This window comes from Mustelus asterias, chromosome 21, assembly GCF_964213995.1.
Source record: "Mustelus asterias chromosome 21, sMusAst1.hap1.1, whole genome shotgun sequence".
Lineage (NCBI taxonomy): Eukaryota > Metazoa > Chordata > Chondrichthyes > Carcharhiniformes > Triakidae > Mustelus > Mustelus asterias.
The window spans coordinates 69,818,154-69,953,302 of record NC_135821.1 but is presented as its reverse complement, the minus strand read 5'-3'; the positions used below and the strand labels follow the sequence as shown (position 1 = coordinate 69,953,302).

Here is a 135,149-nt window from a genome sequence, read left to right as displayed (position 1 = left end):
AATGCTGGCCAGCCAGCGACGCCCATGTCCCACGAATGAATAATATAAAAATAATTTCGAATCCTTTGACCCTTCACAAGAATTCTCTTTGTTGTCGAATACCATGATCTTTGTTTCCTTTCCGACAAAACCGAAAGGGTTTTGTTGATTAAGCTGCCACATTTCAAGTAAGGCCATCGCTCCCAGGGAACCTCACATGGGCTGCAGTCACTAACCTTCGAAGGGCGACGGAAGAAATGTTTCATTGCAAAGTTGACCACGTGGACGGCAATTGCAGCAAAGCAGAGGAACAGAACAACATCAAGCACAATCTGACCAAGTAGTGTGGTTTCTGGTGGTGCGGGGTTGTTGGTCACCCATAGCTTAAAGTCTTCCGGCATCATCTCCATTCTCACACTTGATGCTTTGAGCTCCTGTAACAAAAAGGGGGCGGGGGGGATGTAGAAAAAACATGCTTGAAATTTTTCGGAGCCTGGGACTGCAGCTCAGTTCTTTAGGAAAGGCATCATGTTCAGTGTTGGAAGAAGGTGAACGCATAGAATAGGAAGAACCAAACCTCAATCCCAATCAGTCAAGACATGGTTAGGTGGATTGGCTGTGCTAAATTGCCCCTTAGTGTCAGGGGGACCAGCTAGGGTAAATGCATGGGAATATGGGGATAGGGCCTGGGTAGGGTTGTGGTCGGTGCAGACTCGATGGGTCGAATGGTCTCCTTCTGAACTGTAGGGCTTCTACGATTCTATGACTCTGTTTTCCTCATCTAGAGACAGGGGGACATTTGCTACAGAACAGGCATGATGGACCAAATGACCACCACCTCTGCTGCATGATTCTATGTTTGGACATGGCGGGGCAATTCTTCCACCCCGCTGCACTGCTTTTATAGTAAGAAGTTTAACAACACCAGGTTAAAGTCCAACAGGTTTATTTGGTAGCAAAAGCCACAAGCTGTCGGAGCTCCAAGCCCCTTCTTCAGGTGAGTGGGAATTCTGTTCACAAACAGGGCATATAAAGACACAGACTCAATTTACATGAATAATGGTTGGAATGCGAATACTTACAGCTAATCAAGTCTTTAAGAAACAAAACAACGTGAGTGGAGAGAGCAACGGGACCGCATGGTCACCGCACGGGACCTTCAACCGATGCTATACACTAGATACATCGATGACATTTTCTTCCTTTGGACTCATGGTGAACAATCACTGAAACAACTATATGATGACATCAACAAGTTCCATCCCACCATCAGACTCACCATAGACTACTCTCCGGAATCGGTTGCATTCTTGGACACGCGCATCTCCATTAAGGACGGTCACCTCAGCACCTCACTGTACCACAAGCCCATGGATAACCTCATGATGCTCCACTTCTCCAGCTTCCACCCTAAACACGTTAAAGAAGCCATCCCCTACGGACAAGCCCTCCGTATACACAGGATCTGCTCGGATGAGGAGGATCGCAACAGACACCTCCAGACGCTGAAAGATGCCCTCATAAGAACAGGATATAGCGCTCGACTCATTGATCAACAGTTCCAACGCGCCACAGCGAAAAACCGCACCAACCTCCTCAGAAGACAAACACGGGACACAGTGGACAGAGTACCCTTCGTCGTCCAGTACTTCCCCGGAGCGGAGAAGCTACGGCATCTCCTCCGGAGCCTTCAACATGTCATTGATGAAGATGAACATCTCGCCAAGGCCATCTCCACACCCCCACTTCTTGCCATCAAACAACCGCACAATCTCAAACAGACCATTGTCCGCAGCAAACTACCCAGCCTTCAGGAGAACAGTGACCACGACACCACACAACCCTGCCACAGCAACCTCTGCAAGACGTGCCGGATCATCTACACAGATGCCATCATCTCACGTGAGAACACCATCCACCAGGTACACGGTACATACTCTTGCAACTCGGCCAACGTTGTCTACCTGATACGCTGCAGGAAAGGATGTCCCGAGGCATGGTACATTGGGGAGAACATGCAGACACTACGACAACGGATGAATGAAGACCGCTCGACAATCACCAGGCAAGACTGTTCTCTTCCTGTTGGGGAGCACTTCAGCGGTCACGGGCATTCGGCCTCTGATATTCGGGTAAGTGCTCTCCAAGGCGGCCTTGGCGACACACGACGGCGCAGAGTCGCTGAGCAGAAACTGATAGCCAAGTTCCGCACACACGAGGACGGCCTCAACCGGGATATTGGGTTCATGTCACACTATCTGTAACCCCCACAGTTGCCTGGACCTGCAGAGTTTCACTGGCTGTCTTGTCTGGAGACAATACACATCTTTTTAGCCTGTCTTGATGCTTTCTCCATTCACGTTGTTTGTATCTTGAAGACTTGATTAGCTGTAAGTATTCGCATTCCAACCATTATTCATGTAAATTGAGTCTGTGTCTTTATATGCCCTGTTTGTGGACAGAATTCCCACTCACCTGAAGAAGGGGCTTGGAGCTCCGAAAGCTTGTGTGGCTTTTGCTACCAAATAAACCTGTTGGACTTTAACCTGGTGTTGTTAAACTTCTTACTGTGTTTACCCCAGTCCAATGCCGGCATCTCCACATCATGACTGCTTTTATAGCGCAGTGGGCTGGGAGACTACAGCAGGGGCCGTTTCACAGGCCTCCACGCATCTGCCAACACCGGATTTACGGCACGTCAGCTCCGTGCCGAAAGTCAGTAATTATAGTAATTCGTATTTAAATATCATTTAAATAGCGTTAGCGGGCCCGGGACTGAAGCCTCCAGGCCCGCTAGCCTCTCCCGTCCCACCAGGGGTGGTTCACTCCAGTGGGCATTATTATAGTTCTCCACTGGCAGGGATCTGGCAGCACGACCCAGCTGGAGTGAAGGGGGGGCAATCGAGGCCCCCCCACCCTCAAACAGCGGGCACTGGGGTGGGTGCCCCCTGGGCATTGGCATCCTGGCAGTGCCAGCCTGGGCCCCTGGCACTGCCCAAGGGGCAAAGTGGGAGATTCTTATCTGAACTCCCACTGAAAAAAACAGTGTGATTTACTCCGGTTTTTACACGAATTCGACACTTAGAATGTCTTTGGGGAGAATCACCCCTGGCGTTTGAGAGGATGTTAACTTATGAATATCAGATAGGCAAACAAATATGAACATCAGGGTGGCATGGTGGCACAATGGTTAACACTGCTACCTCATAGTGCCAGGGACCCGGGTTCAATTCTGGCCTTGGGTGACTGAGTGGAGTCTGCACATTCTCCCCGTGTCTGCGTGGGTTTCCTCCGGGTGCTCCGGTTTCCTCCCACAGTCCAAAGATGTGCTGGTTAGGTGCATTGACCTGAACAGGCGCTGGAGTGTGGCAACTAGGGGAATTTCACAGTAACTTCATTGCAGTGTTAATGTAAGCCTTGTGATCAATAAAATAAACTTTAAAAAAATTTCCATCATTATTTGGACCTTTTGAATTGTCGATGATGCTGTTAGCTTTGTTCTGGCACATTCTGACTTCCAGTCATGGGAGATCCCCATCCAAAATGGACCCTTACAGACGCCCCACACACAATAACATAACCAACTGTGAACATATTTCACAATATGTCTAATACAAGGCCAACAGTTAGTCTGACAGAATGATGGACAGCTCCAGATTCATATGGTTACACTGCTTAAGGTCTGTTCCAAATCTTTTTTGGCCTCGCCTGTTTGTTGTGGTACTGCTTTGGGGCGCATATTTTTTAACACATTGTTCTTGCGAGGCGAGCATCGCTGGCCAGGGCAGAATTTGTCACCCACCCCTAATTACCCTCAAGAAGGTGGTGGTGAGCCGCCTTCTTGAACCGCTGCACTCCATGTGGTGTAGGTGCACCCACAGTGCTGTTAGGGAGGGAGTTCCAAGTTACTGACCCAGCAACAGTGAAGGAACTGTGATATATTTCCAAGTCAGGATGGTGCGTGGCTCGGAGGGGAACTTGCGGGTATGTCCTGGGTTGTAGAGGCCATGGATTTGGGAAAATGCTGTCAAAGGATCCTTGGTGAGTGTACAAAGCGACGGATAATGTAGATGTGAATATGAATCTTGTTAGCTTATTCTTGATTCATTCGAGCCTAGCACAGGACTGCACATAATACAATAATTCATCCATTATGTTATAGTGTGATATCTTCACCATTTACCAGCAGAGGTAATACTCCCCTTTCTGACTTAAAATGTTCCTACATCCAGTGGACAACAGTATTTCTTTGGATTTTTATTCATTCGTGGGGCTTGGGCGTCGCTGGCTGGGCCCAGCATTTATTGCCCATCCCTCATTGCCCGAGGGCAGTTGAGAGTCAACCACATTGCTGTGGCTCTGGAGTCACATGTAGGCCGGACCAGGTAAGGATGGCAGATTTCCTTCCCTAAAGGACATTAGTGAACCAGATGGGTTTTTCCGACAGTCGACAATGGTTTCATGGTCATCAGTAGATTCTTAATTCCGGATTTCTTTTTACATTGAATTCAAATTCCACCATCTGCTGAAGTGGGATTTGAACCCGGGTCCCCAGAACATTAGCTGAGTTTCTGGATTAATAGTCTTGCGATAATGGCACTAGGACATCGCCTCCCCATGTCAATAACGCACAAACGACAGCGGTATTAGAGTCATAGAGGCTTACAGCATGGAAACAGGCCCTTCGGCCCAACTTGTCCATGCCGCCATTTTTTTTAAGCACCTAAGCTAGTCCCAATTGCCCGCATTTGGCCCATATCCCTCTATACCCATCTTACCCATGTAACTGTCTCAATGCTTTTTAAAAGACAAAATTGTACCTGTCTCTACTACTACCCCTGGCAGCTTGTTCCAGACACTCACCACCCTCTGTGTGAAAAAATTGCCCCACTGGATACTTTTGTATCTCTCCCCTCTCACCTTAAACCTATGCCCTCTAGTTTTAGACTCCTCTACCTTTGGGAAAAGATATTGACTGTCTAGCTGATCTGTGCCCTTCATTATTTTATGGACCTCTATTAGTTCGCGCTTCAACCTTCCACGCTCCAGAGAAAAAAGTCCCAGTCTATCCAGCCTCATTATTATTTTAAAAAGTTTTAAACTTATTAAATTACCTGTACCAAATCCAACTCCCAGCTAACATTAAAGTGTATTTATTAGTCCCAAGTAAGACTTACATTAACACTGCAATGAAGTTACTGTGAAAATCCCTGAGTCACAAAACTCTGGCACCTGTTCGGGTCAATGTACCTAACCAGCACATCTTTGGAATGTGGGAGGAAGCCGGAGCACCCGGAGGAAACCCACGCAGACATGGAGAGAACATGCAAATTCCACACAGACAGTGACCTGAGGCCGGAATTGAACCCGGGTTCCTGGCACAACTGTGAAATGATGTGGAGATGCCGGCGTTGGACTGGGGTAAACACAGTAAGAGTTTTAACAACACCAGGTTAAAGTCCAACAGGTTTATTTGGTAGCAAATACCATTAGCTTTCGGAGCGCTGCTCCTTCGTCAGATGGAGTGGACATGCTAAAATTGCCCCTTAGTGTCAGGGGCATTTGTAGGGTAGATAAGTAGGGATAGGGCCTGGGTGGGATTGTGGTCGGTGCAGACTCGATGGGCCGAATGGCCTCCTTCCGCACTGTAGGAGTCTATGATTCTACTGCAGAGAATTCAGATTGCAACCCAGTTTGGGTGGTCATAGAGAAGAAATTAGGTTGTCACGCAAGACAACACTAAGAGATTTAAATGAAGGGGGTTGGGAGGAGGCTTATGTGAAGTATAAACACTGGCATAGACCAGTGGGCTGAATGGCCTGTTTCTCTGTTGAACTCTCTTTTTAATATAAAACGTATGGTCTTCAGAATCTTCAATTTGCAAAATTGTCCCCGTCTCATACCACTGATTGCATTGTGACATCACAATAAGGTATTTTCCCTACACGGAAGCTAAAATAAATTAAACCCAACATTGAATAAATAATGACAGTTGAAGGATGTTCCTCATTCTACAGAGGAATAAAGGTCCCAGGGGGGATTTCAGACATCTCGATCTCAGTATAATTTAAACACTCAAATGTTTTCTAACTTTTTTTAACAAGCGTCTGTGGTGTTAAAATAAATCATTGGCCGTGAGTAAAAAGCCATTTAATCCAAAATTGGATGGTTCATAAACAGCAATCTTGTTTTTAATACCGGAATTAAATTATCATCGAGTACTCCTCGTCCATTCACTACCCTTGATAGAAGGCATGTTTAAGATGCAAATTATTTTTGATAATCGTGGAAACTTATGGAGTTGCCTTTGCACTTGTTACAGTTCAGGATTATTTTCATTAGAATTCTTTAACAAACACTCCTTTGATCCAAAAACTGGATGTTTCATTTTGGATAAATCCCAACCTTGGATACTTTTTCTTACGTATAGAAACAGAAACTAGAAGGAATAGGAGGCCATTCGGCCCCTCAAGCTTTTTCCGCCATTCAATATGATTACGGTTGATCCTCTAATTCAACACCACACTCTCCCCATACCCCTTGACCCTGCTAGAGTCTAAAAATCTAGCTATTTTCTTCTCAACTATATTTAGTGACAGCCTCCACAGCTTTCTGTGCTAGGGAATTCCACAAGTATACCACCCTCAGTGGAGAAATGTCTCTTCATCAGTCCTAACTGGCCTACACCATTTAAGTACATAAAGTAAAAGTAAAGTTTACTTATTAGTCACAAGTAGGCTTACATTAACACTGCAATGAAGTTACTGCGAAAATCCCCTAGTCGCCACACTCCGGCGCCTGTTCGGGTACACTAAGGGAGAATTTAGCATGGCCAATTCATCTAACAGCACGTCTTTGGACTTTGGGAGGAAACCGGAGCACCCGGAGGAAACCCATGCAGACACGGGGAGAATGTGCAAACTCCACACAGACAGTGCCCCAGAGATTGAAGCAGGTCAGGTCAAACACGGAAGACACCACTTTCTGACCCTGTCTGTGTACATTCACTTTCCAACAGAGGTCAGTCAGGGTCGGCTAGCTTTCGTTACCCGTTCCCTAGGTGCAGTCAATTGTTCGTTCCCGAGGCCCATCCTGGCTGTGATCAGCTGACTCTATTGAGGTGAGGAGGTGGGAATTTCTGGGCGTTACTTCATAATTATGCATCAAGAGGACCAAGCAGAGATTAAACCCTGTTGGAATATATTTGTATTTCTCCCACCTGAGTTAATCAGGTTTCTCAACCGGAAAAGTAGATAGTAACATTTCTAAACGAGGACCCCCAGGATAGGCTGAGAGCTGTCCTTACCAGTCAGTGAGCACTAGACTCCCCTTCACTGCCTGAACATAGGAACTCTGGAGGGCTTTTCTCGACAGACTTTGTATTGAAGATGGGAAGACGGAGAGACATTATCTTCTTAAAAGTGTCACAATCAATCAGTCTTCTGATGTCACAAACCTTTGCTCATGACAGCTTGAAACAGTCAGACACACACTTTAGTGGAACACGGCTGAGAAACTTTCCCTGTTACTGCTTTTAAAACAAGCGCAGAAATGACCAATTCCACAAGATCTCTGACAAATATCTAACGCTGTATTCAGGGCCTTGCACGGGGGTATTCATAGAGTCCCTACAGTGCAGAAAGAGGCCATTCGGCCCATTGGGTCTGCACCAACTCTCTGTAGAGTACCTTACCCAGGCCCTTTCCCCCACTGTAACCCCACACATTTACTATGGCTAATCCCACTAATTAACACATCTTGGAACATTAAGAGGCAATTCGGCATGGCCAATCCACCCAACCTGCACATCTTTGGACTGTGGGGGGAAACCGGAGCACCCGGAGGAAACCCACGCAGACACGGGGAGAACGTGCAGACTCCACACAGACAGTGACCCAAGCCGGGAATCGAACCCAGTCCCACTACTGTGAGGCAGCAGTGCTAACCACTGTGCCACCCTCTTCAGGCATCTTGGGTGGCCACTAGGGTTGTCAACCCTCCAGGATTGTCCTAGAGTTTCCAGGAATTCAGGATCAATCTTCAGGGCACTGCTGTGTGTGGCCCCCAGAGAAAAATATTTGGGACATTAAGAAGATGCTTTTGTTTAAATTTCCTTGGAACATTTTGCAGATCTTTAAAATTGGCGGTTGGCGATCTGCAGTTTGAATTTTGATCTGGGAGCGGGCTAAAATCAGGCTTGCCCGAAATTAGTGTGGAGGCTGCTGGGTACAGAAGCAGGCTGGGCGAAAGGCCTGCCTCTGTGACCCGGCATTTGTTGAAACTTTTACATAAATGATTAAAACAAAACTGCACTCCAGCCCTCCCTGCTTCACACGCTCCCAATACCACATCATGCCCCTCGCTGCCATTCGCCCCACCCATATCCCCAATGTCAACCATAGAATCATAGAAACCCTACAATGCAGAAGGAGGCCATTCAGCCCATCGAGTCTGCACCGATAACAATCCCATCCAGGCTCCACCCCCAAAACCCCATATATTTACCCCATCCCAAGACACTAGGGAGCAATTTAGCACCTAACCCGCACATCTTTGGACTGTGACAGGAAACCAGAGCACCCGGAGGAAACCCACGCAGACACAGGGTGAACATGCAAACTCCACACGGATAGTGACCCAAGTTGGGAATTGAACCCAGGTCCCTGGAGCTGTGAGGCAGCAGTGCTAACCCACTGTGCCACCGTGCTGCCCTGACCATGACCCTCTACCCAACCCATGGCACTCATATTGCTTATGACCCCCCACATTCCATTGGTCTTTTACAGTACTTATGCCAATGTTGTGCCCCATGCACCATTTGACCTGCCCCCTCCATGCCAACTCATTTAGTATCCACCATGGGCAAACCTCAGGAGCCATGTTGGCATAAAATAAAGTTGCATCTATTAATAATGTCACTACTTCAAATTTAAAAAAATACTCTTATGAAAACAAGTATTCCTATCTTATAACCACTTGGAGTGTTCTAACAAATTGCTCACTTAACAGGCACCCCATTGTGAATAGTTAGTTTGTAAAATCAGTCATTTCAACACAAATCCTATAATGATGACCCTCAGGCTTATGTCAACAAACAGAATGAAATATCAAGCCTTGGTATTTTTTTTAAACTTTTGACTTTTTTTACATTTAAAGCCCAGCAGAGTTAAATTAATTGAGAGCTTTGACAATTCCTGAGTTTATTACGCACAATCATGTTTACTTTTAACTTTTAACAATCTCAAAGGGGTAACCTTACCTCTCCTCTTACCTGGCTATCAAAACAAACCCACCATGTTCAGAACAGCCCTTACCTGGCCACACCTGCCCAAGCCACGACTGGACTACTAAAATCCCACTTCAATGGAGGTGGCTAATGATTTAAATGGCTAGCTTCCTTTGTCAAAAATGTATGCCTGAGGCCTGGTGCCACTCTATGCCCGTGTCTGCTAAAATAAATAAAGGAAATGCCACGTTCAGGGGCAAGTCGAAGGATTTCTGACATTTTCACCCCAAGAGAGAGTCTGCCGGGTGCTGAAAATCTGGTCTGGAGTTGCTTTGGAATGGATGTTCTGGATTGTAGAGATCACACTCAGACAGCGACACAGCTCCTGCTCTGGGCTGTTTCTGTACTGCGGATACACTGGAATTTTGCAATGAGCTTCCAAGATTTAGTTCAGCCAAGACTCACTCGATCCCTTAAGGATGCACAATAAATCCACGTGAGCCAGTGTTTCAATTCCAGTTGGAAGCAGAAAATAAACAAAACTACCAACCGTCTCAGCCCCAAACACTGAAAAAGTATAAATTGTTTAATGTTCCTTTCAAGGGGTCAGTTTCCAGTTATTCGAAGTTATGAAAATCTGGTGGCTAAACAGAACCGTGACCCCAGTATATAACAGTGCTTTCCACACCATTACATAAGAAATAGGAGCAGGAGTAGGCCATCTAGCCCCTCGAGCCTGCCCCGCCATTCAACAAGATCATGGCTGATCTGAAGTGGATCAGTTCCACTTACCCGCCTGATCCCCATAACCCCTAATTCCCTTACCGATCAGGAATCCATCTATCCGGGATTTAAACATATTCAACGAGGTTGCCTCCACCACTTCAGTGGGCAGAGAATTCCAGAGATTCACCACCCTCTGAGAGAAGAAGTTCCTCCTCAACTCTGTCCTAAACTGACCCCCCTTTATTTTGAGGCTGTGCCCTCTAGTTCTAGCTTCCTTTCTAAGTGGAAAGAATCTCTCCACCTCTACCCTATCCAGCACCTTCATTATCTTATAGGTCTCTATAAGATCCCCCCTCAGCCTTCTAAATTCCAACGAGTACAAACCCAATCTGCTCAGTCTCTCCTCATAATCAACACCCCTCATCTCTGGTATCAACCTGGTGAACCTTCTCTGCACTCCCTCCAAGGCCAATATATCGTTCTGCAAATAAGGGGACCAATACTGCACACAGTATTCCAGCTGTGGCCTCACTAATGCCCTGTACAGATGCAGCAAGACATCTCTGCTTTTATATTCTATCCCCCTCGCGATATAGGCCAACATCCCATTTGCCTTCTTGACCACCTGTTGCACCTGCAGACTGGGTTTTTGCGTCTCATGCACAAGGACCCCCAGGTCCCTTTGCACAGTAGCATGTTGTAATTTTTTTCCATTTAGATAATAATCCAATTTGCTATTATTTCCTCCAAAGTGAATAACCTCGCATTTGTCAACGTTATACTCCATCTGCCAGATCCTCGCCCACTCACTCAGCCTGTCCAAATCTCTCTGCAGACCTTCTACGCCCTCCACACGATTCATTTTTCCACTTATCTTTGTGACGTCTGCAAACTTTGTTACCCTACACTCAGTCCCCTCCTCTAGATTGTCTATATAAATGGTAAATAATTGAGGCCCCAGTACCGATCCCTGCGGCACACCACTAGTTACCATCTGCCAACCAGAAAAGCACCCATTTATTCCGACTCTCTGCTTCCTGTCGGATAGCCAATCCCCAATCCACACTAACACCCTACCCCCAACTCCGTGTGACCCAATCTTCTTCAGCAACCTTTTGTGAGGCACCTTATCAAACGCCTTTTGGAAATCCAAAAACACCGCATCCACCGGTTCCCCTCCGTCAACCGCATTAGTCACATCTTCATAAAAATCCAACAAGTTCGTCAAGCACGACTTTCCCCTCATGAATCCATGCTGCGTCTGCTTAATCGAACCATTCTTATCCAGATGGCCTGCTATTTCTTCTTTAATGATGGATTCCAGCATTTTCCCAACTACAGACGTTAAGCTAACCGGCCTGTAGTTACCCGCCTTTTGTCTATTTCCTTTTTTAAACAGCGGCGTAACATTAGCCGTTTTCCAATCCGCCGGCACTACCCCAGAATCCAACGAATTTTGATAAATAACCACTAACGCATCCGCTATTACCTCTGACATTTCTTTCAGTACCCTGGGATGCATTCCATCCGGGCCCGGGGACTTGTCCACCTTCAGTCCCGTTAGTCTACCAAGCACTGCCTCCCTGGTAACATTAATTGTATTGAGTACCTCTCCTCCTACCAACCCTCTATCGTTAATATTCGGTAAACTATTTGTGTCTTCCACTGTGAAGACCGACACAAAAAACGTATTTAAAGTTTCAGCCATTTCCTCATTTCCCACTATTAAATCCCCCCTCTCGTCCTCCAAGGGTCCAACATTCACTCTTGCCACTGTATTCCTTTTTATATATTTGTAAAAGCTTTTACTATCATTTTTTATATTTAGAGCTAGCCTAGCTTCATAACCTATCTTTCCTTCCTTTATCGCTTTCTTAGTCGTTCTTTGTTGTTTCTTAAAGTTTTCCCAATCTTCCGATTCTCCACTATTTTTGGCCACTCTGTACGCATCGGTCTTTAATTTAATACTCTCCTTAATTTCCTTCGTTATCCACGGCTGGTTATCCCTTTTCTTACAGTCCTTCTTTATCACCGGAATATATTGTTGCTGAGTACTGAAAAGGATCTCCTTAAAAATCCTCCACTGTTCCTCAGCTGTCCTACCTTGTAATATCCTCGGAGGGAAATTTGTTACGGCTCTTCAGGGGGGTTTAAACTAATTTGTCAGGGGAGTGGGAAAGGGAGTTGTAGTCCAGAAGTCAGTGAGGGTGGTGAGGTATTGGGGAAGGTATCAGGGTCAAGGGTGGGTACTGGTAGACAGGAAGGTGGGTTGAAGTGTGTCTACTTCAATGCAAGGAGCATCCGGAACAAGGTAGATGAACTTGGGGCGTGGATTGGTACTTGGGACTACGATGTTGTGGCCATTACGGAGACGTGGGTAGAACAAGGACAGGAATGGTTGTTGGACGTTCCGGGGTATAGATGTTTCACTAAGTGTAGGGAAGCTGGTAAAAGAGGTGGAGGAGTGGCATTGTTAATCAAGGATAGTTTAACGGCTGCGGAAAGGCACTTCGTGGGGGATCTGCACACTGAGGTAATATGGGCTGAAGTTAGAAATAGGAAAGGAGCGGTCACGTTGCTAGGAGTTTACTATAGGCCCCCAAATAGTAATAGAGATGTGGAGGAAGAAATTGCTAAGCAGATTATGGATATGTGTGGGGGTCACAGGGTAGTTGTCATGGGGGACTTTAACTTTCCAAATATTGATTGGAACCTTTGTAGGTCAAATAGTTTGGATGGGGCAGTTTTTGTGCAGTGTGTGCGGGAGGGTTTCCTGACACAATATGTGGATGGGCCGACTAGAGGTGAGGCCACATTGGATTTGGTACTGGGAAATGAACCGGGCCAAGTGTTAGATTTGGTTGTGGGAGAGCAATTTGGAGATAGTGACCACAATTCGGTGTCTTTTGTTATTGCAATGGAGAGGGATAGGGCCGTACGGCAGGGCAAGGTTTACAATTGGGGGAGGGGTAATTATGATCCGATTAGGCAAGAATTAGGGGGCATAAGTTGGGAACAGAAACTGTCAGAGAAAGGAACTAATGAAAAGTGGAACTTTTTCAAGGAACAAATACTCGATGTCCTTGATAGGTATGTTCCTGTCAGGCAGGGAGGAAATGGCCGAGTGAGGGAACCATGGTTCACAAAAGAGGTGGAATGTCTTGTGAAAAGGAAGAGGGAAGCTTATGTAGGGATGAGGAAACAAGGTTCAGATGGCTCGATTGAGGGTTACAAGTTAGCAAGGAATGAGCTGAAAAAGGGGCTTAGGAGAGCTAGGAGGGGACATGAGAAGTCCTTGGCGGGTCGGATCAAGGAAAACCCCAAGGCTTTTTACTCTTATGTGAGGAATAAAAGAATGACCAGGGTGAGGTTAGGGCCGGTCAAGGACAGTAGTGGGAACTTGTGTATGGAGTTAGTAGAGATAGGCGAGGTGATGAATGAATACTTTTCTTCAGTGTTCACCAAGGAGAGGGGCCATGTTTTTGAGGAAGAGAAGGTCTTACAGGCTAATAGGCTGGAGGAAATAGATGTTCGGAGGGAGGATGTCCTGGCAGTTTTGAATAAACTGAAGGTCGATAAGTCCCCTGGGCCTGATGAAATGTATCCTAGGAGTCTGTGGGAGGCAAGGGATGAGATTGCAGAGCCTTTGGCGTTGATCTTTGGGTCCTCGCTGTCCACGGGGATGGTGCCAGAGGACTGGAGAATGGTGAATGTTGTTCCTCTGTTTAAGAAAGGGAATAGAAATGACCCTGGTAATTATAGACCGGTTAGTCTTACTTCGGTGGTTGGTAAATTGATGGAAAGGGTCCTTAGGGATGGGATTTACGACCATTTAGAAAGATGCGGATTAATCCGAGATAGTCAGCACGGATTCGTGAAGGGCAAGTCGTGCCTCACAAATTTGATAGAATTTTTTGAGGAGGTAACTAAGTGTGTTGATGAAGGTAGGGCAGTTGATGTCATATACATGGATTTTAGTAAGGCGTTTGATAAGGTCCCCCATGGTCGGCTTATGATGAAAGTGAGGAGGTGTGGGATAGAGGGAAAGTTGGCCGATTGGATAGGTAACTGGCTGTCTGACCGAAGACAGAGGGTGGTGGTTGATGGAAAATTTTCGGATTGGAGGCAGGTTGCTAGCAGTGTGCCGCAGGGATCAGTGCTTGGTCCTCTGCTCTTTGTGATTTTTATTAATGACTTAGAGGAGGGGGCTGAAGGGTGGATCAGTAAATTTGCTGATGACACCAAGATTGGTGGAGTAGTGGATGAGGTGGAGGGCTGTTGTAGGCTGCAAAGAGACATAGATAGGATGCAAAGCTGGGCTGAAAAATGGCAAATGGAGTTTAACCCTGATAAATGTGAGGTGATTCATTTTGGTAGGACTAATTTAAATGTGGATTACAGGGTCAAAGGTAGGGTTCTGAAGACTGTGGAGGAACAGAGAGATCTTGGGGTCCATATCCACAAATCTCTAAAGGTTGCCAGTCAAGTGGATAGAGCTGTGAAGAAGGCCTATAGTGTGTTAGCTTTTATTAACAGGGGGTTGGAGTTTAAGAGCCGTGGGGTTATGCTGCAACTGTACAGGACCTTGGTGAGACCCCATTTGGAATATTGTGTGCAGTTCTGGTCACCTCACTATAAGAAGGATGTGGAAGCGATGGAAAGAGTGCAGAGGAGATTTACCAGGATGCTGCCTGGTTTGGAGGGTAGGTCATATGAGGAAAGGTTGAGGGAGCTAGGGCTGTTCTCTCTGGAGCGGAGGAGGCTGAGGGGAGACTTAATAGAGGTGTATAAAATGATGAAGGGGATAGATAGAGTGAACGTTCAAAGACTATTTCCTCGGGTGGATGGAGCTATTACAAGGGGGCATAACTATAGGGTTCGTGGTGGGAGATACAGGACGGATATCAGAGGTAGGTTCTTTATGCAGAGAGTGGTTGGGGTGTGGAATGGACTGCCTGCAGTGATAGTGGAGTCAGACACTTTAGAAACATTTAAGCGGTTATTGGATAGGCACATGGAGCACACCAGGATGATAGGGAGTGGGATAGCTTGATCTTGGTTTCAGATAAAGCTCGGCACAACATCGTGGGCCGAAGGGCCTGTTCTGTGCTGTACTGTTCTATGTTCTATGTTCTACCTACCAGTCTGCTCTCCCAGTCCACCTTAGCCAATTCAGCCCTCATCCTATCGTACTTCCCTCTGTTCAAACAGAGGACACTGGTATGGGACCTACTTTCTCCTCTTCCATTTGTACCAGAAATTCGACCATATTGTGATCACTTGACCCAAGAGGGTCCTTCACAAGAACATCCTTAATTCTACCTACCTCGTTACACATTACCAGATCTAAGACTGGACTGAGTCTTTTGGAAAACTGGTAGCATTTCCATCGGCACGGTGGCACAGTGGGTTAGCACTGCTGTCTCACAGCGCCAGGGACCTGGGTTCGATTCCCAGTTTGGGTCACTGTCTGTGTGGAGTTTGCACATTCTCCCCGTATCTGCACGGGTTTCCTCCGGGTGCTCCGGTTCCCTCCCACATTCTGAAAGATGTGCTGGTTAGGTGCGTTGGCCCAATCATCAGGGTATTGAATTTGATGATCAGCTATGATCAAAATGAACGGCGGAGCAGGCTTGAAGGGCCAAATGGCCTACTCCTGCTTCTAGCTTCTATGAAATGTGCGATGTGTGTTATGAGATCTAACCCATCAATTGATCCCTGTAAGATTTATCGCTGATGATGGATGGGCAGGTGCCAGGTTGGCCTGGCACATGTTCGCCTGGCACATGTTCCTTCAGTAGCCCTTTGTGGAACCCACAGTGCTTCCTCTACCTGCCCCATTCTGACAATCACCTTGGAACATACCAGGCGGCTGAAAATTCTCTCATTGGGTCATCAGCCTGTGGGGAAGGGAGAAAATGCCCCTTTCCCTCTTTGAATAGTGCCATAGGGTCTTTCATATTCATTCAGGGGGAAGACAGCATTGATCCAAAACATGGCACTCCCTCAGCACCGTCTAGATATCGTGCTCAAGTTTCTACAGCCCTGGACTTGAATCCACAGCCTTCTGGCTCCGACAAGAGTGCCACCAACTGGTGGTTGTGCTAACTACATGGAAAACAATGATGATGAACCAAGATGTTGGCCTCATACCTGAGGCACATTGAAATATCTGCCTTTCAGATTAAAGTAGATAGGCAGCTGTTGAAAAGTGGCACTGGGATTAACCAAGAGCGGGATTGGCGCTCGCCCCAATACCGGTAAAACCCCATCCCAGGTCAACGGACCTTTGCATGGTCCGTCCCCCCACCTGCTACAATGGCGGGCGGGACAGGAAGATTCCCTGTCAGGTTGTCAAATTGGTTGCAAACCTAACCTTGCATTTTCGATCCAGCAACAAGGTTGCTTCCTTCTGAAAAGGATAATACCGGAGCCAATGTTTACACTAACATTTATTTACAGAGAGAAGAATTACATGCATATACCTCCCGACTCAACCACGCCAGACTTTCAGCAAGTGTCTTTTTTTAAAAAAATGTGTGCTCAAGTGATAAGCCAATTAATGTCCACCTCTTGTAAACAATTAAACACAATTAATAACACACCATCTAAGGTCCTTCACCTCAGCAAAAGAACAATTTACTTGTGTCTCTTTCAATTTAGTTTACTGCATTCGCTGCTCACGATGTGGTCTCTTCTTCTCTGGTGAAGAACAAATACAGGCTGGGTGACTACTTTTTGGTAAACAGGACCCCGAGTTTCTTGCCACCAGGCATTTTCAATTCTCCACCTTGCTGTCACTCTGACTGTTCTGTTCCTGGTCTGCTGCAGTGTTCCAATGAAGCTCAACTCAAGTTCGAGGAAGGTCACATCAGCTTTCCACCTGACTCAATGTGTGCAGCAATTTCAAATTGTAATGGCTGCCTCAATTGTGTTTTTGTTTTGCTGGTTCCTTTTTCCCCTCATTACTTTCTTTCGTCCTTTACTTTGCATTCCGGTAGTTGCTACCCAGAGGCATCTTTTGTTTCTTTACTTGCCACGAATCCTTTTGTCATTTAATCTCCCCTGCTCCCTCCCCCACCGCAGACGTTTCCTTCAGTTTTTTTCTTCCTCCTCCATTTCGAACTTTCCTCAGTTCTGAGGGAAAGGTTCACAAGCCTGAAACAAGCCAGCTTCTCGCTCCACCCATACTGCCTGGGCAGCTGAGTGTTTCCAGCATGTTACTGTTTATACAACAACGTTTTGATCCGGCCTACAAGGCAAGGCATGGGTTAGGCAGCAGAATTTGTATAGTGTTGGGGATATATAGCTGGTGGAATGAGTTAGTTGGACTTCAATCTATTGGAAAGGCTCTGGTAATGAAGCTGGGTAAGAGTTTTAACAACACCAGGTTAAAGTCCAACAGGTTTATTTGGTAGCAAATGCCATTAGCTTTCGGAGCGCTGCTCCTTCGTCAGATGGAGTGGATATCTGCTCTCAAACAATGCATACAGAGACACAAAATCAAGTTACAGAATACTGATTAAAATGCAAATCTCTACAGCCAACCAGGTCTTAAAGATACAGACAATGTGAGTGGAGGGAGCATTAAGCACAGGTTAAAGAAATGTGTATTGTCTCCAGACAGGACAGCCAGTGAGATTCTGCAAGTCCAGGAGGCAAGCTGTGGGGGTTACTGATAGTGTGACATAAACCCAACATCCCTGTTTAGGCCGTCCTCATGTGTGTGGAACTTGGCTATCCGTTTCTGCTCAGCGACTCTGCGCTGAGCCCTCCGACTACACAGCCCTCCGTATACACAGGATCTGCTCGGATGAGGAGGATCGCAACAGACACCTCCAGACGCTGAAAGATGCCCTCATACGAACAGGATATGGCGCTCGACTCATCAATCGACAATTCCGACGCGCCACAGTGAAAAACCGCACCGACCTCAGAAGACAAACACGGGACACGGTGGATAGAGTACCCTTCGTCGTCCAGTACTTCCCCGGAGCGGAGAAGCTGTGGCATCTCCTCCGGAGCCTTCAACATGTCATTGATGAAGACGAACATCTCGCCAAGGCCATCCCCACACCCCCCACTTCTTGCCTTCAAACAACCGCACAACCTCAAACAGACCATTGTCCGCAGCAAACTACCCAGCCTTCAGGAGAACAGTAACCACGACACCACACAACCCTGCCACAGCAACCTCTGCAAGACGCGCCGGATCATCGACACGGATGCCATCATCTCACGTGAGAACACCATCCACCAGATACACTCTACATACCCTTGCAACTCGGCCAACGTTGTCTACCTGATACGCTGCAGGAAAGGATGTCCCGAGGCATGGTACATTGGGGAAACCATGCAGACGCTACGACAACGGATGAATGAACACCGCTCGACAATCACCAGGCAAGACTGTTCTCTTCCTGTTGGGGAGCACTTCAGCGGTCACGGGCATTCAGCCTCTGATCTTCGGGTAAGCGTTCTCCAAGGCGGCCTTCACGACACACGACAGCGCAGAGTCGCTAAGCAGAAACTGATAGCCAAGTTCCGCACACATGAGGACGGCCTAAACCGGGACCTTGGGTTTATGTCACACTATCGGTAACCCCCACAGCTTGCTTCCTGGACTTGCAGAATCTCACTGGCTGTCCTGTCTGGAGACAATACACATTTCTTTAACCTGTGCTTAATGCTCCCTCCACTCACATTGTCTGTATCTTTAAGACCTGGTTGGCTGTAGAGATTTGCATTTTAATCAGTATTCTGTAACTTGATTTTTTTGTCTCTGTATGCCCTGTTTGAGAGCAGATATCCACTCCATCTGACGAAGGAGCAGCGCTCCGAAAGCTAATGGCATTTGCTACCAAATAAACCTGTTGGACTTTAACCTGGTGTTGTTAAAACTCTTACTGTGTTTACCCCAGTCCAACGTCGGCATCTCCACATCATGAAGCTGGGCCCAGGTGAATAAATTCCTGGCGTGTTGGCTTCCAATTTTCTAGAAAAACATGAAGGACTTTAAACTTTTATCACTGGAATTCTCCAAATAAAAATTCCGACAGGGTGAGAGAGTTGGTTTTGGTGTTTGTAATGAGTATCTCCACTAACAGAAAGCACATCATCCAATCTGATACAAGGGACTGGCATAGTATTAGCATAAAACATAACACACATTCATCAAATTAACAATTAAATGATAGATCCATTTATCTTTTTTGTGGCTATTGAAGGTTGAGACTAGGAAAAAAAAACTGTAGAATTGCATTCCACTGAAGCAACCAAACAAAACACCAAATAGGGGGAAATGGTTTCAAAAGAAGTACAAATGTTGGGACCATTGGTACCTGACTGATGACAATTCTAATAATCGTTCTCATTAACCAGACACTAAATCACCTGACTGTCACAATTATAAAGTGGACATAAATCCGAGAGATTAAAAGAATTTCAAAATAAGTGTAAATATCATTGGAGCTGTACTTAGAGAGCAATAGAAAAATAAAATCATCAATTGCAAGGGTAAAATTCTGCGCTTGGTCCAAGATTAAGGTGGTAAATGGACCGTTAACTTCTAGTGACAGTTTCTGAAACAAATGACCCACCAAGAATCACGTGTTGAAAGGAGCAAGTATTGCATGTTGGGCTTAGTCCTCTTTGAAGACGTGCCGTCCTTGGTACTTGATGTAGACTGCGAACATTACAATTCCTGTAACAATACAGGCGCTACCACATACAAGATAAGCAATCCCCAAGAATGGGTTCCTCCCACCCATCCAGGATATGGTGCTGAAAGTTATTCGTTTCTTTCCATTGAAACTCAACACTGGATAATCTGAAAAGAGTGAGTTAAGGAGGAACAGATCCATGGCTTCAGCAATACCAGATCGCGAGTGAGTGAGTGAGTGTGAGAGAGAGAGAGAGACATGAGATGTGGGCACCAATGGCCCATCCCCAATTGCCCTTGATCAAAGATGGCCAACACCATGGACTGTATAGTCAAGGTACTCTCGCCGCTGTAATAGAGCATAGAACAGTACAGCACAGAACAGGCCCTTCGGTCCACGATGTTGTGCCGAGCTTTATCTGAAACCAAGATCAAGCTATCCCACTCCCTATCATCCTGGTGTGCTCCATGTGCCTATCCAATAACTGCTTAAATGTTCCTAAAGTGTCTGACTCCACTATCACTGCAGGCAGTCCATTCCACACCCCAACCACTCTCTGCGTAAAGAACCTACCTCTGATATCCTTCCTGTATCTCCCACCACGAACCCTATAGTTATGCCCCCTTGTAATAGCTCAATCCACCCGATGTAATGTAGGAAGTTCCATAATTTTGACCCGGCAACAACGAAGGAACAGCTAAACACAACCAAGTCAGAAAAGCCTTGTGGGGAACTTGGAGCTGATGGAGGAGGAACCTTTCAACGTTAACTATTTTAATATATATTCACTCTTAAAACGCGAGGGATGCTGATTGCCAACTGGAGATGGGCAACAAATGCAGACCTTAGTGGGCTAAGCTTCTTCAAAGTGCATTTTAAAAAATCAGCCATGTTGGGTGAGAGTGGTGTCATTTATAAACTAGATTAGAAAAGGATAACAGATTCCCATCACTCAAATATTTCTTTTTAGAACACAAGAAAATTGGCAGATTTAATCGTTAGATTCTGGTGCCAGCTGACAAACTGAAATCAATTTCACAGTTTACCACGATGGGACTCTCTGGAATCAATCCAGTGAACCTCCTCTGAACCTGCCTCCAATGCATCAACATCCCTCCTCAAGTAAGGGACAAAACCTGTACACAGTACTTCAGGTGTGGTCTCAATACTGTACGTGTGGTCTGACTAATGCCCTGTACAGTTGCAGCAACACTTCCCTGCTTTTATATTCTATTCCTTTAGCAATAAATACCATAATTCCATTTGCCGTCCTTACTACCTGCCGCACCAGCAGACCAGATTTCTGCACAAGGACACCCAAATCCCTCAGCATTGAAGCATTCTGAAGTTTCCCTCCATTTAGATAATAAGCTACCTGTTTTCCCGACCGAAATGGATAACCTCAAACTTATTCATGTTAACTTCCATCTGCCAAATTTTTGGCCTATTTATTTCCTCATTGCAATTTACTATCCCACCTGTTTTAGTGTCATCTGCAAATTTGGCCATGGTACTTTTTATCACTGAATCCAAGTCATTCATATAGATTGTAAACAATTGGGGCCCAAGGATTAGACCCTGTGGCATCCCACTAGTTACATCTTGCCAACCAGAAAAGACCCATTTATCCCAATTCTCTGCTTTCTGTTGGCTAACCAGTCCCCAATACAAGCTAATAAATTACCCCTGCCCCCATGTGATCTTACCTTGTGTATTAACCTTTTGTGTGGCACCTTATTAAATGCCCAAGTCCAGCTGTACTACATCTACAGGATCCCCATGATCAACTTTACTTGTCACATCTCGAGTAAATTAGTCAAACATGATTTATCTTTCATAAAACCATGCTGACTCCGATGGATTGTGTTTGTACTTTCTAAATGTCCTGTTATTACTTCCTTAATAATGGATTTTAACTTCCTGATGACAGATGTTAAACTAACTAGCCTATAGTTTCCTACGCTCTGCCTCCCTCCCTTTTTGAACAAGGCATTATTTTAGCATTCGGAGAATTTTGGAATTATAACCAATGGATCAACTATCTCTGCTGTCCCTTCCTTTAAGATCCTAGGGTGTAGGCCATTAGGCCCTAGGGACTGGTCTGCCTTCAATCACAATAGTTTTCTCAGTACTTTTTCCTTAGAATATAAGAACTAGGAGCAGGAGTAGTCCATCTGGCCCCTCAAGCCTGCTCCACCATTCAATAAGATCATGGCTGATCTTTTCGTGGACTCAGCTCCGCTTACCCGCCTGCTCACCATAGCGATGGCGATTGTTCTAAGTCCCTCCCTTGCTATAACCTCTGCATTACCTGTTATTATTGAGATGGTTTTAGTGTCCTTCACCATGAAAACAATGGTGTCTCCGCCATTTCTGTGTTCCCAACTATTAACATTCTAGTCTTACCCTCCAAGGGACCAATATTCATTTTAGCAACTCGCTTCCCTTTTATATACTTAAACTTCTGCTATCCTTTTGTATGTATTGCATTAGTTTTATTTCATAATTTATCTTTTTTCTTCTTAACTTTTGTCTTTCAAAATTTTCCAATCTTCTAGCCTGCCACTGGCCTTTGCATTATTGTATTAGTTTTATCTTTAATTTCCTTGCTTAGTCATTGATGCTTTGCCGTTCTCCCAGTGTCTGCGTGGGCTTCCTCCGGGTACTCCGGTTTCCTCCCACATTCCGAAAGACGTGCTGGTTAGGTGCGTTGGCCGTGCTAAATTCTCCCTCAGTGTACCCGAACAGGAGTGTGGCGACTGGGGGATTTTCACAGTAACTTCATTGCAGTGTTAATGTAAAACCTACTTGTGACACTAATAAATAAAACTTTAAATATGTGGGGTTACAGGGATAGAGCCTGGGTGGGATTGTTGTCAGTGCAGGCTCGATGGGTCACATAGAATCCCTACAGTGCAGAAGGAGGCTTATTGTATTAAATATATTGGTCATGCTAGTCCTGCCACCATTGCCTGATGAAAAATGCAAGGATACTGTAATTTATTTCCACGGAATAATTTCCGGGCTGCAGGCCGCCATCAATACGACGATAAAGTTTGCGAAATGTCGGCAAGGCTGCAGCCCTCATCCACACAATGAAGTCCTCGTTAATGAAGCCATTGTTTGCTGGGTTTGTGTCCAGCTCGTAGGCAGGTCTGGGCCAATTGATAGGCTTCACTGTGCCTGTAATTCAGTGTATAGGAATTGATGCCCAAAGAGAAAATACAGTGAAAATAAATGTCATCCAACATCAATAAAATGATAAAAGCAAATGACATTAATTATTAACAATTAAGTGGAATCTCTTCCTGACCAGTCTAGTTATTGTGCAACAATATCATTGTCTCAATTTTACAGGACAATAATTCTGGCCATGACTTTAATGAGAATTTTACTCAATGATATTGCAAAAACAAAACTTAATCCCCAGTAGGAAAGGAAGAACAGAGATAGCACTTTTCACGACCATCAGACATCTCGAGCTCTTTACAGCCAATGAAGCATGATTGAAATGCTTTTGTGATGGATGCAACCATGAGCCAATTGGTTACATAGCGAGTTATTGTATTATACAGAGCGAGCAATCGACTATAGATTCACACAGGTACAAACACCTTGCTGATCTGTATGGACAAGCCTTTGCACTGATTATACATAGGAATACATGGGGTGCAGTGGCACAGTGGTTAGAAGCTCCAGGGACCCGGGTTCGATTCCCGGCTTGGGTCACTGTCTGCGTGGAGTTTGCACGTTCTCCCCGTGTCGGCGTGGGTTTCCTCCGGGTGCTCCCACAGTCTGAAAGAGGTGCTGGTTAGGGTGCAATGGCCATGCTAAATTCTCCCTCAGTGTACCCGAACAGGCGCCGGAGTGTGGCGACGAGGGGATTTTCACAGTAACTTCATTGCAGTGTTAATGTAAGCCTACTTGTGACACTAAATAAACTTTTAAAAACTTTAATTAAAAATCAAAGCACAAAACCCTCAGCAGTTGGACAACATGACTATTCTACCTTTCTTTGTTAGAATGGACTCGAGGGGTTCAACTTGATTTTCAGCAGAAGGATGTTGGGGCAGGAATAGAGATGGGCAGGCACGGAATTTCAGGTTCCCCTAATTATACCCCAGCCCATCCTCCCAGCAGAAGAATGGGGTAGAGCATGGCAGGCCTACCAGCCTGCAACTGGCAAGCAGCCAACTCAGGCCAGTTAATGAAGGCCAAATGGATTTTTCAGTCAACCTCTGGAAACGGCCTCCCGGTAATAGATCAGGAAGCTAGCGTTCCAGGCAGACCTCAAGGCCGAGGGGGCCCAGCTTCAGAGGCTATTATTAAAGTTTATTTTATTAGTGTCACAAATAGACTTACATTAACAGTGCAATTAAGTTACTGTGAAAATCCCCTAGTCGCCACACTCCGGCGCCTGTTCGGGTACATTGAGGGAGAATTTAACACAGTCAATGCACCCTAACCAGCACGTCTTTCAGACTGTACAAGGAAACCAGAGCACCCGGAGGGAACCCACGCAGACATGGGGAAAATGTGCAGACTCCACATGGACAGTGACCCAAGGCCAGGAATCGAACCCGAGTCCCTGGCGCTGTGAGGCAGCAGTGCTAACCACCGTGCCGTCCCAATGTTAAAATGTGAAGAAGTTGGGGAGAAGGCACCTCCATTTTGAGGTGCCCTTCCTCACTCACCTGTAAGTCAGTACTGGGCAGGGGACTCCAGAAATTACCCACCGTCATTAACTGGACAGCAAGGGAGTGGATCAGACGAGGAATGACCCTTTGGTCATTAATTGCACAAATCAGGGGAAAGAAAATCACAGAGAGATACTGTTCTCTTTACAGTGCAGATTGCTGATCCCCATTGGAGTCAGGCAGGGGATTCTAAAGCCCACAGGGAAAATCCAATGATCCTGGGGCAATGATCCAGGTTTGTCTGTCCCAAAAACCTCCAATCACCATTATTAGTTATGGGCGGCACGGTGGCACAGTGGTTAGCACTGCTGCCTCACAGCACCGAGAACCCGGGTTCAATTCCGGCCGTGGGTCACTATCTGTGCGGAGTCAGCGCGTTCTCTCCGTGTCTGCATGGGTTTCCTCCGGGTGCTCCGGTTTCCTCACACAGTCCAATGATGTGCGGGTTAGGTTGATTGGCCATGCTAAATTGCCCCTTAGTGTTAGGGGATTAGCAGGGTAAACACGTGGGGCTACGGGGATAGGGTCCAGGTGGGATTGTTGTCGGTGCAGATTCAGTGGGCCAAATGGCCTCTTTCTGCACTGTAGGATTCTATGATTTCTACTTCTAATCCCTCAAAAAGGATTTTATAAAAATGAAAATTGGTAGAAACATTCAGTGAAAACAGGTTAATTTACCCTCAAATGCCTGTTTGAGATCAGTTCCATTGTCTGATTTAGGGTTATTGAATTTGACATTGTAGTCCGTCCACCAAGAAATTCCTTTGCCATTTAGAGACACCTTAGAGGTTCCACTGCTGTTTACCTTATAAACCACAAAGGAATCTGAAAGATACAAATGCATTGTCAAGTTTCTTTTACAACTTAGCAGAGTTTACATGTGCCACTTTGTAATGGGGGCAAGGAGAGAGAGAGTACAAAAATGTAAATTCACCATAGTCCCAGATAACCAGAGGATGCTTTCCCCTTTGAGGGGGAGAGTTGACTGGTGGTGATTTTAACCCGAGGATCACCACACCTCAGGTGAGGAGCAAGGTTGAGAAGGCAGGGCCTTCATGAATAACCTCAGCCAGTATGGGAATTGAACATAAGAACTTGGAGCCATCTGATCCCTCGAGCCTGCTCCGCCATTCAATAAGATCGTGGCTGATCTTTTCGTGGACTCAGCTCCACATACCCGCCCACTCACCATAACCCTTAATTCCTTTACTGTTCAAAAATTTATCTATCCTTGCCTTAAAAATATTCAATGAGGTAGCCTCAACTGGGCAGGGAATTCCACAGATTCACAATCCTTTGTGTGAAGAAGTTCCTCCTCAGCTCAGTCCTAAATCTGCTCCCCCTTATTTTGAGGCCATGACCCCTAGTTCTAGTTTCACCTGCCAGTGGAAACAACTTCCCTGCTTCTATCTTATCTATTCCCTTCATAATCTTATATGTCTCTATAAGATCTCCCCTCATTCTTCTGAATTCCAATGAGTATAGCCCCAGTCTACTCAGTCTCTCCTCATAAGCCAAACCTCTCAACTCCGGAATCAACCTAGTGAATCTCCTCTGTACTCCCTCCAGTGCCAGTATGTCCATTCTCAGGTAAGGAGACCAAAACTGTACACAGTACTCCAGGTGTGGCCTCACCAGCACCTTATACAGCTGCAACAGAACCTCGCTGTTTTTAAACTCCATCCCTCCAGCAATGAAGGATAAAATTCCATTTGCCTTCTTAATTACCTACTGCTCCTGCAAACCAACATTTTGTGATTCATGCATAAGGACACCCAGGTCCCTCTGCACAGCAGCATGCTGTTACTTCTACCAAAATGGATGACCTCACATTTACCAACATTGTACTCCATCTGCCAGACCCTTGCCCACTCACTTAGACTATCTATATCCCTTGAACCCACACTGTGGGCACCACTCTGCATCACTGAATCAGCCGTCCATCCAACTGTGCTAATGTGACCTCCCTCTGGGGCAATGTGTTCAACACAGGGGTTCACTGGGAATATTGAACAGAATCAGTCTTCACAAATGCTTTCATGACTTTGCCACATCTTGGGAGAGGTCTTCAGGTTATTCTGAACCATGGTCTGCTCCATGTCTCCTCTTCCTTCTACTTCACCATTGGAGGCAGAACCGGCAACTGAAGCTTGGATTCTCTGATATCCCTTTCCTCTTCCACCTTTGAAAGCCTCCTCAGAACCTGCCGCCTAGACTGTGCACTCACTCCCTCCCTCCCACCAACCGCTGCATCCTGTTCTGGATATTATTCCTTCTTGGAAAACTGCCATCAGGACATTTTGTTATCATAGAATCCCTACAGTACAGAAGGAGGCCATTCAGTCCATCGAGTCTGCATTGATTATGTCTATGTTTATGAATCATAAGGTCAATCCACCATCATCAGCATGGTTTTATAAAGGGTAAGTCATGCTTGACAAACTTGCTTGAGCTCTTTGAGGGCATAACCAGCAAGGTGGATAGGGGGGAACCTATGGATGTGATATATCTGGATTTCCAGAAGACGCTTGACAAGGTGCCACATAAAAGACTGGCCCAGAAGGTAAGATCGCAGGGGATTGGGGGTAGAGTAGTGGATTGGATTGAGGATTGTCTGACTGACAGAAAGCAGAGGGTCAGGATAAATGGGTCCTTCTCTGGCTGGTGAAACGTAACTAACGGGGTGCCACAGGGGTCAGTCCTCAGACCTCAACTGTTTACAATCTATGTCAATGATCTGCAAGCAGGGACAGAGTGTAACATAGCAAAATTGCAGATGATACTAAAATAGGTGGAAAAGCTGGCAGTGAAGAGGATATAAAGATTCTACAGATGGATATAGATAGGCTAGGAGAATGGGCCAAAATTTGGCAGATGGAATTTAATGTGAATAAGTGTGAGGTTGTCCATTTTGGCAGAAAAAAATAGAAAGGCAAATTATTACCTAAATGGAAAGCAGATTCAAGATGTGTCCAGGCAGAGGGATCTGGGTGTCTGTGTTCACGAATAACAGAAAATCAGTATGCAGGTGCAGCATGTAATAAAAAAAGGCAAAAGGGATGTTGGCATTTTTTTTGTTCATTCATGGAACATGGGCATCGCTGGCTGGCCAGCATTTATTACCCATCCCTAGTTGCCCAAGGGCAGTTGAGAGTCAACCACATTGCGGTGGCTCTGGAGTTACATGTAGGCCAGACCAGGTAAGGACAGCAGATTTCCTTCCCTAAAGGACATTAGTGAACCACATGGGTTTTTCTGACAATCGACAATAGTTTCATGGTCATCAGTAGATTCTTAATTACAGATTTTTTTTATTGAATCCAAATTCCACCATCTGCCGTGGTGGGATTCGAACCTGGGTCCCCAGAACATTAGCTGAGTTTCTGGATTAACAGTCTAGCGAAAGTACCACGAGGCCATCGCCTCCCCCGAGGAGTTCCTTATTGCAAAGGAACTGGAGTATAAAAGCAGAGAAGTGTTGGTGAGGCCACATCTGGAATAGTGTGTCCAGTTAGAACATAGAATAAAACATAGAACAGTACAGCACAGAACAGGCCCTTTGGCCCACGATGTTGTGCCGAGCTTTATCTGAAACCAAGATCAAGCTATCCCACTCCCTATCATCCTGGTGTGCTCCATGTGCCTATCCAATAACTGCTTAAATGTTCCTAAAGTGTCTGACTCCACTATCACTGCAGGCAGTCCATTCCACACCCCAACCACTCTCTGCGTAAAGAACCTTCCTCTGATATCCTTCCTATATCTCCCACCATGAACCCTATAGTTATGCCCCCTTGTAATAGCTCCATCCACCCGAGGAAATAGTCTTTGAACGTTCACTCTATCTATCCCCTTCGTCATTTTATAAACCTCTATTAAGTCTCCCCTCAGCCTCCTCCGCTCCAGAGAGAACAGCCCTAGCTCCCTCAACCTTTCCTCATAAGACCTACCCTCCAAACCAGGCAGCATCCTGGTAAATCTCCTCTGCACTCTTTCCAGCGCTTCCACATCCTTCTTATAGTGAGGTGACCAGAACTGCACACAATATTCCAAATGTGGTCTCACCAAGGTCCTGTACAGTTGCAGCATAACCCCATGGCTCTTAAACTCCAACCCCCTGTTAATAAAAGCTAACACACTATAGGCCTTCTTCACAGCTCTATCTACTTGCGTGGCAACCTTTAGAGATCTGTGGATATGGACCCCAAGATCTCTCTGTTCCTCAAATAAGAAAGGATGTTGCGGCATTGGAGGCAGTTCAGAGGAGGTTCTGGGAATGAAAGGGTTGACATATGAGGAGAGATTAAACAGTTTGAGCTTGAACTCACTGGAGTTTAGAAGGATGAGAAGGGATCTGATTGAGGTATATAAAAATTTTAAAAGGGGTTGATAAAGTAAATGTAGACCAAATGTTTCCTCTTGTGGGTCAATCTAGAACAAGAGGTCACAGGTATAGGTCGAGAGGCGGTAGATTTAAAACCGAGATGAGGAGGAACTACTTCTCGCAGAGGGTGGTGAATTTGTGGAACTTGCTGCCCCATCGCGCGGTGGAGTCTGAATCATTGAATGGTTTCAAGAAGGAGACAGATATATTTCTAAGAAAAAAACGGATAAAGGGATATGGGGAACAGGTGGGGAGGTGGATTTGAGACCAGGGAGCGATCAGCCATGATCTGATTGAATGGCGGAGCAGGCTCGAAGGGCTAAATTTGCCCACTTCTACTCCTAATTCCTATGTTCCTCGGACTCTCCGACAGAGCACCTTACCTAGGCCCACACCCCACCCTATCCCTGTAACCTCATTTACCCCACTAATCCCCCCAACCTACACATCTTATGGTGGTAACGGGCAATTTAGCATGGCCAATCCACTCAAACTGCACATCTTTGGACTGTTGGAAGAAACCGGAGCACCCAGAGGAAAACCCACGCAGAAACGGGAAGAACGTACAAACTCCACACAGACAGCGACCCAAGTTGGGATCGAACTCGGATCCTTGGCGCTGTGAGGCAGCAGTGCCAACCACTGGGCCACTATTCAATCTGAAATTACTCAACCAAGTTTGGTCAAAGATCCATTCTAGTATATTCCATAAAGAGAGAGAGAGAGAGATTTGGACATAACATATCTTATGAGAAAATGAAGAATATCATCAGAAACAGTGAAGCAGAATTCATAATAGTTTTGAAAAGCAGAATGAATAAATATTTGATTTAAAGGAATATCTTATCAGAAAGAGTTGAAAACTCTTATCAGAAACACGGAGGGAAAATCCATGATAGCTTTACAAACAAAAGAGCTGTGAATAAATACATGGTTTAATAGAAAAAGATCTTGAAAGGAGGACAGGGCAAAGTGAGTGCAGGTTTCTGAGAGCTAGCATGGGACTAGTAGTCCAAATAGCCTCTTGTCTGCTGCAAAATTCGACGATTCTAATTTGTAAATGCTGCTATTGCTTAAGGTTTTACAGAAGTCTGGAGTTTAGCAGAGTGAGAAGGGATCTCATAGAAACTTATAAAATTCTAACAGGGTTAGACAGGGTAGATTCAAAGAATGTTCCCAATGGTGGGGAGTCCAGAACTAGGGTTATAGTTTGAGGATAACAAAGAACAAAGAACAAAGAACAATACAGCACAGGAACAGGCCCTTCGGCCCTCCAAGCCCGCGCCGCTCCCCGGTCCAGGATTGAATCCTGAATCCAGGATCCCCGCCCAATTTTCCAGCCTATCTACATACCAATATCCTATCCACCGAGCTGTCCCTCACAGCTACGATGCTTTGTTCATTACAACCTATTAACTTACCCCCACCCCCCCATTCCAGACCATGTGATCTCCAGGGAGAGGCGAAAACCCAGAGTGAAAAACCCCAGGGCCAATATGGGGAAAAAAAAATCTGGGAAATTCCTCTCCGACCCCCTGAGGCGATCGAAACGAGTCCAGGAGATCACAATGGCCCCGATCGGAAAATGCTTCCCAACCCTAGTCATTTCCACTTCCACGAACACCATATGAATTCCCTGCCCCCGAGACAGGTTCCCAACTATCCGCAGTCTCACTCTGTACTGGCACCAGCAAGATGATTGTAGAATGAAGCCTTGAAACGAGAAACCAGGAACAATTAGCCCGCGCCGCTCCCTGGTCCAAACTAGACCACTCTTTTGTATCCCTCCATTCCCACTCCGTTCATATAGCTGTCTAGATAAGTCTTAAACGTTCCCAGTGTGTCCGCCTCCACCACCTTGCCCGGCAACACATTCCAGGCCCCCACGACCCTCTGTGTGAAATATGTCCTTCTGATATCTGTGTTAAACCTCCCCCCCTTCACCTTGAACCTATGACCCCTCGTGAACGTCACCACCGACCCGGGGAAAAGCTTCCCACCGTTCACCCTATCTATGCCTTTCATAATTTTATACACCTCTATTAAGTCTCCCCTCATCCTCCGTCTTTCCAAGGAGAACAATCCCAGTTTCCCCAATCTCTCCTCATAACCAAGCCCCTCCATACCAGGCAACATCCTGGTAAACCTCCTCTGTACTCTCTCCAAAGCCTCCACGTCCTTCTGGTAGTGTGGCGACCAGAACTGGACGCAGTATTCCAAATGCGGCCGAACCAACGTTCTATACATCTGCAACATCAGACCCCAACTTTTATACTCTATGCCCCGTCCTATAAAGGCAAGCATGCCATATGCCTTCTTCACCACCTTCTCCACCTGTGACGTCACCTTCAAAGATCTGTGGACTTGCACACCCAGGTCCCTCTGCGTCTCTACACCCTTTATGGTTCTTCCATTTATCGTGTAGCTCCTCCCTACATTATTCCCACCAAAATGCATCACTTCGCATTTATCAGGATTGAACTCCATCTGCCATTTCCTTGCCCAAATTTCCAGCCTATCTATATCCTTCTGTAGCCTCTGACAATGTTCCTCACTATCTGCAAGTCCTGCCAGTTTTGTGTCGTCCGCAAACTTACTGATCACCCCAGTTACTCCTTCTTCCAGATCATTTATATAAATCACAAACAGCAGAGGTCCCAATACAGAGCCCTGCGGAACACCACTAGTCACAGGCCTCCAGCCGGAAAAAGACCCTTCCACTACCACCCTCTGTCTTCTATGACCAAGCCAGTTCTCCACCCATCTAGCCACCTCCCCCTTTATCCCATGGGATCCAACCTTTTTCACTAGCCTACCATGAGGGACTTTGTCAAATGCTTTACTAAAATCCATATAGACAACATCCACGGCCCTTCCTTCGTCAACCATTTTGGTCACTTCTTCAAAAAACACCACCAGGTTCGTGAGGCATGACCTCCCCCTCACAAAACCATGTTGACTATCGTTAATGAGTTTATTCCTTTCTAAATGCGCATACATCCTATCTTTAAGAATCTTCTCCAACAACTTCCCCACCACGGATGTCAAGCTCACCGGCCTATAATTACCCGGGTTATCCTTCCTACCCTTCTTAAATAACGGGACCACATTGGCTATCCTCCAATCCTCTGGGGTCAACCTTTTAGAACTGAGGTGCGGAGAAATTTCTGGTGGTGAATGTGTGGAATCCACTACCACAGGAAGTAGTTGAGGCCAAAACGTTGTCTGATTTCAAGAAGAAATTTGATATAGCTCTTGGAGCTAAAGGGATCAAGGAATTTGGGGGTGGGAGAGGTGTGGAAATCAGCCATGATCAAAATGAATGGCCGAACAGATTCAAAGGGTCGAATGGCCTACTCCTGCTTCTAGTTTCTATGTTAAGTCTTAAGGCTTTACAAAAGTATAGAGGCAAAGTGACTCAGTACCTCCCAGATGACAAGGTGGTGGTATTGAATGATAGAATCCTACAGTGCAGGTGGTGGCCATTCGGCCCATCAAGTCTGCACCAACCACAATCCCACTCCTGCCCTATTCCCATAACCCCATGTATTTACCCCTGCTAGTCCCCCTGACACTAAGGGTCAATTTAGCATGGCCAATCCACCTAACCCGCACATCTTTGGAGTTGGGAGGAAACCCATGCAGATACCGGGAGAACGTGCAAACTCCAGACAGTGAACCAAGCCGGGAATCGAACCCAGGTCCCTGGCGCTGTGAGGCAGCAATGCTAACCACTGCGCCATCGTGCTGCCCCGGTGCATCTGACCACATAAAATTCAAACAGTCAGCACATGGTGCTGGGTTTTACAGCCCCACCCATCAACCAGATTTTACAACCCCTCCAAAGTCAATGGACGTTTGAACCGCTAGCTGCATTTTCCAGCCCACCCCCCCCCTCCTCCCGAGGGTTGTAAACATTCACCCCGAATATGTGTCAATCTCAATTGAATTGCATCTGTAGGAACTCACCGTTAAACAAACTGTTTGCAATGGCTCCACACGGAGCGATAGGTTTGTTTTGTTGGTCCTTATGAAATGGGTCACAGTATTCCGAAGGTTTCTGGGAAAATGGTGTGCATGCAACGAGAGAATATCGACAAGGTCAACATGGCAGATTTTCACTGTCTCAACGTGAGATTTACTAAAACGAGCAAAATACTGTGGATGCTGGAATCTGAAACAAGAACAGAGGATGCTGGGAAAGAACTCAGCAGGTCTGGCAGCAGCTATCAGCAGGGAAACAGAGTCAATGTTTTGGGTCAATGACCCCCCTAGTTGGAGCCTTCGTCATGTGCAATTTACTATTACGTGCCGGCTTTCATTTTTTCTTTTTAGTGCGCTTATGCAAGACCAACTCCTTGACTTCTGCTCCCGAGTCCCTGAGTGTTTTTGGGACGCTGTTGGGAGCTCTTTATACACTATAATGAGTTGTCGGTGAGAGATAGCACAGTATGAATTGAAGTGCCTTATCAGGGTTGGGAGTTGTATTGGCTGCTTTCCGGGTGAAGGGAGAAGGTAGAAAGAATTGCAGACACACACACACGAAATTCATACTGTGACCAAGTCCAGCCACTACTTTCCTCAGATTGCTCTCGATAGTCAGAAACCAGAAATAAATAGAATGGCAGTGCAGTGGGCAGCAAGCTATAAAGAAAAACCGTTGTGCGCACAGCTACAGTTATAGTGCACACAGATTGCTTCACACCAATACCACTAAACTGGTTTTCAGGGTTCAGTATGAGAATCATAGAATCCCGACAGTGCAGAAGACCATTCGGCCCATCTAGCTTGCACTGACGGTCTGACTGAGCATCTTACCCAAACCCTCTCACCATAACACCTCGCATTTAGCATGGCCAATCCACCTAACCTGCACATCTTTGGAGTGTGGGAGGAAACCGGAGCACCTGGAGGAATGTGCAAACTCCACACAGACAGTGAGTGACCCAAGGCCGGAATTGAACCTGGGTCTCTAGGCAGCACTAGCCACTCTGCCACCCCAAACTCATTCAGGATTCTGCTCCTGATTGGTTGCTGGGATGAGCATGGATGTCAAGGGACCTCATGCCTCCCCTGGTTGCAGGTACTCATTCTAGGCTTATAAACATAATAGCCACTTGTGTTTTTTATTAATTTGTGGTACATGGATGTCCCACAGTTGAGAGTCAACCACATTGCTGTGGCTCTGGGTGGCACGGTAGCAGAGTGGTTAGCACTACTGCTTCACAGCTCCAGGGACCTGGGTTCGATTCCCGGCTTGGGTCACTGTCTGTGTGGAGTTTGCACATTCTCCTCGTGTCTGCGTGAGTTTCCTCTGGGTGCTCCAGTTTCCTCCCACAGTCCAAAGATGTGCGGGTTAGGTTGATTGGCCATGCTAAAATTGCCCCTTAGTGTCCTGTGATGCGTGGATTAGCGGGTAAAATATTTAGGGATATGGGGGTAGGATTGTGGTCGGTGCAGACTCGATGGGCCGAATGGCCTCTTTCTGTACTGTAGGGTTTCTATGATTTCTTTCTATGATCTGTAGGCCAGACCAGTTAAGAACGGCAGATTTCCTTCCCAAAAGGACATTCGTGAACCAGATGGGTTTTTCCGACAATCGACAATGATTTCATAGCCATCGGTAGATTCTTAATTTCAGATATTTTTTACTGAATTCAAATTCCCCCATCTACTGTGGCGGGATTCGAACCCGGGTCCCCAGAACATTAGCTGAGTTGCTGGATTAATCATCTAGCGATAATACCACTAGGCCATTGCCTCCCCCATGTGTGGCATGCAATAGAAACCAGACCTTTAGGTGAAAAGAGGTGGAAATTAAAAGTTTCTTTTATGAGTATCTTCGGGCAATAGGACTCTTGACTTTGCATTGCATTACATGTAACATTTGTGCGCCTAGGTTGAAAAGAAAATCTAAAAATGGAAATGGTGGAAACCTCAGCAAGTGCCTAGAACAGTAATGGGCAACCTCAGCTAGTGAGTGGGCTGCACGGGTGGCTCTCCTTCATCTCAGTGGGCCGTTAGATTGAAATTTGACCTGTTTGCTAACCATGACCCCGTGAATAAAATTAAATACATGTAATACACACCAAATATTTCACAATGAGTTAGAGAAAATGCTTAATAGAGCTATCAGCTTCAAATGGTGAAAACAAAAGAAATATTGACACTTTGGACACAGAGGGAGCGCATGGCTCTCATAGTCAGTGTTGTGAGCAATCAGCACGCACCTCACTTCACTCACCCTCGCTTTACGAACGTATCATTTCAATCCTACCAGTAGGAAAAAAAACTCTGCAGCTGGAAAACAGCAGAACGTGGCAACCCTGTACATGGGCAACCATCTCATGGACTGCACTTAGAACCCAGGTGGGCTGCATGTAGACCCTGGGTCATAGGTCGACCACCACTGGTTTAGAACGATCCTCTTGGAGTCATTAAGTTTAGATGTACAAATTGTACAGAGGAGACTATTCAACCCATTGTACTGGCGCTAGCTCTTTGCTGGAGTTATTCAATTAATCCCACTGTCTTTTTAGCCTGTTTCTCTTTTGGACCTGTCTCCATCAGCCTTTCAGGGCAGGCATTCCAGATCATCATAGCTCTTGTGTTTAAATAAAAAACCTTCTTTCCCTTGACATTCTGCCAGATTATTGAGGTGAACTTTGTCTCCATACAAACCTGCATTTGACATTAATATATGTATATTTAATACTTATTCTTTAGGCATTTATTACTCAATATTCTGAACAAGATTACAATTTTGTAAAAGTTAGGTACAGGATTATTTGGAATAAAACAAAAAAAACATACTTGAAACGGAAAACGGCTCAAGTCAGGGTCAGCTATGAGAAAAGACAGCTGTAAGAGTTAATTACAGAATCATAGGATCCCTACAGTGCAGGAGGAGGCCATTTGGCCCATCGAGTCTGCACTGACCACAATCCCGCCCAGGCTCTATTCTTGTAATCCCACATATTTGCCCTGCTAATCCCCTGACACTAGGGTCAATTTAACTAGGGGCAATTTAGCCTGGCCAGTCCACCTAAACTGCAGATCTTTGGACTGTGGGAGGGAACTGGAGCACCCGGCGAAAACCCACACAGACACAGGGAGAACGTGCAAACTTCACACAGACAAGCCGGGAATCGAACCCGGGTCCCTGGCGCTGTGAGGCAGCAGTGCTAACCACTGTGCCACCCTTAACTTCTAACGAAGGCCACATACCCGAGACATTTTAACAAGTCTTTCTCTTTAATCGATGCTGACTTATCTGTCGTGTATTTCCAGTATTTGTAGTTTTAAAAACAATATGTTCTAGCTTGACTTGGGTGGGTCTGGCTGGAGTCCAAAAGGCTGAGCTCACCTTTGATGGATAGAATGCAAGACAAGTATCGAAGAATATCGAAAGCACTATGAATCTCTTCAGCCATTCATCAGGTTAACATTTTACCTTTAAATAGTCTGAATCCCCATTCAGCTGATCGTCGTCTCGAGAGACTCCATATTTCCTATTATTCTGATAGAAGTTTGATAACTCGTAGTACATGAAAACAGGGCCCTAAACAGAAACACAACATGTTCCATTTGTTAGATCCAGCATCAAACTCTAACACAATCCTTCCCTTGTTGGGAGAAGGCCATTCAGCCCTTCGAGCCAGTTCCACCATTTGAAAAGATTATGGCTGATTTGGTTGTGGTCAGAACTCATTTCCGTCTGCTGCACCTAACCCTCGAGTGTCAAAAATCTATCTAACTCAGTCTTAAATATATTCAATCACCCAGCCTCCCTTTCTGGGGAAGAGAATTGAACACGCTAAAGACCCTCAGAAAAATAATTATGCACATTTCCACCTTAAAAAGGAGACCTCTGCACCCCCTAGTTCTCGTCTCCCCCACAAGTGGGAACAAACCGGTAACTGGCAAGCCCCTTCAGGATCTTACATTTTTTTCACTAAGATCACCTTCTAAACTTAAATCGGTATAGGTCCAACCTGTTCAATCTTTCTTCATGAGATAAGCCCTTAATCCCAGGAATGGATCAAGTGAACCTTCTCTGAACTGTCGGATGACTTCTTCATGATACCCTCACCAATTAGGAGGAATGACACCATAATCACAGGTGGAGTACCACCCCATGGGTTTGTAATGTTCCCAGTTACTCCCTCAGCAGATGTTCTATCTATAATGGGCTTTCAAAATGGAGTTATTGGATCTGTAGGCCACATCATCCACAATGTCCATCTCAAGCTGAACATATTATGTACTGTGTACAATATTATGGATGTGGAACTTTGATGTAGATATAATTTCCATTACCATGTACATTTATCTAACAACATCTTTCTTTGTCCAACTGACATTTTATTTTGGAAGTTACAACTGGGGGCCCTCACTAGTATAAATCTATAGTTTCAGGAGTTATGAATACAGAAGCCATGAAAAACCATAGAATCCTTACAGTGCAGAAGGAGGCCATTCAGCCCAGTGAGTCTGCACCGACTCTGAGTGTCTTACCCAGATCCTCTCCCCTGCCCTACCCCAGTAACCCCGCACCTTCTCTGAACTGTCAGATGACTTCTTCATGATACCCTCACCAATTAGGAGGAATGACACCATAATCACAGGTGGGGTACCACCCCATGGGTTTGTAATGTTCCACGGTAGCACGGTAGCACAGTGGTTAGCACTGCTGCTTCACAGCTCCAGGGTCCCGGGTTCGATTCTCGGCTCGGGTCACTGTCTGTGTGGAGTTTGCACATTCTCCTCGTGTCTGCGTGGGTTTCCTCCAGGTGCTCCGGTTTCCTCCCACAGTCCAAAGATGTGCGAGTTAGGTTGATTGGCCAGGTTAAAAATTGCCCCTTAGAGTCGTGGGATGCAGAGGTTAGAGGGATTAGTGGGTAAATATGTGGGGGTAGAGCCTGGGTGGGATTGTGGTCGGTGCAGACTCGATGGGCCGAATGGCCTCCTTCTGCACTGTAAGGTTTCTATTCTATGACATTTACCATAGCTAATCCATCTAATCTACATATCTTGGGACAAAAGGGGGGCAATTTAGCATGGCCAATCCACCTAACCTGCTCATCTTTGGACTGTGGGAGCACCCGGAGGAAACCCATGCAGACACGGGAAGAATGGAGTTTGCACAGTCACCCAAGGCCCATAATCAAACCTGGGTCCCTGGTGCTGCGAGGCAGCAGTGCTAACCACTGTGCCACTATGCCATCCATCATTGCTCCAAATTTCCTAAATCACAGCTTCTCAGCTCCCAGTTTAAGATGACCTTTTCTTACCTTTTCTAATTCAGATGCCAGATTATGGATACCCTCGTTTTTTGGGTGTCTCAAACTCATGTTACTCAGCAACACTGGGAACCAGCAGGAGAGGAGACTTTCTCCAATGATGTGAGCTGGATTGAATCCGGGATTCCAGAACAGATTAGGAAGTATAAAATCTACTTGACTCAGATCAACAGTTTTAAAAGAAATATAGATGTTTTTCGATAATTTCAGTTTTTTAAAAAAATGTATCAACTCCACACTTGAATGATTCATGAAAGGGCAAAGGGAAAAGTGATGCAAAATTCTCCAATGTGTGTGGAATGGTAGTTCTCCCTTTTGTTAAAAATAAGATAATGAACCTTTTCACCTCAGTTTTCTCCTCCAGGCAACATCCTACGCTAGGCTCCAGCCCCAAAGGCTGAAACAAGCGCTGATATCTCACCCAGGACATTGTTTCTCATTCGTGAGACTCAGCAGAGAATCAGATCAGGACAGCGGAGAGGGAGGCCACTCGACCCATCAAGTCTGCACCAGCTCTTTTGGAGAGCAGTTAGTCCCTCTTGGCACTCTTTCCACATTTCTAATTTCATCTTTCAAAAGTATTTATCCAATCTCCTTTTGGAGGGTTTTGTTTTTCCTTACTCTTCCATGACATGTCAGAGTGTTACAGGCAAGAGTGGCATTTGTTGCCAGTCTAGTCATTGCTCCTGAACTGAGTGGCTTGCTAGGCCATATCAGAGGGTGGTTAAAATTCAGCCACATTGCTGTGGGTCTAGGCACATGTAGGCCAGGCCAGGTAAGGGCTGCAGATTTCCTTCCCTAAAGGGGGTGGCACTGCGGCACAGTGGTTAGCACTGCTGCCTCACAGCTTCAGGGACCTGGGTTCAATTCCCAGCTTGGGTCACTGTCCGTGCGGAGTTTGCACATTCTCCCCATGTCTGCGTGGGTTTCTTCCAGGTGCTCCGGTTTCTTCCCATGTTCCAAAGATGTGTGTGATCAGTTGATTCGCCATGCTAAATTGCCCCTTGGTGCCCCGGAATGTGTAGGTTAGGGGGATAAGTGGGGTGATGGGGATAGGGCCTGGGTGGGATTATTGTTGGTGCAGATCCATGGGCTGAATGGCCTCCTTCTGCACCATAGGGATTCTATGATGATCCTATGAAAGGACATTAGTGAACCAGATTGGTTTTTCACAATAACCAATGATAGCTTCAGGCTCGCCATTATTGAAACTAGCCTTTTATTAATCGAATTTAAATTCCACCAGATGCCATAGCGGGATTTGACCCCATGTCCCCAAGGCATTTGTAGTAGAGAAGTGAGAGAAAACATTATAATTGAACCAAATCGCACCCTTACCGATGTCTAAATCTTCCAGTTTCAGATCCTGGCTAATTCTTCCAAATCATCGGACCTAGTATCACCGCCTCTAATATCCATTCAGTTTAGATCAGCTAACTCAGGATCAGGCTGTTCATTATTAATGAAGGGAAAGGATAAACAGGTGGAGGGGCATTCATTATTTGAGCTCATATGAGGATGCACTTACTGACACTGGGGTGGTGAATAGTGGACATTTTGTGAATAAATCTAAACTGAATAAAGACTGATTTCTGGAAATCTCCCTCCACCAATTGGCAGTTAGAGGTTTAACACAAGTGTCCATCTTAAAAGTGATGGCACAGTGGTTAGCACTGCTGCCTCACAGCGCCAGGGACCTTGGTTTGGTTCCCAGCTTGGGTCACTGCCTGTGTGGAGTTTGCACGTTCTCCCCGTGTCTGCATGGGTTTCCTCCCACAGTCCCAAAGATGTGCAGGTTAGGTGCATTGTCCATAGTAAATTGCCCCTTAGTGGCAGGGGATAGGACCTGGGTGGGATTGTGGTCGATGCAGTCTCGATGGGCCAAATGGCCTCTTTCTGCACTGTAGGGATTCTATGAAATTCTTCTTGGTTTGTAGGATTCACAATAGCTCCTAAATAGTCAATGATAATTGCCAAGTCGCTGCTGGGTATAAAACCCAGGATCTCTGCTTCAGCATTCGGAGTTGCAATGCTGGGGGCGGTTTTAAGCCCGTACTCTCCATCTGCGGGAATGGCGGAGCTCCTAATCGGGAGAGCGCGATTCATGCCGGCGAGTTTCTGAGTTCTGATCTTCCCGACCCTTCGCTGGCAAAGTGAAGTGAAACATGCCGTGGGACCTGCAGAAAGCTCATTGTAGTACATTAGCGAGCACTCTCTCCGGGACTTCCCACCGGATATTTAGCGGGCACCCCAGCAGGAGCCACATCTGGCAGGGATGAGAGATGGGGGGGTGGTTTCATTTAGATGTGATGGTGGCCAGGGGCGAATGGAGAAGCGGGGTTCCCGGCGATGGCCGTTGGGAGATGGTGGAAGATTATCCAAGGGAGAAAGGTGCTGAATCAGGGAAGGAGACCTCCATGGGGAGGGGAGGGGAGGTTTACTCAGGTTCTGATCGGGGCGCCCTTTTAAGATGGCGGGGTTCTGCTGGTGTGTTGAGGCTCTGCTCCTCTGTGTGATTGTGAGATTTTTTTTTGGCACTATCTAAGATCTGGAGAGAAAGCCGATTGGTTTCTCTGGAGAAAAACATGCTGATTTACTCACTGGAAACTGACATTTTTTGGTAAGATTTCCCCCGATGGGTTGAATCATAGAATCCCAAGAAGTGCAGAAGGAGGCCATTCAGCCCATCAAGTCTGCACTGACTCTCTGAAAAAGCATTTTACCCAAAGCCACACCCCCGCCCTAACCCAATGCATTTACCATGGCTAATTCATCTTGGTTTTAATAATATACACTAGTTCCAGAGTTCCCATTTTGTTGAATTTTGGAAATACTATGAACTTACAGATACTTCAAAAACACCAAAAAAGTTTTTAAAAATACAAATGTTCAAGTCTGAGCCAAATATTGAACTATTGTTAGCCAGAACTCCTACTGTTCTTACCGACAACGCCTTGTCCACCTTGAAATATAGTTTGCACTTGCAGTTCTTGGTACCGTTCTTGGTGCACTGGTGGCATGAACTGTTTGGATTGTTGCCTGTATAGTCAAGCTGGAAAAAAATAAAACCTCATGTAAAACTTTTAGACCAACCACAAACATTTCATGCCAACCCTGGCTATTTATCAGATTTGCTCACACTGAATTAAGGACTTCTGTCAAAAACGTTCTACTCGAGAGTCCAGCTTTAGTTTAGTGTTCCGATGTGAATCTGAAGGAATTTCCTTACTCCTTCATGCACGTGTAGTCCTCATACGAGTTCAGTAAGAAGTCTCACAACGCCAGGTTAAAGTCCAACAGGTTTATTTGGAATCATGAGCTTTCAGATAGGCTCCTTCCTCAGACGAGTAGGAGAGGTAGGTTTCACAAACACAGCATAGATAGGCAAAGACACAATTGCAATGCAAGTCTTTACAAGTAATCAAGTCTTTACGGGCACAGACAGTGCAAGTGGAGAGAGGGATAATCACAGGTTAAAGAGGTGTGAATTGTCTCAAGCCCGGACAGTTAGTAAGATTTTGCAAGCCCAGGACAAATGGTGGGGGTTACACATGAACTCTCACGTGAGTCGTCATATTTATGTCTTGTAAGAAGTTTTCTTCTGGTCCCTTCAGTGCGCTAAGTGATAAAGATTTTATTATGTGTAACTCCAACTTTAATTTTAAGCATTCAATAACTGCATTGAAGACCCCCCAGTCTAGATACAACTTGCATTTGTATAGTGACGTAATGTCGAAGATCATCCAAAGGCACATATTGACAGTGAGGTGATTTCTCTCCACCTGGTTTCCGAAATGTTTACCTCTTAGCTGAAGGGGTTTGGTCCATCCTGTCTAGACCCCTCTATTTTATACACATCAATTAAACCTCCCTTCAGCCTCCTCTACTGCAAAGAAAACAACACCAGCCTGTCTGATCTTCCTTCTTAACGTCCTCAAAAATCTTCTCTGCATCCTCCCTAGTGCGAACACAACCTTCCTGTAATACAGTGACCATAACTGTACATCCTTCTTAGACAGTCCCTCGGACTCGAGGGCGACTTGTCTGCACACCAAAATTTAGTTCTCATGTGACTGAGAAGTCTAATGTGTAACCTACACTGTCGGTCACAGGCGGGGCAGATGGAGGTTGGGGGAGCGGGTGGGTGGGGTGCCCACGTTGCCACATGCGCCTTGTGATGTTGACGCTTGGTTTTCAGCTGGTTCTCAGCGATGAAACTCCAGTTCAACTCATTCCCAGAAGCTTTTCCTCCACTTTGAGTGGTCTTGGGCCAAGGATGTCCAGGCATCGGTAGGGATGTTGCACTTTTTGAGAGGCTTCGAGGAAGCATTTTCTCTGCCCTCCTGGGGCTTGATTCCTGTGTTGAAGCTCTGAGTGGATCACTTCTTTCCAGCATTGGGACAGTGTGGCCGCCCAGTGGAGCTGATCGAATGCGGTCAATGTTTGGATGCTGGGGATGTTGGCCTGAGCGAGAAGACGGTATATAATAATACTTCAGCTGTGGACAAGGGAATAATCCTGTGTGTCTCTATAGTCAGCTATCCTGCAGCTTCTCTGGATATGCACTCCAAGGTCCCTCTGTTCCTCTACATTTCTAATTTCCTAACATTTATTGTATACTTCCTAGTTTAGTTCATTTTCCCTCAGATGCAAGACCTCATACTTTCCACTTTGCCATTTTTGTGACTAGCTGACCCCTCCCCCCCCGTTGGAAAGGATAGGTCCAAAGTGGATAAACACACTTTTGCCCATGTTGAAATCAACTTGCCACAGTTTTGCCTATTCACTCATTCAATCAATATCTCTAATTTTATGCTTGCATCTACACGGCTGGAAAGTGGTAAAATGGCATTGGATGAAGTGCACAGAGAGCTGGTGCAGACATGATGGGCTGAATAGCCTCCTTCTGCACTATAGGAATACTACACCATGCAAATTTCTTTTCATAGAATCAAATAATCCTACAGTGCAGAAGGAGACCATTTGGTCCATTGAGTCTGCACCAACTACAACCCCACCCAAGCCCTATCCCCATACTTTTACCCTAGTTAGTCCCCCTGGTACTAAGGGGCAATTTAACATGGCCAATCCACCTAACCCGCAATCTTTAGAGTGTGGAAGGAAACTGGAGCACCCAGAAGAAACCCACGCAGACATGGGTAGAATGTGCAAACTCCATAGTAACCCAAGCCGGGAATCGAACCCGGGTCCCTGGCGCTGTGGGGCAGCATAGAACATAGAACATAGAACAGTACAGCACAGAACAGGCCCTTCAGCCCACGATGTTGTGCCGAGCTTTATCTGAAACCAAGATCAAGCTATCCCACTCCCTATCATCCTGGTGTGCTCCATGTGCCTATCCAATAACCGCTTAAATGTTCCTAAAGTTTCTGACTCCACCATCACTGCAGGCAGTCCATTCCACACCCCAACCACTCTCTGCGTAAAGAACCTACCTCTGATATCCTTCCTATATCTCCCACCACGAACCCTATAGTTATGCCCCCTTGTAATAGCTCCATCCACCCGAGGAAATAGTCTTTGAACGTTCACTCTATCTATCCCCTTCATCATTTTATAAACCTCTATTAAGTCTCCCCTCAGCCTCCACCGCTCCAGAGAGAACAGCCCTAGCTCCCTCAACCTTTCCTCATAAGACCTACCCTCCAAACCAGGCAGCATCCTGGTAAATCTCCTCTGCACTCTTTCCATCGCTTCCACATCCTTCTTATAGTGAGGTGACCAGAACTGCACACAATATTCCAAATGTGGTCTCACCAAGGTCCTGTACAGTTGCAGCATAACCCCACGGCTCTTAAACTCCAACCCCCTGTTAATAAAAGCTAACACACTATAGGCCTTCTTCACAGCTCTATCCACTTGAGTGGCAACCTTTAGAGATCTGTGGATATGGACCCCAAGATCTCTCTGTTCCTCCACAGTCTTCAGAACCCTACCTTTGACCCTGTAATCCACATTTAAATTAGTCCTACCAAAATGAATCACCTCACATTTATCGGGGTTAAACTCCATTTGCCATTTTTCAGCCCAGCTTTGCATCCTATCTATGTCTCTTTGCAGCTTAGAACAGCCCTCCACCTCATCCACTACTCCACCAATCTTGGTGTCATCAGCAAATTTACTGATCCACCCTTCAGCCCCCTCCTCTAAGTCATTAATAAAAATCACAAAGAGCAGAGGACCAAGCACTGATCCCTGTGGCACTCCACTAGCAACCTGCCTCCAATCCAAAAAATTTTCCATCCACCACCACCCTCTGTCTTCGATCAGACAGCCAGTTACCTATCCAATCTGCCAACTTTCCCTCTATCCCACACCTCCTTACTTTCATCATAAGCCGACCATGGGGGACCTTATCAAACGCCTTACTAAAATCCATGTATATGACATCAACCGCCCTACCTTCATCAACACACTTAGTTACCTCCTCAAAAAATTCAATCAAATTTGTGAGGCACGACTTGCCCTTCACGAATCCGTGCTGACTATCCCGGATTAATCCACATCTTTCTAAATGGTCATAAATCCCATCCCTAAGGACCTTTTCCATCAATTTACTAACCACCGAAGTAAGACTAACCGGTCTATAATTACCAGGGTCATTTCTATTCCCTTTCTTAAACAGAGGAACAACATTCGCCATTCTCCAGTCCTCTGGCACCATCCCCGTGGACAGTGAGGACCCAAAGATCAAAGCCAAAGGCTCTGCAATCTCATCCCTTGCCTCTCAAAGAATCCTAGGATACATTTCATCAGGCCCAGGGGACTTATCGACCTTCAGTTTATTCAAAACTGCCAGGACATCCTCCCTCCGAACATCTATTTCCTCCAGCCTATTAGCCTGTAACACCTTCTCTTCCTCAAAAACATGGCCCCTCTCCTTGGTGAACACTGAAGAAAAGTATTCATTCATCACCTCGCCTATCTCTACTGACTCCATACGCAAGTTCCCACTACTGTCCTTGACCAGCCCTAACCTCACCCTGGTCATTCTTTTATTCCTCACATAAGAGTAAAAAGCCTTGGGGTTTTCCTTGATCCGACCCGCCAAGGACTTCTCATGTCCCCTCCTAGCTCTCCTAAGCTCCCTTTTTCAGCTCATTTTCAGCAGTGCTAACTATTGTGCCACCCTCTCTTTCGTAACTTATACCATCTACTTTTTCACCCTCTGCTGTTGTCTTTCCTTCCCATTTGCCACGATTTGTTCTTTTTTTCCTCCCCCCACATTCCTGTTTAACTTTTTAGTTTAATGTTGTCTGCCACCCCTTTGGTAGTTCATGACTTCTTTTGGGAAGTAGAACTCTTGCCTGACGGGTATAAACATGTTCTGGTGTCACAAATGCTTTTTCCGAACACTTCCAACTGATCTTCTTTCCATTTACCCATTAAAATATTTCCCAGTTTACACTGAAGTCAGCCTTCCCTCAATCTGGAACCTTAGACACTGCTTTGCATTTCTCCCTCCTAGCCACAACATCAACAGCCCGAATGGAAGTAATAAAACGCCTCAAAACACTTCTCAGGAGCACAGTTAGATTAAAACCGACAACAAGCCAAAGAAAGAGATATCAGACGGGTGACTAAAAGTTTTGTTAAAGAGATAGACATTAAGAAGTATCTTAAAAGGAGTAAGAGATGAAGAAGCTTAAAGAAAGGCGGCGAAGGACATGGGGGTGCACAAGAGAGCAGAATCGAACACAGGACTGAGGGAGGACTGTGGTTTGGAGGAGGTTTGCAGAGACAGGGAGGGTGAGGGACCATGGACACAAGAATAATTTTTTTGATACGCCAAGACATTGGTGGTCCAGGAGCCAATATACATCAGAGAGAACTGCGATGATAGACGATTGGGACTTGGCGGAGGTTAGAACTTGGGCAGCAGAGTTTTTGATAAACTTTGGTTTATGGAGGTTGGAAGTCAATACATTTTGATAGCCTATTAATTCATGGGGTGCACTGAAATGGAGTTCATTTTGTTTCCATAAAACACATAACAATTTGGAGCGGGAACCATAACTTATTTCTCTGTCTTCCGCTATCTCATTCCACAATCCAGAGAAATGGGAGGACAATTGCAACACTTCAACTACTGCCCTGGCTGAGACTTATTAATTCAATACAGACCAATTGTTAAAACAGGGGCTTTTCTGCTCTGTGTGATTCACTGCAGCGTTACACACTAAATACCCAGAGTGTCACTGGAAAGGCAGCCAAATTATTGCAGGAAAGTTTAAAGTCAGATCAGAATTAAGAGATCAGACAAAGGGAAACAAGTCAGGAGGTAGGAATCCTGTGCCGATTATAAAGTCAGGATTGGCCCATCAGCAAGGGGAAAAAGAAAATCACCATTTATATTATCACTACACATCACAAAAACTGGCCAAGCAAGAAAGTCTAAAGACTCGTATTCCAACCATTATTTTGTAAATTGAGTTTGTGTCTTTATATGCCCTGTTTGTGAACAGAACTCCCACTCACCTGATGAAGGAGCAGTGCTCCGAAAGCTTGTGGCTTGTGCTACCAAATAGACCTGCTGTTGTGAGATTTCTTACTGTGCTTACCCCAGTCCAATGCCAGCATCTCCACATTATTGTTAAGTGAGTAGTGCTTGCTTTAACTCTTCTTATACATAGAAAATAAAGTTTGTTTGAAATGTGAAATATTGCGTTGTAGTTCTTTCAGTTAATCACCAGGTGTTCAAATTTCTGTTGAATTGTTAATAGTCTCTATGGAGATTGTAACAAAATCCATGAGGCAATGATAGCCTACATATAACCTTATTATTCAGATCCGATGGAACACTCTGTATAGCACTGGGGTCCATGCTGGAGAAGGAACATTGATTGAAGCTTTTCACACCCTCAACAACCCTCTACCATTAACTAAGCAGTACACTGGTTAGCACTGTTGCCCCACAGCACCAGGGACCTTGGTTCGATTCCCAGCTTGGGTCACTGTCTGTGTGGAGTCTGTACATTCTCCCTCTGTCTGTGTGGGCTTCCTCCGGGTGCTCTGGTTTCCTCCCACAGTCCGAAAGACGTGCTGGTTAGGTGCATTGGCCATGCTAAATTCTCCCTCAGTGTACCCAAACTGGTACCAGAATGTGGCAACTAGGGGATTTTCACAGTAACTTCATTGCAATGTTAATGTAAGCATAGAAACATAGAAGATAGGAGCAGGAGGAGGCCATTTGGCCCTTCGAGCCTGCTCCACCATTCATTATGATCATGGCTGATCATCCAATTCGATAGCCTAATCCTGCTTTCAACCTTTGATCCCATTCGCCCCAAATGCTATATCCAGCCGTCTGTTTTGGCATCAACTACTTCCTGTGGTAATGAATTCCACAGGCTCACCACTCTTTGGGTGAAGAAATGTCTGCTCATCTCCGTCCTAAATGATCTACCCGGAATCCTCAGCCTATTTGTGACACTAATAAATAAACTTTAAAACATAGTAAGTAAGAGTTAAAAGTGCTGGAACATATGCTGGCTATATTGCACGGGTTGATGTAACAATGACGCTAATAACTAGTTGGACAACCTGTCAGAAAGGAAATGGAGAGTCCAGTACACAGTTCACAAGCGAGTTTGGAATAAGCAAGGCACTGGAGGGGAAAAGAGATAGGGCCATTCACTTACCTCGATCTCAATGACACTGTTGGAGGTAAAGTACAATCCCAGGCCGATGGCAATAAATATCAAACCCAGCAGGAAGAATGTGGGAAGGACATAGCCCGCGGAGAGGAAGGGCTGCCAAGCCGGCAGTCTCTGCTGGGTGAAAGCGGTGTTATCAGGCTTGTTCTTGGAAGCGGCCCCGTCTCCGAGCCGCGACGGTCCCGGGAGCCGCGACATCTCCAGCGCTGTTTCCCCAGCCAATTCCTGGGGTAAAGAAAAAAAAGTTAAAACTTGGGACATCACCCAGCCTGGGGTTTTAAAAATATATCAACTGGATTGGGAGAAGTTACCGCTTCCACACTCACCAAGCAGAGCTGCTGGAGAAAGAGGAAATAAACTCCAATCCCAATTGTTCTTTGATCGCTCCCTCTCAGAGATAGTTCTCCACCCAGTTTGGACAGCGTCACATGGTTATCATTTATCAAACCGGTTCTACAGTCTCCACCATCAAAGATCAGCACAGCTACTGCCTCCCTGCCCACATTCATAATTAGCATTGTTTATTTATATTTTATTTATTGGTCTCACAAGTAGGCTTACATTAACACTGCAATGAAGGTACTGTGAAAATCCCCGAGTCGCCACACTCAGGCGCCTGTTTGGGTACACTGAGGGAGAACTTAGCATAGCCAATGCACCTAACCTGCACATCTTTCGGACTGTAGGAGAAAACCCATTGTCATTTACAATTGAAATTAATCTTGAAAAGGCTTATTCTTGACATTTAAAATTGCTTTTGTAACTAGATTTCTTTCATAGTTTAAAGTTTCAAAGGTTTATTTATTAGTGTCACAAGTAGGCTTAATACTGCAATGATTACTGTGAAAATCCCCTAGTTGCTGTAACCGTTTTGTTACACTGAGGGAGAATTTAGCATGGCCAATGCACCTAATATCATCGAATCGCTACAGCGCAGAAAGAGGCCATTCAGCCCATCGAGCCTCCACCAACAACAATCCCACCCAGGCCCTCTCCCTGTAATCCCACGTATTTACCCTGCTAATCACCCTGACACTAAGGGCACAATTTAGCATAGCCAATCCACGTAACCTGCATATCTTTGGACTGTGGGAGGAAACCGGAGCACTCGGAAGAAACCCACATGGACACGATGGGGCGGCACGGTGGCTAGCACTGCTGCCTCACAGCACGAGGGATCTGGGTTCGATTCCCGACTTGGGTCACTGTCTGTGCGGAGTTTGCACATTCTCCCCGTGTCTGCGTGGGTTTCCTCCGGGTGTTCCGGTTTCCTCCCACAGTCTAAAGACGTGCGGGTTAGGTGCATTGGTCGTGCTAAATTGCCCCCTAGTGTTGGGGGATTAGCTAGGGTAAATGCATGGGGCTATGTGGGTAGGACCTGGGTGGGATTGTGGTCAGTGCAGACTCGATGGGCCGAATGGCCTCCTTCTGCACTGTAGGATTCTATGGCATGGGGAGAACAGGCAACGACCTGAGGCCGGTACTGAACTTGGGCCCCTGGTGCTGTGAGGCACTGGTGCTAACCACTGTGCCATCCTCAGTTACGTCGGTGATGTAATTCTAATACATCAGTGATAACCCCACACTTCCTCCTCCCAAAAATTTAAATCTAGAAATCTGTTTTAAGTCCCAAGATCAGAAAATCCTGCAAGGACTTTTACATAAAATCCCCAATGTTTTACGGATCATATTTAAAGGCAATATGATCTCTAGTCGCTTTTGGAACTGTCAATAACGCCAAAGCTAAAACATGACTTGAAAATTGGAAATCCCACTGCTCGGAGAGGCTTAAGATAATTTAGAAATAATTTAGATAATTTAGAAAGATAATTTAAAACTGTTGTGTTTTCTGAATATTTAGCCGGGGGTGTTATTTTGTTCCTACTGCGGGTTAGACTCGAACTGGGCCACAAATATAAGATGGCCACTAAGAAATTCAATAGGGAGCTCAAAAGAAATTTCTCCACTGAGAGAGTGGTTGGAATGTGGAACTCTCTTCCACAAGGTAAGGCAACTATCAGAGATATATTGAAGGGAAAGCTGGAAAAGAACATGTAGGTGAAAAGAATAAACAATTTATATTTATATATAACCTTTAACATAGCAAAGCATTCTAAGGGGTTCCGTAGAAGCAACATTTGATATTGAGTCACATTAGGCATTTTAAGATATGTACTGTATGGCCTGAAACTTGGTCAAAAAGGTAAGATTTATAGAGCATCTGAAAATGGTGTGTCAAATGTAAACACATCTATTGTAGATGGTTGAGTTTATTTTGTTTCCACTGTTTATAAATTTTATTTATTAGCGTCACAAGTAGGCTTACATTAACACTGCAATGAAGTTACTGTGAAAATTCCCTAGTCACCACACTCTGGCTGGCGCCTGTTCGGGTACACTGAGGGAGAATTTAGCATGGCCAATGCATCTAACCAGCACATCTTTTGGACTGTGGGAGGCAACCGGAGGAAACCCACGCAGACACAGGGAGGACGTGCAAACTCCACATAGACAGTGACCCAAGTCAGGAACTGAACCCGAGTCCTTGGCGCTGTGAGGCAGCAGGGATAAGCACTGTGCCACTGTGCTGCCCCATTGGCAGATGAAACACGAATTAAAGGCGATGAATATGGAATAGTCACCATTCAATCCAATCGGGAATTTAGAAGCAACTTCTTTACCCAGAGGATGGTTGGAATGTGGAAATTACTGCCAGCGGGATTAGCTGGGGTGAATAGCACTGATACGTTTACGGGGAAGCTGAAAACCAGAGAAACATTGATTTACAGCCCAGAAGGAGACCATTTGGCCCATTGTGCCCATGCCAGCCCAAAGAAGAGCCACCCAGACTAATGTAAAAAAACCCCACAGTGACTGGAGATATGAAGTAAAAAGAGCGAGTGTCAAAAAAACTCAGCAGGTGTGGCTGCATCTCTAGGAAGAGGAACAGAATTAACATTTTGAGCTCAATACGTTCTGAAGGAGAGTCATATTGGACCAAACCATTAACTCTGTTTCTGGAAGTCGATGCTTCCTCTCCCTTCTCTCTTTTGGCTGTTCAAAAGTTACATGAGGCCACCATAATCCTGATTGATCACCTTATTCGATTTACGTTGACCATCATATTTGAAATTGATGGCTGATTTTGCAGTTGGATGCCCTTCCTGTTGCCAATATGCAAAGATGTGCGGGTTAGGTTGATTGGCCATGCTAAATTGATCCAAGTGTCAGCGGGAATGGCAGGGTAAAGATTATGGGAATAGGGCCTGGGTGGGATTGTGTCGGTGTGGACTCGATGGCCAAATGGCCTCCTTCTGCACTGTAGGGACTCTATGATTCTATGAACTCTCCCATTTATCCAGACTGGGGACAAGCACCCATACACACTGGTTTGCTTGCACCACTTTCTGGGTCCTGGAAATAAATATCTGTATGAAGTAATTTGCGACTGCTGATTTATCAAAATGAATGCATTCACTGAATTTATTCAAGGCAGAGTTAGATAGATTTTTGGTAGTGAGGAGTCAAGGGTTGTGGGGGGGCGGGGGGGGGTGGCGGGGGCAGAAGGTTGAGAAGGGGGGGGGGCACGGACAGGAAAGTGGAGTCCAGTCTGTGAGCAGATCAGCCATGATCCTATTGACTGGTGGATGAGGTTTTCCGTGGCCTATTGACTAAAGTTAATTATTAGTCACAAGTAGGCTTACTGCAATGAAGTTACTGTGAAACTCGCCCCCAAGTTGCCACCTGTTCGGGTACACTGAGGGAGAATTCAGCATGGTCAATTCATCTAACCTGCACATCTTTGGAGTGTGTGAGGAAACAGGAGCACCCGGAGGAAACCCATGCAGACACAGGGAGAACGTGCAAAGTGACCCAAGCCGGGAATCAAACCCAGGTCCCTGGCGCTGTGAGGCAGCACTAACCACTGTGCCACTGTGCCATCCCTATTCCCCAGATTCTGGAAAGACCCCAGCATATGGGAACGCCCAAAGTATAACAACAGTGTTCAAGAAAGGATGGAGACAGAAAGCATGAAACTATATACCAATCAGTCTAATATCTCTCATTGGGAAAATGCGGGAATCCATTATTAATGCAGTGGTATTCAGATCATTTAGAAAATCATAAAACAATCAGGCAGTGTGAACATAGTTTGTGAAAGGGACACTGAGTTCACAACATTGTTTTGTGTCCTTTGAGGATGTAAGAAGCAGGGTGGATAAAATGGTACAGTTGATGTAGTGTATTTGGTTTTCCAAACTACACAAGATAAGAACTCATTGTGTTGGGCTAATACTTCAACAGGGATAGAAGATTGACTAACTAACAGGAACAGGGGGACGTGAAAAATGGGTCACTTTTTAGGTTGGCTTACTGTAAAGTAGTGGAGTGGCACAGAGATCAGTGCTGGCACCACAACTCCTGCTGTGGGGGGTGAGATGGGATGAGGCTCTCTGGCATCAGGCCTGAAAGATAGATAACTCAGGCCCACAACCACCATTGAGAAAAGAAACACCGGGATTTGGAGAGGCCCTCAGCTGTTTGCACTCAGTCCCAGAGGAATAAATTGGTGAAACAGGGAAATAAGAATACTGGTTTGAACTGGTCTTGTATCCTTCAAAATGGAACACCAGTAAAATAGGGAAATAAGAGTATTGGTCTGAACTGATCTTGTATATTTTAACATTGAACACTAGTCCGAACTGTTTTTCCCCTGTGGGGTCTCAGCTCCCTGGCCATCGCTTGTGACCCCACTGGAGTTGCTGACCACAGTTGGGAAAGGCTTGTCCTGTGTCCTACATCTCAATGTATGTCAAATATAAGTTTTTGCCCAAGGGGTGATTGATTTGATTTGATTTGATTTATTATTGTCACATGTATTAGTATACAGTAAAAAGTATTTTTTTTGCGCGCTATACCGACAAAGTATACCGTTCATAGAGAAGGAAAGGAAAGAGTGCAGAATGTAGTGTTACAGTCATAGCTAGGGTGTAGAGAAAGATCAACTTAATGCGAGGTAGGTCCATTCAAACGTTTGATGGCAGCAGGGGAGAAGCTGTTCTTGAGTCGGTTGGTACATGACCTCAGACTTTTGTATCTTTTTCCTGATGGAAGAAGATGGAAGAGAGAATGTCCAGGGTGCGTGGGGTCCTGAATTATGCTCGTTGCTTCTCCAAGGCAGCGGGAAGTATGGATAGTGCCAGTGGGTGGGAGGCTGGTTTGAGTGATGGACTGGGCTTCGTTCACAACCCTTTGTAGTTTTTTGTAGTCTTGGACAGAGCAGGAGCCAGACCAAGCTGTGATACAATCAGAAAGAATGCTTTCTATGGTGCAACTGTAGCAGCTAGTGAGAGTTGTAACAGACATGCCAAATTTCTTTAACCTTTTGAGAAAGTAGAGGCATTGGTGGGCTTTCTTAACAGTAATGTCGGCATGGGGGGACCAGGGCAAGTTATTGGTGATCTAAGCACCTAAAAACTTGAAGCTCTTGACTATTTCTACTTTGTCCCCATTGATGTAGACAGAGGCATGTCCTCCACTACTCTTCCTGAAGTCGATGACTATCTACTTCGTTTTGTTGACATTGAGGGAGAGATTATTGTCGGGTGGAGGGAGATGAATAGAGGTAGGGGAAAGCTGGTGTGGACCATAAATTCTAGCCTAGGTGGGCTGAATGGGCAGTTTTCTATTTTCTGATTAAATTTCCCTAAAAAATGTTTTAAACGTTCAATTAAATGCACAACATTTTGAGCATGATGCAATGAGTGCAGGCCCTGTGTTGGTTGAGGGGATGGGTGTACCTCACCTGAGGACAGGTATTGTCCCCTGAACACATGCACTGGGCATGGAAGCAAAGATGTGGAGATGCAGGCGTTGGACTGGGGTAAACACAGTAAGAAGTTTCACAACACCAGGTTGAAGTCTAACAGTTTATTTGGTAGCACAAGCCACCAGCTTTCAGAGCGCTGCCCCTTCATCAGGTAAGTGGGAGTTCTGTTCACAAACAGGGCATATAAAGACACAAACTCAATTTACAAGATAATGGTTGGAATGCGAGTCTTTACAGTTAATCAAGTCTTAAAGTTACAGACAATGTGAGTGGAGAGAGGGTTAAGCACAAGTTAAAGAGGTGTGTATTGTCTGCAGCCAGGACAGTTAGTGAGATTTTGCAAGCCCAGGCAAGTCATGGGGGTTACAGATAGTGTGACATGAACCCATGATCCTGGTTGAGGCCGTCCTCATGTGTGCAGAACTTGGCTATCAGTCTCTGCTCAGCGACTCTGCATTGTCGTGTGTCGTGAAGGCCGCCTTGGAGATTGCTTACCCGAAGATCAGAGGCCGAATGCCCGTGACCGCTGAAGTGCTCCCCAACAGGAAGAGAACACTCTTGCCTGGTGATTGTCGACCGGTGTTCACTCATCCATTGTCGTAGCGTCTGCATGGTCTCTCCAATGTACCATGCCTCGGGACATCCTTTCCTGCAGCGTATCAGGTAGACAACGTTGGCTGAGTTGCAAGGCTTTGTAGAGTGTATCTGGTGGATGGTGTTCTCACGTGAGATGATGGCATCCATGTCGATGATCTGGCACGTCTTGCAGAGGTTGCTGTGGCAGGGTTGTGTGGTGTCATCGTCACTGTTCTCCTGAAGGCTGAGTAGATTGCTGCGGACAATGGTCTGTTTGAGGTTGTGCGGTTGTTGGAAGGCAAGAAGTGGGGGTGTGGGGATGGCCTTGGCGAGGTGTTCGTCTTCATCAATGACATGTTGAAGGCTCCGGAGAAGATGTCATAGCTTCTCCGCTCCGGGGAAGTACTGGACGACGAAGGGTACTCTGTCCGCCGTGTCCCGTGTTTGTCTTCTGAGGAGGTTGGTGCGGTTTTTCACTGTGGCGCGTCGGAACTGTTGATCGATGAGTCGAGCACCATATCCTGTTCTTATGCGGGCATCTTTCAGCGTCTGGAGGTGTCTGTTATGATCCTCCTCATCTGAGCAGATCCTGTGTATGCGGAGGGCTTGTCCATAGAGGATGGCTTCTTTAACGTGTTTAGGGTGGAAGCTGGAGAAGTGGAGCACCGTGAGGTTATCCGTGGGCTTGCGGTACAGTGAAGTGCTGAGGTGACCGTCCTTGATGGGAGATGCGTGTGTCCAAGAATGCAACTGATTCCGGAGCGTAGTCCATGGTGAGTCTGATGGTGGGATGGAACTTGTTGATGTCATCATATAGTTGTTTCAGTGATTGTTCACCATGAGTCCAAAGGAAGAAAATGCCATCGATGTATCTAGTGTATAGCGTCGGTTGAAGGTCCTGTGTGGTGAAGAGGTCTTGTTCGAACCTGTGCATGAAGATGCTGGCATATTGAGGTGCGAATTTCGTCCCGCACAAGTTCCCCACACATGAGGACGGCCTCAACCGGGATCTTGGGTTCATGTCACACTATCTGTAACCCCTAACGACTTGCAAAATCTCACTAACTGTCCCGGCTGGAGACAATACACCTCTCTTGAACCTGCGCTTAACCCTCTCTCCACTCACATTGTCTGCACCTTTAAGACTTGATTACCCGTAAAGACTCGCATTCCAACCATTATTTTGTAAATTGAGTTTGTGTCTGTATATGCCCTGTTTGTGAACAGAACTCCCGAAAGCTCGTGGCTTTTGCTACCAAATAAAACCTGTTGGGCTTTAACCTGGTGAGGTGAGACATCTTACCATTGGAGGTAAAGGTCGAGCCTGTGCGTGCCGGCGAACGCGCTGACGTACCGCTGCGTCCCCCCCCCCCCGCGTGCGTGGCGGCCATCTTTGTTCCTCCCTTTTGTCTCTCACTCTCTCTCCCTCCTCTCAACCTAACCTGCTGAGGCCGCCGTCAATCAACATGATTGACAGCGGCCTGGTCCAATCGGTAGCCGAACCGGGGCACACCTCCCCCCCCAAGGAGGGCGGGCGCTTCCGCCCATCAAGCTAGGTTTTGGTTCGGCGTTCAATCGATTGTATTGGGGTTTGTGTTTATTTATCTATTAAATAATTTACCCCCCCATCCCTACCCTCCCTCCCCCCCCCCCCCCCCGCACACATGTACTCGGTGTTTTTGTTTTGTAAAGAGGGGGGAGCGGTGGGTTTGATTTGATTTTGAGGAGGGGGGGGTGGTTGGTGTTGTGAGGGGAGGAGGGGGTGAGGGTTGTTGTTGTTGTGAGTGAGAGGCTCGGGCCCTCCCCGGGGGTGGGGAGGGAGGGAGAGAAGGGGGGTGGGGGGGACACACACAGGCCGAAAGCGGCGGCGATGATGTTGTCGGCGGCGGCGGCTGCGGCGGCAGCTGCGGCGAAGAAGAGCGAGGAGAGGCCGGCGGGCGGCCCCGAGGGCCTGGAGGCGCCGGCCGATGGGGGCCTGGCCTTGGCCGCCGGCAGCGAGCGGACCCCCAAGAAGAAGGAGCGAGCGTCGCCCCACAGCAGCAGCAGCAACGAGGGCACCATGGAGGGAGGCACGGCGGAAACCCCGGACGGCCGGAGAACCAGCAAACGCAAGCGAGCTAAAGTAAGGCTCTGAGAGGGGGGGATGGGGGAGAGAGAGAGAAAGAGATAGGGGGGAGGAACCCCTCCCCCCCGTACAATGGCCCAGGGACCCCCCCCCCCATACAATGGCCCAGGGACCCCCCCCCCATACAATGGCCCAGGGACCCCCCCCCCCCATACAATGGCCCAGGGACCCCCCCCCATACAATGGCCCAGGGACCCCCCCCAATACAATGGCCCAGGGACCCCCCCAATACAATGGCCGAGGGAACCCCCCCCCCCATACAATGGCCCAGGGACCCCCCCCCCCATACAATGGCCCAGGGACCCCCCCCCCCATACAATGGCCCAGGGACCCCCCCCCCCCCATACAATGGCCCAGGGACCCCCCCCCCCCATACAATGGCCCAGGGACCCCCCCCCCATACAATGGCCCAGGGACCCCCCCCAATACAATGGCCCAGGGACCCCCCCAATACAATGGCCCAGGGAACCCCCCCAATACAATGGCCCAGGGAACCCCCCCAATACAATGGCCCAGGGAACCCCCCCAATACAATGGCCCAGGGAACCCCCCCAATACAATGGCCCAGGGAACCCCCCCAATACAATGGCCCAGGGAACCCCCCCAATACAATGGCCCAGGGAACCCCCCCAATACAATGGCCCAGGGAACCCCCCCAATACAATGGCCCAGGGAACCCCCCCAATACAATGGCCCAGGGAACCCCCCCAATACAATGGCCCAGGGAACCCCCCCAATACAATGGCCCAGGGAACCCCCCCAATACAATGGCCCAGGGAACCCCCCCAATACAATGGCCCAGGGAACCCCCCCAATACAATGGCCCAGGGAACCCCCCCAATACAATGGCCCAGGGACCCCACCCCAATACAACCCCCCCCAATACAACCGCCCCCCCCATACAATGGCCCAGGGAACCCCCCCAATACAATGGCCCAGGGACCCCCCCATACAATGGCCCAGGGAACCCCCCCAATACAATGGCCCAGGGAACCCCCCCAATACAATGGCCCAGGGAACCCCCCCAATACAATGGCCCAGGGACCCCACCCCAATACAACCCCCCCCAATACAACCGCCCCCCCCATACAATGGCCCAGGGAACCCCCCCAATACAATGGCCCAGGGACCCCCCCCATACAATGGCCCAGGGAACCCCCCCAATACAATGGCCCAGGGACCCCCCCAATACAATGGCCCAGGGAACCCCCCCAATACAATGGCCCAGGGAACCCCCCCAATACAATGGCCCAGGGAACCCCCCCAATACAATGGCCCAGGGAACCCCCCCAATACAATGGCCCAGGGAACCCCTCCAATACAATGGCCCAGGGAACCCCCCCAATACAATGGCCCAGGGACCCCACCCCAATACAACCCCCCCCAATACAACCACCCCCCCCCATACAATGGCCCAGGGAACCCCCCCAATACAATGGCCCAGGGAACCCCCCCAATACAATGGCCCAGGGACCCCCCCCCAATACAATGGCCCAGGGAACACCCCCAATACAATGGCCCAGGGAACCCCCCCATACAATGACCCAGGGACCCCCCCCAATACAATGGCCCAGGGAACCCCCCCAATACAATGGCCCAGGGAACCCCCCCAATACAATGGCCCAGGGAACCCCCCCAATACAATGGCCCAGGGAACCCCCCCAATACAATGGCCCAGGGAACCCCCCCCAATACAATGGCCCAGGGAACCCCCCCAATACAATGGCCCAGGGACCCCACCCCAATACAACCCCCCCCAATACAACCGCCCCCCCCCCCAATACAATGGCCCAGGGAACCCCCCCAATACAATGGCCCAGGGAACCCCCCCAATACAATGGCCCAGGGAACCCCCCCAATACAATGGCCCAGGGACCCCACCCCAATACAATGGCCCAGGGACCCCACCCCAATACAATGGCCCAGGGACCCCACCCCAATACAATGGCCCAGGGACCCCACCCCAATACAATGGCCCAGGGACCCCACCCCAATACGACCCCACCCCAATACAACCCCCCCAATACAACAGCCCCCCCCAATACAATGGCCCAAGGACCCCCCCCCCAATACAATGGCCCAAGGACCCCCCCCCAATACAATGGCCCAGGGAACACCCCCCCCCATACAATGGCCCAGGGACCCCCCCCCCCATACAAAGGCCCAGGGACCCCCCCCTCATACAATGGCCCAGGGAACCCCTCCCCTGTACAGCGGTCCAGGGAACGCCCCCCCCCCCCCCCCCCCAGTACAGCGGCCCAGGGCCCCCCCCCAGTACAGCGGCCCAGGGACCCCCCAATACAAAGGCCCTGGACCCCCCCCAATACAAAGGCCCGGGACCCCCCCCCAATACAAAGGCCCGGAACCCCCCCCAATACGAAGGCCCGGGACCCCCTCCCCCAATACCAAGGCCCGGGACCCCCCCCCCAATACCAAGGCCCGGGACCCCCCCCCCCCCAGTACCAAGGCCCGGGACCCCCCCCCCCCCAGTACCAAGGCCCGGGACCCCCCCCCCCCCCAATACCAAGGCCCGGGACCCCCCCCCAATACCAAGGCCCGGGACCCCCCCCCCAATACCAAGGCCTGGGACCCCCCCCCCCCCCCAATATAAATGGCCCGGGGGCCCCCCTCAATATAAATGGCCCGGGAGCCCCCCTCAATATAAATGGCCCAGGACCCCCCCCAATACAAATGACCCAGGGACACACAAAAGCTTGGGCATCTCTCCATTGTAATCTTTCCATTGTAATTTTTGTGGGTGCAGGAGGGGCATGCATCATCTTTCTTTTGTGTCTGGTTTGTTCCCCTCCCCCTCCACATGGTTAATTGCAATTTTGCATTATTCTATTGTCATTATGATCTCTTTCCTCCCCTATTATCTTACTGTAGAATGTCTCCTTTTTATTGTTGGAAAGCATTTAGGACCCCCCCCCCCCCCCCACTCATTACTTTGCTGTAGAATGTCTCCTTTCTATTGTTGGAAGGCATTTTGTGGGGGGTTGGTGAGTCGGAATTGAGAGCTCAGGGACCTGCCACACACACATACACGCACTCCTTTGTTTTAGCTTTCACGTCTGAGGCTGGCACTTCAAGGGTGTCTCTGGTTAAGGCTTTTGTTCCCCTGCTCTGCCTATTTTAAACAAAAAAAGAATCGGGATTGAAGCAACATTGCAACAGAAACAATTTTAGGGATTCCCCCTTTTTTGGGAAAAGAGGAAGAGATAGCACAGGATTGGTGGATTACCTCCTTTTTAAATAGGTTTCCACATGGGGGGCTAGCTGCCTTTTTTATTTCCCCACAGACCTTGAACACTTTTTAGTGAAAATTGAAAGCAATACAAAAGACACGAACTTAAAAAACTCACTTGAGCGTTTTTTTTAGAGGCAGGGTGAATACATGATTCATACGTGATTTGTATCTATTTATATTCTTTAGGTAGATTGTGGGAAGGTAGCTTCACAACGATGTTTGAAAATGATGTTTTGTGACGGGAGTCTTTGTTCTGTGTTCAGGATTGACGGTATTACCACATTTAGAGACTGGAAGATTACTTAGTATTAAAGTTAGGTGAAGAATAGTGATTGCCCTTTGGTCTTCCATGCTCAGATCATTACAGTTCTTTTTCAGTAGTTTATGCTAGCATTATTTCAAATAAACTTATCCAGACCTCTTACGTGTATCTGGTATAAATCCAATATAGTGCATTTGTCTATCTTGATTCTGGTAAGTATATGTGGACCTATACACTGTTGCAAATTTTACACTATTATGCAAATATTTGCACAGAGCTGTTTCTAGGATTTTTGTGAGATCTCGTTTTGCATTAATTGAGTTATCTCCAAAATGTATTTGAACACTGCTTATGAAATGTCTAATGGGGTTCCTGAGTTTACTCGCAAATGTGACTTTTTAAAGATGACTTCAGAATATTTGTGAATCATACTGGGTAGCAAGGTAAATGTTACAGCATTCTGTTTCTCCCCAACATATGAAATAGTAGCTATGGATTAGGTCTATATTAGTGCACAGGTTGTTCTTGAAAGTATCTTTTGTCATTGATGATTCCGTGGCTGTTTGCTTTATACAATGTACCCTCCATCCTGATTTTCATTGTTTAAAAAAAGATCTGCTGATACTTCGAGATTGGTGTGCATAAATATAATGAAAATGAATTCTTCAGGTTGCATGACCTAAAATACAGAAAAATATTTCAATATTTATAATTTGTTATGTGTGCTGCACATTCTGTGCCTTTGGCATGGATGATCCACACTATTTCCTCCGACTCCCCTCCACCAATGCTGTTACTGGAATTATCCAAGCTCTGGAAACTGGATTTCCTTATCGAAAGCGTCATCTGAAGTAAATTTGCTTTGTCCTGACTTTCGATGGGCACAGTTTCAGGCGTCTCGCCAGTATAACATGAAGTCTGCGATACAATTTTGAACTAGTGCAGGCAGTGTACTAGGTTGTGCGTTGTACAATGTATCCAGAATTACAATGCTGCAAAGTGATGATTCAGTTATCCTATATACATAGTTTCGTACTTCTCAACTGATGCGTTCTAGAGGATCACTTGGTTTCAATAGCAGCAAAAAAACCCTTTTCACTTCATGATAAAAGACCATTGCTTAAAAATCAAAAGACAAGGGGCTGCTTCTCAGTGGCAAATGAAACAACATTGGCATCACAGCTATTGTTGCTCAGACTTTAGCACTGCTGCTTCACAGTACCAAGGACCCGGGTTCAATTCTGGCCTCGGGTGATGTCTGTGTAGAGTTTGCATTGTCTCCGTGTCTGCGTGTGTTTCCTCAGGGTGCTCTGGTTTCCTCCCACAGTACAGAGATGTGCAGATTAGGTTGATAGGTCATGATAAATTGCCCCTTAGTGTCAGGGGGTTAGCAGGGTTATGGGGATAGGGCCTGGGTGAGATTGTTGTCTCCTTCTGGCCTCCTTCTGCACTGTAGGGACTCTATTCTAAAAAGCATAAATGTTAGTGCAGAAACGGTCACATGTCTGTGTTCATTGAAATTGTTAATGCTCAGGAATCTATTACTTTTCCAAATTTGATTGTGTCTGAAGACATTTAGAGCTATTTGATGCGAGGGTGAAGTAATGGTGGTGATGAGTCTTATCACTGGTTTTAAGTGGACGTCTTGGGGCAGATTTTTTTCTTGCGCCCTTCAGCATAATTTTTTTGTGCAATACCTTGTTGGAACTGCGGGCTGATATTGGTATGGCTCAGAAAATGGGGCATCTGCGATCTTTGTGAATAGCGGAACCAACAAGCGGATCCCCATAACCAATGAGATTTAAGAACTGAGAAAGAAACAATGGAAGGAGGACAAATTAGGGTTAAACCTGGTACAGAAATCGGAATGACGGAAGGAGGAAAATTTTGGGGCGAGATTAAAAATGGACGTTTTAGATCTCCAACAACTATTTACTACATGCAAGAATGAGATTGATCAATTTAAATTGTTCATTTTTAGAGTCCAATTGATTGAATGCATTAGCTCTTAGCATGTCATTGAAAAGGTACTTGTGTCATTGCATTCCAACCCAAACCTTTTGTGCATTTTGGAAGGTCTAATACAGATAGGAAATATACAGTAAATGGCAGAATCCTTAAGAGCATTGATAGGCAGAGGGATCTGGGTGTACAGGTACGCAGGTCACTAAAAGTGGCAACGCAGATGGGGAAGGTAGTCAAGAAGGCATACGGCACGCTTGCCTTTCATTGGCCAGGGCATTGAGTTTAAAAATTGGCAAGTCATGTTGCAGCTTTATAGAACCTTAGGTAGGCCACACTTGGAATACAGTGTTCAATTCTGGTCGCCACACTACCAGAAGGATGTGTAGGCTTTGGAGAGGCTACAGAAAAGATTTACCAGGATGTTGCCTGGTATGGAGGGCATTAGCTATGAGGAGAGGGTGGAGAAACTTGGTTTGTTCTCACTAGAATGACAGAGGTTGAGGGGAGACCTGATAAAAGTCAACAAGATTATGAGGGGCATGGACAGAGTGGATAGTCAGAAGCTTTTTCCCAGGGTGGAAGAGTCAATTACTAGGGGGGCACAGGTTTAAGGTGCGAGGGGCAAGGTTTAAAGGAGATGTACGAGGCAAGTTTTTTACACAGAGGGTGGTAGATTCCTGGAACTCGCTGCCGGGGGAGGTAGTGGCAGCAGATACGGTAGTGACTTTTAACGGGCATCTGGACAAATACATGAATAGGATGGGAATGAAGGGATATAGTTCCCGGAAGGGTAGGGGGTTTTAGTTCAGTCGGGCAGCATGGTCGGTGCAGGCTTGGAGGGCCGAAGGGCCTGTTCCTGTGCTGTAATTTTCTTTGTTCTTTGTTCTTGGTGAGTTTACTAGGTAGTTAATGTGAAAATCCAGTGAGTTTCAACAAAAGACAAATGGTGAGTGGCAACAATCGATCAGGTTCTTGAGATGTTCAACTCGAGGTGTCGTTGTTACTTCCTCAAATTTGCTGGTTGCCTTGCACATTCATAATTGCTCAGGGTGATTACAGCTTTTATGTTTCAGGTGAGATCCCAGCAATTGTCAATCTGAGTATTAGGGTGGCAGAGTGTTTAGCACTGTTGCCTCACAACGCCAGGGACCCGGGTTCAATTCCCGGCTTGGGTCACTAATAAACTTTGAGTAGTCCATGAGGACCGTATGGGTTATTAAAGTATGTTGCCTCCATAGATGCTTCTGATATCAATGAACTTGTTGCCAGCATCTTTTTTTGTGAGTTGTTATGATCTGGAAGGCACTGCCTGAAAAGGATGTGGAAGTAAATTTAATAGCAATTTTCAAAAGGGAATTGAATGATTACTGGAATTTAGGTGGGTTATGGGGAAAGAGCAGAAGAGTGCGATTATTTGAAGGTTTTTTCAAAGAGCTGACAGCACGATGGGTCAAATGGTCTCCTACTGCACTTTATAATTCTAATTCTATGCTTCCTGTGTGCAGCAAAATGACTCGTTATTGTAGATCACTTACACAAATCAAAATATTAAGTCAAGTATTGTTATAAAGAAGGCCGAAGCCTCATTAGTCCAAAGATGTGTGGGTTAGGTTGATTGGCCATGCTAAAATTGCCCCTTAGTGTCCTGAGATGCGTAGGTTAGAGGGATTAGTGGGTAAATATGTAGGGATATGGGGGTAGGGCCTGGGTGGGATTGTGGTCAGTGCAGACTCGATGGGCCAAATGGCCTCTTTCTGCACTGTAGGGTTTCTATGATGCTATTACCAAAGAGAGATCTGTGTTCATAGAACACTAATGCTGGCATTAAAAATCTAGTTTGTATTTTTAAATGGTCACTGCCACAGTGTGGGAGATTGACCTCTGCAATACTCTTTGTAGGTTGAGTATAGAGAGATGGATGAGAGCCTGGCAAACCTATCAGAAGATGAATATTATTCGGAAGAGGAACGCAATGCAAAGGCTGAAAAAGAAAAGAAGCAGGTGCCGCCACCACTGCCACCTCCACCTGAGGAGGAGATTGAAAGTGACCCAGAAGAACCATCTGGTAAGTGACATTTACTAAGAGTAGGGAGTTTATAATGGGGTGGGGGAGCGGCAAGGAAACTCCCAACAAGCTGAAGGCCTTCAGTATGCACTGGATGTCAAATATCCCCAAACTAGCAAGAAATAAGAGATCCCGATTTTTGTTTTTAGACTCGTATAATTTATGTGAGCTGATTTCTGAATTGGAATGTTGGACAGATTGGATTGCAAATTAAAATGTGTATTAGTCACCAGTGATTACGGAACAATTCAGTGATGGTTAAAGTTAATGAAAACGCAAGTATCTATCTCCAGTTGTCTGTTCGTCCAATGTCAAGATATGTGACATTCAGCTTCCCATCTTGCTCCTTGCAGAGTTCAGCAGTGCATCCTCTGTACACAATCTGGGCTGTATGACTCTCCTGTTTTGTAGTGCAAGCCCCTGCTCCCCCTCACCCACCAAAGCCATCGGTCAGACTTGGTTCTTTCAAGGTATCCAAGAAATATAATTATCTTGGATTGATCTTTTTTGAAACACCCAATTTCTCCTCCCAACAGTGTCTTTCTTGAGGGTTTCTGTCTGTTTAAAATTGATGTGCAACAGACCTCCAGAATGTTTTGGAAGCAAGGCTTGTTGAAGTTCCGGCTGCTATTTTTGGGGGATCCCAGTGTATCTGTTTCAAAGAACAGTACAGCACAGGAAACAGGCCCTTCGGCCCTCCAAGCCTGTGCCGCTCATTGGTCCAACTGGACCATTCGTTTGTATCCCTCCATTCCCAGACTGCTCATGTGACTATCCAGGTAAGTCTTAAACGATGCCAGCGTGCCTGCCTCCACCACCCTACTTGGCAGCGCATTCCAGGCCCCCACCACTCTCTGTGTAAAAAAACGTCCCTCTGATATCTGAGTTATACCTCGCCCCTCTCACCTTGAGCCTGTGACCCCTCGTGATCGTCACCTCCGACATGGGAAAAAGCTTCCCACTGTTCACCCTATCTATACCTTTCATAATTTTGTACACCTCCCCTTTCCTCTGGCTTCTTGGTTTTGCCAGCAGCAGCTTTACTGGCAAGTCACCATTGAATTTCCTCCCATTGAAGTTTGATGTCCACAGTGAAGGGTTAAAATTGACTGTCACTATTAACTGTTGGTTAAAAAGAAATTCTTGGTTTTGATTTCATTCTGTCGTCCACTCTTGAGATTAAGATGATAATCTTGCTCAAGCATTGTTGTTCTTCACAGTATCTTGATTTAACTGCTGTTTTACATTTGGGTGCATATGTGCAACAGGTAAAACTGTTGGAAGAAGGGAGGATTGAATATGGTAAAATGGTAAAAAGCTTCGAGGTACTGGAAAAGCAAGAGTAGAATCTGGTGTGATGAATCTTGATTTCAACAAGAAATATTGGGAGTAGAAAGACCATGCGGCACAACACTTTTTGGCATTTAGGAGGAAGCCGGTAGATCAGAAGAATAATGAGTGTGGATGTACATTGATATGATAAAGGTTAGAAAGCAAGTGAAGGATTGCAGATATAGCTTCCTGTTTAGGATTGTGATGATACTACTAGAGATGCTTTGGCCTGGGTTTGCGGGAGGGAGGGTGAGGGTTTGTTGAGAGTGGTAACAATGATAGAGGGGGAATTGGCATGAAAAGAAAAGCAAGCTTAGGAACATCAGAAGGAGGCAAATTCAGCCCTTCGAGCCTGCTCCGCCATTCAATCAGATCATGGCTGATCTCTCCCTGGTCTCTCATCTGCCTGTTCCCCATATCCCTTTATCCTAGATATATATCCATCTCCTTCTTGAAACACTCGAAGATTCAGACTCCACCGCGCTATAGGGCAGCGAGTTCCATAAATTAAGTCACCCTCTGCGAGAAGTAGTTCCTTCTCTCAGTTTTAAATCTACCATCTCTCAGTCTATACTTGTGATCTCTTGTTCTAGATTTCTCCACAAGAGGAAACATTTGGTCTGCACTAACTTTATCAATCCCTTTAAAAATTTTATATACCTCTATCAGATCCCCTCTCTTCTTCTAAACTCCAGCGCGCCCAAACAGTTTAACCTCTCCTCATACGTCAACCCCTTCATTCCCAGGATCAATCTGGTGAACCTCCTCTGAACTGCCTCCAATGCCACCACATCCTTCCTTGAATAAGGGGACTACAACTGGAGATATCTCACCAATACTCTATAAAATTGCAACAACACTTCTCTACTTTTATACTCCAGTCCTTTTGCAATAAATACCAACATCCCATTTGCCGCCTTTTATCACATGCTGCACCTGCATTCTGACTTTCTGCGATTTATGAACATAGACAGCTTTGAGGCACCATAGAAATTAGGATGTGGGAATATCATTTGGGATTAGAGAAGAGGGTGGACTCGTGCAGATTTTAAACCTTGATAATGAGAAGAAATCTATTGGTGCTCAAGATGGGGAAAGAACATGTACGCAGATTGTGAAACTTGCTAATGAGGGAGTTCTTAAAAAAACAACTGTGTATATTAGGAAACATTTGAAATGTCCATAATATATAAGATACTAATTTCTTCAGTACAATGAAAGACTCAGTCAAACTGCAGAAGTATGCATTGACGTAATGTGGTCCTGATTTGAACCATATTTAGACCTTATGTCATTTTGTTTTCATAGGGTTAAATTTCCCCCTGCACATTTCTTTGCTAATACTGCTTCTTGTTGGCATGTAGTTTAACAGTCACCAGCGTGTAACTTGGCCAATCAGCCTTTCTTTATGAGCTTAGATAGATGGTGAGCATTAGCAGATTGTTTGAATGTAAGGGGTATGATTGTTGTGCCTCAACCTGATGTGAGCATCACCTGATGTTTACATGTGCCTACTTTCTATTGGGGATCATTGGATAATGTTTAGCAGGGGAACTACGGTTGACTTTTGCCACTTCCCTTTGACTATTTCCTAGCCCGGGGAATGCTGAGGCCTGTTCTAGTACCCTTATTGTTACTTCAGTTGAGACCAACTACATTTGGGGAGGGCAGACCCATTGAATCTTTCTGATGCTTCCTCATATTCCATATTGTAGAATTGAGACATCCTACTTTATTCATTTGTGATGTTTAAATATCTATTAATGTGTAAGCTATTCTAATTTGTTAATTTTAAACCAATCTAAAAAAAAATTTTCTAATTGTATGTACATATTTGTATAAAAAATATTAGTTTCAAATAAACAAGCCTATTCTGTAACCCGTTTCACTAAATATTGTGCTAAAATTTCACATTGGTTTTAAATTCTAAATTATCGAGTTCTTCTGTTACGTTAATATAGGAGTTTTGTTAGAGCAGTCAGCAAAAAAATTGCCATTTAGATTGACTAACCAGTCAACCCCAAGTTGGATTGAATCTGACAATTCATTGGTCTCCAGTAATTTAAATAATCTATGTTGACTTTTGGGGGGCAGTGGAAGGCGCTATTTGTAGAAAAAGGGACTAAAAATTTAAAGATACAGTAATATAATTAGTGTACTGGAAGAGTTACTGGGGCAGTTATCATAGAATAATCCCAATGATTTGAGTGGAAACGTGGCTCGTAATAGTCAATAGTAGTTTGAGGTAACTGCCCTGGCAACCCTTTCAATGCGTTTAATGTTGTATATATCTGCCAGAGACGTTAAATATCGATAAGAAAATATATTAATGTTAAATTTAAGATATTGTTTTAATACAAGACCGCGGAAATTAGGGAAACTAGTAGTGTGCGCATGCGTGTGAATGTTTTTACGTTCGTTCCCGCAGTGCATTGGAGCAACATCAATCTGGCAGGGTCGATCGCAGGTATGTATTTTTTAAAAATTACTTTATTTTTTATTTTTTATTCTGTGCGCTGGTTTAGTTTTAATTTTGTGTTTAATTCTTTTATGTCGCAGGTATTTGTGAGGAAGGAAGGTGGTGAGCGGCTATTGGGTTGTGGGATCTGAAGCATCTCCAGCTAAGATTTGATCTGTGGGTGGGGTCCTGGTGATCAGGGTTCAATCTTTTGCCATTGTTTAGGACGCTGTCCAGGGGCAGAGGTGGGGAACAGTGCATGGAGGGGGTTCTTGGACGAGATTGGTTAGGGTCAGCAGTCACATTCACGGGAGGAGTTATTGACCCTGACATGGTGCTACCTGGCAGATGACATTTTGTTTTTAATTGGAGGCTATCGTGGTTCATCTCGTGTTTCTTCACAACCCTAGGTTAAAAGTTTTATTGCACTAATTTTGTGAGTTCATTCTTATCAGGTGTTGAGGGTGCTGCTTTCCAGAGTCGTCTACCTCACGATCGCATGACCTCACAGGAAGCAGCCTGTTTCCCAGACATTATCAGTGGTCCTGCACAGACCCAGAAGGTGTTTCTATACATCAGAAACCGCACAGTAAGTTTATATACTAGAACATAATTTCTTAAATCATTTAAAATAAAGATTTAAGATGAGTATAATAATTTTTCTTTGCTGAAGGGGATCAGAATCCTCTGAGTTTTTATTTTCAAACCATAATGTTGTGTCTTGAGTGTCGTTGTGGACTTTGATGTTCAGCCTTTCGATTGATCACAACTTTACCCTTCAAGTAATGGAGTTCTCTTAAACAGCTGTTTTAATGCAAGCTATGTAGCGAGGTCCCTGGAAAGCCATAGTCAGTGCCGGTAACTAGCCAGAGCCCAGAATTCAGGAATACGCAAGCAGTTATAGTTTCAAATTCGATTACAAGTAATTAGCATATACCAATCACGGTATAGGAGTTATCTCTATCCACTCACAGTTATTGAGTAAGGTTACGTCATTCATAAGGTACATATATTAAAACCAATCACAATCACCTCATGCTTGCTTCATTATAATATCCAATCAGCATGAAGACTTAAATCATGTTAGCTGACCTACTTCATCAGTGTTACAAGTTATCATGGATATCCGAGAGTGTGTCTGTCTGTGGACGTCACTCCCTTCTTCCAGTTCCAGATGTCTGATTTAATGAATTCTCTCAGACTAAAAGTCTTGCTGCTTATCTGTGAAGACTTGAGACCTTTTTTTCTCATAGCAGCTTATGTGATTTTTAGACTTGTGATTATTAACCCTTTCAGGTATTAAAAGTCTAATAATTAGCAGTGGGGTCCTTTTGACAGTTTGGCAAATTTAATTTTCAGAGCTCCCACCTGCAGTTGAGACACTGTTAAGCTTTTGGGTTGTTGTGTGGAAATTTGAAAGCACATTGACTGAAAGTGTAAGTTAGAAACTTGGGAGGATATCAGTTTACTAACAGTTTAAATGAAAAATGCAGAATGGGAGGCTAAGTGTCATGCCATTGTGACATACTTCTCTTCTTATGCTTTCTATGTACTGCACACACATCCTTGCAGAGTTCCTTTATGATTTCCAGCAATTATACCTTTCATCCACCTAAAAATGAACAGAGGATATTTAGATTTACACTGCTGATGTTGAGTTGACCTACTTCTCATAGTTGGTGGTGTATTTGTGGAACTTGCTGCCCCATAGCGCGATGGAATCTGAATTGTTGAATGGTTTCAAGAGGGAAATAGATATATTTCTAATTTTTTTTAAAAAAGGGGAAAGAGGTATATGGGGAAGAAGTGGGGAGGTGGTTTTGAGACCAGGGAGAGGTTAGTCATGATCTGATTGAAGGGCAGAGCAGGCTCGAAGGGCTGAATTTGCCGCCTCCTGCTCCTAATTCCCATGTAACTCCATTAGCTGCCACTAATTGCCAAGTAATCAGTTGTGTTAAAGGACAATACTATCCATCTTTGTGACTTTTCTGTTAAGTTTTTCTATTAGTATTTTAAAACAGTTAGTACTTCTGAAATGAAAATGTGGTCCAAGTTGGCCCCTGAGTGATCACTAATGGGTGACTCTTCACTGATAACCTCTTTGGGAAAGTACTCCCATTAGTGAATGCATGTCACTCAAGTCAATAAATTTGATCAAGAGCTGACCTTTGAAGGAGCTGATATCTTTAAACTAAGTATACGGCAAATCTGAGCAGTATGTCTGGTATACTCAACTTGCTCAGGTTTGTACTGGTATATCTTGTGTAGCGAGAATGTGTTCCGCATATAAAACATCAAAACATTTGCTAAAAGAACTTAACAATTTAAACATTTATTTAGAAGCGAAAAGTATTGTGCATAATTTTATTTCTTATAATAAACCTGACTTCTACAAAGAACAAAGAAACTTACAGCACAGGAATAGGCCCTTCGTCCCTCCAGGCCTGCACAGACTACGCTGCCCGACTGAACTAAAACCCCCTACCCTTCCAGGGACCATATCCCTCTATTTCCATCCTATTCATGTATTTGTCAACACACCTCTTAAAAGTCACTACCGTACCCGCTTCCACTACCTCCCCCGACAACGAGTTCCAGGTACCCACCACCCTCTGTGTAAAAAAAAAAAGAACTTGCCTCGTGCAGCTCCTTTAAACCTTGCCCCTCGTACCTTAAACCTGTGCCCTCTAGTAATTGACTCTTCCACCCTGGGAAAAAGCTTCTGAATATCTACTCTGTCCATGCCTCTCATAATCTTGTAGACTTCTATCGGGTAGACTTCCAGTTTTAAGCCTTGTCTGTATAATATAGTCTCGCAGCGCATTGTTATCTTGCCCATCAAAGAGGTCAGGAAAATGTGGCTATCCTGGAGCACTTCTGTTGTGGTTAGAAACTGTAGTTGTTAACTGGTGGCATTTTAACCCATTCACCCCACTGAAGATTAGGTTTACTGAAAGTGCAGGTGGAGCTATGGACACTGAGTTGATGCTGTGAGCAGAGTTTAATAGATTGTTGGAAGAAAAGTTGAATTGTGATCGATTATGAGGCATTGATTGATGGTCAATCACTCATTCTGTTAACATGTTGTTCTTTAGTTGTATTTAATGACACAGCAAATAATTCCTCATACTGGTTTGATTCTTGAGGTTCTTGCCAAGTACTTGTAGCACAGATACAGATCAGTCAGCTCAAACACTGGAGTTGGCTAGAGGGCCATTTGGTCTTCAGCTCCTATTTTTTTATGTTCTCACATAAACAGGTCGGTTGGGATCATTTGTTATTCATCTTCAAGAGAAGGCAACATCTGAAGGGATTGATTCTGAATCATATGTTGCAAGACTTGTTTGAAAAACTGCAAACGGGTTTGGAGTTTCATTGAGGGCAGATGACCACCCACGTTCTGCCATTGCATGCATTTCAGCTGTGACAAACTGAATTTCTCAGCTCATTGCTGCTCTGGTAAGGTTTAACCACTCGATCTGTTCTTTGAGAATTTGCCTGCAACAAATGGCAATCACTTAGACTGACTTTTGCTGCGACGAATTTCCTCTCATCTCGGATGTACCCATTGTCCATCATAACTTGGGTGCATCTATGTGAGTAACTCTACGGAATGACATATCAGCAACCTCCCCATCAGCAGTAATGGCAGTAACTTTTTGTACAGTGCAGAAACTGTCAATAGGTAACTGTAAACTCTGCCTATATGGTTAGTATAAGTCATAATATTTATCATTGTTGCACCTTTTAAATAATTAAGAGTACTGGTGTCATCTCAACAGGTGTAACCCAAAGTACTAGCACATGGCTTACAACAATGTCAACTCCCCAAACTTGAACACAAGAGCAACGTAATGGGGCATACTAGTCAAATAACTAATTTAGATTTATAGGCTTCACAACAGGTAATTTACCTTTAAAATTCACCCTAACCAATATTTTGAGGTGTGGTATACACTGCAGCACATGTATGTTGTGATTGATTAATCTAGCCTCATCAGAGGATGATGATTAACAGGTGGAGAGAATAAAAGGGTGTTGCAGGTGATACTTGACGATTCAAAATATATTTGCACAGACTTCTTGCTACCAAGGCAAAGGTTAATTTTGTGTTGCCATTGCCTTTATCTCCCTTCTGTCATTGTATAATTATCTGCCCTGGTGGGGTGGAGGAGGAAGGAGAAAGGGCAGCTCAGCAGCAATCTACTCCTGGGTATCTTGCAATATCTTGGCATAACTGGCCACAAAATCATGTCATGGTGTATCCTGAAGGGAATTGCCATTCTATTGTTCGGTTGACACTGGAGTAGTAATCCAGAGGGCCAGACTGATGCTCTTGGGGACATGGGTTCAAATCCCACCATGCCAGATGGTGGAATTTAAATTCAGTTAATAAATCTGGGATTATATAAGCTAGTCTCAGTGTTGGTGACCTTGACAACTGTCAGCAATTGCTGTAAAAACCCCCACTTGGTTCAGTCATAACCTTTGGGGAAGGAAATCTGCCATCCTTGCGTAGCCTGGCCAACATGTGACTCCAGACCCACACAATGTGGCTGACTCTTAACTGATCTCAGTTCAAGGGCGATCAGGGGCGGGCAACCAAAGTTGGCCTTGCCAGTAATGCTCACATCTCGTGAAAGAATAAAGAAAAAAATGCTTATTGCGATGATTTTAATCTCTACCAAAGACTGTGATTTGATGTCTGTCTATCATGGAACTGTTTTCATAGAACATGGGAATTGTTCGATGCATGAAGTCCAAGATGTGTAGTTTACGATAATTGTGCTGACTAATCAGAACAATCAACCTCCATCAATTGGTCTTCAACGGATGGAAAATGAGGAAAAACCTCCAATGGACGAGAACTTTGGGAACCATAGGCCCAAAATCACCATTTGGTTTACAGCTAAGACGGATTTAAAAAATATATAAAACCTCTAGGAACAATTCACGACCTGCTGGAGTGCAACTCCACAGCTCCATTAAAGTAAAAGCAAAATACTGCGGATGCTAGAAATCTGAAATAAAAACATAAAATGCTGGATAAATTCAGCAAGTCTGGCGGCGTCCGTGGAGGGAGAAACAAAGTTGTCCTTTCGAGTCCGAAGGACTTTTCTTCAGCATTTTTTGTTTCTATTCCACAACTTCATTGTTCAGTTTCTGGGTCTCCGAGGCGGAGTGTCATGTCTGGCCAATATATTAGGTCATGAACAGGTTCTTTACAACATGAGTTACCAGCCCTAAATGGCTGCAATAAGATTGATTTGCATTCGCAGAGTAAATTCAGCATTTTGTTGACTTTTCAGTCGGGACACTCGTGGCAGGGTTGTATTTCTCTTGGTTTCGTCGAGGCTAATGGTGAAGCGGCACAAATTGATCAACAGTTTTTGGAGAATTGAATGTTGTGGTGTCTTTTCATCACAAATCGCTTAATCTGTAGGAACCAATAATGCCAAGTGTTGTTAATTCTCTATTTTTATGTCACTCCTGGCCATTGATTCCCACTCATTATAGTCTTCTCCATGTACCATAAACATGTCGATTTGTTTCCTCCCTAAACCTGGGAAACAGAGTCCTTGGGTTGTTGAATTCCAGTGAATGCAGACTTGTTAACAGTCATTTATGGAATAAGTAATTCTTAGTGACTCTTTATCCTTTATTTATGTGCAAAGTTTTCAATAGAATAGAAGGTATTGAATTCATGAATTTACACTGAATTATTTCCAGTCCATAGGTAACTTGTAACATACTATTGACCTTTGTAAAAAAAAATCATTTTCATTTCCAATTAATACAATTCTGGCATGCTGCTTTTCAATCCTTGCTTTCGTAAATCTGATTGCCATTGAAATCTGTCACCCTTAATACAGTTTATGGCAAGAAAATGGATGACATGGCTGAGTGTATTAATGATGCTGTTTCTGTATTGATAATGAAGCTCACCATTATTATGGAATACAGTGGACAGCAGTTCCTGCAGTACAGACCCGCACAGTTAAATGCTGAAATCTGGACATTGTGTTCAGAGTTACCCCATTCTTCCACGGTCTGTGCTGTATTGGAACCTTGCCAATAGACTCAACATTGAAATCAAAGCGACTTTGTGGTACTTACTCAATAGTTACAAATTAAATGCAGCAGGAAAAGTTAGGGTTGGTCCATTCAAATGTAAATGAATTTTTAACTGCATACTAAGTTATTAGAATCATAGAATCCTACAGTGAGGAAGGAGGCCATTCAGCCCATCGATCCTGCACTGACCGCAATCCCACCCAGGCCCTATCCCCATAACTCCATGCACTTACTCTAGCTAGTCCCCCTGACATTAAGGGCCAATTTAGCATGGCTAATGCACCGAACCCGCACATCTTTGGACTGTGGGAGGAAACTGGAGGAAACCCACGCAGACATGGGGAGAATGTGCAAACTCCACACAGACAGTGACCCAAGCTGCGAATCGAACCCAGGTCCCTGGCACTGCGAGGCAGTAGTGCTAACCACTGTGCCACTGTAACGTCAAACAACCTCTATCCCTGAAAATATAATTTTACAAGCGTGGAATCATATTCCTTTAAAATCTACAACAGTAGCACAGTGGTTGGGCGGCGCAGTAGCACAGTGGTTAGCACTGCTGCTTCACAGCTCCAGGGACCTGGGTTCGATTCCCGGTTTGGGTCACTGTCTGTGTGGAGTTTGCACATTCTCCTCGTGTCTGCGTGGGTTTCCTCCGGGTGCTCCGGTTTCCTCCCACAGTCCAAAGATGTGCGGGTTAGGTTGATTGGCCAAGCTAAAAATTGCCCTTAGTGTCCTGGGGTGCGTAGGTTAGAGGGATTAGTTGGTAAAATATGTAGGGATATGGGGATAGGGCCTGGGTGGGATTGTGGTCGGTACAGACTTGATGGGCTGAATAGCCTGTTTCTGCACTGTAGGGTTTCTATGATTTCTATGAGTTACTTATTTTTATAATTTTTTTGCCCCTTTTATTTTGCTCAATCCCATTTTTCATCCCCACCTCTCTCTATTTAACTTTCAGTCCATGATTTAAATCTAATTTGTACTTCCTGGTTTAGACTGTGTGTGTCTGCAAGGATTCTTCAGTCTGACTGGTTGCGAAGTCTCCCTGTTGCTTGCCCTGCTTGCAAACACAATAGATACAGCACGTTACCCTCTACAGAGCATCAGAAGCTCGATCACAACAGCTCCAGATAGAAACCTACAAAAACTCTTGTGGGCAGCTGTTGGCATTGTCCTCTCGACAACCTAGCATACATTTCCGTAAGTTCATTTGAAGTGCAATTATTCATCATCTGTTTTTCCCTATTTAAACAGTTGCAGCTCTGGCTGGACAACCCTAAAGTGCAGCTGACCTTTGAGGTAACTCATCAGCAGCTGGAGTCTCCATACAACAGTAAGTGGGGTTACTGGGAGCGAGTTCGCAAGTGGTTGCATACAAAGCTTTTCCTGAATTTAGGGTGATGTCCAAATAGGTACCAATCTGTGACTAATGGAAGTGCATTGCTCATTTACAATATAAAATGGGGGTGTGGGAGTACTTTATTACAAAATTCAAGTATGGAAGTAAAATAATTTATTTTTCAGATTATTTAAAATTGTGTGTGGGATTGTCTAGGCCACAATTAGAGCTGAACTTTCACAGAGAAGTAACAAACTTAGGTGAAACTGATGTGCAGTGCTTTCCTGGATTATTTTTAAAGCATATGTATAGTTTTCTTCATGGAAAAATCGGTTTGGTTTGTGTGTGTGTGATGTATTTCAGTAATCCAGTTTGTCCAGCCACACACTGTTAATTCCTCTTTGTCTCAGGTGACCCAGTATTAGTTCACCGGATACACAGCTACTTAGAACGCCATGGGCTAATTAACTTTGGTATCTACAAACGGGTGAAACCACTTCCAAGTAAGCAATTGACTAATGCCATTACAATTTTTGCAATAATATATGTGTTCATTCTGAAAATAATCCTAATTACATTTGTTGGAATGTAACCAATGATAACATTGGATTTGTTATAATGTGACCAATGGTGAGAGGGTCAGCTGACCCAGTAGACCATGTAGCCAATGACAAAATGATGTGGTGGTCAGCTGACTCAGTATAAATAAGCAGCAGATGGGAATTGTGGGGAGCTTGGATGGCCCAGGGTGTGGCCTCGTGTTGGAGTAATGAAATTTCTTCATTAAACCCTTTTCTTTAATTTACTTGTTGGAGTAAGTTTTTGCTTTATTTTATTGCTTGCAACTGAAGACTTCCTTCTGCTGGATGAACAGCATTGACCTAGATTGCTTGCTTTTTCGTTGTAGAGCTGGCAGAGGTTATAGGAATGGAGGGGAAGGCTGTGGAGAGATGTGAGAAACATAGGAATTAGGAGCAGAAGGAAGCAAATTCAGCCCTTGGTCTCAAATCTCTTCCCCCCCCACTCCCCCATATCTATATCTCCTTCTTGAAACCAATCAACGATTCAGACTCCACCGCGCTATGGGGGCAGCGAGTTCCACAAATTCACCACCCTCTGCGAGTAGTAATTCCTCCTCATCTCAGTTTTAAATCTATCGTCTCTCAACCTATACCTGTGACCTCTTGTTCTAGATTGCCCCATAAGAGTAAACATTTGGTCTGCATTTACTTTATCAATCCCTTTAAAAATTTTATATACTTTGATCAGATCCCTTCTCGTCCTTCTAAACTCCAGCGTGTACAAGCCCAAATTGTTTAATCTCTCCTCATACGTCAACCCTTTCATCCGCGGAATTAATCTGGTGAACTTCCTCTGAACTGCCTCCAATGCCACCACATCCTTCCTCAAATAAGGAGACCCAAAACTGGACGCAGTACTCCAGATGTGGCCTCACCAACGCTCTTTACAAGTGCAACAACACTTCTCTACATTTATACTCCAGCCCCTTTGCAATAAATTCCAACATCCCATTTGCCTTTTTCATTGCATGTTGCACTTGCACACCGACTTTCTGTGGGCACAAGAATTCTAGCCACTAGTAGCCAATGTAGATCAATGAATTGAAAGGTGATGGCATAGTGGGACCTGGTGTGAGTTAGGATATAGGCAGGAGAATTTTGAGTGAGCACAAGTTTATGGGACTGGGCTGGACCGACAGAGGAACATTGGAGTACTAGAGTATGGAAGTAATTATATATGAGGGTTTTAGTAGCTGATGGATTGAAGCAGGGTCAGGGGTGGGTGTTAGTCTGGAGGTGGAAGTAGGCAATCCTGAGGATGGAGAGGGTATGGGGTCAGAAGCACAGCTCAGGATCAGATAGGATTGCAAGATTGTCTCAGACTGAATCGGCTTGCAGTGATTAGGGAGGGGAAGCTGGAATTGGTGACCAGGGAAACGAGTTCATGGTGTTGTGAAAATAGTGCCAGAAGATGCTCCAAATTGTTTTGAATATCTAAATATAATTCAGGCACACTAGTAGAATGGCACGGTGGCACAGCAATGAGCACTGCTGTCTCACAATGCCAGGGACCTGGATTCGATTCCCGGCTTGGGTCGTTGACTGTGTGGAGTTTGTACATTCTCCCCGTGTCTTGTGTGGCGTTTCCTCCCACAGTCCAAAGATGTGCGGGTTAGGTGGATTGGCCGTGCTAAATTGACACTAATGTCAGGGGGACTAGCTCGGGTAAATGCATGGGGTTATGGGGATAGGGTCTGGAGGGGATTGTGGTCGGTGCAGACTTGATGGGCCGAATGGCCTCCTTCTGCACTGTAGGGATTCTATTATTCTAGTTTGGATGATTTTGGGGCCATTCTGTTGATCGTTTGTCCAGTAACTGGAGATACATTATGATTCGCAGCAAAGAAAACGGGCAAAGTGATAATCATTGGTGCAGGAGTGTCAGGTCTGGCAGCAGCTCGCCAATTACAGAGCTTTGGAATGGATGTCACTGTCCTGGAGGCAAGAGTAAGTCCAATTTATGTTCACTGATGCGGAAAGCCTAGCAAGAAACGTTTGTGAAACCAAAGCAACATATGAGACGGATGAAACAACGCCAGCAATTTATTTAACAAAATGAAATTCATAACTGACTTTTCGTTCAAAGTTAAAGTTCAATGCACAGATATGATTTTAAATTTGCTTGCTCACATTTAATTACTGAGAACAAAATCGTCCGGGCGCCAATGAGCCTGTAGTATTCTTTGAATAGCTGTTTTTTAGCTGTGAGGTGGACAGTTATTTAATGAATCAATCGCTGGTGGAGGTGTGCTGCAGGTGGGACTTCTGTCCATTGGAGAACAGAGCATGTGCTTTTTTAGCTGGCAGACTTGTGTATAAAACAAGTGAATATGTCTACTTGGCTAGCCTTTGAAATTAATCTTCCCAAGATATTGAAGACCTAATAAGACTTGTGTTCACCAAACACTTCCTCGATGTTTAATGCAATAAAAGAAAAGCAGAATACTGTGATTGCTTTAAATCTAAAATACAAGTGGAAAATATTGGAAATATTCAGGTCAAGTGGCATCTGTGGAGAGAGAAACGGAATTAATGGGTGGAATTTAATGCTCCTTCTTGAAGTGAGTATGAAAGTGGGAGGCATTTAATTGGGCGAGAGGGTGCAGAGTGAGGACCCCTCCTTCTCTGCCAGGTTAACTCTGGGGTGGGAATACTTGTAGGCAGTCTTCTTGCTCGGATGCCACTCGAGGGCCTTATCCCACCACTACTGCTGTTCAACCAATGACAGCAGGGAAGTCACTACGTGGGAAGTCTGAAAAGCTTCTTCCCTGCTGCCATCGGACTTTTGAATGGATCTACCTCGCACTAAGTTGATCTTTCTCTACACCCTAGCTATGACTGTAACACTACATTCTGCACTCTCTCTTTCTCGATGAACGGTATGCCTTGTCTGTACAGTGCGCAAGAAATAATACTTTTCACTGTATACCAATACATGTGACAATAATAAATCAAATCAAATCAAAAGCAAACCTTGCTTGTTCGTTCTTAAAGAGTTCCTAATTCAAAGGCACTTAAATGCCTGATTTGAGGGACCCAGCAATGGGAAGGGAGAAGCTTGCTGAAAGTTGCCCTTGGCCCTTTCGTGGCCCCCTATGCTTTGACCCCCACCCAGTTCTTACTCACCTGTGACTTGCAATCCCTTGTTGATCCTGAGCCTCTGATGGGTGCATTGTTGGGAGCCACCACGTCTCCCAGCGGCACTGATGACAGTGGAGAGCTGCCGGCCTCTGACTGGCAGCTCTTGGGGGCAGGATACCGCCAGCCTTTCCCAACGGACATGACGCGGGGCTCCTGCCATCAAGGCCCCTGTCACTAATTGTAAATTCCACCCAATGATTCCAGAAATGTCCTCTTTTGGCCATGGAAAATGTGGACAAAGCTAACCCTGCATGTATTAGTGATGTTGAGGATGGGATGGAGTTTATGGATCTCTCTCCGGTGGTGATAATGTGCAGGTGTGACACATAGGAATGTGGAAGTAGGAGTAGACCTTCAGCCCCTTGAACCTGCTCTGCCATTCAGCTAGGCCAAGGCTGATCATTTCCCATATAGTCCCCATGACGTCATTAGTATATAGAAATTTATCAATCTCTGACGTGATGACTGAGCTTCAACAGCCCTCTGGGGTAGAGAATTCCAAAAAAATGCTCACAATGATGAACCCAAATTAAGACTGTAAACTGTAACCAACAGTTTTACTATGTTTCATACATATAACCATGCTTATCACTTCATAATCACTTAAATTGCAGGACCGTGTTGGAGGAAGAGTAGCTACATTCAGAAAGGGCAACTATGTTGCTGACTTGGGGGCCATGGTTGTGACAGGACTTGGTAAGTTTTGCATAGCTTCAAAGTTATTGTTTGTTTTTTAATTTTTGGGAGGAGACAAAGGGAGAAGAAATGGGAAAGAAATAAGCTTTTCAGAAATTTGGTTGAGGCTTTACCATCAGATTCTCTTGGGTCCTGACTGACCTATGCCTCAGTCCGTTCTCTTGCCTTTGTTCCATATCCCTATTGTTCCACATCCCTGTATCAATCTTAGAAAAATCAATTCACACCAGCAGTCATAGCCTTTTGGGAGAGGGGATTCCAATGATATTTTCTGTGAGGTAGAGCAAGCCTCCTGATCTCATTTGAAATGGCCTAGCTGTAATCTAACAATTATTTTAGCTGGTTTTCCCCATTGCAGGAAATGACTTTCTCTGTATTGAATCAACTTTTATCATTTTAAATATCTCTGTTATAATCTCCCTCCAACATTCTCAATTTATGGGAATAACAACCAAACTTATGCAATTTGCCCTCCAAATTTGGCCCTTTTTAGCTTTGGTGTTTTCTGCTGAATCTGCACTGTACCCCTTCCGTGACCAGCATACCCTTCTTGAGCAACAGTGACATAAAATAGACACTACTCCAAACGGGATCCAGCCAAAGAAAATCTCTCTCACTTTTGTTTGTCTCTACTTTGCTCTTCCCATACTCTCTCTCTCTCTCTCTTCTCTCCTCCCCCCCCCCCCCCCCCCCCCCCCCCACTGTGAAAATAGCTAATACAACGTTGTTGCCTCTTGGTGAACCATGGATATTTCCGGTACCTTCTCTGTGTGATCATTCTTCATGTTTGAACGCTACTATCTTATTTGGTCCTGGTGGGCCCATGCATGCTTTTGAGTAGAGGTGACAAGATCATCATCTTGAGTGAGAACCTTGACTGAATTGGTTATTTTAGAAGGGAGATTTTTGGACACTTAGCCACATTGGCACGGTATGAGTGGCACGATGACACAGTGGTTAGCACTGCTACCTCACAGCGCCAGGGACCCAGGTTCGATTCCCGGCTTGAGTCACTGCTTGTGTGGTGTCTGCACATTCTCCCCGTGTCTGCGTGGGTTTCCTCTCGGTGCTCCGGTTTCCTCCCACAGTCTGAAAGACGTGCTGGTTAGGTACATTGACCCGAACAGGCGCCGGAGTGTGGCAACTAGGGGAATTTCACAGTAACTTCATTGCAGTGTTAATGTAAGTCTTACTTGTGACTAATAAATAAAACTTAAACTTTATCATTTGTGTAAAGTTTATATTGGACACGTTGTAGGGTGTTTTTATTTTTCTCCACGTTTCACTGCAGTGTTTTTAGCAAATACCTAGGCTTTATAACTCTTCATCCTTTTATTCTGCAGGTGGAAACCCAATGGCAGTGGTCAGCAAGCAAGTGAACATGGAGCTGGCCAAAATCAAACAAAAGTGTCCCCTATATGAGGCGAATGGGCAGGCTGTAAGTCTTACTATAATGGGTTGCAGTTAATGTAATAGTTAGGCTTGCTTTACTCCATGTAGCTACAGTGAATTTCTCCTTGATTAGAGTCATAGAGGTTTACAGCATGGAAACAGGCCCTTCGGCCCAACTTGTCCATGCCGCCCTTTCATTTTTAAAACCCCGAAGCTAATCCCAATTGCCTGCATTTGGCGCATATCCCTCTATATCCATCGTACCCATGTAACTGTCTAAATGCTTTTTAAAAGACAAAATTGTACCCGCCTCTACTACTACCTCTGGCAGCTTGTTCCAGACACTCACCACCCTCTGTGTGAAAAAATTGCCCCTCTGGACACTCTTGTATCTCTCCCCTTTTAAACCTATGCCCTCTAGTTTTAGGCTCCCCTACCTTTGGGAAAAGATAGTGACTATCTAGCTGATCTCTGCCCCTCATTATTTTATAGACCTCTATAAGATCACCCCTCAGCCTCCTATGCTCCAGAGAAAAAGATTAATGATCTTGTGTACAATGCACTGAGGAGTGATAGGATGTTTGTTTATCCAAAGGGTTCCAAATCCCAGCCATGCTACTGGGGAAGAATTTGAATAAATGATAGTTGCTTCCCTAGTGGGAATTGGGAAAGTTGGCAGCTAGGTACTTCGGACCACAGTCACGCGTTTCCTGGTGATTTGGCTAAAGAGTCAAGTTGATAGGCCAAAAGAGGTGGACCCTACCTGTCATCTGAATTAAAGTGAATGTGGTGTTGTAGGGAAAGAATGGGGGACGATCTTGGTAAATATGGCTTCAAATAACTCCAAAGTTGTAGTCTCCTACTGTAAAGAGCATTCAGGTTTTAGCACTTGCCTGGACCCAGAGTCCTCTTGTTTTTCTGTAAATCAGACTTGTCTTTATGTTGATGGAATGAGTGATACAGTCTCCACCACTTATCGCAGGAATACTGGTGTTCATGTGGTTTGCCCATTGTGTGAGGCAGACAATGGTGCAGCTGATGCTCCTCAAATATCAGCCTGACATTCAAAATGCCCCAAATTACCACTTATAACAATAAAACAATGAGTACGCAGAGTCTTGAACTTTATTTAAACCTCACTTGCGTACTTGCTTCTGAGTGTTCTCTTTTTTCGCATATTTGTATTCTTAAGCTAAAAAGTAAACATTTCCTGTATGAAATCTTGTAATTTCTATCATTTTCCCTTTAGCAAGGTGGCTAAAGACCTAGTCACCTGTGTATGAGCAGACTTTAAATTTATAAATAATTTTATTCGTCTTCAGTGGCTGTTTTTTCACATGAGGTTGACCTGGTTGTGTTTGTAAATGTCAGTTTTTGCCTTTTGATTGGTCGATAAAACATTTTGGGTAGAATTCTCTGGTCGCGCTGGTCTAAAAGCTGGAAATTCCCACCCGACCGTCGATGGCATCTCATTGTCCGCAACCCACCCACGACAATTCCAGTGGTGAGCAGGATGGGAGAATTCCGGCCTTTGTTGCCAAAGAGCAATGTTAAAAATTGTTAATCCACAATGTGATGTGGGAGTTTATATTTGTTCACTGGATTTGGGCATCGCTGGTGATGCCAGCATATATTGGCTATTCCTAACCCTTGAGAGGGTGGTAGGAAGCCGCCTCCTCGAACCGCTGTAGTCTGTGGTGTAAGTACACCCACAGCGCTGTTAGGAGTGAGTGCAAGGTTTTTGACCCAGCAACAATGAACAAACGGTGATATAACTCCAAGTCAGGATAGTATGTGGCTTGAAGGGACACTTGCAGGTGGTGATGTTGCCATGTGTCTGCTGCCCTTGTTCTTCTAAGTGGTGGAGGTTGTGTGTTTGGGAAGTGCTGTCAAAGAAGCCTTGGTGAGTTGCTGCAGTGCATCTTGTAGATGATGCACTGTGCTGCCACCCTGCGTGGATGGTGGAGAGAGCAAATGTTTGAGCTGGTGAATGTGGTGCCAATCAGGTGGGGCTGCTTTATCTTAGAGGGTGGTAGAGGCTGACCGTTAAGTGAAGGAGATTAATTTTTGTGTAGGAAAAGATTTGGTTAAGTCTACAACAGAAAACATCAATTTTAAATAAATTTAATTTTACCATTGCTCACTTTCCCCATTCTATTTGTTTTCATTTTACTCCTGGGAAGTAAAGCAAGTAAGACCAAAGTTTAAAGTTGTGTTTGCTATTGTAGATCAAGTTAATAGTATTGTAATGAAGCTATTCCTAACTACTGGCTAATTCTATTGCTGTTTATGTTGTACAATTTGTTGATCTAAAATTTGAGTGTGTCTGGGAGAATGTATTTGCCTAGATTTAGTGGAATCTAAGAAGCAAGATTCCATGTAGGTTGAAACATTCTGCTGCTTTGTTTATTTCCCATAGGGTGTTTTCTGGCTTGCTGATATGGCAGCTAGAAACTATATTCAGGTTGTCTGGATAGAAAGCCTAACATGCATTATATTGTAGAGTTGCCGGCGTTGGACTGGGGTAGGCACAGTAAGTAGTCTCACAACGCCAGGTTAAAGCCCAACAGGTTTATTTGGTAGGACGAACTTTCGGAACACTCACCTGATGAAGGAGCAGCGCTCCGAAAGCTCGTGCTACCAAATAAACCTGTTGGACTTTAATCTGGTGTTGTGAGCCTACTTACTGTGCATTATATTAAAAGCTTTGGGCTTTCTGATATTCGATTATAGAAAATGTTCAATTGCTGGTTAGTTGTCATTGTGGCTCGTGATAAACTATCTCAAGAATTTCTGCATTGGGTTCGCTCTGAATTTTGAGAAGGAACCTAGGGCCCTGAGATAGGACAGTGAGCAAAGTCTTTCAGGATAATGAGTTGATCAAAGACAATAACAACTGGAATTTCAGTAACATTGACTGAGTTCTATACTATATCTCTTTAGTATAAAGTATTGCTAATTGATTCATTGCCAAAACATTTGCTCAGAGCCAGAGGGATTGATATTTTTGAGCAAATATGTCCTAATCTTGGTATGGCTAGTGTTCTTTTGATGGTGCAGTTGCAGTGGACATTGGAGAGTTCTGAATTTCTTCAGAGTCACTATAATATCTGACTTGGAGAAACGTGATATTACTGGACAGAAAATAACATGTTAATCTTGTGCTGCTTCTCCTGGCTTGCACTGTGCATAGTCTTTGAAAGAATGAGAACTCTTTACCTTATAAATGGACTTTGATCATGGCTCATTCAGTACCACTCTTACCTCTGAATCAGAAGCTGGTGGATTTTAACCCAGGCCCAGAACCCTGTAGGTTGATATTTTGGTGCAGTACTGAAGGAGTGTTACTTGGTTGGGGATGTCATCTTTCAGATGTTCACGTTGATGTGAAAAATCCATTAGTATGATTCAAGGGAGAGCAATGAGTTCTTCCAATGTGTTGCTGAACGTTCTTCTCTCAATGAAGGTCACCAAAAATAGGTCAACTGCTCATTAATTTTCATCACTGTTTTGTAAGCAAAGTGGCTACTTCATTTTCTGATGATTCCGAGTAGTTCATTGTATGCAAAGCGTTTTGAGACACTTTGAGAGTCACAAGGCATTGTATTACTGCAAGTTTATTTCTTTAAAGGTTGAACACTTCAAAATTGTGGTCACTGGGTCAAGGTGCTAATAACTTTTCTCTCTTTTTTTTCCATGTCGTTTCCCAATGCTTGGAATCTGATCCTAATGCAGGGAGAAAGATGCACCAACGTACGTATTTTTACTTTTACTAATGGGCATAATGGGCATATGATATGAAATCTCATTGTTGGAGGTGGGGGAAGAAAAATCTGTTCAATTGTTTGAAAAATGTTAACACAGGGTTTTCCAAACGTTTTGAGTCACGGAACTCCTCGTGACCACCCAAGAATATTGGGGAACGGCAAGCATTTTCTTCATGTTGACACACCTTTATTTTTTGCTGCGAAATTGGTTCGAACACAGAAATCAAATGCAAGCAAGTTTTTTCGAGCTATATCTATGTGTAGAAACCATAGAATCCCTACAGTGGAGAAGGAGGCCATTCGGCCCATCGAGTCTCCACTGACAACAATCCCACCCAGGCCCTATCCCCATAATCCCACACATTTACCCCACCAATCCCTCTCACCTACACATCCCGGGACATTTGGGGGCAATTTAGCATGGCCAATGCACCTTACCTGCACATCTTTGGGAGGAAACCCTCGCAGACACGCGGAGAATGTGCAGACTCCACATAGACAATGACCCAAGCTGGGATTTGAACCGAGGTCCCTGGTGTTGTGAGGCAGCAGTGCTAACCACTGTGCCACCGTGCTGTCCACAAAGGCACACAGTCTCTCGCGGGCTTGCCCCCCCCCCCCCCTCGCGTAAACATCTACCTAGCAGCCCCCTCCTCCTAACACGCGCCACCTCAACAACCACCTCACCTCAACAATCACCTCCCCCCAACTAAACGTACGACAGAAGCAGACCATCACCCTATTTTCCTTTGTTCTTTCTTCCCCCTCCCCCACCCCTTTTCTTCTGCCACACTGCGGTACCCCCCACGCACCACCTCACACAAGGAAAAAACTAACACGGATAATAATATATAAGAAAAAGGCCCAGGAGGCAAGAAGACAACAAGCCACAAGATAAGGGCAAGGCATCACAGGGAGCAACCAGGGTTGGGCGTGAGCTGAAAGAAAAGTGGCAGAGCACGAAGAAAAGGGGACATGTCCTCTCTCTCGTGCTTGCGGCCTGCCCCCCCCCCCCCCGATGACTTGTTCTGATTAGCTTGTTTCATTACTGTAATTTTAGTTGCTCCTTTTGAACCAGCGTTTGCTGGTCACGTGGCAGCTGCCAGCTCCACAGACCCATCAGTGTAAATACGGTTTGCAGCATCGCAATCCCCAGATTGCAGCAACCTCTTCTCATTTACCAGTATTAACAACAGGCTTATCGCAATCTCCCGTTGCATGGTACATGAACGGTTGAAGGCCAGCCCTAGTCTTGAGGTGAAGCAAGTTGTAATGTGATTAGGGCGATAGATATAATTCAGCCCTGTTTTAAAGCCATGCATTCTGTCCTTATTCTTACTTGCATGCTTTAATATTTAGCTAAATATCAAAACTTGTGACTATTTGAGGGTCATGTTTAATTTTGATTTTGAATGTAGTTGTAAGCTCAACAGTTTAGCTATGAGCTATGGAAGACGTGGCTAAAGGACTATGCTGCCACAACTGGAGGGAGGAGGTAATTGCAGCTTAGCAAATTTATGCAAACATAGGAATTCTCATCGTTGCATACAGTGCAAAAGGAGGCCATTCAGCCCTGTGTTCCTGTTAAATAATTATTTAATTAGTCCCACTTGCCTGCTCCTTCCCCATAGCCCTTAAAATCTTTCCTTTTAATATATTTATCAGGTTCCCTATTGCATCTGAAAGGAATATATTCCAGCTTGCATCAACTCACCACATAAATAAATCTCCTCATTTGCCATCATTGGTTCTTTCGCTGGTGACCTTCTATCTGCGTCCTCTGATTACTGAGTCTCCTGTTGGTGAAAACAGTTTCTCCCCATCTATTCTGTCAGAACCCTTTCATAATTTTGAATTAAATTTATCCATTTGCAATACGTTTACTGTCCTTCAAAGATTTAGCCTGATGCACATTAATCGCTAGGAATCAAGTTCAACAAACTAACGTGGAATGCGTCAAGCATAAGGTGGCTAGTGTTATTCTTCCAGTGTGAATTGGTTTTGCTTTTATTTCAGGTTTTAATGTCTAACGTGCACCTTACGACAAACTGATGAGCACATCTGTTCTAGGTTAGGATAGTGGAGGCAGAAGCCCTGGAGGCTTTATGGGCTAGGATTTGTGCTAATCATTTGCCATTGACATAAACTCTGTGATAAACCTAAATAACGGCTGAAGATTCTTTTCTGTGCCCCAGACAAGAATAGAACAACAACAAGTTCAACACATTCCTGAATCTTTCCTTTCGATGAGATATTCGCACTGGCTTAAGGACCCTGGCTTTGACATTCTCACGTGGTTAACAGTTCAAATTCCATGTGTGGCAAATTCACAGTGAAACTTGCTCCTCCAATGAATTCGATGGAAATATACATCATCTGTGTGGGGGCAAATTATGTTGATACCAAAGCACCCACTGTAAGTGGTGAGGGACCAATGTTCTCTCTAGTTGCAGAGGTTTGTATTCGTTGGAATTTAGAAGGCTGAGGGGGGGATCTTATAGAGACCTATAAGATAATGAAGGGGCTGGATAGGGTAGCGATGGAGAGATCCTTTCCACTTAGAAAGGAAACTAGAACTAGAGGGCACAGCCTCAAAATAAAGGGGGGTCAGTTTAGGACAGAGTTGAGGAGGAACTTCTTCTCTCAGAGGGTGGTGAATCTCTGGAATTCTCTGCCCACTGAAGTGGTGGAGGCTATCTCGTTGAATATGTTTAAATCACGGATAGATGGATTCCTGATCGGTAAGGGAATTGGGGGTTATTGGGATCAGGTGGGTAAGTGGAACTGATCCACTTCAGATCAGCCATGATCTTATTGAATGGCGGGGCAGGCTCGAGGGGCTAGATGGCCTACTCCTGCTCCTATTTCTTATGTTCTTACGTTCTTAACACAAGTCCCTGTGCAGGCTGTACACAAGTAGGTCTCTTTTAAGATGCCATAAAAATGGCCAAGCAAAAACAATGATAAAAGTCCATAAGACATAGGAGTAGAATTAGGTCACTCGGCCCTTCTCCACCATTCAATCATGGCTGATTTTTTTCTCGTCCCCATTCTCCTGACTTTTCCCTATAATCCCTGATCTGCTTATTAATCAAGAACCTATCTACCTCTGTCTTAAAGACACTCAATGATCTGGCCTCCACAGCCTTCTGCGGCAAAGAGTTCCACAGATTCACCACTCTCTGGCTGAAGAAATTCCTTCTCATCTCTGTTTTAAAGGATCGTCCCTTTAGTTTGAAGTTGTGCCCTCTGGTTCTAGTTTTTCCTACTAGTGGAAACATCCTCTCCATGTCCACTCTATCCAGGCCTCGCAGTGTCCTGTAAGTTTCAATAAGGTCCCCCCTCACCCTTCTAAACTCCAACAAATACAGACCCAGAGCCCTCGACCGAACCTCATACGACAAGCTCTTAATTCCAGGGATTATTCTTGAGAGCCTCTTCTGGACCCTTTCCAAGGCCAGCACATCCTTCCCTGGATATGGGGCCCGAAACTGCTCACAATACTCCAAAATACATCCAAAACACATGCACTGTAAGTGTATGTTGCTGGGATTTGTATTTATTGTTTCACCTTCACTATTTTTTGATCACCGTCCACTTAGGTGTGTGAAGATTTTCCTTTGATGTTTGAGGGACGTCAAAAAGACTTTGCTTAGAGTGGAATTGGTTCTGAAAGTCTGGATCTCTGCTGACACATATTACATTTGTAGCCTCTTTTTTTCTGGTGTGACACCCCATAAGCACAAAGCACGGCTAAACCCTGATCTGAATAGAGATATTGGTGTTACTGATGTGGCTGTTGGGTATTTTTGCAAGAATAAGTGATACGATCTCTGTTTTAGGCAACAACTATACTTCTTCTGTTTTTCAGGTCCCCAAAGAGAAAGATGAGATGGTAGAGCAGGAATTCAATCGGTTGCTGGAGGCTACATCTTACCTCAGTCATCAGCTGGACTTCAACTACCTGAACAACAAGCCTGTATCATTAGGACAGGCGTTGGAAGTTGTCATACAGTGAGTATTTGGTCTTTTGATGAGTTTAACACTTTTGCATACATTACCACAAGTCAGTCAGCCAGTCAACCGTACTTTCAAGTCATCACTATTTATTGGTATCTTCAGCAAGCAAGGCTTCATTTATAATGTGCATCTTATTTTGTTGACATGTTTTTGCTCCAAGAAAAAGATGTACTTAAAAATGTCTAGTCTTCTAGAACCTGCTTTTCGCCCCCAAGTATTTTTCACTAATTGTACGGCAGGCAATGTAGTGAGGCTAACAAAGAGAATTACAGCACAGGAACAGGCCCTTCGGCCCTCCAAGCCTGCACCGGCCATGCTGCCCGACTGAACTAAAAACCCCTACCCTTCCGGGGACCATATCCCTCTATTGCCATCCTATTCATGTATTTGTCAAGACGCAAAGAAACATAATAGATATTAAAGAAAGTGTTTTATACACCCTCCTCCACAACGTCTGGATGTCTCAATTGGCTTTATAGCCAATGAAGTAATTTTGAAGGATGTCATTGTTGTAATTATTAAGGTAATATAGAGTTTGTAACAGCAATAAACCCCAATGCATTAATTGTATTAAAACAATAATTGGAAACCTTGTCAGACTGCAAGAGAAACACGTGAAGGATGAACAGATTGAACACTGGAAGAAAATAGTGAAAACACAAGAGGACCTGAAAGAGTTGCTTAATAAGGTAATTTGAACTTGGTTTAAATTTTATCTAGAATCTAGGAATAGGGAAAATAAATTGGATTTACTTTGACATTTTACCATTAAATTTCATCTTTCAGAAAGTTGCCAGTACTTGCTAAGCAATGAGTGGTTGTAGCCTTGTCTTGTATTTTGATTTGTCTGAAGTTCGAAGATGCTTCATGTCTGCCCCAGATGAGAATGTTGGCCTCCCTCAAATATACAACTTTTATGCATCCCCACACTACCCGCAAATACTTTATATCTTTCTGTAAAAGGGCAATTGAGAGGAACATAGGAGCAGGAGTAGGCCATTCAGTCCATCCAGCCTGCTCCACCAGTCAATTTGATCATGGCTGATCATCCACCATTTTCCCCCACACAATCCCATATCCCATTATGTCATTTGGTATTTAGAAATATGTCAATCTCTGCTTGAAACTTACTCAATGACTGAGCTTTCGCAGCCCTCTGGAGTAGCAAATTCCAAAGATTCACCTCATCTCTGCCCAAAGTGGCTTCCCCCTTATTTTGAAATTGTGTCCCCTGGTTCTGAGCTCCCTCGCCAGGGGGAACATCTTACCTGCATCTCCCCTGTCTATCCCTTTTAAGTATTTTGCGCATTTCAATGAGATCCCTCTTATTCTTTGAAACTCTAGCGAACACAGCCCCAGTTTCCCAAACTCTCTTCAGAGGACAGTCCCACCATGTTGGGAACAAGTCTGGTGAACCTTCGTTGCACTCCCTCCTATGGCAATAATATCCTTCCTAAGGTTAGGGGACCGAAAAATGCACTCAGTACTCCAGGTGCTGTCTAATTGAGGTTCTCTACAAATGATGCAAGACTTAACTATTCCTGTACTCAAATCCTCTTGCAATAAAGGTTAACGTACCATTTGCCTTCCTAATTTCTTGCTGTGTCTGCATTGTTAGCTTTCAGTGCCTTATGACAAGGACATTCAGGTCCCTTTGTACATCTACACTTTCTAACCTCTCACTATTTAGGAAATACTCTGCACATCTGTCCCTCCTATCAAAGTGGATAATCTCTCATTTTTCCAGGTTATGTTTTTGTCCGTACACTAATGCTGTCTAAATCTCCTTGAAGCCACTTTGCCTCTTCCTCACAACACATTCCCACCTCGCTTTATGTCACCTGCGAACATGGAAATGCTGCATTTGGTCTCCACATTCAAATCATTGATATATATTGTGAACTGTTTGGACCCTAGCGGTACCCCACTAGTCACAGCCTGCCAATGCAAGTTTGCCGGTTTATTCCTGCTCGGTTTTCTGCCTGTTAACCAATCCATGCAAGTATATTACCTCCTATCCGATGTGCTTTAATTTTGCTAACTAACCCCCCGTGGGGGATTTTATCAAAAGCCTTCTGAAAATCCAAGTATCCTAAGGTGGTACACTGGTTAGCACTGCTGCCTCACAGCGTCAGGGACCCGGGTTCAATTCCTGGCCTGGGTTGCTGTCTGCGGAGTCTGCATGTTTTCCCTGTGTTTGCGTGGGTTTCCTCCGGGTGCTCCGGTTTCCTCCCACAGTTCGAAAGACGTACTGGTTAGGGTGCATTGGCCATGCTAAATTCTCCCTCAAGTGTACCCGAACAGGCGCCGGAGTGTGGCAACTAGGGGATTTTCACAGTAACTTCATTGCAGTGTTAATGTAAGCCTACTTGTGACACGAATAACTGAACTTTTCTTTTAATGTTATACAATTCTTAACTGCCTTTGTTGGCCATGGTTTGACTGCAATGTAGAGTTGCTGTAAACTGTGTAATAATTCGTTAAAGACTACCCATTGCCTGTGTGCCATCAAACCTTTTGGTGTATTTTTCCAATCCATCTCAGACAATTTGTCCCTCGTAGCTACAGGATTTCCTTTGTTTAAATTTAACATGCTGGCTTCAGATTGAATAAAAATGTAAATGTCGCTCTAGTCCCAGAGGATCAGAGGCTACTCTCCCCCTTTTGAGAGAAAGAGAGAACTGACTGGTGGTGATTTAACCTTGGGGTCACCACGCCTCAGGTGAGGTTTGGAGACGGGGTCTTTGTGGAGAACTTCAGCCGGTACGGGAACTGTTGGCGTCGCTGTGCATCACGAACCAGTCGTCCAGTCAGCTGAGCTAACCGACCAAAGAAAAATGCTTGGCTAGTTATTAGATCTGCAAATGAAAATGCACTAGACCCAAAATCCATCCAACTGCTCCCCTTTGCAGAGGATTTGTTTGTTAGGAGTTAGTTGGTCCTGTGATGGTACTTTCAGTATCGTTATTAGTATTGTGACCTTAACCAGAAAATATCTGTTTGGATCACGTTTGAATATGTTGAAAAGCTATTTTAAAGATTGAAGGGAGTTTTCTGTTTTTAAACTTGAATCATAGACTTGCATATTTATATAGCATGTTTCACAGCCTCAGATTGTCCGACACACTTTGCAGCCAGTTAAATAAGATTTAAAGTTTATTTATTAGTGTCACAAGGAGGCTTACAGTAACGCTGCAATGCAGTTACTGTAAAAATCCCCTATTCGCCCCACGCTGGCGCCTGTTCGGGTACACTGAGGGAGAATTTCGTATGGTCAATGCACCTGACCAGCATGTCTTCTGGACTGTGGGAGGAAATTCATGAGAGACACGGGGAGAACGTGCAGGCTCTGCACAGACAGTGACCCAAGCCAGGAATTGAACCCAGTTCCCTGGCACTGTGACGCGGCAGTGCTAAGCACTGTGCCACCCACCCAGTGTAATCACTGTTGGAAACACAACAAGTAATTTGTACACAGCAAGGTCCATGAGCAGCAACGAGCAAGAAGCAAGATGATGGTGTTGGTTGAGGGATAAATATTGGCTCGGGTGGTGAGGAGAACTCTGCTTTTTTGCAAAATTGTGTTGAGGAATCTTGTCCTTCTGTTTGAGAGAGCTCTCGGGCCTCAAATATCTCGTTGAAAACTGGAATCTCCAACAATGTAGCAATCTAGCAATGTAGGGGCGGCACAGTGGGTTAGCACTGTTGCCTCACAGCTCCAGGGACCTGGGTTCGATTCCCGCCTTGGGTCACTGTCTGTGTGGAGTTTGCACATTCTCCTCGTGTTTACATGGGTTTCCTCCCACAGTTCAAAGGTGTGCGGGTTAGGCTGATTGGCCGTGCTAAAATTGCCCCTTAGTGTCCTGAGATGCGTAGGTTAGAGGGATTAGTGGGTAAATATGTAGGGATATGGGGGTAGGGCTTGGGTGGGATTGTGGTCGGTGCAGACTCGATGGGCCAGATGGCCTCTTTGCGCACTGTAGGGTTTCTATGATTCTATGATTTCATCGAAGCGGCTTTGGCATGTTGATCTAGGTTATTGTACCCAAGTCTCTGGGGTGAGATTTGGACCCTCAACATTTAGATTTTGGTGAGAATCCTACAAACTGAACCACTGCAAATGTCTGGATTGCTTGACCTTGATGAAAAGTCCTCCTTCAAATCCAGGCTGAGAGTCTCCCAGCTCACTGCGCTAATTTTTTAACGCAGCAGGCTGAGAGAATCCCGTGGCGGCCGATTCGTGGGGTTTGCGCAAGCATTTGCTTGAGTTACCCAGCAGCGTCTGCCCCGCGTCAGAAATTGGCGAAGAGAGACACGGACAATTTAAATGGTCATTTCAATATTATTTGAATGTGATAAGCGGGCCCGGGACTTAAGTCTCCGGGCCCATTAGCGTCTCCCACTCTGCCAGAGTATTTCACTCCAGCGGGGAGTACACTAGCTCCCATTTTCGGGGAGCTAGCGACCCAACCCCGCTGGAGTGAAGATGGGACAATCGGTGCCCTGCAGGAGGTCGGGCGGCAAGGGGGTGGTGCCCCCTGGGCATTGGCACCCTGGCAGAGCCAGCCTGTGCCCCCTGGCACTGTCCATGGGGCAAAGTTCCAATGCCCATGGGGCACCTTGGCACTGCCCATCAGGCATGGGGCAGTGCATGGGGGCGGGACTTAAGGGGCGATTGGGGGGGGGGGGGGGGGGGGGGGTGTCCCGCTGCTATTCTGCAGTTTGGAACGGTAGGGGAAGGAGAGAGGCCAGTGATGTTTGTGGGTGTGGTGTCAGCCTGCTTTGGGGGGGGGGGGGGTTTGCCAGCCTGCTGGGGGGGTTTGCCAGCCTGCTGGGGTGGGAGGGGGTGTTGGCACTGTGGGGGAGGGGGCGGGGGAGATGGAGCTGGAAATTGCAGTGGGCTGGGGAGAGGTGGGTGGGGCTGGGACCGAGAATGGTCATAGGGCCAGTGATTGAGCTGGCCGCTGGCCAGCAATTGGGAGGCCGGCAGTGCGGGGCAAGTGCGCATGCGCTGCTCTTGGCACTGACAGATCTGCGCACGCGCAGTGGCCCGCTCAGCACGCTGATTTCAGCCTCTCCAGCGGGAATAGGCTCTGCCCCTGAAATTTAATGATATTCATTAAATGGGAGATTCTTCTCTGAACTCCCACTGAAAGAAACCAGCGTGAATTACTCCAGTTTTCAGGCGAATTCGGCACTTAGAATTTTTTTGGGAGAATTCCGCCCCCAATCTGTAATCTAAGTAAAAAAATGTTATTTATTCTCATCAATGTGTCATCCATGATTGTAGCACACTGCAGATGTGCCCTGTACTGAGTGTGGAAATTTAAATATTCTAAAAAAAAAACATCACATTTAGAGAGAAGTCAGTCCTGGTCTTTGCACATACCTTGACTTTGTGATTACATTTTGTTAGGCTGCAGTACCATCTTCTACCATGCGATGGTGCTGCTGATGGTCATTAGTATTGCAGACCTGATGTTCTGATCGTAAATTACTGCAGTGTGTAAATACTTTGTCCTGTATTTTGCCTGCCAAGTTGTTTGTGATTTGTAGACTGCAGTGGGACAAGTACTGAAATATACTGTTCAGAAAATCAGTTAAATGTTGGAGACTGTGTGTTTTTTGATTATATTTTAACTGCAGAGGACAGTAACACTTCACACAGTAGAGACTAGCAATCACTGCAGCTGCAGTGTCATTGTTAAAATTGATTGACTTTCAATCACTATCATTTGTAACCCCCTTTCAGGATATATGAAATGCAAACAAAATAAAGAATCCACGGCAGGTCCTTTTTTTGACATTTGTAACGAGAAAATGTTAATGCTTGGAATGTAGTTCCCTTTTTAGTGTAGGTTGCTCTGAGTAAGGGGTCTGTATCAGATATTCCTGTCCTTATTTTTTTCGGGTGCTGATACATTTTCTGTTTCGGATTTGTGGAATGTTATGCCATTTCAAACTTGTTTTGTAATTTAGAATCATAGAATCCCTACAATGCAGAAGGAGGCCGTTCGGCCCATCGAGGCTTCACCGACCACAATTCCACTCGGGTCCCATCCCCATCACCCCATGCATTTACCCTAGTGAGTCCCCCTAACACTAAGGGGCAATTTAGCGTGGCCAATCCGCCTAACCCGCACACCGTTTGGACCAGGCTTTTGACCCTGGGTGAAGATACTCTGCTTCAGAATATTTAACACAATCGCTGCGTGAGAAGCGGGTTTGCCATATGAGGAGCGGTTGAGGAGTCTGGGTCCATACTCAATGGATGGGGAAGGGGATCTAATTGAAACTTGCAGAATAATGAGAGGCTTAGATCGAGTGGGCGTGGAGACGATGTTTCCACTGGTGGGAGAGACTAGAACTCGCGGGCACAGCCTCAGAGTGAAGGGACGATTCTTTAAAACTGAGATGAGGAATTTCTTCAGCCAGAGAGTGGTGAATCTGTGGAACTCATTGCCACAGAGGGCTGTGGAGGGCAGGTCATTGAGTGTATTTAAGACCGAGATAGTTAGATTCTTGATTAAGGGGATCAGGGCTTACGGGGAGAAGACAGGATAAGGGGGATGAGGTTCATATCAGCCACGATTGAATGGCGGGGCAAACTCAATGGGCCAAATGGCCTAATTCTGCTCCTATATCTTATGGGTCTTAAGCAATTTAAAATGTGTATATTTTAGTTTTTCCAACATCACAAAATGCATAATTCTAAATCCTCTGTGGTGGATGAAGTGTGCAGAAAAGAATTGAAATTTCTATAATATCGTCCAGAAATGTTAGTTCTGTTCTCTCCACAAACGCTGCCCGATTACTGACAGTATTTTGTTTTTGTCTTCATCAGTTCAAGGTTGTTTATAGCAGTGACATTTTGAAGGATTTGCCGCCAGGTTATCTTGTACTCACCGGTACCTGTTTGTCTATTTTTGTCCTTTTTTAATGCTCAGATGGTATCGCTAAAAGAAAAAATAAAAGAGTTACATCAGCAGTATAAAGAAGCCTCTGAGGTGAAGCCCCCTCGTGACATTACCGCAGAATTTCTGGTGAAAAGTAAATTGCGAGACCTGACTGCATTATGCAAGGTGAGTCTCGTTTTTACTGTGCGGGGATTTGGATTCCTTTCGTACATACTTGGGGCGGGAGGGAAGAGAATCTGGAGGCGTCCGTTTCGTTTACACCTCTTCTCTTGAAGGCTGTAAAAGCCTGGAATTTGGTGTGATGTGGAGAGGAGGTGTAATAATCGGGCTTGAATGTTACGCTATTTTTAAAATGAATTTTTTCACCCCATGCTGTATGGGAAGCTGTGAGAAGGTGGTAATGGCTGGTGATGGCACAGGCATAGTTTTATACTGTGTTAAACATTTGTTGGTGGCTGTTTGCATATCATAGAATGGAATCCCTACAGTGCAGAAGGAGGCCATTCAGCCCATCGAGTCTGCGCCAACCACAATCCCACCCAGGCCCTATCCCCATAACCCCATGCATTTACCCTAGCTAATCCCCCTGACACTAAGGGGCAATTTAGCATGGCTAATCCACCTAACCCGCACATCTTTGGACTGCGGGAAGAAACCGGAGTACCCGGAGGAAACCCACGCAGACACGGGGAGAACGTGCAAACTCCACACAGACAGTGACCCAAGCTAGGAATCGAACCCGGGTCCCTGGCGTTGTGAGGCAGCAGTGCTAACCACTGTGCCACCGTGCTGTCCATATCTTCTGACTTGTTTGCACCCACAAATGCATGCCCAGCCATTGGATTAGCATCTTGTTTGCATGTATCAGAGTTTGTGAAGTGGTTGTAGTTGTTTAAATAATTGCTCTTAACTTTGCTGTAAAATATTTTTGTTGCATTGGCAATGGAAAATAGTAACATAGCAAGCTTAGAAAAACTATTTATATAATTAAGGTGCAGCTATTGGCACCTTAGAAACATGCAAGTTATTTCTCTAGCCTGAAGTAACTCTGTGTGTGAATGAACTAGCCAGGGTACCACCGGCTAATCAAACACAAAAAGAAGAAAATTTCCAGCCGCACGTCAGAACAGAGGTGTTTATCCTGTAAATTATTATTCCTGGATAGTTGGCCCTGCCCACCCATCCCCACCTTGTCATCCAGGGCCAGTCCCTGCCACCAGGGAGAAGTAAGAGGAGTGGGTGGAGAGGAACAGCATGAGGGGTGGTGACAGCAAGGGACGGTTGGTGTGGATTGGGGGAATGGTGTAGGAGGGCATTTGGAGTGGAAGGGGGAATGTCCTGGGAGGGTGGGGTGGGGGAAAGTAGGTGGTTGGTGAGAGAGAAGAAGGGGGTGCAGTATTCGGGGGGGGAAAAGGGAGGGAGAGGGGCTGGGGACCCTGGGGAACATAGAATGTTGTGGGGTGGAGGGGCGGGGTAGCATAGAAAGAAGAGGTGGCTTGATATGAAAGGATGAAATAAATGGGATGGCATTGGATGGATGGAATGGCTTGGGGTGGGAATTTAAAGAAGTATTGTTGAAAAAAGATTCTAATTTCATAAGACCATAAGACATAGGAGCAGAATTAGGCCACTCGACCCATTGAGTCTGCTCCGCTATTCAATCATGGCTGATTTTTTTTCCCATCCCCAATCTCCTGCCTTTTCCCCGTAACCCCTGATCCCTTTATCAATCAAGAACCTATCTATCTCTGTCTTAAAGACACTCAATGATCTGGCCTCCACAGCTTTCTGCGGCAAAGAGTTCCACAGATTCATCACTCTCTGGTTGAAGAAGTTCCTCCTCACCTCTGTTTTAAAGGATTGTCCCTTTAGCCTGAGGTTGTGCCCTCTGGTTCTAGTTTTTCCTACTAGTGGAAACATCCTCTCCATGTCCACTCTATCCAGGCCTAGCAGTATCCTGTAAGTTTTAAGGGTTTCATTGTAAGGGTTTTGCTGGTTTCTGCTAATAACAGTTCACCATGTGGAACATCATATTGATGCATTTGGTTCAAAGTAGTTATATTCTGAAAGAAATAGGCTTGGACTGGTGGATTTGCACAAGGGATATGGGACAACAGGTTCACAGGACATTAAAGGGGACCACTTCCAGTTAATAACAACAGTAGGAAAATATAATGGCGTTCTTAGATTTTTCACATTGCATTTGGATAAAGCTGAGTCTATCTAAAACATTTTACAATTCCTCAGTAAGATTACTTGCCACAGTATGGGACTCCACATTATTGGACGGATATTGAGGCTTAAGAGGGTACAACACAATTTCATTTGGATGTTGCCAGACTGTGAGAAGTGGTGGAGGGTTAGTCCCAGCATGGATTGTGGGGCTGAATGGCCTGTTGCAATTTCAATCTTATTAATAAAAGTACTTTCAAAAATAATATTTAAGGGTTTCTCTTTTACATCTGAATCTAGACAGGGAGCGTTGTTTTAACCTAGCACAAGAAATTATTTTGCATAATCCAAAACCAGTCAATAAACAGTTGATACAGAACAAACGATTCCTAATTCTGCTTGGATTGGGAGAGATCACATGAGTGAGTCATGGAATTTTACAGCTTAGAAAGAAGCCCTTCAACCCATCATGCCCACGCTGGTCATCAAGCCCCTATCTATTCTAATTCGATTTTCCATCTCTTGGTCCGTAGCCTTGTATCCCATGGTGTTTCAAGTGCTCATCTAAAAGCTTCTTAAATGTTGTGAGGGTTCCCACCTCTACCACTCTTTCAGGCAGATTCCCACCACCCTCTGTGTGAAAAGGCTTTTCTTTGCATAACCTATAAACCTTCTGTCCCTTATGACCCCTGGTCATTGACCCCTCTGGGTCAAAGGGGAAGAGTTATTTTCTATCCAGCCTATCTATGCCCCTCATAATCTTACACACCTCAATCAGGTCTCTCCTTAGCCTACTCTGCTCCAAGGAAAACAACCCCAGCCTATCCAGTCTCTCTTCATAGCTGAAACGCTCCAGCCCAGGCAACATCCTGGTAAAATCTCCTCTGCATCTTTTCTAGTGCAATCACTTTCTTCCTATAGCATGACAACCAAAACTGCACACAGTACTCCAGCTGTGATCTAAGCAGTGTTTTATACAGCTCTGTCATAACCTCCCTGCTCTTATATTCATTGCCTCGGTTAATAAAGGCAAGCATCCCATATGCCTTCTTAACCACATTATCTACAGTCCTGCTGTCTTCAGAGATGTATGGATATACACACCAAGTTCCCTCTGATCCTCTGTACTTCCTAAAGTCCAACCATTCACTGCATATTCCCATGCCTTGTTAGTCCTCCAAAAATGCATTACCTCACACTTTTCAGGGTCAAATTCCATTTGCCATTGTTCTGCCGATCTAACCAGCCAGTCTATATCGTCCAGTAATCTAAAGCTTTGCTGCTCATTATTTACCACACCACCAATTTTTATGTCATCTCCAAATTTACTTATGGTACCTCCTACGCTCTCGTCCAGATCATTAATGTACACGGAAACAAAAAGGGACCCAGCACTGATCCCCGCGGAACACCAGAGGACATAGGCTTCGAGTCACAAAAACAACCTTTGACCATCACCCTCTGCCTCCTACCACTAAGCCAATTTTGGATCCAGTTTGCCAATTGCCCATCAGCCTCCCATGTGGAACCTTGTCAGAAGCCTTACTGAAGTCCATGTAGACTACATCAACTGCATTACCCTCCTCCACACCTCCTCACCTCCTCAAAAAATTCAATCCAATTTGTAAGACATGATCTCCCTTCGACATAACCGCGCTGACTATCCTTGATTAATCCTTGCCTCCCCGAATGGAGATTAATTCAATCCCTTTCCCTACCACTGAAGTTAGACCCACTTGTCTGTAATTTCTTGTTTTTTCCCTGTTCCCTTCTTGAATAATGGTACCACATTAGCTGTCCTCCAATCCTCTGCTGCTTCCTGTGGCCAGAAAAGATTTAATTTTGATTTGATTTATTATTGTCACATGTATTAGTATACAGTAAAAAGTTTTGTTTCTTGTGCCCTATACAGACAAAGCATACCATTCATAGAGAAGGAAAGGAGAGGGTGCAGAATGTAGTGTTACAGTTATAGCTAGGGTGTAGAGAAAAATCAACTTAATGCGAGGTAGGTCCATTCAAAAGTCTGATGGCAGCAGGGAAGAAGCTGTTCTTGTGTTGGTTGGTACATGACCTCAGACTTTTGTATCTTTTTCTTGATGGAAGAAGGTGGAAGAGAGAATGTCTGGGATGCGTGGGGTCCTTAATTATGCCGGCTGCTTTGCCGAGGCAGCGGGAAGTGTAGACAGAGTCAGTGGATGGGAGGCTGGTTTGCGTGATGGATTGGGTTACATTCACAACCTTTTGTAGTTTCTTGCGGTCTTGGGCAGAGCAGGAGCCATACGAAGCTTTGACAATTAACATCAGAGCTGCTGCAGTTCCCTACCCTGCTTCTCACAGCAGCCTGGCATACATCTCATCTGGGCCTGGGGGTTTATCCACTTTTAGGCCCATTAAAACCGTTAATGCCACCTGCCTCTCAATGCTGAGTTGTTCTGACAATGCCCCTGCCTGATTTCTATACCTATATCATCTTCCTCCATCATGAACACAAATGCAAAGTACTCATTTAAAACCTCCTCTGGCTCCGCGCGCACACATTGCTATGTTGGAAAATGAAATTACCACCGGTGAACTGAGGCCTATTTCACTGATTAGTGACCAGCCTCTGGGACAGAGCTTCATGTTATTGTAGCTAATAGATTCTGGATTGAAATGGTTCAATCCCGACTGTCAGCAAAGTCCATCCATCTGGATTCCAACCCAGTTCCAAAGGTGACGAGACAGAATTTTATAATAATTATTTGTTACGAGATCATCACTTGACAAATTCATTTGATTTCAATTGTAACAGGAGTATGATGAGCTTGCAGAAGCTCAAGTGAAGCTTGAGGAGAAGCTGCAGGAATTAGAAGCTAACCCACCCAGGTAACCCACCCGTTCACGAGCGCACTTTATTTATTTAAAATTAAATGCTAGTAACCTACCAGCATCACGTTGATTGTTGCTCAGATTGTTTCACAGTCTGATCCGGTATAAGCGACAAGTTTTTAATCACTCTGCTGCATTTGGGGAATTGTATTTTGTACACAGCTGTTAACAATGCATGATCAACCTGTTTTTTTTTTGGAGGATGAATCTGAAATTGCAAGTTGTTGTAAACACTGTAAAGTACTGATGGTCCAGTACAGGGGTTCTCAGACTTATTCACCTTCAGTCCACTAAGGCGGAGCAAAATAAAAACCTCGCAGACCACCTACCGGTCCTACCCTGACTACTTTCACTTACCACTGCACAAAACATCAGAATTAATGAGGATTTATGGAAACTAAATATTTTGCTACTTTTTCGTGGGGTTGAGGGTTCTGGCCTGTTCCCTTGTATAGTCTCAGCCATGGCATCGTGCAGCAGTAACTTGCGTTTTTGACCATGCCTCGGACTACTTGGAGGACCCTCGTGGCCCACACTTGGGAGAATCTCTGGTCTGGTGTCCTCTAACTTGTAATACTTTGGAGGACATGAAGACGAAAGTCTTGAGTTATTTTTGAAGTATGTGTTTTGCATGTTTCAGTGACGTTTACCTGTCATCGAGGGACCGACAGATCCTGGATTGGCATTTTGCCAACTTGGAATTTGCTAACGCAACACCTCTCTCCACACTTTCATTGAAGCATTGGGACCAGGTGAATAGCTATTTAATATACAGTGCACGTTAGGCATTAACCATGACTAATGCATCATGGACTGTGTACGAATCTGTTGATGTATGAATGTTATCTCCAGAGTATGATTTGTATATACATGCTGTATAATCTTTATCCATTGCAGTAACTACATATTGAATCAGTCGTGTTTCCCTGAGTCAGATGATTTCAGAGCTGGCCTGAAGTCACTGGCTGCATTGGAATTAGTTGAAGACCCTCAGGGAAGTACATGGCTGCTCAGTGTCTGCGCTGTCGCTGAACAGTTTATAACCTTAGGGAAGAACGTTGCCCAGGAGGCTGGGAGAACTCTTTGAATAATGTGTGCAATATTTTGCAAACTCCTGAACAGGCAGGTTAAATAGAAATGACCAGTTTGTGTTGATGTTTGTTCTCCATATGAGCACTGTTTCCCCTTTCTTCACCCGCGTATAAAGTCCAGTCTTGCATGTTAACGTGTTCTCTGCTTCAGTTATGAACTCTGGCATATTCCACAGCCTCACCTTCTGTGATTATATATAATAAGTAAATTCCCATTTTATCTTGACTGTCTTGTAAATAATCTTGCATCACTGGGTGGCAGGGCGGCACAGTGGTTAGCACGACTGCCTCACAGCGCCAAAGACCCGGGTTTGATTCCAGCCTTGGGTGACGTCTGTGTGGATTTTCCCATTCTCCCCGTGTCTGTGTGGGTTTCCTCCGGGTGCTCTGGTTTCCTCCCACACTCCAAAGATGTGCAGGTTATGTTGATTGGCCATGCTAAATTGCCTCTTAGTGTCCCCAAGATGTTTAGATTAGTGGGGTTATGGGGATAGGACTTGGGTAAGATGCTCCATTGGAGAGTCAGTGCAGGCTCGATGGGCCAAATGGCCGCCTCCTGCACTGTAGGGATTCTTAAAAAATTCTAAAATGTTCCCTTTACATCGACTCCTCAACCACTAAGAACCGTCTGTTTCTACCTCCTCTGCCTGATCCCCTCAGGATTTTGAGCACCTTTATCAAATCACTACAAAAACTCTTCCAACAAAAACAGACCTAATTTTTCAAGTCTTCCTTTGCAATCGTTAAGCAAAGTACCGCTTGCCAATTTCTACATAATCCCAGCTAGCGCTCTCTTCCTCTATTTCAACTGCCCTTTGCCTATATTTTCCAATAAAATATAAGTAAGCTGTAACTATGGCAGTTTTGATCTAATTATTCTTCAGTCGAATGTCGAGAAACGTTTTCTATATTTAAGGCATTGTATAAGTCCAGAATCATAGAATCCCTACAGTTCAGAAGGAGGCCATTTGTTGCTTTCTATTTAGGATGTGTATACTAGTGTGCTCTGATATTACTGTATAATTGTATGTGAAAATTTTGAATGGTTGATGAAGAGGAACAATTGGTAGGTTTGAAATTTTGATTTGCTGTTACTTGTGAGTCGATCGAAGCAGATAAAATGAAATGTTACGGCTCTTATGCTCACCGTATCTAATGGCATTGTTTCCCGTTTATTTACCTTCAGGATGATGACTTTGAATTCACAGGAAGCCACCTCACAGTACGAAACGGTTATTCTTGTGTTCCTGTCGCACTTGCAGAAGGTCTTGACATTAAATTAAATACAGCTGTTCGACAAGTCCGCTACACTGCCTCAGGTCAGTTGGTGTGAATTCTGTGTCGGTTAATTTGTGATACAAATTCGAGTGTTGAAAACATTAGCATCCTGCAGATTTATCGTGAAACGTTTGAAACTGGTGAAGTCAACGAGGCAGAAACTATATTGATTAAATTGTGTTGCACATTATACTTCAACTTAATTCCTGGGATTATTCTTGCCTTTATTTGCTTACTGTGGATAGATGGTACACAATTTGAGATCCAAAACGTTTAGATTCTGAATTGTTGGGATGAGATGAAGTAAGGTGGGAGGAAGCTTGATTGGGGCATAAACACGGGCATAGACCTTTTTGGGTCGAATCGCCCCTCTGTGCTGTGTATACTGTGGCCCGTTACTTCCTGACTGACCAGTATTGGATTTGGGGGATACCCCAAAGATGAGCTGGGGAATCCCTCTTGGAAGTTCCCAAGTAAGGGTTTACCCGGCAATTGTCCAGAAACACTAATTTCCTCGGACGATTGCGCTGCATTGGGAACCATCCGACTAGGCGACTTAAATTGCTAACTTTGGATGGTTCTGTCAGTTTTACCCTCCTAACTACTCGAGTATTTCGACCTTCTATCTGCCGCTGATTGCCACTCCGAGGAAGAGAACAAAAAAAAAAGTACGGCACAGGAATAGCCCTATTCACGTACCCATCCAGATGCCTCTTAAATGTTGCTAATGTGCCTACTTCCACTACCTCCTCTGGCAGCGCATCCCAGGCACCCACCACTCTCTGCGTGAAAAACGTCTCCCGCACATCTCTCTCAAACTTTCCTTCTCTCACCTTGAACCTGTGCCCCCTTGTAATTGACACTTCCACCCTGGGAAAAAGTGTCTGACTATCCACCCTGTCTGTGCCTCTCATAATTTTGTAGACCTCTATCCGGTCTCCCCATAGCCTCTGTCTTTCCAGTGAAAACAATCCTAGTTTACTCAACCTCTCCTCCTAGTCAACACCCTTGAGACCAGGCAACAGTTAGGGCCCTATGTACTCTTAGAATCTTACAATCCCTACAGCACAGAAAGAGGCCATCGAGTCTGCACCGACCACAATCCCACCCAGGCCCTACCCCCATATCCTGACATATTTACCCACTAATCCCTCCAACCTACGCATCCCAGGACACTAAGGGCAATTTTTAGCTTGGCCAATCAACCTAACCCGCACATCTTTGGACCGTGGGAGGAAACCGGAGCACCTGGAGGAAACCCACGCAGACACGAGGAGAATGTGCAAACTCCACACAGACAGTGATCCAAGCCGGGAAGCGAACCCAGGTCCCTGGAGTTGTGAAGCAGCAGTGCTAACCACTGTGCTACCGTGCCGCCATGAGCTCTCCTCATGGAGAGCTTATTAAAAAGAAAAAACTAAATGTGAAGCTTCCTCTGCTGGTAGTTAAAATATTCCAGGAACACCTTGTACTATAATATTTCTTTTTAGATGTTCCTCATAGTTTGTAAAGACTAAAAACTGAAATGTAACCTTTAGAAAGGAATCAATCTCAGTTACTGCGCTGCAGAATTAATGATGATTACCTACTAGAAGTAAAAAGACTTATCACTGTAATCCTGAATCGGTGTGACTGAAGGCAGATAAAACAGGCTACAAATTAAGAATCATACTTATTATTAAATTAAACAAGGGGGGTCAGATCAAACAGCGCAGGTGTTAACAGGTGTAATCTAGTCAAAGCATGAAGGTTCGGAATCCTGTAGCACTTTAAGTAGATTTGCGTCCTTCGTGAAATACTTTAATTGGAAAGCTCAATTCATAAGTTTCCTCCTCCTCCTCAGAAGCGCAAAATGGGAGCTGAAGAATCAATGTCATCAGATTCAGTTATGTTCCTCTCTTGCTCTTAATTTGAAATGTAAGCCTAGACAAGGGAGAATTAAAAGGGCATCTTTCAAAATTCATGCTGCCAATACCTAGAGTGTTCTAAAAGTAGAGTTAAAGTTTATTTATTAGTCACAAATAGGCTTACATTAACACTGCAATGAAGTTATTGTGAAAATCCTCTAGTCGTCACACTCCGGCACCTGTTCGGGAACACTGAGGGAGAATTTAGCATGGCCAATTCACCTGACCTGCACATCTTTTTAGACTGTGGGAGGAAACCCACGCAGACATGGGGAGAATGTGCAAACTCCCCACACAGACAGCGACCCAAGCTGGGAATCGAACCTGGGTCCCTGGCGCTGTGAGGCTAACCACTGTGCCATCATGCCGCAGGTGCACAATTGACCTGCCAGGCTTTTCTGCTGATGTCTATACCCATGAAATTGTTCATAACACCTGACTGTTCATTATGGTTAGCACAGGTGAAGTAGTGCATCTAGAAAGATAACTTAATCTACCTTTCACAGTAGATTGCATGAAAAACTAGGCTGCTTTCTGCAAGCAGTAACCAATTGTGAAGTACCAAGCTGGCCAGCTGTCAGAATTTCATAAGTAAATCATGAAAACACATTGTCTTTTACCAATTGAAACAGGCCAGATTTCTGCTTGACGGCTGGATCAGCCTTTCCAGTTATCTTCATGTCCATCTTCCAACAAAATAACATTTAAAACTTGTGCAACCATGTGTTATTTTTATGGCATCGGAATCACTTCTTTAAATATTTGCGCTTGAGGAAAGAAGTTTCTCATATTTCTGCACCTTTTTCAGACTGAAGGGTCAAACGGATAGCAGACTTAATGGGCAGGATTTTCTTGGCACGCTCACCCCAGAGCAGGAAAACCCCGCCTGAGGTCAACGGACCTTTGCATAGTCCGTGTCCTGCCCCCTACAATTCCCGTGGCAGACGGGATGGGAAAATTCCGCCCAATGCCTCCAACATGTTGATCAGGGAGAGAAGTCACTAAAACTGGATTTGAAATTCTATTCACTGAATTGAAAGCCATTACCCTGTAACATTGTTAACTTAGTTCATTGTCGTTTCTTGCTTTAAAAAGTTAATTTTTTAAAAATCAAAAGTTCTATTTTCATTCACTTGTAGCTTTCTAATTTACTATAACTTCATTCTTAAGCTAGTGCTCCGAAGTAAATTATTCATTGAAAGCAAATGGAAATCCTGCTGTGAACTGAGGTAAAATAAACTTTTGTGACAAGAGCAGGGACATTGCAGCTTCTGTGCCTCAAGTGTACGGTGGGATGTTTTGCAGTTGACTGCACGCAGAAAGAAAATTGTAATATTAGTTTTAGAAGATTTATTTCATCTCTTGACTGCCGTCGTGATTAACCTGAGCGGAGTTATTTTTATTAATCTTTCTGGTTTTGTTGCTCCCCAAGTTCTTCACAGCTATTTATTGCATAAATATTTTTCAGGATGTGAAGTCATTGCTCAGAATACTCGTTCAAACAGCCAGACGTTCATTTACAAGTGTGATGCAGTTTTATGCACCCTCCCGCTGGGAGTGTTAAAACAGCAGCCGCCAGCGGTGCAGTTTGTACCCCCCCTTCCGGAGTGGAAAACTTCTGCCATTCAGCGCATGGGCTTTGGAAATCTAAACAAGGTGAGAGAGACCCTGCTAAGCTGGTCCTTCTGAAATTGAGAGACCAGTCACGGTCCTTGTCAAAACTTTATTTAGTCATTAGTTTATTTATTAGAGTCACAAGTAGGCTTACATTAACACAGCAATGAAGTTACTGTGAAAATCCCCTAGTCGCCACACTCCGGTGTCTGTTCGGGTACACTGAGGGAGAATTTTAGCACGGCCAATGCACCTAACCTGCACATCTTTGGACTGTGGGAGGAAACCGGAGTACCCGGAGGAAACCCACGCAGCCCTGGGGAGAACGTGCAAACTCCACACAGACAGTGACCCGAGCCGGGAATCGAACCCACGAATCGAATAATCAAAAATGCGAGTCGGAAGGGTTTTAGGCCTGTCCGTGTGGAGTGACAGTGTTACTGCTTGGTTATCCTTTCTGATTTATTTTGGCTCACTGATGCATTTCCGTGGAAAATTGCAGTGAATCCTATTGCTCCGTGAGTGTGAAAGTTGGATAACTGCTGATGTGCCATAATTGACTGAAACATGTATTGAATAAATAATTTAGCATCTGCTAATGCTCACTTTGTATTCCCTACAGGTTGTGTTATGTTTTGATCGTGTATTCTGGGACCCCAGTGTAAATCTCTTTGGTCATGTTGGAAGCACTACTGCCAGTAGGGGAGAATTATTCCTTTTTTGGAATCTTTACAAAGGTATCTACACCAGAAATGGCTTTCTGCGGACTAAAGCAATGACACTTAACTTTGACAAGGAAGAAAGAATAATTAAACATGATATAACTTTAGCAGTACTAATTTACTTCCTGGTGAGGATGAAGATTTATTTTGCACTTGAACAGTTGTAATCTTTATCATCTCTTTTACATTCATATAACTACGCAAACCTTAGGCCGCAGTCAGCATACAGACCGCAGACATTTGCGGAACTGTCAAAGTTGTAATTTGGATGATGTGTTGCATTATGCACGTATTTTTTGAGTTAACCTAGTTTTTTTTGCGTCTGAGAGTCCGTGTAGAGCCTTGCTGTCTAAATTAAACATGAAGTATGGCAAAATCTGACATTTATGGCTCAGTCCTCAAGGTTTCATGCCCAACAGACCTGCAGCCTATTTAAAAGAATTACTGGAATGTTCACCCCATGGCATTTCACCCACCAGCTATATCCATTTTAAGCATCATTGTGAATAAATATTTTTAGGCGATGGGGTTCGTGCAGCTCCGTGTCAAATGCTTGTTGTTTGAAGTCGTGATCCAAAATAATGCTTCTGCCAATGCTGGACAGAGGTAGAGTCAGTAAAAATGTTCTCAACTGTGCGAGATCAAATTACATAAATTTTATGTTTCTCATTACACAGAACCTCTGTTATAAGTACCTTTTGCACGACAAGGCACTGGTCTGCATGTTAGCCCGTTGCGCAGCCAGCTAGCACCAATCTCCTGTTTAAATTAAATCAATCCCCAAACCTTAATTGAAGTTGTAGTAGATGTATTATTGCATGTGGCTTCATTACTGCACCTAGGGTTTGCTGTATTTGCTGTCAAAGCAGACTTTTTGGATTCTAGATTTCCAGTGCAAAAATGTGTGCGGGTTAGGTGCATTGGCCATGCTAAATTGCCCCTTAGTGTCCCGGGATGCGTAGGTTAGAGGGATTAGCAGGGTATATATGTGGGGTTACGGGGATAGGGGCTGGGTGGGATTGTTGACGGTGCAGACTCGATTTGCCGAATGGCCTCCTCCTGCACTGTAGGGTTTCTATGATTTTCCCCTGCAACAAATTAAATAACAATTGCCCTATGGCATGTACCTCCTCTAAGTAATCTAGGCAAGTGCCAGAATCTTTTAATTTTTTGGGGGGTATAAGTATCTTGTATTGTTAGAGGTTTTGAAGGGGGAAAATCTCAGTTCAACCTTTGGTAATTTATTTTCATTTAAGAATCACAAAATGATTTGAATCTCAAAAGCAAATTGGTCGAATGTCCAGTTACGTGCGATAAAAGCTATTGTTTTGCTACTTGTTTTTTTTCCCTCAGACATAAAAGAATCTTCTGTGCAGTGATGTGAAGTATTTTTAAAAAATGATCTTTTTGTATGTTTGTGGTTCTTGCACTTTATGCATAGTAAAAATGAATGGAATCAGGGTTTTTAGCAGATTTTGATTGTCTTTAGTCAATTGGACACCAGACACCAATTCCAGGGGTGAGCCGGTTAAAATCAGCTTCCCTTTGCTGATGCTTAATTTGAAATAATTGTTGATCTTTTAATGCCTTCTCTTGACCACAATTATCTTTCTTTGATACCGTGCAGTCACTTTATTTCTATTGAGCAATCGCAGTTCGTGATTAGGAGCTTCAACATTTTCTTTGATCCAAAACAACTTGTGCATAACTTCACGACTCCTGAGTTCTTTTGGTGTGGAGGGGGTGTGCAACGGGGTTAGGCTGGTGCAGGAACGATTAATGTAAAACTTCAAAGGTGGCCCCACAGAGAATGGGACCCATGCAGAAATTTGCTGATAAAGGTTATGTTCCGCTGATCAAGATAAGACATGCCTGCACTTTGTAGTCACGATTTTCATTCTCCATACCCTCCCAGTAATTATTTACTCTATGATGTATTTGTCACAGTACCTGATTTTGCTTGATCTGGGCTCTAATTTAGACTTTAGGAATTATTAAGCAACTTTCTTTTGAATCAGTGCAGCGATCGTTTCAATGCAATGCTATTTAAATCTGTGGTTCAATACTTATACAGTTCTCTGAATATCCAACTAGATGCTGCATTTTATAAATGGTTTTGTGATTCATGTTCAACATATTGTTTTGTGGCAGAGCTTGAATTAATATAAAAGAAAGTTTGCAAATGTTAAACAGCTGTAGCTACAGTTCCAACAGCAGTAAGGGCTTCATATCCCAAAGTGACACATTGAGCTTATTTACATTCTAAATCAACACCATTTGCAATAAAATGTGCTTTTCTGAATGTCCAACATTTTTCGACACATTTGGATCCACCTTATGCTTTCTGGCTCTATTTTGCCTTCTGGTTCCCTTTTCCTGGAAATGAATATTATTCGTTAGACTAAAGTTTCTAAAATATTTGGACACCTTTTAAATCCACGAATGTTGCGGTTGCTCTGTAGTTGCACAAAATATGGAACTTGCTTTGGGTAATCATAAGCATGTGGTTGCAATTCCATTCACTCTCGATTTGTCCATTACCAGCCCCAATCCTTTTGGCTCTAGTGGCTGGAGAGGCTGCCGGAATAATGGAGAACATTAGTGATGATGTCATTGTCGGTCGCTGTCTAGCCATCTTAAAAGGAATATTTGGCAGCAGTGCAGTACCACAGGTATGAGAATGCTAAGATTGCTTGATTATAATCTCTGTCTTTCTTGGTGGGAAAATGGTGGGCGGCTGCAAAAATGGAAAGGAGGGCGAGAAGGTTAATGTTTTGAAACTTTCGCTGTTTTTAAACGTAACTTCAGACTTTGTAACATACTGCAGTATAAGTATTTTGGTGGTTTATTAATTCCGGTGGTAATTTCCGAGGAAATGTATGAAAGCTGATTTTTGTAGAAGGATTAAGTAAACGAGCTGGGCTGATAATTCCAGTTGCAACTGTTAAGAACTCTTTAGCAATAATCCGCATCCTGAGACATGTCAGCACATGGTGCCCTAAGTCGCCTCATTAAAAGCTGGTCGCTGTATTTAAACCTAGCAGCCCCAATAAGGTTCTTTGTGCTTGGTTGTCATGCATTAGAAGAAGCAAAGTCCTGTGTTCCTGCATCGTGTCAACCATTCAGCAAGGCATTAAGTTTCTTTGTTGGCAATAGCTGCATCGCTGCTGGAAAGAAGGACAAATGCATGGATAACTTACGATGCACGAACGAAGTGTCCAAGCTTATCAAACCACACACGGTTACAGGGCAAGCCAAAATAAAGCAAAATGTTTTGAGTAAAACATTTCATTTTGGCATGAAGATGAATCGATTATGACTGGAGGAACAGATTGGAAAATATTCCTGAAGTTCACGCATCTACGCCAGGGTCCAGATTACTGGTGAGTGGTCGTAAATTTATAAATAGCTCTCTGTATAGTAGTCAACTGTTAACATCCACTTTGATAAATCTGTTAAAATTCCATCTGTATGCCTTTTCACAGCATAATGTATATTTTTGTTATCAGGTCTATTGCTGTCTTCCACTGTGGGAGTTATCAACATTTCGGACAAGGCAGAAAATCTATCACACAGTGAGGAATTCCCTCGTGAGGGCAAGTTGTTTCTACCCATGGAAAAATACCTGTTCAGGAATGGGATTTCAAAGTATGCTGAACAGTGGCATAAAGATCCATCGCTTGTTAGATACTCCAGTGTCTAACTGTAGGGACACCCCTCAAACGTTGAGCAACTTACTCTTCACCAATGTGGGAATTTCTGAACTGAAAATGTTTCTACAGCGTTAGGGTAAAAATCTGTCACTAGGTTGGCTTTTTCTCCCCTCTTCCCACTTCCAGGGTTCCACCCACTCGAGTATCATTCGTAAGGTGGCTCCTCCCAGGCTTTGTTGCCACTTTTTCTTAAATCTAAAAAGCGTCACTTTCCCTAAAGGCCATCTTTTTTTATTTTTATTGGTGCCTTTCGGTGCTTTATTTCTAATTTTAAAAGTCCAATTCAAATTACGTCCAATCATGGTCCCCACACAAGGGACAAACCAGATCCAAGCTGACAAGGATATTGCATCCCATCTTGGGCTCCATCAAACAAGATCCAAGCTGAAAGGATGAGGCATCGCACCCCCTCCCGGGCTTGATCTAAAGCTTCATCTTCGCCAAAAGGCCGAGATGGCTTTGAAAAATTGCATCAGGTAAAGCCTCAGTTTAACCTCATTGGCTACCCTCATCCTTTACTCTATCCTAGCCTGGGCAAACCACAGTAGCAGGCGTCAGCACACCCCCAGTGCAATGAGCTAACCCCATCCCCTGCCTGATCATGGTTTCACCCCTGCCGGCATCCTCTACCGTTAAAGCAGAGTTATTACAGGTACTCTGATTAACATTGCTTTTGTTTAACAAACATGACGGTAGACATTGCACCAAAGCACATTTAGATGTTGTGTACATTTGACATATTGCAATGACAATGCCCTGAATTATGGGCTAATTATTATTTACTGTAAAGTAACCATATTTTGTCACTTATTTCAAGTCACAAGAAGAAACATGTATTCTCGCTGTGTCTGCAATGTTGCCTATATCTATTCCATGCAGGAGGCCATTCGCCCCATCGAGTCTGCGCCGACCACAATCCTACCCAGGCCCTATCCCTATAACTCCATGCGTTTACCCTAGCTAGTTCCCCTGACACTAAGGGTCAGTTTAGCATGGTCAATCAACCTAACCCGCACATCTTTGGACTGAGAGGAAACTGGAGCACCCAGAGGAAACCCACGCAGACACGGGGAGAACGTGCAAACTCCACACACACTGACCCAAGCTGGGAATTGAACCTGGGTCCCTGGCGCTGTGAGGCAGCAGTGCTACCATTGTGCCACTGTGCTGCCCAACCTTCCTTCTCATCTTTTCTTGAGTGCATTTATAATTTATTATTTAAGTGTGGGGCTTCTTTGCTTTTATTATGCACATGTATAATAACTTATAACTAGCCTGTGTGGGGGACTTTTGGGTTGCTACACAGCTTACAGAGAACATTGTGTACATACTGCTCCTTTGTACCTTTTAGAATAATATGCTCCTTTTAATGTGAGTGTGGGGGGCATAACGTACATTTGACGCATGTTTGAAGTCCTTCAGACTGATGCATGATTTGCTCACTGTGCCATGTTTCCATTGCAATGGTTGCGCACGGTAAAACCAATTGATTGTCATTGTGCTAACCGGCATTAAATTCAGCCTTTGACAGGAAATTCAGGTAAATCGACCATGTTATGATGTGGTAATCACTAGTTTAACCGGGTTGAAATTTACCCACACCCTAGTAATTAGATTGATTGTTTCTGTTAATCCATGTATGTCAAAGTTTTACTGCTCTTTGAACCTATGTGAAAAGAATGTGGTCCGTCATTATCGCGAAATGTCAGCATTCTGAACCAAGTTATTCATTGGTGTGGGATGTTACAATTAGTGTCATCTCTCCTGTGCGTTAGCGTGTACGTCCTGTTTTTGAAACAATATGTATTACTCCTGGTTGTTTGAGATTTAAATCGACCAACAAAAACAGGAAATGCTAGAAAATCTCAGCAGGTCTGACATCTTTGTCAGAGCTCTGACGAAGGGTCACCCAAACTCGAAACGTTGGCTCTGTTTCTCTCTCCACGGATGCTGTCAGACCTGCTGAGATTTTCCAGCATTTTGTTTATGTTTCAGATTCCAGCATCTAGAGTAATTTTGCTTTTGTTTAAATCAACCAATATTCGAACAGCTTTTCTGTGAGGGGTCATCCTCATTTCAAAAGTTGCTGCTTGTAATTAGGGCTGTATGTTTTTCAAGGAGTGAGTTTTTTGCCGCCCAGTTCCAGAAGTTCCACAAAGACTGATTTACGTTTCGTAGAAATGCCCTACATAGAATGTGGAGAACTGACTAGGCCCCCTTAGCGTGAAGTTAAAGAATATGCAAAATGTACAGCCATGCATATAACACATAATTGCGGACAAGATTGACAGTACAAAAGTGTGCATGACATACAAAAGCAGAATTTGGTTGATAATGGACATACATATCTCTTTAGTGCATTTACTGCATTCTGCATGTTTTGCATTGACTTCTTTTTCCAGTCATTTATCTTTTTAAAATGACTCCAGCAGTACTGCACAATTAACTTTCAACTTTATTTATGAGTGTCTCAAGTAGGCTTACTTTAACACTGCAATGAAGTTACTGAGAAAATCCCCTAGTCGCCACACTCCGGCACCTGTTCGGGTACACTGAGGGAGAATTTAGCATGGCCAATCCACCACACATCTTTGGACTGTGGGAGGAAACCGGAACACCCGGAGGAAACTCACGCAGACACAGGGAGAACATGCAGACTCCACACAGACAGTGACCCAAGCCGAGAATTGAACCCGGGCCCCTGGTGCTGTGAGGCCGCAGTGCTAACCACTTGTGGCACCCCTAATTAAGTGTTAGTCTCGATGTTATGCCTGAATCAGTAATCCTTTTGACTGGGCTGAGAGTGCTGAGGCATGGTTGATGTAGTGCGACTGTAGCATGGGACCCTGTTCTCCTGAGACCACCCTTTCATACCAGTATTGTCTTATCCATTGACCATCAACATCCGTTGGTGATGGCTATCTTTCCCAATGTCCTTATCTCCTGCTGTCAAACGCAACTCTCCATGTAGATCCCAGGAATTACCTATTCAGTTAATCTCCTCTCTTCCACCTCCCAATACTGGCACAACCATGGTTCTTTCCACGCAATTCTTAATTCTCTAGAATAATACGAATGGTTAGCACTGATGCTAGCCAGCGTCTGCGTGGGCTTCCTCCGGGCGCTCCGGTTTCCTCCCACAGTCTGAAAGACGTGCTGGTTAGGGTGCATTGACCCGAACAGGCGCTGGAGTGTGTTGACTAGGGGAATTTCACAGTAACTTCATTGCAGTGTTAATGTAAGCCTTACTTGTGACTAATAAATAAACTTTAAGTAGACGTTTCCAGCTGTGTGTTGAAGCAATACGAAAAACATTTTAATGATGTGTATGAAAAGCACTTCACTGGGACTTTGAACAGTGTGTAAAACATGTCATTCTTAAATTGTTGTTTTAAGTTTTATTTAAAAATGTTATAGAATAATGTCATCATGGCACCATTTATTGATATTTATGAGTGTTATTTTTAAAGCTTTCAATTAAACTTCTGTATGAAACTCCCTGGCTGATTCTTTTTTTCTGCTTTCTGAATGACTCTGAAATTCACCCTCCACAGTCCTGAATATCAGAAGTGGAATTTATCCGTGGTTATCATTTGTAGCATATGCTGCCGTTATCCTCTGATTCCTGTAACCAGATCAACCTGATGTATTGACTGATTCATAGAATCTATAGAACCCCTACAGTGCAGAAGGAGGCCATTTGGCCCACCGAGTTGACACCGACCACAACCCCACCCAGGCCCTGTTCCTGTAACTCCACATATTTACCCTGCTAATCCCCTGACACTAAGGTCAATTTAGCATGGCCAATCAGTCTAGCCCACACATCTTTGGACTGTGGGAGGAAACCGGAGCACCCGGAGGAAACCCACGCAGACATGGGGAGAATGTGCAAACTCCACACAAACGAGGCTGGAATTGAACCCGGGTCCCTAATGCTGAGAGGCGGCAGTGCTAACCACTGTGCCACCGGATTCATGAGGACAGCTGATTATATGTGAATACCTGACCCTTGAGCTGCCCTACACACTTACTGACCTTGATAACAGATGTACAGCGGCAAATATTTGCTAGGCCACGTTTAGTCTGCTTTAGCCTGTTTTATCATTAAACAAACTTTGCACAAGCATGTGGAAAAATTCTCTCTCCTTTTGCGATCCTCGACAGTTGTCGGGCTGGTGGGGTTGCCATCAACAATAGTTGGAAGGCAAGGCCTTAAATATATGAAGCTGCCATTCTGGTGGGGCAAACCTGTCCCGAAGGGGGGGACAAAAATATACAAGATGAAGTCCCAAAGAAATAAAACCTTTCTTTCCCAGTACATATTTATTGTGTTTGCAAGAAGTTGACTTCTCTTTCATTCCCCCCTCCATTCACTGCATTGCATGATCAGTCGGGAGTTTTTGAAGACTGAATTTCTGAAGAAAGCTTCAATTACTCTACCTGAGGAATGTCCATAAGACTCGGCGACTGAATAATCCTTTGCTCTGAAGTAGAAAGGTGGTTTGTTACATTATCAGTTGAATACTTTTCTTTATCCTTGCAGCCGAAGGAAACTGTTGTCACTCGCTGGCGTGCTGACCCATGGGCACGTGGCTCCTATTCCTACGTAGCTGCTGGCTCTTCTGGGAATGACTATGACCTAATGGCACAACCAGTGACCCCAGGCCCCAGCATCCCTGGGGCTCCTCAGGTAAAAACTCTTCGGCAGTTTTACTGTGAAGTAATTAGCTCGAAAAGAGATGTGCTTTTTGATTACTGGAGATTTTCAATTTTTGCTCCTAATCTTGTAGACTTTTATTTGCCAAGTATCAGAATCAGAGACATGAACTTGCTGCATCTATTGCAGTATCTCAATGTTAGTAGAATTTCAGTAAAGAATATTGGACGGAGGAATGAAATTGTCGTTGTTTTGTCCAATGGAAAGCTGTCAGTGGTCTATTTATAAATGTCCATCCACAATAAAAACATAACTGGAGAAGTACCAGGTTTATCACTGTTGACAGGGAAACATATTTCGGTCTATGCACTTAGGTTTGTTGTAGCATATTTTGCAGTTTGCAATACTGGACATGTCATACAATGTTATAATATTCCGGACACAAGTCGGATATATTGGTCTAATTCAAATCTGCTTCTGTAAGAACTCTTAAATGAAACGCATTAGACATAGGAGCGGAAGTAGGCCATTTGGCCTGTCACGCCTGCTCTGCCATTCAATGAGATCATGACGAGTATGATAATCCTCAACTCCACTTTCCCATCTTAACCCCATAACCCTCGATTCCCTTACTAATTAAAAATCTATCTCAGCTTTGAACATACTTGACCAGCTTCTACAGCCCTCTGTGGTAAAGAACTCCACAGATTCACTACCCTCTGAGAGAAGAAATTCCTTCTCGTCTCTGTCTTAAATGGGTGACATGATGTGGAGGTGTTGGACTGGGGTAAACACAGTAAGAAGTTTAACAACACCAGGTTAAAGTCCAACAGGTTGGACAAAACAGGTTGGACAAACCTGTTGGAGTTTAACCTGGTGTTGTTAAACTTCTTAAATGGGTGATCCCTTGCTCAGATTATGCCCTCTGGTCCTAGACTGTCCCACAAGGGGAAACAGCCTCTCAGTATTTACCCTGTCAAGCCTCCCAAGAATCCTTTATGTCTCAATAAGGTTGGCTCTCACTCTTAATTCGAATGAGTACAGGACGAACCTACTCAACCTCTCCTCATTAGGAAATCCGTCCATTCTCAGGATCAACTTAGTGAACCCAGAGCCTATTTTAAGGTAGAAAATACAATTTATTGCAATAAATGGAAAGTTTATTTCTGCAGTCAACTACAAAGTGTGTGACTTCAGTCAGTTGCGATAGTGTTTTTCAGTTTGTGATGAGATCCGACTTGTATTCAGCTCTTGCATCACGTACTATGGAAAGCAGTAATGCCAGTTTGACTGATTGCTTGAGCGAGCATAGTTTATGGCAGAAGCTGTGGAGAGCTGTGTGTGACCTCCTTCTTTGACAAGTAGGAGACTGGTGTGGAACTGAGTGGTTATTGAAAGAGATGAGGCAAGTTGAAAAGAAAACAGCCAAGAGATGGAAATGCGTTTTGTCAAGAGTTTGCAGCTGAATTGATAAATATACTGCACATGTGTCCAGGCGTGTGGAAGGCACTAATGTCGAGGTGTACAGCTATTTCAGAAGGAATATTCAGTGAGCAGGCAATCCTCGAAGGATATGCTGTGCGTGCTTAATCTAAATCATTGAGCTCAGAAGGGGGCCATTTGATCCATTGCGCTTTGGAAAGAGCTATTCAATGGTCCCACTTCCCTGAAATCTCCCCATAGTCCTGCAGAATTTTGAAAGTTGCTAATAAACCTGCTTCCGCCACCTTTACAGGCAGTGCATTCTAGTTCTTTGATGGCTCTTTGCATAAAAACAAGTGTTTCTAACTTCCTTGTCTTGTTATGTATTACACCTGTTTATAAAACCAGGGGCCCCATATGCTTTTTTCAGTCGTACCAATGTGTCACCTTAACACCTGCATACATGAGCCCTGACAAGTAGGAGGATAGTATGGAACCAAGTGGCTATGAAGCATAGAAAATAGGAGCAGGTGTAGGCCATTCGGCCCTTTGAGCCTGCTCCACCATTCATTATGATCATGGCTGATCATCCAACTCAATAGTCTGATCCTGCCTTTTCCCATTTCCTTTGATCCCACGGGCTATATCTAACTCCTCCTTGAAAACATGTAATGTTTTGTCCTCAACTGCTCTCTGTGGTAGCGAATTCCACACACTTGCCTGTCTCTGGGTGAAGAAGTTTCTGCTCTTCTCAGTCCTAAAAGGATTATCCCGTATCCTTAGACTGTGACCCCGGTTCTGAACACCCCTACCATCGAGAACACCCTTCTTGCATCTACCCCGTCTAGTTAGAATTTTATAGGTTTCTATGAAATCCCCCCCATTCTTTTAAACTCCAGCGAATGTAATCCTAATTGACTCGATCTCTCCTCATAAGTCAGTCCTGGCAACCCAGGAATCAGTCTGGTAAACCTGGCGTTCCTCTAGAGCAAGAAAATCCTTCCTTGGATAAGAAGACTAAAACTGCATGCACTATTCTAGGTGTGGCCTCACCAACGCCCTGTATAATTGCAACAAGGCATGACTTCTTTACGGCCTGTTGCACCTGCATGCTTAAAGGGCTGAAGCAACTTAAAAAGGAAACAAGAGAGCTTTGACAAAGGGTCGTCTGGACTCGAAACGTCAGCTCTTTTCTCTTCTTACAGATGCTGCCAGACCTGCTGAGATTTTCTAGCATTTTCTTTTTTGGTTTCAGATTCCAGCATCCGCAGTAATTTGCTTTTATATTATTTTAACAAGGTGTGCTTTGTCAAGACACCAGGTTAAAATCCAACAGGTCTATTTGGTAGCATGAGCTTTCGGAGCGCTGCTCCTTCATCAGGTGAGTCTGATGAAGGGGCAGAGCTCCGAAAGCTCGTGCTACCAAATAAACCTGTTGGACATTAACCTGGTGTTGTCAGATTACTTGCTATGCCGACCCCAGTCTTAACGCCGGCAACTCCACATAATGTTTTGTCAAGAGTTTGCATATTATGCTAACCTGCTGTAAAATTATGCCGTTTAGTTTATATTTCCCCATTTCATTGTTCTTTTCAAAGTTCATCGCTTCACACTTCTCTGCATTAAAGTTCATCTGCCATGTTGGTTTATTTGAGCAGTGTTCATGTCCTCTTGTAGTAGTCTGCCACCATCTTCCTCATTGTTTATTGATTTCTGAGTTTTGTGTCATCGGCACAGTTTGAGATTATGCTCTATATACCAAAAAGAACTGTGATCCTAATGTTGACTCTGGGGGACACGACTGTGTCCATTGTGCCAGTCTGCAAAAGCAACCTTTGCTTTCTGTCTCTTAACCAATTTCGTATCCATTCTGCCTTCGCCTTTTAATCTCTTGGGCTTCAATTGTGCGAACAAAATCTGTACCAGGAGCGACTTGGATAATTAAGATAATAGAGATTAAAATTAAGTAGAGAAAGGGGGTTATGACTGATGTCAGGTAAAGAATCCAGTCAAAATTAGATGCATACAAAAAATGTATATGTTTAGCTAACTGGCCTGTAGTTAGAATCATAGAATCATAGAAACCCTACAGTGCAGAAGAAGGCCATTCGGCCCATCGAGTCTGCACCGACCACAATCCCACCCAGGCCCTACCCCCACACATTTACCCGCTAATTCCTCTAACCTACACATCCCAGGACTCTAAGGGGCAATTTTTAACCTGGCCAATCAACCTAACCCGCACATCTTTGGACTGTGGGAGGAAACCGGAGCACCCGGAGGAAACCCACGCAGACACGAGGAGAATGTGCAAACTCCACACAGTGACCCGAGCCGGGAATCGAACCCGGGACCCTGGAGCTGTGAAGCAGCAGTGCTAACCACTGTGCTACCGTGCCGCCCAGTGCTGCCCCGTGCCGCCTAGTTAGAACAAAGAACAAAGAAAATTACAGCACAGGAACAGGTCCTTCGGCCCTCCAAGCCTGCACCGGCCATGCTGCCCGACTGAACTAAAACCCCCTACCCTTCTGGGGATCATATCCCTCTATTCCCATCCTATTCATGTATTTGTCAAGACGCCCCTTAAAAGTCACCATGGTATCTGCTTCCACTACCTCCCCTGGCAGCGAGTTCGAGGCACCCACCACCCTCTGTGTAAAAAAAGCGCTTGCCTCGTACATCTCCTTTAAACCTTGTCCCTCACACCTTAAACCTATGCCCTCTAGTAATTGACTCTTCCACCCTGGGACAAAGCTTCTGGCTATCCACTCTGTCCATGCCCCTCATAATCTTATAGACTTTTATCAGGTCCTCCTGTCTTGCAGACTTCTATCAGGCCTTTCTATCAACCTCCGTTGTTCCAGTGAGAACAAACCAAGTTTCTCCAACCTCTCCTCATAGCTAAAGCCCTCTATACCAGGCAACATCCTGGTAAAAATTTTCTGTACCCTCTCCAAAGCCTCCACAACCTTCTGGCAGTGTGGCGACCAGAATTGAACACTATATTCCAAGTGCGGCCTAACTAAGGTTCTATAAAACGGCAACATGACTTGCCAATTTTTAAACTCAATGCCCCGGCCAATGAAGGCAAGCATGCCGTATGCCTTCTTGACTACCTTCTCCACCTGCTTTGCCACTTTCAGTGATCTACGTACCTGTGCACCCAGATCCCTCTGCCTACCAGTACTCTAGAGGGTTCTGCATTTACTGTATACTTTCCATCTGTATTAGACCTTCCAAAATGCATTAGTTCACATTTGTCTGGATTAAACTCCATCTGCCATCTCTCCGCCCAAGTCTCCAACTGATCTATATCCTGCTGTATCCTCTGATGGTCCTCATCGCTATCTGTAAATCCAAAATTACTGGGTTTATGCCTCTGCTTTTTTGAAATGTTCAACTCTGCAGAAGTGCCGCCTCTGTTTTTATCCTATCCGTTTACCTTCTGCTTCCTCCTATTGCTACACCAGTAGAATAACATTTAGAATCCCTACAGTACAGAAAGAGGCCATTCGGCCCATTGAGTCTACATTGACTCTCTGACAGAGCATCCCACCCAGGCCCTCCCCTCCGCGCATTTACCTAATCTACGCATCTTTGAACACTAAGGGGCAATTTAGCATGGCCAAACCACCCAACCTGCACATCTTTGGACTGAGAGGGGAAACCCGCACAGGGAGAACACTCGCCGGAGGCCGGAATCGAACCCAGGTCCCTGGCACAATGAGACAGCAGTGCTAACCACTGTGCTACCATGCTGCACCACACAAGTGCCAGGCAATGACCATCTCCTACAAGAGAGAATTTAATCTCCCCATGATATTTAATGGCATTACCATTGCTGAATCCCCACCATTAACTCCCTGGGGGATACTATCAATCAGAATGGACTAGCCATATAAATACTGTGGCTTTTAATTTGTTCAGGATATGTGTATCACTGGCTGAGCCAGCACTTACTGCTCAACCCCAATTGCCCTTCGACTGAGTGGTTTGCTAGGCCATTTAAGAGTCAACCACAATGTTGTAGATCTGGAGTCACATGTAGACCAGGTAAGGATGGCAGATTTCCTTCCCTAAAGGACATTAGTGAACCAGATGGGATTCTACAACAATGGTTTTATGGTCAGCATTAGGCCTTTTAATTCCAGATTTTTCTTGAATTCAAATTTCACCATCTGCTGTGGTGGAATTCCAGCCCGGGTCCCCACAAGAGTTACAAGAGCAGATCAAAGACTGGGACTTGTGTGGTGAGTAACTTGCCTGCTGACTCCCCAAAGCCTGTTCATCATCTACAAGGCACAAGTCAGGAGTGTGATGCAATACTCCCTACTTGCCTGGATCTGTGTGGCTTCAAAAACAATCAAGAAACTCAACACTCCAGGACAAAGCAGCCCATTTGATCAACACCCATCTACCACCTTAAATTTTTAGTCCCTGCATCGCTGGTGCAAGTGGCAGCAGTGTGTACCATCTACAAGATACACTGCAGCAATTGATCAAGGGTACTCCAACATCACCTTCCAATCCTGTGACCTCCAATACCTAGAAGGGCAAGAGCAGCAGATGCATGGGAACACCACCGCTTGCAAGTTCCTCTCCATCGCACAAACCATCCTGACTTTGAACGATATCACTGTTCTTTCACTGTCACAGGGTCAAATGACCTGGAACTGCCTTTCAGGCAGTCTGAGTGAACCTATACCAGATGGTTTAAAAACAAAAGTCACACCGCCACCTTCTCCAGAGCAATTAGGGATCGGTAAGAGATGTTGGTCTTGCCAGCAAAGTACAAGGTTTAATACCTCCGTCATGTCCTCTGTCTCTACAAGGAGATCTCCTTTGGTCTTTATTCCCCACCCCATTCCTTGACCATCCTTTTAGTGTTTATGTTTTCATAAAATACTTTAAGATCCCTTTTTATGCTATCCATTAATGTTTCCTCATGCTCTCTTTGCCTTCCCATCTTATTTCCTTTCTCAGTTCTCTGCACCATCTCTTGCTGTTTCATTCCTTCCTATATTAGGAATCTGCCATTTATCTTGAGCTTTTCTATTTTTAAATATAGTTCACTTTTTTAAATGAAAGCCATTCTTGAAGATTGGGGTGGAATTAATGAAATGTGTGTGCTGGTATTCCAAATGAAAAGCCATATCATACAGTTGGAATTTTTTTTGTCAGAATCCACGACCTTGGCATTATTTTTGTTGGGGAGCTGTCAGCCCCCCTACAGTCACATCCTGGCTGTCCAGTTGGGGCGAACAGAGCAGAAAGAATGATTTAATCATAGAAATCATAGAAACCCTACAGCACAGAAAGAGGCCATTCGGCCCATCGAGTCTGCACCGACCACAATCCCACCCAAGCCCTACCCCCATATCCCTACATATTTACCCACTAATCCCTCTAATGTACACATCTCAAGACACTTAAGGGCAATTTTAGCATGGCCAATCAACCTAACCCGCAAATCAGAGTGGATAAATCCCCAGGACCGGACAGGGTATTCCCACGGACCTTGAGGGAAGCTAGTGTTGAACTTGCAGGGGCCCTGGCAGACATATTTAAAATGTCAGTATTCACGGGGGAGGTGCCGGATGATTGGAGGGTGGCTCATGTTGTTCCGTTGTTTAAAAAAGGTTCCAAAAGAAATCCGGGAAATTATCGGCCAGTAAGTTTGACGTCGGTGGTGGGCAAGTTATTGGAAGGTGTGATACGGGATAGGATCTACAAATATTTGGATAGACAGGGACTTATTAGGGAGAGTCAACATGGCTTTGTGCGTGGTAGGTCATGTTTGACCAATCTATTAGAGTTTTTCGAGGAGGTTACCAGGAAAGTGGGTGAAGGGAAGGCGGTGGATGTTGTCTACCTGGATTTCAGCAAGGCCTTTGACAAGGTCCCTCATGGGAGGTTAGTTAGGAAGGTTCAGTCGCTAGGTATACATGGGGAGGTAGTAAATTGGATAAGACACTGGCTCAATGGAAGAAGCCAGAGAGTGGTTGTGGAGGATTGCTTCTCTGAGTGGAGGCCTGTGACTAGTGGTGTGCCGCAGGGATCGGTGTTGGGTCCATTGTTGTTTGTCATCTATATCAATGATCTGGATGATAATGTGGTCAATTGGATCAGCAAGTTTGCTGATGATACAAAGATTGGAGGTGTAGTGGACAGTGAGGAAGGTTTTCAAAGCTTGCAGAGGGATTTGGACCAACTAGAAAAATGGGCTGAAAAATGGCAAATGGAATTTAATGCAGACAAGTGTGAGATATTGCACTTTGGAAGGACAAATCAAAGTAGAACGTACAGGGTAAAAGGTAGGACTCTGAAGAGTGCAGTTGAACAGAGGGTTCTGGGAATACAGGTACAGAATTCCCTAAAAGTGACGTCACAGGTGGATAGGGTCGTAAAGAGTGCCTTTGGTACATTGGCCTTTATAAATCGGAGTATCGAGTATAAAAGTTGGAGTGTTATGGTAAGGTTATATAAGGCATTGGTGAGGCCGAATTTGGAGTATTGTGTACAGTTTTGGTCACCTAGTTACAGGAAGGATGTAAATAAGGTTGAAAGAGTGCAGAGAAGGTTCACAAGGATGTTGCCGGGACTTGAGAAGCTGAGTTACAGAGAGAGATTGAATAGGTTGGGACTTTATTCCCTGGAGCGTAGAAGATTGAGGGGAGATTTGATAGAGGTGTATAAGATTTTGATGGGTATAGATAGAGTGAATGCAAGCAGGCTTTTTCCGCTGAGGCTAGGGGAGAAAAAAACCAGAGGGCATGGGTTAAGGGTGAAAGGAGAAAAGTTTAAAGGGAATATTAGGGGGGGGGCTTCTTCACGCAGAGAGTGGTGGGAGTGTGGAATGAGCTGCCGGATAAAGTGGTAAATGCGGGGTCACTTTTAACATTTAAGAAAAACTTGGACGGGTTCATGGATGAGAGGGGTGTGGAGGGATATGATCCAAGTGCAGGTCAGTGGGACTAGGCATAAAATGGTTCGGCACAGACAAGAAGGGCCAAAAGGCCTGTTTCTGAGCTGTAATTTTCTATGGTTCTATCTTTGGACTGTGGGAGGAAACCGGAGCACCCGGGGGAAACCCACGCAGACACGGGGAGAACGTGCAAACTCCACACAGACAGTGACCCAAGCCGGGAATCAAACCCGGGTCCCTGGAGCTGTGAAGCAGCAGTGCTAACCCACTGTGCTACCGTGCCGCCCCATTGATTTAATGATTTAATGTTAGGGGTATTCTCAAAAATTGTTAGAGGTGTCTGACCCCATCAATGATGATTTGAGAAAATTTATGACAGCTCTCCAGATCTTATGAAGAAGCAAGAGAAATATATTTAATATTTTTCTTTACAATAACACAAATGTTTGCAAAACCTACGTTATGATCACTGCCTCTCTTCTGTCCGTGTGCGTGCAGATGTGGGTACTGCGTGCACTGTCTTGTTCTCTCCCACATGCTCTCTTTACTTCCGCTCTCATTCTTTCTAATCTTTCATAAGAACATAAGAAATAGGAGCAGGAGTAGGCCATCTAGCCCCTCGAGCCTGCCCCGCCATTCAATAAGATCATGGCTGATCTGACGTGGATCAGTACCACTTACCCGCCTGATCCCCATAACCCTTAATTCCCTTACCGCTCAGGAATCCATCCATCCGCGCTTTAAACATATTCAGCGAGGTAGCCTCCACCACCTCAGTGGGCAGAGAATTCCAGAGATTCACCACCCTCTGGGAGAAGAAGTTCCTCCTCAACTCTGTCTTAAACCGACCCCCCTTTATTTTGAGGCTGTGTCCTCTAGTTTTAACTTCCTTACTAAGTGGAAAGAATCTCTCCGCCTCCACCCTATCCAGCCCCCGCATTATCTTATAAGTCTCCATAAGATCCCCCCTCATCCTTCTAAACTCCAACGAGTACAAACCCAATCTCCTCAGCCTCTCCTCATAATCCAAACCCCTCATCTCCGGTATCAACCTGGTGAACCTTCTCTGCACTCCCTCCAATGCCAATATATCCTTCCTCATATAAGGGGACCAATACTGCACACAGTATTCCAGCTGCGGCCTCACCAATGCCCTGTACAGGTGCATCAAGACATCCCTGCTTTTATATTCTATCCCCTTCGCAATATATATATAAAATTATTTTTCTTCCTGTCTCTACTTACTTTGACCGTCTTCCCCCCCTCTTTCTTTACTCCTTTCTCCTGTTTCTCCCTCTCTACAGCACGTTTCCTCTTTCTGCATGTTGCATTTGCTCAGCTGTGTGAGGAGACTGCAGGAAATATGGAGTCCTGGCTACTTGAGTAAAGTTGGAAATTGGCGCGAGGACATGTGGCAGGCGGGATATGGGGCTGGAAGAGGCACATTATGACTGATTAGCTATAAACTTTCCTCAGTTGCAAAACACTGATTAAACACACATGCCCTAGCAGACTCTTGTTGGATTATGAGAATGCCGGTTATATAAGGCCATGAATCAACCATCCTTACGGATTCTGTCCAATGCTTTCACCTGGCAAACCTTTTGATGTATCTGGAATGAAATAAAGAGAACTGGATTGCACAAGATTAAAAGATTAAATCGCGTACCAGTTCTTGCCCTGGGCACGTTCATAACTCTGTTTGAGGACTTTGCTCTGATACGTTGTAGTGCGCATAGAAGCTTAAGTACAAGCAACTGGACTCCTAATATAGTTAGTAAATTCACTGGATTTAAGGTTAACAGCAGGTCAGTACGTCGGATGGTTTTGTGATAGAGATGCTTCTCACTATCGCCCTTCGTTATAGCAACTTTCCCTTGGCGTCAGGCACTATCACAGAAACAGATCATCTGGTCATTTATCAGCTACCACGTTTCCGACATTACACTAGTGACTACACTTTAAAAATAATTCACCGGCCAAAAAGTGCTCGGTGGCACCGGGAAGTTGTGGGACCCGCTACATAAATGAAAGCCTTCATTTCTTTGGCTGTAAAGAGCAGAAGATACCAGGTTTGATTCCCAACCAGTGCTGAATTAGTCGAGGCAGCAGTTTCCACCGACTCCCAATAATCCACATGTGCCCCACTAGGAAGGACATTAATGGAAGGAGGCATTGACAGCATTAATTAGGGAAACTGGACTACGATGAGGTGCCACTAAATTCAACAACAGGCAAACATGATGTTTAAAACAAATATTACATTGGTGACTATACACCTATCAGTCTTGCATCGATCCTGTGTAAAATAATGTTAAAAGATTGTCAATTTGATTATTTGCACAATAATGACAGAGTAAATATCAGTCAATATAGCTCCCTTTCTGGCCAGCTTCCTCAATTTTGACACTCAAAAGTGGATAAACTCTACAGCATGTTGAGATTTCCAGAAGGAATATGATAAAGTTCTGTTCAAAAAACTGGCTTTTATAGCTAGTAGCACAGAATATAAAAGATGTAATGCAAATGCAGTTACAATTATTTCCTAACAAGCCTCTGCACCTCCAGAGGAAGAGATAAAGTTGCTGCTCAATTGAAGTTTTTGTTTAATCTTCGAATCATGGATTGCTATAAACCTATTGAATATAAACCACCAACATTAGTGTTTTCTATTTTGATACGCTATCTGCAAAACTGATCTCATTTTATTTCCTTCGTTGCAGCCAGTTCCTCGTCTCTTTTTTGCTGGGGAACACACTATCCGCAACTACCCTGCCACGGTTCATGGCGCTTTATTGAGTGGATTGAGGGAGGCCGGTCGAATCGCTGATCAATTTCTGGGTGCAATGTACACTCTCCAACGACAGGGAACGCCTGGCATCCCGACCCAGCAACCCAGTAGCATGTAATTTATGAGAGAGAAAGGTTCATATTGCTGGAAATCGTCATTTTTAGACTTCATCCGAGGGGGGGGGGTTTAAAAAAGAAAGAACAAAAAGCTGCTGCAGCCAGGCTTACTGTGTAGACTTGACGCACTGATTTCAAACCTCCTTTATTTTTTCCACCCCATTACTGCCAAGTTTTTGGGGCACCATTGACCATGAGACTGAGCCAAGTGGAGCAGCTCACTTTGGGGGAGGCGGGGGGCACTTCTGACCAAATTATGTGACAGCCCATTCTAATGCCTTGGGTGCTCTGTAGCATTAACTCCTGTGTAAATGCATCAGACATTTTGTTTGAGAGAGCAAGAGTGTGAGTGATTGTATTATTGATGGTGTTTTTTTTTTCCCCAGCCATATTAGTATGTGCTTTAGGATATTTTGAGTGAATTTACAGAAATAAAACTTTTCGATGCGATGGTCAAACTTTTTCATAAAATTGGCATTTGTTTTAATGCGTGGTTACTGTAAACACTAGGGCTATTAATGGAACAAGGTAGCTCAAATTGAAGTTAGTTCAAATCGTATCATTTTAAAAATGCTTACACTGCAATATCTAGGTTTGTGGGGAGATTCTTTTGGACCATTCTTACTTGCTTTGATGAATTTCACTATAACCACGTTCCCTAATTAACTCTGGTTACTTTGCACTCCAGTATTGGAAATGTCAAATGATCTTTGCATGTGTCACAACTACCATCTTGTTATCTTAAATGCTACCTAGAAATGTGGTTAAAAATGATAAAGGTATTACTTGGAGCGTATTAGAAAATACCTACTGCGTCCAACTGACATTTAGTGTCGCATACCCCATCTGGCTCACATGCTATGGAGTAGCATCAAGCTATCTGTAAAGGGCCAGAATCCCCACCAGTGTCTGACTTGAGGAGTGCTGCAACACATGTAGAAGTGTAGTGGAATGTAGGATCCCTCAGTGATGCCACAAGGAAGGGGGAACTGAGTTCCAACTGGCCGTCTGGACAAAAGGTTTTGTTACAAACTCCTATTGTCCTTCTGCTTAATTCTTGTTCCTCAAAGGGGACATCTGTCTCCTTCCCGCCTTCAACCTTACCAACAAACCTTTTCACACACTACTTAGTGGCATCCACTTCTAACGATCAGCACTTGTGGTGATCTTGTGGATGAAATGAGCAAATAGAACTTGCTGAACCCATTTCTGTGAACTTGCAGGATTTTCCATTGGTTTTGATCAAGTCTTTAGTGGGATGCTCAATGATGAACAGATGAATTAGCGCTGATGTGATGTTTTACACAGCTTGCGATCTTGGCACTCTTAATGTTCACCCCTCTTTTCATTTCGACTGTTTTCTGTCCAAAGCCAATGCTCTTTGCTTTGCTTTGTTTTCGGAATGTGAACGACACCAGAAAAACCACATCTATTGCTCCTCAGAAGGTGATGAAAAGTCTCCCAGCGATCGTTTTTATAACTGAGTTAGTTGTTAGGCCACTTCAGAGGACAGTTAGAACTGCCCGCATAGCATTAGACTAGAATCCAGCATAAGCCAAGCTGAGTAGGGCCAAAGGACATTAATGAAGCAGTTAGTTTCATACAACAATCCAGCAAATGTCATAGTTAAAGCTACCAGCTTTACTGCTTTAACTTGGAGACAATGCAAAATGCTGGAAATTTGAAAAAAACCAGAAGATGCTTGGAAATACTCATAATGTCAGATACTACCTGACCCACTTATTCCTGCATTTCTTTTCTTCAGATTTATTGCTCAGTTGGAATTTGAACTTGACCTCCGGGTTGCTAGTCTAGTCTAGTACAGCACTTGCAACACACATGCAACTACAGGTCGAATAAAGTTTCACATGGAGTGCCTTTGGACTGAAAATGAATTGGGGAGACATTGTCATGGTGGTAATGTCACTGAACTAGTGCTCTGGGTACCTGGGTTCAAATCCCACCACAATTAAATTCAGTTAATTAATGAAGTCAATTTAAACAAAACCTAGAATTGAAAGTTAGCCTTGGTAATGGTGATCATGAAAATGTCATCAATTGCCATAAAGACCTTCAGCCCTGCCGCAATGTGGCTGACTCTTAACTGCTGTCAAGGGCAATTAGGGATGGGCAATAAATGTTCCCCCTATCAGTGAAGCCCACATTCCATGAATGAATAATGAAAATAGAAGTGGAAAGGACCACCACCACCATTAAGAGTGCTAAAATCATGAGCAGTGCACAGGGAGGCGAGATTGAGCAGCTTTCTAAAGCAGCAATGGCACATCTGCACTGATTTCAAGGATAGTTTAAGCAAGTGGCAAATCAATCACTAACTTCATTATGCTGTATCCTCTGGGTTTTTAAAAATAATTTCCCTGCATTCCCATTCTCCCAAGAGCCTGAAGACTCTTTATTGTGATGGTTTTAGTAAAGTGCATCCAAAGATTACACTTCAAAAGTACTTCATTGGCTGTAAAATGATTTGGGACTTCCTACGGTTGTGAAAGGTGCTATGTAATTGCAAGTTCTTATTCCCTGAGGCGGTGGTGCATTGCGCCACACTTGGTAACCTAGGTGGAGATTAGTTTACGTTAGTACCTAAAGCTTTCATTTTAACCACTCTTCCAATGGTTTCTTTTATTGTATCTCTTTAGCGTGCCAAGATTTTTACTGTGAATTTAAATGTTGTCAACCCTAGTGTCTACAGTCAAAGCAAATTATGTTACGCTTTTTATTGGTTGTAAAAATGATGTAGATTGATTGAATTACAAGGATAGTTTCTCAATTGGAAGTACACTGATTGACTTTCCATTAGAATTAACAGCTAGTCCACAGATGCATGAAATGCCAATTGGACTTTTCATTTTATACACATTTTAAGCAGTGGAAAAGCAGTGTAATTTTTATTGGCTTGTCAGATTTATATTTTGGCATGCAAAGAAAGGTGCTTTTTTAAAAAAAAAAGGCACCTTATTTGCTAAATTCTAGAAGATTTTGCACTTTTTGTCATCGGTGTGCTACGATTACACCTTGTGTAACGCCACAAATATATTTTAAATAAAAAGTCGAAGGTATGAGTTCTTGCGTCATAGTTTTATTTTTGAAAAATGAACCATTTGGTCTTTTGTTCAGAAAAAGTTGCAAATAAAGCCCCACCAATTACAGGCCAGTCAGTCTAATGTCCATGGTGGGCAAGTTCCCAGAAACAGTCATTCAGGATAGAATTAGTAGTCACGTGGAAAAATATGGGTCGATGAAGAAGAGCCAGCATGGGTTTCTAAAGACCGAAGTAACTTAACTTGCTGGAGTTCTTTGAGGAGTTAGGGTCGATGAGGGTGATGCGGTTGATGTGGTGTACAGGGACTTTCAGAAGGCATTCAATACAGTGCCGCACAACAGACTTGAGAGAAAAGTTGTAGCTCGTGGATTAACAGGCACAGTTGCAATACGGATACAAAATTGGCTGAGAAACAGTAATGGTCAATGGATACTTTTCAGGCTGGAGGAAGGTTTGTAGTGGAGTTCCCCAGGGGTCGACATTGGGATCCTTGCTTTTCGCGATATACATTAATGAGCTCGACCTTGGTGTGCAAAGTCTGCAGATGAGACAAAACCTGTAGGTATTGTAAACTGAAGAGGAGAGTGTAGTACTTCAAAAGGACATAGAAAAGTGGGCAGATAGGTGGCAGATGAAGTTCAATGCAGAGAAGTACGAGGTGATGCAGTTTGGTAGGAAGAACATGTTCTTCAGTTTCGGGGGTAGGGGGAGTATTGTCCTTCTGTTTCTGCATAGCATTTCCTCTTTATTGCCTCTTAAAGGGGTGCAGGACAGAGGGACCTGGGTGTACATGTATATAAATCATTGAAGGTAGCAGGACGGGTGGAGAGAACAGTTAATAAGCAAGTTTATTTTATTAGTGACACAAGTAGGCTTACATTAACACTGCAATGAAGTTACTGTGAAAATCCCCTAGTTGCCACACTCCGGCACCTGTTTGGGCACACTGAGGGAGAATTTAACATGGCCAATGCACCTAACCAGCATGTCTTTTGGACTGTGGGTGGAAACCGGAGCACCCGGAGGAAACCCGTGCAGACTCCACACAGTGACCCACGTCGGGAATCGAACCTGGGTCCCTGGCGACGTGAGGCAGCAGTGCTAACCACTGTGTCACCGTGCATACAGTATCCTGGGATTTATTAAAAGGGGCGTAGAGTACAAGAGCAAGGAGGTTTTGCGGAACCTGTGCAATGAGCTTTTACAAGAGATTAGTTAAACCTCAGCTGAAGTGTATAGTTCTAGGCACTATATAGGAAAAAGAGTACAGACGAGGTTCACAAGGATGGTTCCAGGGATGGGAAACTTCAGTTATGAGGATAGATTGGAGAGGTTGGGACTTGTTCTCCTTGGAGAGAAGCTGGCTAAGAAGAGTTTTGATACAGATGTTCAAAATCATTAAGGGGACTGTACAGTGTAGATTGGAAGAAACTTACCACTTGTAAAAGGATCAGGAATGAAAGGGCACAGATTTAAAGTTACTTGCAAAAGAAGCAAATGTGATGTGAGGAAAAGCTTTCTCACACGAGTGGCTAAGGTCTGGAATGCTCTGCCTGGAAGTGTGGTGGAGGCAGGTTCAACTGGGGCATTTAAGAGGGCATTAGATGATTACTTGAATAGAATAAATGTGCAGGGCTACGGGGAAAAGGCAGGGGAATGGCGCTCAGTCATAATGCTCATTTGAAGAACCAGTGCTGACGCAATGGGCTGAATGGCCTCCTGCATTATGACGATTCTGTGATTGTCCATAAGGTGCCTGAGGAAGGTAGGTTGGTTGTTTATTCCAAGTTTGTCTTGTTCGAATTGGTTTGCTGGACTTAACCGCCTGATTTACTGAGGCGAACAGATTAACACAGTCTTAGTTTGCTCTCTGCTTTATACTATTCGCTGAACACAGTTGGGGCTACCACAATAGGCTTCAGTGCACTTGGGCTGGTGGGGGAAGGTGAGAATAGGTTTGTGTTCCACATTAGTCCATTGCACAGTGAAGTTCTGTGGGAGGAAGTTGGAAAGGGAAAGGACTGTGCATGCACACTCCAAATAGCTTTGCCCATAGTCACTAGAGAACCTGCGTGGGGCACTGCTACAGGTGGGAGCCTAACGCGCCACCTTGCGGGGTGGGGTGGGGGGGAGGATGATAAGAAATGTTTGGGGAAAAAAAGAGAAGTTGCCTAAACTGGGGTAATTCCATTTGTTTTCCATTGCTGAGTGATACGACATGCAGAGCAGCAGGAGAAGGATATAAATATGCATTACTAAATTCATTTCCTAGGTTTTGTTCTGATGCCAGAGGCACTGATTGAATGAATATATTTCAAATGTAGCTGGAATATATTTTATATCGTGTTAGCAAGACCAGCTCTTTCAGCACATCCATCCACACTAGACTTGAAACCTAAATAAGGAATCGGTTACGATCCGATGAGACCAGTAGCTTTTTGTTTAAATTGGACAAGGTTTAAAATCCTAGTTACCCACTATGAGAATAATGATCCAGTTACCCACTATGAGAATGAAGATCCAGTTACCCACTATAAGAATGAAGACCCAGTTACTCGTTGGAGTTTAGAAGGATGAGGGGGGATCTTATTGAAACTTACAGGATACTGCAAGGCCTGCATAGAGTGGACGTGGAGAGGATGTTTCCACTTGTAGGAAAAACTAGAACCAGAGGACACAACCTCAGACTAAAGGGACGATCCTTCAAAACAGAGATGAGGAGGAATTTCTTCAGCCAGAGAGTGGTGAATCTGTGGAACTCTTTGCCGCAGAAGGCTGTGGAGGCCAGGTCATTGAGTGTCTTTAAGACAGAGATAGATATGTTCTTGATTAATAAGGGGATCGGGATTATGGGGAAAAGGCAGGAGAATGGGAATGAGAAAAATATCAGCCATGATTGAATGGCGGAGCAGACTCGATGGGCCGAGTGGCCTAATTCTGCTCCTATGCCTTATTATTTTATGACTCTATTAACAATTACAGGTAACCTTCTGAACTGCGACTTTCTTTTGTGTGCAACTTTGGTGTCCTTATCTGAGGAAGGATGTCCTTGCTATAGAGGGAGTACAGCAAAGGTTTACCAGGCTGATTCCTGGGATGGCAGCACTGTCTTATGAGGAGAGACTAAGGCAGTTAGGATTATATATCCACTGGAGTTCAGAAGAGTGAGAAGGGATCTCATAGAAACTTATAAAATTCTAACAGGTTTAGACAGGGTAGATTCAGAAAGAATGTTCCCGATGGTGGGGGAGTCCAGAACTCGGGGTCATAGTTTGAGGATAAGAGGTAAACCTTTTAGAACTGAGGTGAGGAGAAATTTCTTCACCCAGAGAGTGGTGAATGTGTGGAATTCACTCCCACAGAAAGTAGTTGAGGCCAAAACATTGTCTGACTTCAAGAAGAAATTAGAAATAGCTCTTGGGGCTAAAAGGATCAAAGGATATGGGGGGAAGGGGGGGAATCAGGATATTCATAGAGTCATAGAGGTTTACAGCATGGAAACAGGCCCTTTGGCCCAACTTGTCTATGCCGCCCTTTTTTTTAAACCCCTAAGCTAGTCAATTCGATGATCAGCCATGTTCAAAATGAATGGCGGAGCAGGCTTGAAGGGCCGAATGGCCTACTCCTGCTTCCAGTTTCTATGTTTTAGGTGTCCTGGCAATTTCTAAAGCCCAGTATTTTAGTTACCTTCACAACAACAGTCTTCCTGGAACTAAGCCTTACCTCTAAAATATTAACACGAACCATGAACTAGATATTTGGCATCAGTCGCACGTAGAAACAGCTGGCTGATTGATTATAGCAACATTTATTTCAGGGTTTTTGGAGGATTTGGTGTCGAATTTATGGCTGATTTGTCTCTTCAGCTGATCCAGAACTCCGCTTCCTGTATCCGATCATGAACCAAGTGCAGCTCCCCTATTAACCCTATGCTTGCTGACCCATATTGGGCTTCAGGTTTTCCGAAAGCCTCAAAGTGGAAATGTTCAAACTTATCTTCAAATATTTTCACATGTGTCTCCCTAACTGTAACCGATATCCAAAATCGCCCTCCCTCAAGAGAACTTTGTTCCTCTAGCTTTTGTACCTTCTGCTTTACTCTACCATTCCTTCAGGTGTCACATAGAATCCCTACAGTGCAGAAGGAGGCCATTCGGCCCATCGAGTCTGCACCGATCACAATCCTACCCAGGCCCTTTCCCCATAACCCTAGCGAGTTCCCCTGACACTAAGGGGAAATTTAGCATAGCCAATCCACCTAACCCGCACATCTTTGCATAGATTCTATAATCCCCTCTCATAAACCCCTCCAACTTCCTGGCTAAGACTCTCCCCACTTCTGTCTAATCTTTTGGTCACCCCTCCTGACCTACCCTTTAGCCTGACCCACGTTTTTCATAGAATCCCTACAGTGCAGAAGGAGGCCATTCAGCCCATCAAGTCTGCACCCGTCAACAATCCCACCCAGGCCCAATCCCCTTAACCTACATATTTACCCTGTAAGTCCCCCTGACACTAACGGTCAATTTAGCTTGGCCAATCAACCTAACCCTTTGGACTGTGGAAAGAAACCAGAGCATCCGGAGGAAACCCACGCAGACACGGGGAGAACGTGCAAACTCCACACACACAGTGACCCAAGCTGGGAATCGAACCCGGGTCCCCGTCGCTGTGAGGCAGCAGTGCTAGCCACTGTGCCGCCCCAATTGTCTGATTACGCCTTTGGGAAATGCTTTGCCGTATTATTCTACATTAAAGGTGCTATATAAATGTAAGTTATTGCAGTTTTAAGAGAAAGTCAGACAAGCAGCTGATTGCCAGTCGGGTAACGTGCTTTGAACCATCAAAGGTGCACCATGTGAAAATTCCTGAATGATCTGTCTGCCTGCCACCAGCCTGCCTAAGGTTGAGAGAAAGACCTTCCTGAAGATTCAAACATTATCCTATTCACCGCGGATCTGGTGCTGAAGTAACCTGAATTTGATAGTATGCACGCTCAGTTGTAGCACTTTACAACATTCCTCAGCTTAATTATAGCAACCAACGCCCAATGCGACAGGACACAAAATATGTAATTATTTCTAACTGATGCTAGATGTCTCTGACACCATTGAGATAATTGTGCTTACTGCATTGAATAAAGATCCTCATTCTAAAGAAGCTAACTGGTGGATATATTTCTTTTTATTCATTGTGGGACATGGGCATCGCTGGTTAGCCAGCATTTATTGTTCCATCCCTAGTTGCCCTTGGAGGGCAACTAATTAAAGACCCCATGCATCCTGAACATTATCTCTTCCACCTTCTTCCGTCGGGAAAAAGATATAAAAGTCTGAGGTCACGTACCAACCGACTCAAG

General features: G+C 44.8%; 2 protein-coding genes across 3 annotated transcripts; one reads left to right on the top strand and one right to left on the bottom strand.

Moving 5' to 3' along the window:
* Positions 1-18,772: 18,772 nt before the first annotated feature.
* Positions 18,773-48,084, bottom strand: tmem30b (transmembrane protein 30B). Its single transcript, XM_078238172.1, has 8 exons — positions 47,980-48,084; positions 47,639-47,878; positions 40,921-41,028; positions 36,128-36,235; positions 32,644-32,734; positions 24,969-25,115; positions 22,588-22,776; positions 18,773-19,760 (listed from the first exon to the last, which is right to left on the bottom strand). Exons 2-8 carry the CDS (start codon positions 47,849-47,851, stop codon positions 19,573-19,575), a joined length of 1,044 nt encoding a protein of 347 aa, XP_078094298.1. The 5' UTR covers positions 47,852-47,878; positions 47,980-48,084; the 3' UTR covers positions 18,773-19,572.
* Positions 48,085-55,625: 7,541 nt separating this feature from the next.
* On the top strand, positions 55,626-128,790 carry kdm1a (lysine (K)-specific demethylase 1a). Of its 2 annotated transcripts, XM_078238146.1 has the most exons (21): positions 55,626-56,181; positions 63,561-63,726; positions 67,487-67,525; positions 67,972-68,105; positions 74,849-74,927; positions 75,344-75,436; positions 77,355-77,461; positions 79,270-79,351; positions 80,695-80,789; positions 84,479-84,496; positions 88,382-88,524; positions 89,129-89,219; positions 95,478-95,612; positions 100,414-100,487; positions 101,131-101,242; positions 102,768-102,900; positions 106,235-106,422; positions 107,003-107,117; positions 109,647-109,774; positions 115,362-115,508; positions 126,546-128,790. In XM_078238146.1, exons 1-21 carry the CDS (start codon positions 55,930-55,932, stop codon positions 126,729-126,731), a joined length of 2,517 nt encoding a protein of 838 aa, XP_078094272.1. In that variant the 5' UTR covers positions 55,626-55,929; the 3' UTR covers positions 126,732-128,790. The 2 variants fall into 2 exon arrangements, with proteins under 2 accessions (XP_078094272.1, XP_078094273.1); XM_078238147.1 differs by lacking the exons at positions 115,362-115,508; positions 126,546-128,790 and adding an exon at positions 110,612-110,973 and having other exon boundaries at positions 55,787-56,181.
* Positions 128,791-135,149: the final 6,359 nt, after the last annotated feature.

What these genes read in the sequence shown, in the direction of transcription:
- tmem30b (XM_078238172.1), bottom strand. Translation starts at nt 47,851, where the DNA reads ATGTCGCGGCTCCCGGGACCGTCGCGGCTCGGAGACGGGGCCGCTTCC. An exon ending in TCTCAAACAGGCATTTGAGG is followed by an intron (nt 22,777 to 24,968) that starts GTAAATTAACCT and finishes ACTGAATTACAG; the next exon opens with GCACAGTGAAGCCTATCAAT. An exon ending in TTCCGTGGAAATAAATTACA is followed by an intron (nt 19,761 to 22,587) that starts GTATCCTTGCAT and finishes CACTCTTTTCAG; the next exon opens with ATTATCCAGTGTTGAGTTTC.
- kdm1a (XM_078238146.1), top strand. Translation starts at nt 55,930, where the DNA reads ATGATGTTGTCGGCGGCGGCGGCTGCGGCGGCAGCTGCGGCGAAGAAG. An exon ending in ACGGGTGAAACCACTTCCAA is followed by an intron (nt 75,437 to 77,354) that starts GTAAGCAATTGA and finishes TATGATTCGCAG; the next exon opens with CAAAGAAAACGGGCAAAGTG. An exon ending in GCGTTGGAAGTTGTCATACA is followed by an intron (nt 88,525 to 89,128) that starts GTGAGTATTTGG and finishes AAACCTTGTCAG; the next exon opens with ACTGCAAGAGAAACACGTGA.